Raw genomic sequence first — 138,734 nt, forward strand, 5'->3', positions numbered from 1 at the left:
TTCTAGAAACTAATTGATCCAGTTGACCCTAATTTTTTAGTAACAGACTACTGTCAACTCTACCCACAGACAAACTCTTGCGTTATGGTTTAACAATGAATAATGGAATTGATTGTCACATTATAATGCTCCTGCAGCTTAAAGGATGAGAATTTTCAATGAGGTTCTGAGTCGAGCATCCTAATTGCCATTTAAACAGAAATTATTTCACAAGGCCTTTAATTTTTTTCTAATCATAAAACAAAAACTGTCACAATAAGGTTGCTACAAGTTTTTATTCACAATGATTTCTGGTTATGTATACACAAGGCAACAAAGAACACATCACATAGTTCCAAATTTGTTGTGTATTTCATATTTTACAAAACTTCCACATTTGGACAGATATTAAAATTATCGAACAAAGCAGGAAAATATTCACCGACTTGCAGTCTACTTAAAAAATACAATTAACTGTCAGAATAACCTGATAAAAGCCTATTTAAATGATATATTCTTTCAGGCTTATAATGAGGGAAAGCAAATAGGAAGGAAAAAAACCCTTTTCTGATAATACGTATTGTTGTTTTTTACATTTGTATTCAACCACTTGGTTCAGGCCTATTATTCTGCATTATTTTTACTTTTTACATAACTTATTAGATTGTTCTTTATTAAGTTTCCTCTTATGATTCTTTCCGTCAGAAAAAAACAACAAAAAACCTACACATATTGGCCAAGAACTCAAACATAAAGTCAACTTATCAGACGTCAGTAGTAAAACCATGACAAGCCAAGTGAAGTACAGTTAAGACTGAATGTTAGATTTTGTACATAAATTTATAAGGGATAGTCCTTTACTGGCTTGCATTGCTGCTAGAGTCAATGCCAGTTTCTGGCGGAGGTGTGTGCTGTAGGCGTAGCTGTGGAGTCACTCCCGTAGTGCTGTCGGCTTCTCCTGATTGAACATCTTCCATACGACGAGGCCTCTTAACTTCTGATTCACAGTCTGATGTGGTGGTATCATCATCGTCAAAAGACCCAACTGATGCTTGAGTTGCTAGGTTACTATCGCTCCAGTTATCATCAAGTGATTTTAGATTAGCCACTCGACACTCCAGAGCACTGAACAGTTGTTCTGAATCTTTAGGGTTTGCCTAAAGTTAGTAATAAAACGTAGTGTTATTTTCTACTCTCCACACACAGTATTAAACTACTTGCACTATGTGCAAATCTGATACACTGCAACATACAGTTTCCCAAACTTAACCTTAACAATGTTACAAAATATGATTGAAGCTTTAAAAAAAATATTTTTTTTTAATTTACAGTTTACTGTCATAATTTTCAATAACAAAAAAATCACCAAGTTGAATTTAGGATATTTGCTGCACACAAACATTTTGCACTGTAGAAATAATTTAACTTTCCATTTAAGATGAAACCCTCTAGGCAAGGAATAAAATTATAAACAGACATGTTTTATTACTACTGTAAGCTGTTTGTGTCAAAGATAATAAAATTAAACAAGTTTCACTCATTCTGTCTAAAGTAGTAAAATTAAAGAAATTTCATTGACTCTTTTAGTGACAGAAAGGCCTTTAAGCCTAAGGAATTAACAGGATAATCACCCAAAGCTAAAAATGCAAGCTTTCTAAGAATCACGAGGTCACTGACACAAAGTTACTCAAAAATAGTTATAATTCCATCACAGCAGTTGTTTCAATGTCTGAATTTTGGTGCACTTTTGTAGTTTTCATTTCGTAATATGCTCGCTTCCACGCACAAATGTCACAGCAATTATTATAACATTAAAACTTATTTTGTGAAGAAATACAATAATGTTAAGCTGTCATTACAGCAAGATGCTAATTTATAGAGTACAAAAGTATACTGACATTTAGCTAGCATTCTTTTGTCAGAAACATTAATGTTGAGGTAACCATTATGGGATGAGCCTTACACATGAACATGTGTATGTTTACAGACAAAATAATAATACAGAATTATTCATTCATAACTTTTTTTATTAATTAAAAAATAATTTCACTATTACTTTTATCCCTCTCCAAAAATTGATTTAAAAATCAGCTACTGATCTGCCAACAACACCAAGACAATAGAATTCAGCAATGAGATTTCTGTGAGATCATAAAATGGAATGGATATGGTCAAATTTTGGAATGCAAGTTTTCATGTTACCATTCTTAATTTTGTGAAGTCCGTAAGAACATGTTTAAACAGAACATGAGGACTGATAGAGCTACTATTCACTTACTCCTAATGCAGTCTTATATCGCAGAACTAATGAATTAGGGGTACAGGGGGAGCAATGCCACTTTTGGTTTTCTTCTCTAAACAAGGTTTACTCTGCTGAATAATAGTTAATATTCATAAAAACAAAAACCTTTATACTTCATAATGTTTCATGTATGTATTTTTATAAATACGTAAATATGAGAAAATGTAAGACATCAAATGACACACTATAAATTATTGGTCAAAATTTTACTGCCAAAAGGGATTCAAAAAAGTAATAAATACACACACATATTTGAAATAGATATCAACACCAAACCAAAATGTAGCACTTTAGACAACACTTTATTATAACACACAATCAATATTCAGTGCACAAACTAAAGAAACCAAGTTTTAGTTACAGGAATATTAAAACTGATGAAGGAATTTGTTAATACTTTATCCTTGTACAATTTGTTTCTATGAAAACTTAGATTACATTAACTAAAACACTTGATCATTCAGCAATAATTTGGATTATGTCCCCACAATTTACCAACTTTTTACTTGTAAAGGTGACTTTGAAACTTTTGCTACCAAATCTAAAAACTAGTAAAAACCTTCCTGCTTTTCACGTATAAGCTCATGTGAATCAGTATCTGTCATATGTATCTTAGTGACATTTTCTCTTGCAGCTCTCCCTTCTACTGTCATTAGTTTGGATTTAAATCTGTTAACAGATATAAACTATGAGCTGTTCCATCACATTTATAAAGTGAGAAATATTTCAATAAATATTGATGTGATTTAAGCCAAAACCAAATTTAAGATAATGACAAGTCCATTTTATTACCATTATCAGGTAAACCTTCACTCCATCCGTGTCAATTGCACTGATACGTACAGTTTTATGGCTAGCTTGTTCCAGGGACATACCTGCCCACACCTTGGTGTTGAGAACTAGTCGTAAACTACCCTGAGTTCTCATGACTAGAAAATAATGTCAGAGGGTTACAAAGACAAAAATTCACACAATAACAGATGGACTGCACAAAGTAACATGGTATAAAAATTAATCAGCTAATGTTTGTGTTTCAAAGGAAAACAAAACATTTGAGGCAAGTGCATAGTGCGAATTTTCCTTAATCACATGAACAATAGTGGAAATTCTAACTTAAATCCTTTATCAGATTAAATAAAAATAATACACCAACCTCAGTTATATTTTTATTTTACATATAAAATATTAGAACATATTACACTTATTTTATTATCATCACACACATATATCCATGGAAATCAGGTAACTTTTTGTTTAAAGTGTAATATTACAATACATCTTTAGCTTCATTTCTTTTACCTAGCATTGATAAATACACCTGACATATCATAAAGCAAAATGTACTACAGATTTCTTTCTTTCTCTTTAAGACTATGAGTGGCAGTACTGGACACACGAAGGCTTCTAAAATATTCTTCACCCCATGAACACCAATAACAATATTAATTAATGGAACAATGGGTGTATACGACTCCAATCACTAAACTTATCCTCTGTTGTCTCTTTATATATCAATGTATAACATTCATAGAAACTGTTCAGTATGTATACATGCACAAATATATTTTCAACTGAGTTTTCTCTAATCCAGTGAAACATCGTTCAGTACATTTCCAAATCAGAATTTATCTTGTTACCAACCAATATTACCAGGTACAAACATGGACTACTGTTTCAGTAGAACTTTTGACAGGTTAGAGAGAGTAGGCTTCACTTGAAAACTTTAACAGACTTCAACTTCTTGTTAAAAGAAAACGGGATGTTTCAAATTATACACTGAGGTTCAAAGAAATGTTTCAGTGTCGAAGTCAAAACTCTGGTTACTTTTCATTCAACCAGTAGCTGAAGTTCATTTAAGTTCTTGGGCCTACACTGAAGATGAGACAGCATAACCTCAGACACAATAGTTTAGTTCAATAGTGTGATTTTTATACTAGAAACAGGTTTGTTTTCTTACTACACATCTAAACTGTTTAATTCCTTTACAAAAACACTTTAAACTTTCAATCACAACATGTACTCAACGGACCTGAAGAGATATCTTCTGGTATCAAGAGGGATTCTTTTTGTGGCTGATGAGGCCACAGGGCATTCAAGTGACAATGGTACAGAATATTACATTACAATTTAGAGTTTTTATAGTAAGTAAGATTAGTTTTCAAAACAGATACAATGTTTGTATCACTGGTGCACACGTACACAAGTTTTTATAGTAAATTGTAATAAAATTACTTTCTCAGTAAATACATTCAGAATGAAACTAAAGGTATAGAATATTTATAAAGTTAGAAAATTACTGGATATATCTCACAATATTCTTCTTTAACATGCTTCTATAAAATAGTAAAGTTCTAAAGGCATACCTAACATTTTCACACCCACAGTCACACTAGTTGTTTCCTATCTAATAATCTCATATCACAACAGATGTAACAGAAACAATTCAATTCTTGGGGATAGAAAGATGAAAAATACAGGAAATATATAATGATATAAAATCACTGTTTGATTAAAAGAAAACAAAATCAGTGTCTTAAATCTATGAAACTCATATACAAACCATTTATATGTAGCCAGCAACACTATTTAATGGAATACTATTAAACATTCAGGCTAGAATTTACCTATGATTAGTTACATTCACTATTTATTTTTATCTTTTTCAAACTCAGCTAAGAGAGACAGAATCTTAAACAACATACTACTTAGACAGTAAAACATGGAAACTGTTACAATAAATAGTGACATTTTATGTTTACTAAAAAATGTAGGCCTTTAAACTGTGTGCATTAGAAACTGACGATCATCTTACCCAGTCGTGACTGCAGCACACCGTCAACCTCTCGATCATTCAACCTCAGTATTCCACGGCCTTTTTCCACCCAAGTCCCATTGTTTTTTTCAAACGCAAAAAGTTTACAGTTGATCTGAAACAAAAATTTGTAAACCAATGAGCATCTTTCAAGCTGCTCTTAGAGTATTTGAACTGGGTGAGGTATTTGTTAACCCTAACTCAATGGCTGTATTGCTACTTTCAAGCTGAATGGCACCTAATCCACACGAGCTAAAGTGGCCAGGTCAGAGACCTTTAAATCTGAAATATAGCCACAGTTTTAGGCACTAATGAACAGAAAGAAGGCAAACATCCACTATGAAGAGGGCTTTCTTTGGTTTCTTGAATTAAAAAAAAAGGACTGATTGTAACATATAAAGTACTCACTAATGAATGTGATATCTTGAACTTTGTAATCTGCAGTACAACACCTAAAGTAGGGAAATTTTAAATAATGTTATTTATTCCTGGCTAACAAAATTCTCTTTGAGATAAACATATATAAAACTACTTTTTTTTCCTCATAAAACCTACTTGTTATTCGCTATAATTTCTCAGTTCCAAAAAGAGGAAAACACTTAATAAGAAAAATTATTTTGGCTAACAGAATAAATAGCATAGAACACAAACAAAATCCCCAAATTTTAGCTATATAGTATAGGTGTTTGAGGACCTATTACAACTTACTAGGTGTCAGCACAATTAACAAATGGCAGACCAAATACTATCTGCAGTAACTAAAACAATCAAATTCAATAACTGAGAACTCCTTAAAAGTGAGCTGTCTAAACATCTATAATATCCACTCATGTATAAATTTGTAATGGTAAAAAAATCACTGCAAGCTACTTCCCAGGAAAGAACAAGAAACCAGGGACTTGAATATATTAAGTGGTAAGAGTAAAGTGGATTAGATAATAACAATTTTAACACAGTTAATAAACATTTTCAACTATAACAGTACTTTAAGTTTCTCCATATTTTTTTCCTTTTAGTATCTTAAGTTTAAACTATTATGATTTTTACTTCTATGCCTTATGAAGATATCTAGAAATGTTAAATGTTTATGCTACTACAACATGTTAACTTTAATGTAGAAACTAAAAATAATGTTAATGTTAACATGCTTTGTAGTCACTATAAGAAAAGCGTATATGCCAGATAGGTAAAGTGTTTAAAAATGTCATTAGGCCACTCTTCAGTTCTTCACGTTGTATAGCCCCGAACTTAGACTTTGAAATATTAAGTTTATTTATTGATTAATGTAGAAATATAACTTTCAAGGAGATACAAATACCAGACACATGGAAGACTTTGTGAAAGTGATGTAAGGATGCCAAGTTCATCCTTTTCATAAATTCTTCGAGTAGGTACTTTTTTATTAATAAAATCTTTTTAACTAATTAGCTTACAACAGCAACATTCCAAGCACATGTACTTCTTCACAATTACTTTCAAAAGATATATAAAAGAAAGTTTCAGTTCCTGTTTTAACTATTGTATATTTATTTCGAGTTTTTTCCAACCATTGTACGTATACTTCCAGTTTATGAAGCTATGAATCAATAGGTACACAGTATGGCTAATTTTTAAAAATGTGAAGTTTTATGAGTCACCACTTAGCAATATTGCATAAAAATATTTTAATTTGGATGAAGAATATTTAGTATGTCTGTACATGTAGGTTTGTATGAAGATCAGTGATAAAAATGGATATGGTTTAAAAAGTGTATTACTTACAAGATGGATAACTAAATCAGCACTATTTTAACTCCGAAATACATTTAAGTACGTGAAAGGTAATTTCTCCGTTTTGCTCGAAAACTGCATGTGGAAACAGTGAAAAGTTATTAATGGAATGAGTTCCTCTATCCACCTTTGTGTCTATACTGGTTAGTCTCACATGTGAATAACAAAACCTTTATCTCACCTGTAAAACATTAGACTCCTCTTCTTCTCCCGTTACCACAGTAACCTCTTCATATTTCCTTTTAATTTGTTTAGCTTGATACTCCTTCGCCGATTCTGTCAGACTCTTGACCAATTTCCCTACCACCACATATTGTCTTACTGATTTATTTACAAAACAAATAATTAATTAATCACATAAGACATAACAAAACAAGTCCAACGGGTTGATGCACACGATGGAGGTGACTACCAATCACAGACACTTTAAGTAACGCTGAACATCTTTCAGATAATAATTAGTAATGACATGATCTTTCTTTGTATGTGCCATATGGTATTATACACAAACATGAGAAACAAAGTTTAACTCCGTCAGTCAGAAATAGCAGCCATTGTATTTATTAACTAATATCAGAAAATGTCTGATAAATAATAAAAAACAAAGAAAATTTAAACCTTAGCACATTAATACAGAACTAATAGAAAATTACATAGTGACATAAAAGGGACTCTGCCCAGCAGGACAGTTTGGTAAAGTAGACAAAAGATGTTAATATACATAAAGTAGCTAAACTTAAAATATATTTAACACTGCTACATGTTAAAATTGTTTTCTGTATTTTTCTTTCTATTATAGGAATCTACCTGATCAAAATAAGATATATCATTCTAGTAATCAACAAGGTTGGTCTTGCATGTGTGGTTTCACTGCAAACAGTAACACAACAGACCACAGAGAAAATATACAGAAGTGTACACGAACATTGTGCTCAATCTTATAACTATGAGTATGGTAAAACATTATAAATGTTACAGAGAAAACTAGGAATTCCTACATACATACCCTAATTATAGTGAAGTCGAAAGTTTTAATGCTACAAAAAGTATCGAAACAATAAAGTCAAAACTACAAAAACTAAGCTACTTTGAGTTTTAAAAAATATTAACTTCCTCTGGCTTATACTAACATAGCTACAGTGATTTACCAAATTAGGGATAAAATTTTTCAACTTATGCAACTAAAGTTTTGTAGTTTCAACTTTCTTATTTCAATACTATTTTGTACCATTAAAGCATTCTATACTATTATAGCCAGCTAAGTTACATTTATATCAATCATTGGTTGTCTTTATAAAATTTCAAAATGTTTGTATTATACTTGTTTTTTTCTTTTTTTTATTAGCTATCTTACTGTGCAGCAACAATACATGTACCAAGTTTGATTTAATACTCAGAATTTTGACCAACCTACCCTTAAATCTAATTTAATAAACTTGCACACACACTACAATCCTTTTTGGTACGTGAAAGAAATAACTTGGATCCCAAACAGCATTTCTGTGAAAGTAAGCAATAAAGTCCATCATTTTTTCTGTATGCTTGTCTGGAAAAGTCACTTACCTACTTACTGAGATAAAAATAGTGTTTACTCCATAAACACACATATAATGATGCAGGCAGCAAATACTCTGAAGTATCCATGATTAGTATTAAAAGTGGTTTTGGATGGGAGGTTTCTTATGGCCATCATTGTGTTTCATAATGATCCCTTATCATTGTAGTTGGTTCAACCATTTTTTATTAAAAGCTTTTTTTAAAATAATAGATATTCATTCCTCAAGAGACAGCCATAGAGAAATTCAGAGAATTTTAATATGCCTAAGTGAAACTCAAACATTAAAAATTTTTGGTGTTTATCAACCCTCAAGAAAACCTGACCAAACCTTGATAATATAACCAATATCATTGACAACTAATAAGAAGCAAACCAAAGATAAAGTTTATAACAGGTAAAGCGAAGAGTCAAGTACAAGCAAATTTGAGTAACAAACTCAAGACTTGTGACAAATAGCTACAGCTGAAAGTAGCATTTAAAATCTGAGAGTTTATACAGTACATTTCTTTCAAAATCAGCCAAGATTACTCATAACTCATACATCAAATTAAAATTATATTGAAAATTAAAGAATACACCAAGACCAAACTATACTTTTGTTTGGTTTCTACTCTGAACACTATTCCAATTTAAATCTGTTAACTAATATATCATATCAAATGGCAATCAAAAAACCTGGTTATGATGCTTTTTAACAAGCAGGTCATAACAAGAAATGATGATCAAGTTATGGTGTGTACATGATGGTAAAATAATGGTATGACTTACAGACAAGTTATGGTGTGAATGCAATAATCAAGTTATGAGACACTTGCTGGTTAAGTAACTAAATGGATGAAATAATATTTAAATAAATGTACTTTAATTGTATAAACAATTACATGAATTAAAATTACAATTAATAAATAAACTAAATATTTTACAACAACCTTAACACTAATAATTTCAATGAATGAGCTTACAGATAAATATCTGTTTAGACTAATGAACATAATTATAAGCATTTAACTGAATTATCGAGCCATCAGGATGTACAGTGATTACAAAATTAGCCACATCTAAACAAGAAAAGAAAACAGTAGATGAGTGGTTGGGAGATCCAGGAACTGCCTCCTGGATGTTAAATGGCTTTAAAATACTATAGGATAAATAAGGTCCAACTCTCTCTTTGTCTTAAAACATATTCAAATGAAACTGATAATTCTATCTCAATCAGATTCTACATGTTTGAATTAAATAATAAAGATCAAAAAGAAACTATACTAAACAGTAAAAAATGGATATAACTTTTATTTCAGTTCAACACCTCAGTTACTCTGTAATTCTAGCAAATAAAACAGCAATGTCCAAAACAGCAGAAGTTCAAAGTTTTATGTACAAATTGTATGAAAGTCTTGTAATGTTTACTGAAATCTGCAAAGCACGAGTACATTACATGACGAAACAGGTTTTTAATTAAGTGTTAAGATTTGCTCAGGAATATTTCTTTTTTCTATCCAACATGCAAAGTACTTTTGATTTTAAGATTAAAAATACCTCAATATTATTATATATTTTATTTGTTATTTTCCCCATATTGACTCTATATGGGGTTGGTCGATTTGAGCGACCTTGTAACCACAGTAAAAAATTATGATATAAATATAAATTACCCCTTCTTTTGTTGTACAGTGATTGTAAATTGTAACAAGAAACCACAAATGTTTATTCTAAACAATTTAAAGCTTGGAACAGTGTGCATCTGTCCTCTGGTGGAATAGTAGTGAGTCTTCAGATTTACCACAGAAATTTGATTCCCCTTGGTAGACACAGCAGATATCTCAAGTTGGTTTTGTTATGAGAAAACATAAACACGGTATACATCTATTTATATTTATTAACATTCGTGTTTTCTTGACTTTTGAATCATGTCTAACTAATAATCCCACCACACATGTAAGTTGCATGGCACACACGTTCAGCTCATGTTGCCATATTGAATGTCATAAAACCAGACCTTCTCAAAGTACAAATATCTAACTCTCTTTAGTCTTAGTATTAACATACCAGTATGTTGTAAAACACAAATTTATGTTACCATACATTATGAATGTTTACATTATTACTATTTACAAAATAATTATCAAATTTCTCAATTTTTCTTAAAACATAGTACAGTAAATAAAAAATGTATTGAAAACGATTTCTACTACTTATGATGTTACAGCTACACAAGGGCTATCCGTGCTGACCATCCCTAATTTAGCAGTGTAAGACTAGAGGGGAGGCAGCTAGTCATCACCACCAACTGCCAACTACTCTTTTACCAACAAACAGTGGGATTGATGGAAACATTATAACACCCCCCACAGGTGAAAGGGCGAGCATGTTTAATGTGATGGGGATTGGAACCCACGACCCTCAGATTACGAGTCAAACGCCTTAACCCACCTGGCCATTTCGGGCATTTAAATGAATTATAGAAAGTAAATTTCTCTGTATTTTATAGCTTTTCTATTATAATGAGTAGCAAGCCAGAGAAACCACAAGTATGGCCATATTTTGATTGTGAGGTAACACTAAGGAAACACAATACTTCCAAATCACATGCAAAATTATGTATTATTCATAGATACACAATGTGTATGATGTTATGATATTTCTTGAAATAATTTTTTCTGATATGGTTCAAAATTAACACAGTTAACATTATTTCTTATGTTAATTTATGAAAGAAATTTCTTTGATTCAAATGAAAATGGTAATTTGCTTAACACACTATTTGTCTCACAATAACTCCTTAGTGCTGAAAACATCTGCTATGGATGATGTGCTTGAAGTCCAAAAAATAGTAGTACATATTTGTTGCATTCTGTAGAGTTAAAAAATCAACAGTGGACTAAACCATACAAGTTACTGCCTTAAGAAGAAAAAAAAAAAGTTTAAAGGTGAAAATATGCTTCCCCTTTGACCTGTAAAAAGGCTACTACTTGCCAATAATGATTTTGAGGGAGAAACACGTGACTAGCAGTAGCATAAAGAAAGCTTTTATAATAGTAATAAGTGGGCTGGGAATGAAGTATATTAACCGAATATAAAGAATCAAAGAGGTTTAATAACATAAGTCAACTGTTATCCAAGATTTAAGTGTGAGGCAGCATACATTTATATCACACTACACTTAGTTTTATAACCAGATAACCAAAATACCATTTTGAGACATTACACAATAAAGATAACGTTCAGTTCAGTGAAAACAGGTCATAATTTGATTATAAAACCAATACAATTTTTATGTACATCCCTACCTGAACACTCATCTTTACTTTCATCTTCCGAGGAGCTCTTCTGAAAAGCCTGAAATGTTAGTTGATTGGAAATACTTGATGAGGAATCACTTCCTGGATCTTCATAAGTCTGAATAATTTAGTTTCAAACAGAAATGTTATCAGTAAAGAGAGTTGTCTTGTGGTGAATTTAAATATTATGATGATGTACTTGAAATTTCAGAAAAAACAACATTTGAATAATTATCAAATTGAAATAGTTTCTTTGAATGCAGAAAGACTGTGTATAAGTTTCAGTGTATTAATAAAAATCTCCATTTCAACCAAAATTTCTGGAAAACTACATATCTTACTTACAGCATCAAAACTGTGTTCCAACTTTCTCTTGCTATGTGTTGTGCAGTAAATGATTAATTTATTATATTTGTAGGCCTTTCAGATAAGAAGAAAAAAAACAGGAAAATTCTACTTTCAAGTTACTCAACCAACTCTGATTTGAAAAAAATTATAATATTTATACATTCTTTTCAGCTTTTCTATGATATTAAAAAAACAAAAACTTTACCCTCAATATTATTATTATTTTTATCAACCAAATAAGTCAAAAAAATGTCTAAAAAACAATTTCTGAGGGTTGACTGTGGCAGAGACAGGTAATCAAAACACTGAACAAACCATTGATGGTTAAACTGTATCCATCATTTCATCATCATTTTTCTTACAGATGTAAAGAAGAGGATTGCCTTTTACCTCTCTTTAATTTCTTCTAAGCTCTCTTCCTACAAATACAGTTTTGAAAAAGAGTGTGGTACATACTCTTACATTATTGTACTAAAATAAAAAGACTGAACCAGTTCTACTAGGGTATAGCCTTTTCCTGTAGGTTGAATTTTAACCAACAATGCTATCCAATGTTTGGAAGTTTTCTTTCTGCAGCATGAGCCACTTTCTACATAAATATTAGTAAAAATAATTTTATTAAAAAATATACTGACCACCACTCGTTCATGGAGGTTTTGTCCAAACACAAAGTTCGTAGGTGCTGCAGTAGCTCTGAAAAAAAAACAAGAAGCAAAATTGTATACAAAAAATATTTAAAGTATAAGAAATTCTATATAAAAATACCTATACTTTATTAATAAGAAAACCACAAACTTTGCAACACATTTCTACAGCAAACGTTTATAAGGTTCTCAGCTTCTTTACCAACTTTATCTTTCAAAACCATTCACTGTCATTTCCTTTCGATAAAAACATGCTTGTAACTTTAAGTTAAATCCTAAGATCCATTCAGCATCATCTTTCATAAAGTCTGTGGTTTTGATGCACTTCTCTGATTCACTAATGTGCTCACTACAGGGATCAAACCCTAAATATTAGTCTTATGAAAACTCAAGCTTAATATTCAACCATCGAGAGACCTCTCATTTTGAAATAAAAAGATATGAGAAATCATTACCACAAGGTGATTATGTAAGTACAAAAACATACCAAAAGCTCAAGCAATTTCCGAGATTGGGTCCCTGATGAAGAAAATATTATTCCAAAATAACCAAGTTTTTGGGTCATTCTTTCCATTGTTAGTATTCTCTGCAATTCTTAAGTATAATTGGTTCTTTCCATATAAATTCAATTCTTTGTAACAATGAAAACAAACTGCACTTAGCCTGTGACATGAAATAATCCAAATAACATAAAAGAATTTAAACTCTGATGATTAAACAAATGTGTCCACACAATGTCAGTAAAATTGCTAACTTAGATAATCTAGATGCACAACTATATTTATGTAACTTTGTCAACTCAAACCTTTAACCTACAACTGAATAATCAATCATATAAATGTTTGTTACATTGTTAAATGTAAAAATTCTGCTGTACCTGTAGGATTTTATTTCTTAGTAAAGGCACATTGCGATCTGATAATGCTGTTTCAAAGGTAAGTAAAAAACATCAAAGCTTTCTAATTGTTGTTTTATTTCTAATTAATTTTAATAACACACATTTAAGAAGAAATAATAGTCACAGTGATTTATCTTAGTTTTAAGCCTATTAAATGCAAACTGAGACAACTAAAATAGTTCAGGCAATACTGTCAAGTACTTTTGATTTCATGTGATTGTTAGCATGCATTTGTTGCTATGGGAGTAAATAAATATACACCAATTTCCCAGTACAAACAGTAATGATGTTATCAAAAGGTCTTTGTTTATCATTGTATAGTGTTGTAGTGAGGAGTAGTTTAGAGCTATTCACAGTTTCATATATAATAGCTTAAAGTTTAGACCTGTAATCACAAGTGGATCATGTGGCAACAAAACCTACAGTTTCAATTGCTGTTTTAAATCTTTCCTATTAAAATAAATGAATAAAATTTAAATAATATAAAAATTTAAGTTACACTTGATAATAGTAATTTCATTAAAATACATTACTATTAAAGTGGTTTTAATTAAATTCAGAATGTAACTCAATCACAGAAGGGGTTTAAAAATGGCTGCTGTGACCAAGAGATTAAGTAAAAACATAGCCATTGTTTATGTAATATATAAATAATGCCTTCATACTCCATGACACTTACTGATAGACAAAATGGCCTGATATAGAAAAACTATTTATGTACGTGTCACAATTAACTTGTATGCGAATTTTTGGTTTCAACTTTACCACTACAAGGTCGGTCAATTCAACCAACCTTGTAACCATTTTGTTCACATCATAGTCCTAATACTATAACTTTTAATCTACTTTGTGTATCCTTACAAACATTGGTACACTAAAAATTCAAACTTTCTAATGAGATATTTTTACTGTAGAATTGGCTGTGAATATACAGAGTAATTCTATATACTAGTCAAGGTGCTAAGTAATTTCTACATTAAAACTAAAAATACTTTTCTTCATCTCAAATTCTACATGAAACTAAACTTGTTTAACACTCATAATATCTACCAATACTTAAGTCTTATTGTTTTACTCCCCTTTAAACCTTGATCAGTTACTAATTGTGACATTATAAGTTGTAAATGACTTAGTGAATGTGCAGATCCCATCATGCTATCACATTATATTATGTATGAGCTACTTGAAAGTTGATCTCATGAAAACGTTTATTATTTTATTATTTATTTCACCTAATCTAACCTTAACATGAAAAGTTCCTTCTTTTATATTTGAGTTACTATAACAATAAAAGAACACACATGAAAATTGTGATGAAAAGTTCTTACCTGGATCCTCTTTTTTATCTTCCTTTTTTGCTGTCGACTTGTTAATGAAACTTAACCTTACTTTTTATACTAATGATAGAACCACATTAAATATTTTTTATTTAATTAAATAATGTACCACAAAACACAGATTAATAACATGTAAATATTCTGTAACTATAACAATATATCAGGCTTTCAAACTATGAAGCAAGGGCCATTAAAACCTTATCTAAGCTCATCAATGTGTTTCCTGTGAGAACCAAGCTTGAACTGAAAGAGAGATTGGCAAATCACTTTACATATAACATAACACACAGCTTATACTGGTTACAAATAATACAGTCTTAAATTTTGGAGAAAACCACTAGCAATTTATAAAAGAGAGAATGTGACATGCGGGTGTGGCAAGAGGGGTCTGATTGTTTATTTCATAGCTATATAATCAAATTAGATTGAAGGCTATGAAAATTATGCTTTACCGAATGATGATGATATTATAATAAGTAATTTACATTAAATTTTCTACTTCTTGGAGGAGAGAAGAAAGGATGTCTGAAGAACAAATATCACAATTTCTAAACTAAGGGAATTTTAGATTATATCTAAACACTGCCTTACAAAAGTAAAGCTTAAACTTAGATACCAGTGAAATATGGATCATCAGCTACATTTTTATGCTATATTTATTGGTATACCATGAAAAAAAGTAGTTGAATTACATTTTGAATGTAATTCACTAAAACTTTGTGATATGTGCAAAAAAAAGATATCTGTAAAAAGAGGGTTAATGAAAATTTACTTTTTTTTGGTCACTTCAGCAATATTGCTGAATCACATGAAATTCATTAATGTTTTCTAGACCAAGAACACAAAATACAAAATTCACTGAATTTCCTGGTTACCAAGACCCATGGGAGCCCCATCAAAAGATTTAACTGAGTTACAAAAAAAAAAAAAAAAAAGAGAGAGAGAATGTCCTATCTGATTTATAAACATGCTTACAATATGAATATCTAAGAACAGTTTATGAAAACTTAAAAAAAAAAGATTTAAACATGCAACAGTTCTCTTACAGAAAAATTTAATGAGAAAAATTATGAGGTCATCCCAACTACTCTGTGTAACAGCTTAAGGAAAGAAACTTTAAAGAAAAGCCTTCTTACATTTCTGTTTAGTTATGAATAAAAATAGTTTTATATCATAATAAAATCACAAACAATTATTCAAGAATTGTACTTCTAGAACGTGTTTGTAATTGCTAATGAATAAAACCACCAAAAGATAAACTAATCTCTGTAGTGAAATCAAAATGTTCAAGTCTAAATTTTTTTTTTTTTATACAGGGTGGCCCATAAGTCTCTCCCCATCAATATGTTGTGTCTAAACATTACAATACTAATGATGAGTTGAAGGCAGCTGTTACTGCAGCATTTGAAACAACAACCCCTGCCATGTTGAGGAAAATGTCTCACAGAACATAGTGTCGCATAATATTATACAGCGAGAATGAGGGACAGCACACAGATACACTGGATACATAAGATATATGGATGAGTAGGGACTTGCTAGCCACCCTGTATATTTATTACACTTTTTACTAAAACACCTGGGTCATTTTACGGTCAAGATTAATGAACAAGACAAACTTGGTAATCCAAGCAATATCAACTTTAATGCACATTCTACCAGTAAGCACTTAAGACAATATTCTAAGGTGCCTGTGTAAAGTTTTCTACCTTTCCTTAATAACAGGGTAGGTATAAAACATGTATATACAGATACAGTAGATGGTGGATTTATTACATAATACACTTTCCTCTATTAACATAAAACCTGAAGTGATCTAAAACTTACTTTGATTCTGAAGACACTGGTGATTTATTACAATCTGATTTAAACAAGGATTTAAAGGGAGAGTCCTCACTTGACCTCAAAGTCTCAGGAGACCTGGAAATGGAAGATGTCACTTGTTTCTTTGTCCCATTGCTACTGTTACTACTTAAGTGTGCCGAGTCACTGTCTCCAAACTGTTCCAAGTTGTCCGAAACACTTTTGTTTTCTTTATCTTCTTGTTTATGGCTTGCAAATGTCAAACTTGGGGAATCTAAAAACAATAATGATGTAACTGATTTGTTAAATGCTGAAATTAGAATATTCTTTTACAATTTAACACTATATAAATGTAAAATACCTGTAAATACATTTACGATGAAAAAGACAAGTTTCAACAAACAAAATGACAAATCTTGAGAATTCAAAAAATATAAGGTTAAGAAATTTCCTGTAATTGAAACAATAATCAAATTAAGTGGACTCCCAGTTTGTCCCTGAAGAAGAAAGGTCCACCTTTCGAAATTACTCAGGATATAGGGTTTTATTTCATTTACACCAAAATTTCTAGCATCATAAATTAAGGTCAATATTTTGGTTATGTGATTTTTACCAGGACTTCGCTTGTTACAGGAGTTATTTAATCATTTCTTTGAATGTTCAGGTTTCATCAGACAGTTGATGTATTTGTTTATTTATGACAAACTTGATCATAATCTACATATATAGCGAAGGTAAAAATTAATTTATATTACTAACAAATTAAACCTTTGTATTGCATTACATTAAACAAACTTTGTTTGTTGAGGAGGCATTGAGATTTCACATTGCAATACTACTAGAATTAAATGCAACTTTTTCAGCTGTGGGGGTGTTATAATGTGTCAGTCAATCCCACTATTCATTGGTAAAAAAGTTAGCACGTTTAGAGCAATGGGGATTCGAACCCACAACCCTCAGATTACGAGCGAGCACCTTAACCACTTGGTCATGCTGGGTCCAAAATAAAATTTTCTTTCAATAATATCCATTTTACTGACAGTAGTAACACTGTGCAATATCAGCCCACTAAAGTGATATCTGGTGAAGTGTATTCAAATCACATTCATCAACAGATGAGTTTGTTCTGAAACTATTAATTAGTTACATTGTACAGTGTTGTAAATGTGCTACAAAAGTAATCAAGATTAGAAAATTATCACAAATTAACACCAAAAAAAAAAGTGAAATAGATTACAAAAGACCCATGAAACTTGAGTACTTTTAAATAGTTGTCTTTCTTATTTAGGTCTGAAATGGTTAAAGAGTGTGGGACTATAAAATATGAAAGAAGTATATGTAATGTGACCAGGAAGATTGGAAAAATGGCATCAACATTTCTGTTGCTTAACATCCACTCTTTTAAACAGACATTGTTCTGCTTTCACAATGACTCACTGCACAAGCAAGATTGAAGACATGGATGAATTACCTTAAAGTTTCCAGGAAGGCCCATCAATCCAGACCACCAGGTATCAGACAGATGGTGCATGCTACTTCCCACCAGCACCATCCCCATTTAAACAAGAGTCAGCTGAACCTATGAGAACTCTGTTCATGATCCTGAGGTGTTCCATCAATGCGTTTCAGGCAGAGAGACGGAATCATTACCAAATGCATTTCTTCCTTTGGTAGACATGCTTCATAACCAAACTCCACAACCAGAAAAATTAGTTGCCCATTAAACACTCAATAGAAATGGGGGAAAAAAAACAAAAAACACAGAAACCTTCACTTCAGCAAGTACTGGCCTAAAATTTCCAAAGCCAAGAGCAAGCATCCAGATGGACAGAGGCCTGGGCACTTTATGTACAAGAGGATTATGTCACAAATCATTGGGATCCTCTTCACACTTGGACAAAGAGGTGCACTATTTTTGGTATCATAAAATCTAAAAAAAAAAAACCATGTGCAACATGACAATGGCTATCCCTAAATCAACAATTGCATTGGATGACATGCTGTCAGGGCTCTACTAAAGGGCTCTGGTTTCTAACAATAGTGACTACACTTTTATTATTTTACCTTTTGTGAGTTTAATGAATAATGTAGTTTGTTTCATTCTTTTCTTTGTCAATTGTGTTGCACATACGTTGCATATAGTAACAACTTATTTTCATTTTTGAAGCATTATCATCATATTTATAATTCACTGTAAATTGTCATTGTTAAAGATTTTATTAGTGTTAACACTATTTTCTGTTCATGCTTAAAATATAAAGATTTTTTTATATTGTCATGTTCTATTTAGCATTAATTATTGATTGTTTTTTCTTGTGTTTTGCATAATGTTTATTTGATTTCTGTTAAAAAATTTCTTACCTCATTTTTTATAATTCTGATAGGCTTACCTATATTTGTCAATGAATTATTTCCACATCTTTAATTTTGTTACTTCACAGATTTACGTAAAGGGTTGATTTTTTGTTTGTTTGTTCTTTTTTGGGTAAAGAACTTTGAGAGTTAATTTTCTGTTTACAAAAACTTGCAAATTTTAAAAGTTGAGGCCATTCTGAATGCAAGTTTTGTACTTCTTCCTTCAGATGAAAGAACTGCCAGAACGTCAGTTTTTTAACAGGTATATAAATTAGTACAAGACAAAGTGTGATGAATAAAATAAGGTAAACATTATTTCTTCTTTATGCTATACTTAATAACTGAGATGATTTTTGATTGCACCATTTCTTTCAATGAACTGGCCTAGCTCATGACAAAAGTAAACCTTCTGGAGTATGGATGTGAAAACTACATTTTAGGGTAAGGATAGCGTGGATCGGATATAATGACATAGCAAGTAACTTGGTTATGTAGTAACTTTTATTTCACTATAAATCATAAATTAAATATTACATTCATATTTTAAAAGGTGTGTTTGAAGCATTTTATATTAATCTTTATTAACATATTAACCCTCTCCACACAGGTCATGGGTCAAAGACCATGTCATTGCATTTATTAACTTGCATTTAAAATTTTATTGAACTATTATTTTAGGAATTTGTCAAGTTTAATATCAAACTGTGTATTATATTTCAAATTTTAGTATCATACGTTATCTTAATTAAAAAGTAAATATTAAGAAATGTTACGTTATAATTTATCCCAGACGAATTTCCAACTTATTATTAGGTACACTGTATGTTAAGATTTCAAATAGTTTAAAAGTTAATTAAATATTTATGTATCAAATTTATGATACTTGTCAACAATAAACATACACACATTTTTCTTTTTTTAACACAAATATAATTTAATATACAAACAATACAATTTATAAGAACTGTTATTACAAATAATTATTTATATACAAAAAATTGTACAAATTCACAAACAATATTCAGTCTTCTATCAGGTCTGGAACTAAATATTTATTCAATGGTCGAGGTACATGAGGTACAAATTACTTGTGTTGATACACAGGTACACCTCATTTGACAAGAATGTTAATTAGCTCTATTCACCACATGCAAGTTCTTTTTAAATAAAATTATGTGATGGCTTCAAAGAAAAACTAATGTCTGAAGTTGGTTCCCTGAAGTTCCAGAGTTTGTAATGTTCTAAATCTATAAATGTTCCTGGTAAAATTCTGTAGTTTTCTGAAGAATTATTAAGTGTTAATCATAATTATTACTTCCAAGGCTTATAAATACACTGACTGCAGTGACCGAACAATATTCTATTACTGTCTCTTGGTGCACTGATTTATACACTTTTAGATGAATTTTATAGAACTTCATCTAAGTGTACATTGTTGATTATTACACTCCTGAGGAGCCCTAATACTTTACATACATTGTACATTGTTGATTATTACACTCAGTAATCTTCTACAAACTTAGAGTATAGACAGGACTTGAACAATATACCGTATTTTCTGCCTAATAAGCCGAATTTCTGGCCCTAAATTTTGGACCTGATTTTTGGGGGGTCGGCTCATTGGCCGATTACTCCTTTCGGAAATTTTTTCTTCTTTTGAAAATTACCATAGGCGGTAATTTTGTCCCATCAGCAAAGCACGTTAAGACTACAGTGAAACGTTGTTTCTGGAATTTCATTGGTTACCTAATTACAGTAAGTGGAGCCAATAACGAATGATATATTGATTCCATCTCTGTCTCAATACGACACGTTCTGCTTTACTACAGAACGCCAATGATCATACACAACATGCATGCTGATGCTGAAACGAGACTAAGAAATCATTTTGAAGAAACTTGTCACTTCTTAAAAATGGCTTCGGCTTATTGGGCGGTAATAAGCAAAAACCCTCATTTTCAGAGCTGAAAATTGGCCTCGGCTTATTCAGCAATTCGGCTTATTAACCGGAAAATACGGTATATGTTACATGGATTAAACTGAAACACACACAGATATTAAAAAATACATACTAGTAGATCTGTTACAAAACATACCTAAACATCAATTTTTGTGTCATATGGTATGTTGTATGGAGCACTGATTCATATAAGATGATTGTAATGACCAAATACAAAGTATGTAGTTTTGTACAAATTAGGAACTCAAATGACAGATGGTGACAAACTAGAATATCAAATATGAACCATCAAAATTTTCTATTTGCCGAGATATCACTCATGTACTGAATCAAACACAGTAGCCCCGCCCACCTCTTTCTATTTTTGGAAACACTTCTTCATATACAATTACTTCTGTTTATGACATGCAAATAACTAATCAAGAGCTCAAAATGTCTCCCTAATGGCTTTCTCAGCCATTTTCAAGTATTATGATGTCAACTCGATTTTTCAATACGATTCTTCAAGTCGAGTCTTTAGTCTGCTCGAAATTACACTTTTTTAAACCAAAACACAGCTTAGTTACTAAGTTTAATAAATTATTGTGAAATTCTATGGTACTGATATTGTAATTTATGTTTTTGTGTGGTTATCTCAAATATATATATTTACACAAAATTAAAAAAACAAAACATTTCACATGCTCTATGTGTGAAATATTAGCAACCAAAAGCAAACAGAAAACAAGTTCCAGAGTTATAACTAAAGATAATTGTTTGCTATATGTTTTAAGAAAAATAATTTTAAGAACTTATTTGTAAATAGTAATAATGTATATTCATATGTAATGTATGGTAACTGAAATGTGACTGTTTTATAAAATACTAGTCACTAAAACAAAGCTAAGACAGGTCAGTTTCATAACATAAGTGCACATGCACCATGTCATTGCAACTTCTTTAATACTAGCCAGGCATGACTGGAAAGTCAATATAATAAAAGTAATGAATTTTACGAGGTTTAATTTATTTAAACTAAACACTTTTGTGTTACAATTTGCTGTCATTCCATTACACACAAAAGCACAATTTATGTTCCCTAATTTTTATACGATGGTAACAAGATCAGTCAAATCGACCAAACCCACACAGTGATTCGTTAGTGAAAAGTAACAGATAAAATGTTTTATTGAGAAATATTCAATAAATGTTTAGATGTTAAAGATTTTGTATGTGAAATTTCAAAGTTTTCTGATATATAAAAATCATTTTCATTTATAAAATCAAAGTTACTTTGCATGCTGGGTAAACAATGTGCAAAAATAACTAAAGCACGAGAAAAACATTACTTGAAACATTTTAAAAATTCAAAAAATACATTTTGTGCATGAAAGTCTTCTGACTTTTACTGATAATCTATAAACTTTTAAGAAGGTAGGTTTATTAATTTAAATGATAGAGCTTGAAAACTATATAAAGAATGAAATAGTTATAAGGTCAGTATCAGGAACTGAGCCCATGCTGAAAGAGAGTTAAATCAAAGATGGCAGTATACCTGCAACAATATTTTGAAGGGTTAATACGTAACATCAGCCAAGAAAGTCAGTCTTTTTCCCTAGCTTACACTGAACTGAGTCACAGACATGTTTTCGTAGAAAAGTTTCCTGTAAAATGGAACATGCTATGTAAAAAAATGATATTTTCTACTGGCGGGTTAAATAACACCTTGTGAATAAAACTTCCATCACAATGCGATAGGAATGACCAATAGTCATGTGGATAGTGCTTGCATGCTTTAGACAGATGACATTAAAGCAAGCACCTTCAATAACAGCCCAGCAAACTGATACTTGATGTTAACCTCTGATTAAAGTAAACTATTTAATACAGATCAGAAAGAAAAATGTATATACAAAAGATGAATATATTTAATTAATGTTCAAACATTATTACTTATAATAATCAGAAGTTAACATCCTCTGCCACTGAAAATATATTTTCCTCTTACCCATAGCTATCTTAACTTTCATTTGCCCTCTAAGTCCTGGTAATTATTTTAAAAGTGCACCAGTCTTTTATAGCCCTATATGTTATGCATCATTGCAGTAAGAAGTGCTGATCATGTGACCAACATCCACCACTCACATTGCATCCTCCGTTCCAGCACATTTAGCTCCCTCTACCCTTGGCAGCACAATCCTCACTTTAGAGAATCAGCATAATGTGACCCAAAAACACAAGTAAATCAATGGGACGTGGGTGATAAGAGATTAGTACCTATCAGAAATACATTTTCAGTATCAGAATATGTTAACTTCTGAACCTGTATTCCTTTCCTCCCCCATAGCTAGAACCCCACTCTGAAGGGCTGGTGAAGGTGCAAGAGCAAATAATCAAGTGAAGGGTGACCACTATAAAAAAAAAAAACAACAACAGATGTGCAACAGTTAAAACATAAGGCATATCTATTTTGTATACCACTACTTCTGGAACAGTAATGAAGATAACACACAGTGAGGAAATGAATAGAATACATGGCTAGTGCTGGAGGACCATACACGAATAGGCTAAGTACAGTCCACCCAGAAAAAAAATACCCATGAGAAGTGTCTTGCAATATGACATATGCCAAATGAGAAAGTGGTGCAAGAGTGGATGAAGCTACCTGTGATGGTATAGAGGGCACAATTAGACTGGTGGAGGATGATCAGCACTTACTGCTGTAATGACACAACATATAAGGTTTCAACACGGGCTTGGTCACTATGACCATCTACATGACCTCTCTATACTCATTTATAGTCTTTATATATTTAATACTTCTAACTTTCGACATAGTGTATATATCTTCACAAAACCGGGAGTCTTCAAGTTAACATTATACGTCTTTCACATACAAAAAAACCATATGTTTAGTGAAGTATTTTCAATAAACTAAAATAAAAATTTGTCTATTAATATATCGAGTATTTGCTTTAAATAGTACATGTGCAAAGTTATCTTCATGTCAAGATTAAAAATACTTTCTTATCTCAAGAATCTCAAATTCCTATTATGTAACCTGTAAAACCTCTTACACACATTTCAAACTTTGTGTCAGTAAAAGTTCCACTTTTTATGTAATTTCCTCTACCCTAACTCAAAATGGGACTGACCTTGTAACCACCAAAACAACACCAACAAATCTAAATTACCTTTTTTTAACTTTCTAGAATGACTTCAAACTGTAACAAGTAACTAAATTAATCATAGGTAGCTTTGAGCGTGTAACAATATACATCTATTTATAATTAAAGTTTACTGTTTTTATTTCCCTTTTGACGACCCTTTAAACCTGTCTAATTACCATGCCGTTCAAGTTGTAAATCACTCAGAGCACTATCAAATTACATTATCCAAGTGCTGCTCTAGAGCTTGCTTTGTGAAACACTTTTATTGTATTATTATTCATTTTACTTACTCCAACTTTAACTAACCTAAAAATATTCTTATTTTTACATTTTAGTTACTTTTATAATAATGAGTAAAATAAAGATTTGTTTGTTATTAAGCACAATGCTACATAATGGACTATCTGTGCTCTGCCCACCATGGGTATCAAAACCCAATTTCTAGACATTGTCATGCCTATGGAAGGGAGGGGGAATAAAGAATAAATATGAAAAACAAGAAATAAAATATTTACCCATTCTTCCTGTTTCTTGTCACTAATTTTTGAGGATACTTAAGCCTACTTGTGTTATACTAATGATAGTAATGTACTATATATTTTGTATTTAATTAAATAATGCACCAAAGAATATAGAGTAATAACCTGCAAAAAAAGTAGACAATTTCTTCTACCTCTCACAGTTATTCTGGATTCGTATCTATGCAACAAAAGCTGTTACAAATTCACCCAAGCTATCATTAAGTTTCACACTGGAATGTTGCTTGTACTCTAAGTGAAACTGATTGTCATCTGTCATGCAATATGTTAAGTGATAGACAAAAACCTTGACTTTCTATTGGTTATACGTAACATACAATTAAATGTAAGAAATAAGTACGAATATATCATGGAAAAGAGGACACGACAGGTGGGTGTGGCAGGAAGGATTTGATTTTCTGTTTAATAGCTCTGTAACCAAATAAACTGAAGGCTATAAAGATTATGGTTTGTCTGAGCAATGAAAATTTTATAGCAAGTCATTTATATTTAATTTTTTACTCTTGCAAGGGGTGGTAAAAAAAATAAAGGAGGTAAGATGCTCAGGGAAATTTAGGATATCTTAAAAAATATTTCCTTATAGAATTAGGAAGTTAAACTTGTATACTATTAAAATATGGATTGTTAGATAAGATTTTACGCTGTACTAATTGGTATAACATAAAACAAAGTTTTAAAAGCACACTAGTCTTTTACCTCTTTCAACCCGAGTATCTTTTAATATGTTTAACAATGCCTAGAGGGCAACTGAAGGTTGAGATAGATACGTGAGAATAGGGAAGTATTGTTTCAGAATACATCTTTTTATTAATTTTAGTACTCTTGCTGTAAATGCTATGCTATACAGTCTCTGACATCTTTTCTCTATGTATTATTCAGGGAATAGAAAAAAAGACACAGAGATGCTAATAAGAAATGGTCAAAAACAAAACGGCAACTTCCACGCATTTACAGCTTTTGTCTTTTAGAGAAAATACAACAAATATGAAAATTGTGTTTGTATTGTATTTTTTATACTATGGCTTCAATTACACATTATCTTAACACTTTAAACACTACAGGCTGAAAAATTAGCCACTATAATGGAGAGGCATATATATCCAAAAGACCAGTTTTCTGGCCTGACCATCTACCAGTATTACTCAGCAGGTCAGTAAAATGGCCACTGCTAAATTATTGCCTACTCAGCACACACCTCTAAGCCTGGTGGATTTTCTGTTCCAAAAATAGACCAACTCTTAGTTGTTGGTGCATTTACTGTGTGAAGGTGAAAATAATTCACAGGATATTTTAGCATCATTTTAATAGCATTGTCATGCCAAAACATAAAATAATAACCAAACAGACAGCAATGATGTGAAATTGCATAGGACAGAAATTGTTGTTGGAATCTGATCCCAAGAACCTTTTAGACAATGACTATATTGGCGATGACTCTAAAAGTGATTATAGTGATACTGAGACTTCTGATAGCGAGTTACCTGTTCGGCATCACATTCCTGATGATTGTGTGTCGACTTGGTCAACTAACATTACTTCATTTTCAACCGCAGATGCCAAATTCAAACCATTGGAAATTGTAGGTCCAAAAAACATCTTGAATTCAATTTCAAGCAAGAGTATGTCACTGGATATTTTTTCATTGTTTTGGGACGAATCTGTATGGAACCTAATTGCAGAGGAAACAAATCATCAAGCTGAATATGTAATAGAAGAAAAACATAACTAACATGCTAAATCGTACACGGTAACAGTTCCTGAACCAAAAGCTTTCTTCACGTGTCAACTGGCCATGGAGATGCTGATCTATTGATCTACAAAGATAGGTATTAGATGTATTAGAAGAAGGATAGCTGGATTACATCTACACCTTTGGTAAGGTTTCACTTGAGATTGATTTATAGATATCTGGTCAAAGTTGCACTGTGTAAACGAAAGAGATTCATATGTTGACAACTCAAACAAAATATACAAGAGCAGACCAATTTTTGACACCATTGTGGCTAACTTTCAATGATACTATGTGCCGGACCGTGAACTGTCACTGGATGAAGGAATGATACTCACAAAAAAGTATATCCAATAAAAACTAATGAAGTGCGACCTAATGACATTTCTTTTATGCAAAATCAAAAACAGATACATTGTGAATGTGGAGGTGTATACGGTGAAAGTTGATGTGGATTGTCCATTAGAGACAGCACGGGGGTATGACATCGGTTGTGCAAACTATTTGCATATTTACTGATCAGCTTTACACTTCTATAAGTGTTGCATAGCACTTGCTTGAGAAACAAGTTACACGATTGTGCATTACAGCTTTGACCAACAGGACGAAATTTCCGAAGGAACTTGTCAAAAAGAAAATGAACCACAGTTCTCACTCATTGTTGTACAATGGTAAGACACCAGCTGTTGTGCAGTGTGACAAGAAGCCAATTTACTTTTGGGCAACCAAGTATACTGGTGATGCTGATGAAACAGTATTGCTCTATAACAGCAAAACTGACTTAACCATCTGCATGTTTGTTGAAAACTGTGTCATGAATTAGTGGGAACACACCATCACGTACGTATCCTTATGTCACGTTGAAAGTCTAGCACAGATGAGACATAACTGCTGAATGAACCAAATGTCCCAGTACACCTACCTGAGCAGTCATAAGGAGAAACTTCAAACAACAGGTGCATTGTCTTCGAGGAGAAATACAAGCATGCAAAAAGAGTGAATCTGGAAGCCAAAGCATGTTAAAACAGTTTACTGGTGTAAATCATGTGAGATGCTCCTGTGCACTAAATCTGGCAATGAGAACTGCTTTGTAGCTTGTCATTCCAAAGTTTAATTGTGGCAATAAATCATTGAACTGTAACATCAATGATGGTATACTATGATAAAAAGTTATCAGTATGTCAATTCATTATTTTGTATTACAGACCCAAAACTGTGTGTTATAACATTTTGGGAAGTGATCTTGTAAGATTTTTCTTAGTTTTCAAATAAAAAATAAATGTTTTCCAAGATGGTCAAAAATTGTCGGGGGAGTGCAGGATCATGATGCTAAAAGGGTGGGGAGCCCAGGATTCAAAGGGTTAAAATCATAACTAATCTGCTAAAGTGCTGTACAAGTTTGTTTTTAGAATTTTGTGTAAAGCTAAGTTATGACTAACTGCACATTATCAGCCTTCATTCTACACCAACTGACTAAATGAAAAACAGTTACTCAATACAATCAACTGCAAATTCTTCGGCTGCTCTTAAATGATAAAATAGTGTGCTTTCACGGTCACTATTACAGCATATCCACAGCACTAAAGTGTGGAACACAATCTTGTAGCAGTGAGCCACAAACCATGAATCTTCTGATTCACAATCAAGGCAGATTAACCACTAGGCCATGCTGTAAATAAACAATCACGGAAAATAAAACAAACTGAAATTATCTTATTCTTAAAAGCAGACCCCCTATAGCCACAGAGATATAATCAAGCAAACACAAAATACATGGAGTGGGAAATTCTAGAAATGTATATAAATTCTTGGGGTTTTTCTTTTATTTACAACCACTTAATCATTGTCAATAAACCACTACATTTAAGCATGCCAAGACAATTCATAAATTAAATTCATTACTTAAGAGTTCCCTTAAAAATAAGTATGATATTAAACCTACTGATATAATCACAGCAAAAATGTTCATTTGTAAAAATGTGACGCTTATTAACTTTTAATTTTGAAAAATGTTTACACATAAAAGTTAAAAAGTTTACTTGTCATATAAAAATGAGTTTATAACAAGAAAAACTTTGATTAAAAGTCAATAAAATTTATATCTAAAACCATACAGACATATGCTTGAAACCTCTAAATTTTCAGTTATATCTCTTCTCAGTGTCAGCATAGTTACTAATTAAAACACTATGTTCTTACGTACAAGTCTTCACTGTTATAAATATTGAGAACTGTCAAGTTAATATTATTCAGATCTTGGAATCAGTCATTTTAAAGACTCAAATTATATAAATTTATAAGTGAATTTTTGGTTTAGTCCCTGAAGTTCTAATGCTGTGATTCTGTCATTAATTAGACACAATGAAAAATCAGGGAAGAAATTCTGGGAGTATTCAGTGAGTGTACCCACACAAAAAAAACATCTATATTTTTGTTGTTGTAAAAATATATATCCTAGACAATAAGTAGATTCTAAAACCAAATGAAATGTCCATCTTCTAACAATGATTTTGTGATAGTGTAAAGAACTTAATAGTTTAACTTATTTCAAAATTTATGTGCTGAAAAAAAGGAAATTTCAATGAACAACACTGAGATTTCATGTACATCTCTATAAGTCCTTGTCATATTAAGATACTAACTGAACTATGACTTGCTGAATTTTAAAGAGTTATAGTTGATTGGTTATCCATGTTTAAAAATGAACATACCAGAGGAACATGATCCAGACGTTTTCAGTTTTTCTGCCTGAGCTGCTAATGGAGAAGGTCTGAGCATGAACCTGGAAGCCGAAGAGGTCACCATTTGAAATGCATCTGTAAATCAGAAATTCTGAAATATTACAGATTACAAAAAAGAAAAAGTACATTAATTTTGAATAATGAAATATAAACCAAGTGAAACTTGTGTTCACTTTACTTATAAAGTTAAGCACACATAAACCAAGAATTTGCAATTCTGAACCTTTCACTGTATGAATATACTACAGGTAAAACAAAATACCAATACTGTATGGAATTTCTTTTATTTCAGTTTTGCTTGTTGTTTTATTAATACCACTTTCGACAGAAGACATTTATTCAACAAAACTTCTGTCAATGTATCTCAGAACAGCTGGTATGGGCATTGACACTTTTATTGATAAGCAGAGAACTACATTTAGACCTTCCTAGGTCATCTTTAGGTTAACAAAGAGAGAGTTTGCAACTGACCATTGCCAGGCACATCTTAGGGTCAAGAGTATAAATAGGTATGGGATTGTAGTGGGCATTGCAGGTGGATGTTAGGTTATTAATTAGTATACGTATAAAGGTATTTTTTATATTGATTTGGTTTTGGTTGTAGAAGTAGGGCTACTTATACTCCCATCTCTAAGACATGCCCAGCAATGGTCAGTTGGAAACTTTCACTTTGTTAACCTGAAGATGACCTGGGAAGGTCGAAATGTTCTCTGCTCATCAACAAGTGTTAATACCCATAACAGCCGTTCTAAAATACATTTTTATTTCAAGTGGGTTTCTTGTCATCAAGGAAAACTTCTATTATGTAAACCTTGTTGATGATAAATGACATTTTTAACAACTATTTACTTGGATTGTAGGTTATTAAAAGTTATTTAATAAGACAAGTTCATAACCATAAAACTCAAAAATGGATAGATTCTATTTCCATTCCATGCTATTTTAACCATCTTTATACACAAAAAATGTTAAATTAATATGAGGGCTTGGAACTGCATTACTTATTACTTTTGATAAATTCAAGTTTCCACTACATTTTCTGGTGTAATATAGTCATGTTCTTAAATACAGTAAATTTGAGAATAAAATAAACTAGATATAAATAGTTTTACAACTATTCTTCTGTAAAACTCATCTTTTAACCTATCTTGTATATCTTCTAAACAGCACTTAATATTACTAGCAAGCTCTTCCATAGGCTCATGAGTAACTCAATAGCATGTACACAAACACTGGATGATGTTGAACTTTAAAAAGAGATAGATGTATTATGGACACCAGTTCAATGAATGGCTCAGTGTCTGAAGAGATGTATAAGATTTGACTGTGAAACTTGATTTTATGAGAATAATTGCTACAATACCTAATTACACTGCACAGAATCACTAATAATTAAAGTTCACTTGAATGCCTGAAACACTGAAAATATGTTTGTTACTTTGTTTGTCTACCCACCTTGTGAGTCAGTACTATCTGCTGAACTTTTTGTAGGAGAACATGCGGACATCTTGATAGAGAAGGGGTTACTGTATGTGGAATTTGATGCAGCACTAGTGCCTAATAATGAGATAAAATGTCAATAAATGAACAAATACATTTATTTTATATAACCACCTTTGGCACAATATTAAACTCGCTTGAAATATCTAGATGCTGGTACAGATAATTGGTATTTACAGAGTTTAAAAAATATATGAGATTTATAACTATATGTGTAATATGACAGCAACATAGAGTTATGAAGGATTTATGTGTGTGTAATAAAGCTTCTATAAGCACAGGTTAATTACAAGTATTTACCTGCTAAGATATAAAAAATATATTTCTTTAGGTATTTTTGTATTTTGCATGTTAGTTTCAGTATAGTCAGTGAAACCGTCATAACATTCAAATATCTTTGTGTATTTCATTCAAAACATCTGATGCATTTTATTGTAACATACAAAAAAAGTGCTAGATGAAATAGTTTGAAACTGGAAATAAGCCCTCTACAGTTAACTTCTGCAATTAAAATATCATACCTTTGTGATACTTGTTATGAATTTCTAGTTTCAAAATCTGAAAAGGTTCCCTTGTGATAAGTTTATTTTAAGAAACAATTTAAATGTTCAACTTTGATGTACATTTCAATTAATAAGTTCTGTGTCTTCCCATATTGTTTTAAAAGCTTCCTGTAGTTTGTATTTTATAAAACTGTAAATTTTATTTTTATTTGAAAACACATCACAGGTAGTTTTGCTGTGTCTGCATCCCTCGTCAACTATAAGAACTACTTTTTTGCCATCCAAAAGCATAATCAAACCATTTTTTTTAACCCCCTTCATAACTGGCTTGGTATAATGTACACAGATCTGTCGACACATTGGCACACGTTAAATATTTGCACCATAACTTTTAATACAGCATGTGTATCTACACAAAATTTGGTTGATTTTTAGTAAACATTACAAGTATTTTATACACAAAAAATAAGATATTTTAGAGAAATATTTTTGTTTGTGCAAATATCAAGTCTGTTTCCTTACTAGCCTGAGCACAAAGTTATTTTCACATTATAATATCAAGTCTGTTTCCTTACTACCCTGAGCACAAAGTAATTTTCACATTTTAATATCAAGTCTGTTTCCTTACTACCCTAAGCACAAAGTAATTTTCACATTTTAATATCAAGTCTGTTTCCTTACTAGCCTGAGCACAAAGTTATTTTCACATTATAATATCAAGTCTGTTTCCTTACTACCCTGAGCACAATGTAATTTTCACATTTTAATATCAAGTCTGTTTCCTTACTACCCTAAGCACAAAGTAATTTTCACATTTTAATATCAAGTCTGTTTCCTTACTAGCCTGAGCACAAAGTAATTTTCACATTTTAATATCAAGTCTGTTTCCTTACTAGCCTGAGCACAAAGTAATTTTCACATTATAATAAAAAAAACCAACTCTTCTTCTACCCAAAATATTTAATATTATTTGTGCAATCCCTAAAACTTCCTAAATACATTTCAGACATTTGTTTCAGGTAAGATTATACTTTATGTTATCTTCTATACTCTATGTGGGGTCTGTCACTTAACCAACCTCAAAACCATCATACAAAATTAGGAAATATAAATTATGCTTTTTTGTGTACTAGAATGACTACACATTATAATATAAAAATACAATGTTTATTCTAAACTAGCCTAAGCATCATAACATTATATATATACGTTTTATTATATTGACATCTTATTGTATTCAGGTTTAAAAAAATATGAAACTTTGAACACACTAAAGACAGAACCTACCTTATTGAAATCTTGCTTTGAAAGAACACAGTAGCCTTTTCACAGATTAAAATGGCTGAAAAACCACAAGGGGAAAATTCTAAGCTGTTGACTAGTCATTCAGATGTCATATATTGAAGTGTATTGTTTCTAAATATGGAAAGAGGTGAGGAGGGCCACTGTGTTTGATTCAGTACATAAGCCATGTTTTAGCAAAACAAAAAGATACAAGGTTTATCTTATATTCTAGTTTGTCAATATTGATAGTTCGAGTTCCTAATTTGTACAATTTTAAACAATGCTGCATTCAACATACCATGCAACGTACTAAAATCTATATTTAGATGTGTTCTTTTAACATTTACTTTTAAATTTAGAAATTAACTCATAATATTAAGGGTTTGAGTTATAACCTACAACTTGATACCAAACTTACTGACAAAAATTCATAAAATAACAGTTCATTTAAATTTTGAATGCAAGTCAACAAACTAGATGACATGGCCTTTGCCCCGTGACCCAACACAAAAAAGTTAAATTGTTAATCTGCAAAAGCATCTTTAGATGCAATATGCTAGGGCAAGTATCCTTTTGAATAAGTGTCCAAGAAGTATTCCAAAAGGAAACTGAATATCATCCATTCAAGAAGTTACTCAAGCCAATATGACCTAACGTAACAGCCTAACATAGTGACCTCGTCAGCTAGAAAAATGAAACGGAACAGGCATTAAAATATAAATTGTATATTGTCTATTCAAGAAGTTTCTTGACCTAATACGACCTAATGTGACATAGCTTAACATAGTGACCTTGTGAGCCACAAAAAACGTTACATTGATGAGTGGAAAATATAGATGATGGTAAGGGTGTAGGATCTTATGCATATGGATTTTCAGAAACCATTTGACATGGTCCCACATAAAAGGCTTGTAAAAATAATCACCTCTGTAGGTGTGAGGGATAAGTTAGCTAATTGAACAGAAGAGTTGCATGATGGGAGAAAAACGAAGGTTGTTTTGAATGGATTTCAGTCAAACCGTATTAGTGTCACAGATGAGGTAGCACAGGGGTCAATCTCAGAACCTTTGCTCCTTTTGATTTATATCAATGAAATAGATTAAAAGAATGGTCAATAAATTACTTACATTTTCTGATTATATTAAGTCTTGAGTGTTACTGCTGACTAACAAAAGAATTTAGATCATTTAGTGAGTTGGACATATAGATGGCAGATGGGTTTTAATTGTAATAAATGTAAGATAATGCATATGGGTCATTATAAATATAATTTGAATGGGAATAACCTTAACATTGTCAACAAAGGGATTATAGTATAGTGGGTCATCAATCTATAAAACCATCCAAACAATATGCTGTTGTTAGTTGTAGTGCAAATAAAATTTAGGTTGTATCTATGGAAATATTTAATACAAATCTAGAGAGGTTATAATTTCATTGTACAAATTACTGATAAGGTCACATATGGAGTACTGTGGTCAGTCTTGGGCTCCTTACCTCAAGAAAGATGCTGAATTGCTTTACAGGATTCAGAAAAAAGTTATAGAACGGAGCCTGAGATGGAGAGAGTGTCATATGAGGAGAGATTAAGATATCTGATATTGTTTTCTATTGATAAAAGAAGAGTTAGAGGGGATCAGATTGAGGTGCTCAGATGTTAAGGTAATTGATATTGTTCATGCATCAACTCTTTTCATAGTTAACAGTGAAAACAGTTGGACCAGGGGACACAAATATATAAATTCTTGCAGGGTAGGGGTCATCTTCAACTAAGAGAGTTTTATTTTTTCTAATAGGGTGGTTGGCCTCTGTAATAGGTTGCTTTCAGATGTTGTAAAAGCAGAAAATTAAATGAGTTTATGAAAAAGCCTGATAACTATATGAATGCTAAGGGCTGACTTTGAGTTTTTCTATAATAGTTCCAGCTTAGTTTAGAGGATAGAACAGCTGAGATGAACCAATAGGTTCCTTTTTGTCTTTAAACTACACACTTAATGAAGCCACTTGTTCAAATTCAGCCTTCCTCCTAGCAGGTTATGAGTGGCATGTTATTTTAAAAAGAAATTCAGTAAATTTGCAAACAATACTTTCATTAGGAATGTAGTGAAACCCAAAATCAAAATTTTCAATTTAAAAAAAAATGTTTATGTAAAAACTTACACAAATAAAACTTTCAATTGAATAAAGTTTTGATATTGCAATTTTTTTATAATATGTGAAAGAACGACTACAAATTTATTTTTCATGACTTTATGATTGACTGCCGTAGTTTTGCTCTTAGAGTGATACTCCTACTCAGAGGTGCCGTAAAACAAGTTTTTGTTTCCTTACTTATGTTTCAAAATTCATACTTTTATACATTGGTCATACAGTCCACATCATTGTCTGAAGGAACTACAAGTTAGTTACCAATTCTTGAAACAAGCTTTCTGTATCAGCCATAAGATTTGTTGATGTAAACAAGTCTACAACCACTCTGTTAAATGTAGAACACATTACATTTTCAATTTTCTTGTTCACACAAAGCCTATGGACTACAGCTTATAAAGTCTATACTACTTTTGAGAGGTAATATAAGCACTACTTCATGCTTTTATCAAATAATTTAGCTTATTAATTTAATGTGCAATTCTGGAATGTTATCTTCCAAGTCTTGAAGGCTATCCAGTTGTCAGTTTCCCTAAGATGTTGAGTTTAGGCATAAAACAGTATAACAAAAGAAAAGCTAAATCATCACTGCAGTAAACACATACATATCAACTAAAATATCCACTGGTGATATGAACTGGCTATGAAAGGAAAGTACAAGGAAACAACATTGAAGCAAACCAAAAATGTGCTTTGCTCCATATAAAGAGAAGAACTGAATGCACACACATAGATACTCCTTCACTCCATCAAGTAAAAAAAAACACTGGGAAAGGAACTTGAGATTCTAAAGGTGAGAGTTGGCAATACAGAGCTATAGAAGCAGTAACACATTATATATTAAAAAAACAAGATAAAAGTTTGAGTTATTGTCTGTATTATACCATGCTATATCAACTTAGTGTCAACTAAGCCTTTCAATCAATACCAAGGTTCATCAGACCTGCTTGGATATTCTTCTGATGAAATGATACAAGTAACTTCTACCAAAAAGATAAAGAAGCTAAAAGTGAACCTCTCTCAGTAAAGATCACAGTCACTTTAAGCAAGAATCTTGCAACAGTTTGCTGTGCTCAAGTATGGAAATGGGTGTAATTTGATTATTTTAAAAATCATGAGAAGCAACTATCCGAAAAAGTCAAAACAATCAATTATCCTAAACAAAACATTAAATAAGTGAAGGTATTGAAAATAAATCACAAATGAAGCAACTCCTGAAGAGAATCATTATCTTCATAAAAAAAATGTTTTGCTGGAACAAAATATATACTCATTGTAAATATGTATTAAACCAAAATAAACCCTTAAAATATCAAGTTTAGGAAATTCTAAAGATGATGAAGCAGAAATCTTTTAGAAAACTGGCAGATTACAGTTAGAACTTCAAAGGATTTTTTTTGTACTTTTAAAGCAATGAATACATAAAAAAGTGTCTGCAAATCAAACATTTTCCAGGCAAGTTCAACAGAGCATTCACTAAAATATGCAGAATGTGATCTGTCTCAAGTTATATTCAGTGATTCAAATAAATAAAAAATTAATGTGAGATTTCAGTATCAACAAGGAACAAACCTGAATTTTTGTCTCTCAAAGCAATACCTAATTCACATTAAAAACAAAGCAATGCCAGGTCAGATCTAACTTTCTCAAGCAAAACTACTACTTTATTAGGATTACAAACTAGCAAAATGGTGTACAGCATGATTTAATGTGTATTGTTTAAGTTAAAAGAAACTGTTGGATACACATGTCAATGAAAAAAGTTACATTTAACTTCACTGACATTCTATGTGGTTGTTTTAAGTGCATACATAAAACAAATTAAAATATGCATTTCTAGAAAAACAACAAAAATGCTTCATTATGCATAATAAACAATGTCACCTAAATGACACTTAAAAACATAATAAAAGTTGCTTCATCTAAGAATATAATTTAAGCATATCATATCTGATTTTATAAATTTATTTGTGAAGCAAATTAATGTTTTACAATATTTTACTTAGTAACTAAAGCTCACCTACTCTTATAACATCTACACTTTCATGTCGTCATAAACTGTCATTAACTCGTAATACTAGAAATAGTATTAATTATTATTATAGATTATGATAATCACTGTTTTTCTAAGTTGTAATTTTAATACTTACTCTTCTTAAAACGTTTAACACAAGATTAATGAGTGTCATTCAAAAACTATAAAACAGTTGTAGTTGCGATCATAACATAATAAACCTCACACTTATAACACAGTAATCGATCATGTATTATGCAGAAAGGTAATACACGTAGAACACGATAATCTAACACAAACACTTAACTATTCTTATGTTCTAACCCTAACAAGTTATTTGTGGATTGTAATATTTAGGTTAGTTGAGAAGTCCAATAAAGATAAACTTGTTATGTAAAAAACTATAATTCGACACGAAAGAAAAACACCCCTTAAATAAAACGTATACAAAAACTGACGTACAAACATATAGTGGTACACATGTGATTAAAAGGAAAAACTGGGATTCGAAAGTAAAGTAACATTCTCGTACCTTCTTCCGACATCTTTCTTTTCACGACACCACTCTCGTTCCCAGGTCTTGTACACACACTATGCACATATTAATTTGACTTTTCAATCTGTAGAATAACCTAGAATGTCAACATTTTGGTGCTATTGCTTATTTTGCTTACTGTCTTCACGCATAAACAATAGTCCAAACTGAGAAACGAAAAAAAAAATGCAAAAAAATATTTTCCTTAACTAGTTACTTTAGAGTAGCGCCCCTATTGGTAAAACATAACTTTAACACACCCACTACTGGACATCAAATGTATCAAAGTTTTCGTATAACTATAACACGATGAAACGATGTTTTAGCACACGTTTAAAGTTGATAGCGCTTGTTGTTGTAAATCGAACATTATATTTGATAACAACAAATAATAAAAAAACGTAATAAATGATCATCTGAAAAGTGTTTAGCTAAAATAAACCCGTTATACAGAAGTAATGGTATTTATATTTTAACTGCCACTATATATATATATATATATGTATATAGATAGATAGATAAAGAGAAAAAACAAAAGTACTTAGTAGTTTTATCCAATAATAATATATATATATATATATATTGATTTTATAGACATTTTAGAACACAAGCTGAGGAAATCTGATATACTTCGAAATTACAAAATAATTTATTTCAGAGAGTCTTTAAATATAATATCACCTTAATATATTTACATAAACAACGAAAAACAGACACAAAATGTAAATTTGAGAAAAATATTGAAACAAACCGTGAAGACCACTGGTCATATGAACAAATTGAAACTTGTATGTGAAAAGGCTGGCTGAAAATGTAAAAATTAACAGTAAGGATTTCTTTAAATTCATTAAGGATAAAACAAAATGTTACGATGAGGGGAGGACATTTGAGGGGTGATAACTGTAGACTCGTATACAATTATTATGAGATAGCTAGGTTATTAAATTCTGCTTTTTCTTCAGCTTTTTAACTAATAATGACTAATGTTCCTCATCTTCAACAGTTGATAGATGGAAACAAATTGATCGCATTAACTCTTAACATGTTTAAAAAATGGCTAGTTTTTCTCCTTTTAGCAAGGGAGGTGATAAAAATTGTCCCAATAATTATAGACCCATTAGTCTTGCATCATTTGTGTGGAACGTTACGGAAAGTTTAATAATAAATATTTTGCAAAGTCATTTAACAATGTTTAGACTTTTATTGGATAATTAACATGACTTCACCAAGGGAAATTCTTACCTTACAAATCTTTTAACATTTATTGAAACGATTACTACTTATGCAGATAAAAGTAAAGGTGGTAAGTTTGGTATATCTGAATGTTTCAGAAGGCATTTAACGAGGTGCCACATAAAAAGCTTGTAAAAGTGTTTATCTCTGTAGGTATGGAAAATGAGTTAGCTGGCTGGATTAAAGAGTGGTTTATTTGAATTGATTACACAGATAAAGTAAGAGTCAATAAATTACTTAAATTTGCTGATGGTATTAAGTCTTGGATGATGCTAGCTGTGAAGAGGATGCTGCTGATTTACAAAATGGCCTCGATCATTTAGTGAATTAGTTAAATAACTAGTACAGAGGGTTTTGATTATAACAAATGCAAGATAATGCATGCGGTCTAAATGTTAAATTATAGCTTGGATGGAAATAACGTTAAGAGCGTTATGAAACAAAGGGATCTTAGTGTAGTGGTTGAACTGTCTCTTAAGCCATTCGCGCTATTGGTTATTGTAGTCATACCCAGAGCTTTAAATAATTGGCTCTTGTTCATCACAGCCAACACAGGGTGGTTCGATTACTTTAGAATGTCCTTTCAGAAGACAAATTATTCTTTTGTACTCTATTGCTTTGATAAAATCACGTACACTCACCATAAAATTACCACTATAACTGTTGACCGCATTTGTATCCAGAGTGTTAAATAATTATCGCAAATTTGTCAAAGTCCATGTTGGCGGGTTCAGTTACTTTAAAACACCCTTTAACGATACATTTTTTTTCTTTTTTTACTCTGATGTTACAATAAAATCTGTGAAACTCACTTTCAAAATCACCCGTTACGGCTAAGTTGACAATTACCATCTACCTTCACTTTTAAATTTTTACCGACTTACTTTCCTTTCAGTCGCCACATCTCTATATCTGCATGTATTCATACACAAAATAGAATAATATAGAAATATGTAGGCCTCTCGTGACAACAACTGTCACATAATGAGAAAACTTAAAACCTTCGTGTAAGATGACGTCAACAATATTTATAATAAACCATTCAAATTTTAACACATTTCTCAGATAAAAACTATTATTTTTTTAGGAATTGTGTAAGTAACGTTATCAGTTATCGTTATTACACAGTGTTCAATATCAAAATGATAAGATTTAATTAATAATATTGTTTTGTGTTTTTGGAATTTCGCACAAAGCTACTCGAGGGCTATCTGTGCTAGCCGTCCCTAATTTAGCAGTGTAAGACTAGAGGGAAGGCAGCTAGTCATCACCACCCACCGCCAACTCTTGGGCTACTCTTTTACCAACGAATAGTGGGATTGACCGTCACATTATACGCCCCTACGGCTGGGAGGGCGAGCATGTTTAGCGCGACGCGGGCGCGAACCCGCAGATTACAAGTCACACGCCTTACGCGCTTGGCCATGCCAGGCCTAATTAATAATAACAAAAACATAATTTTAAAATATACAAATTTCAGTTGTTACCGATCCTCCCTCTAGTGTTAGATTAAGACAATTTAATTAGAAATATCAATACCAGTAATAAGTGTATGTGTGTTTTCGTATAGCAAAGCCACATCGGGCTATCTGGTGAGTCTACTGAGGGGAATCGAACCCCCTGATTTTAGCGTTGTAAATCCGTAGACATACCGCTGTGCCAGCGGGGGACGCTTTAAGAATAATAATAAAATATGTTAATGCTCCATGGTTTTTCGAATGTAAAGGTTTGTTTGTTTGAGGGCTATTTGCGTTAGCCGTCCCTACTTTAGTAATGTAAGTCTAAAAGGAAGGCAGCTAGTCATCACCCACCATCGCCAATTCTAGGGTGACTCTTTCACCAACGAATAGTAGGATTATTAATAACAATATAACCTTCTCACGGCCAAAAGGGGTGAGCACGTTTGGTGTGATGGAGATTCGAACTTACGACTCTCGGATTACGAGTGGTGTGCCTTAACCACCTGGCCATGCCGGGCGAGGAAAACGTGCTTAAAATGTTCCTGAAAACTATTCGAATTGAGTATTAAACTTGTTGAATTCACAAATTCATAGATCTTCGAAGTCTTTTAGCAATGACACCGTTGTATCGATAAAATGGTTAATTTTGTTTTCAAATTAATTTGTACATGACATAAATGGTAAAATATGCCACTAACCTTAGTAAACGTGTTTTACTGAGACATTTTATCTTAAAACACAAAATAATAGCCCGCTATGGCCAGGTGGTTAAGGCACTCGAATCGTAATCATATTCCCGTGGCACCACATATGTTCGCCCTTTCACCCGTGCGGGCGTTATAAGGTTATGGTCAATCTCCCTATTAGTTGGTGTAAAAGTAGCCAAGAGTCAGCGGTGGGTGGTGATGACTAGCTGCCTTCCCTCCAGTCTTACACTGCTAAATTAGGGACGGCTAACGCAGATATCTCTCGTGTAGCTTTGCACGAAATTCAAAACGATAATATCAAATTTCGTCTTAAAAGAACTATACTACTTTTTGATGAAATAATATACATTCATTCATTCATTATTTATTCGTTTAAGCACTCATAACTTTGATCTTGAAAAGTAATACATTTTTATAAGTTTTGATGACTCAAATTATAATAAATTACAAAGGAACTCCTTTATAGCAGATTAACATCAGGGGACCCTTGATAATACACGTACAAGAAGAGCCTCTGATAGACATTACAGAAAATAATTAATAATTGTAGTGTTTATGCCTGCTTGTTTAATCTTTCGATATTATGGGTTATTCTTAAACTGCGTTAATATACTTTATAAAAGTTTGTTTGTTTGTTTTTGAATTTCGCACAAAGCTACTCGAGGTCTATGTGTGCTAGCCGTCCCTAATTTAGCAGTGTAAGACTAGAGGGAAGGCAGCTAGTCATCACCACCCACCGCCAACTCTTGGATTACTATTTTACCAACGAATAGTGGCATTGACCGTAACATTATAACGCCCCCACGGCTGGGAGGGCGAGCATGTTTGGTGCAATGGGGATGAGAACCCGCGACCCTCAGATTACGAGTCGCACGCCCCTAACACGCTTGGCCATGCCGGGCTTCCTTATAAAAGTATTCTGGTGAACTACATTGTAAGTACAAATATAACTTGATTTCCCTGAGCACCATTTTCGCCTCGTATTTTTTAAAAATTGCTTAAATACGTATATACTTTATTTCTATATTAAAATTATGAGGCGTTTGAGTTCAAGTGTTAGGCCCGGCATGGCCAAGCGTGTTAAGGCGTAATCCGATGGTCGCGGGTTCGAATCTCGGTCGCACCAAACATGCTCGCCCTCCCAGCCGTGGGGGCGTTATAATGTGACGGTCAATGCCACTATTCGTTGGTGAAAGAGTAGTCCAAGAGTTGGCGGTGGGTGGTGATGACTTCCCTCTAGTCTTACACGGCTAGCGCAGATAGCCCTCGAGTAGCTTTGTGCGAAATTAAAACAAACAAACAAACAAACGAGTTCAAGTGAATAATGGACATCCTGAAAGAAAATCGCTTCCACTTTTCAAAATCCTTGAACTTTGTTATTAAATTTTAAAAACGTGAAGGTCAGTGACCCAAAAAGATGCATGAAATTTGAAAGAAGAACTCATAAGATCCTGTAATACCTCAAATTAAAAATATTTTCCACATTCTTGCACATGTATTTTTAGGTAATAGAATTCTTAACTACTTTTCATGTGAGATGAACCAGTATAAAAACACATCACAAGGAATTACGAATCAGTGAGAATAAGGATTCTTCGCCTCAAAGTAAGGTGGCCTTGATTCAACATTTTAAAGTAATAAAGGAGTTGAGTCGTGACTAAGAAAGCTAATATTTGTTTCCGCTAAGTGGTTACTTTGTACAGTTCGTTTAATGATTAAGAATCTAGAACTGAAAATATTAATTGACTGCTACGAATTTTAGAATCTTAACTTATTTTAAGCGCAAAGTTACACAATATGTGTGTGTTTTCTAACAGCAAAGCCACATTTGGTTATCAGCTGAGTCCACCGAGAAAATCGAACCCCTGATTTTAGCGTTGTAAATCCGTGTACTTACCGTTGTACTAGCGGTGGCCAGCGATATAAAAGTGTATATGCGCTCTATCCACAGCAAGGAATCAAAACTTAACTGTATATTTGTTTAACTGTTTTGTTTTGTTTTTTGTCCGTTAAATATAAAGCTACAAAATAGGTTACCTGCATTCTGCCCGCTACGGGTATCAAAACTCGATTTCTTGCATTTTAAACCTGCTGATATACTACGATACCACTGGGGGGGTCAGTAAAACCTTTTTGTTAGTGTTAATCTTCTGGAATACAGAATTTAAATTATTAAGCAGATGGCAGCACTGGCTGTGAAGGGATGACCCGGATTGTTCATTAAAATGGTATTTTAAATATTTCCACAACAGGTCATCAGAACCCTACCATACTATAGTGTTTTCTTTTATAACAATATGTATATAGTGACTGAATCAAAATCTCTTCTGGTAATGTTTGTAAATATCATAACATAAAGTTTGAATTTCTTGTTTATCTTTCTTGTGTTTCTTTTTTATTACATGATAATTAAACAACCAAAACAATGGTGTCAACCAGTTTCACTGAGATGACAGTTTTCAATGGAGTATCTGCTTTTATAACTATTATTAACTAGTAATAATGTAAATAAATCATGATTCTAGTGTAAACGATGTTATCATTACCTCTTGAAGTTAGATTTCAAACAGATATTTGTTTGTTTTTTAATTTCGCGCAAAGCTACTCGAGGGCTATCTGTGCTAGCCGTTCTTAATTTAGCAGTGTAAGACTAGAGGGAAGGTAGCTAGTCATCACCACCCACCGCCAAGTCTTGGGCTACTCTTTTACCAACGAATAGTGGGATTGACCGTTACATTATAACGCCACCACGGCTGAAAGGGCGAGCATTTTTGGTACGATGGGAATTCGAACCCGCGACACTCAGATTACGAGTCGAATGCCTTAACCCACCTGGCCATGCCGGGCTATTATTCAGTTAAATGCTTTTATTCAGACCTGGCTCTTACACTGCTAAATTAGAGACGGCTTGCACAGATAGCCCTCGAGTAGCTTTGTGCGAAATTCAAAAACAAACAAAGTATTCAGACCTGAATTCATGGAAATGAAAGAAGTTCAACATTTTGTTTTAGATAAATGTTTTTCTTGGAAAGATATGGCAGTTTATTCAGGGAATTTTATATGGTTTTGTGTACATATTCCTACCTTGTTTCTGTACTTTGGCATTGCCATCTCTACGTCACATTCTTATCAATTATCTAATGCATAACTATGCCATTGAAATACTGGCGGCCTCTACCGGAGTAGAGAAGATTTTAGTTGTGCAATATTATTGAAATCCCATAGTCAGATGCACTCAAACTGAATACAACTTTTATGTAAACCTACCGCTTGTTAATAGTTACTCTGCTATTAATGAGTTGAAATGTACCATCTTATTGGTTTAATTTTGTTGTAAAATAAGTTGTAATAAGTTAAGAGCAGTGAGTGACGAAAATATGAACTAAACGTCATGAAGAAATAAGGAGAGAATAGTGTAAGTACAATTATATGACCCATCCAAATGGTGTTATTTCTCATCTTGAATTTGATATAAAGCCGAGTCATATAAGCACAGGAAAAATAACCGTTCTGATTGGCCCAGTTTCGATTTATTTACATTGTAAGTAATATTGATGATAAAATAGATTGTTGAGAGGCCCATAAAAATTATCTAATTTACATCTTAACATATTCACACATAGTGTTAGCGTCCCACAAGTATTCACTTACATTACAATTTAACCACTGAAAGCTGTTGTTTTGCATTAAGCACAAAGCTACAATGGGCTATCTGTGCTCTGCCCACCACGGGTATCGAAACTCGGTTTTTAGCGTTGCAAGTCCGCAGACATACAATTGAGCCACTGGAAGGCCCATTAAAAGCAGGTAAAGTATTGAAAATCAAATAGTCTAACACTTTCTATAAAAAAACAGGTAATCTACAGATGCATTTTTTTTTTCTTCACATTCCTACAAGTAATTGCTGAAGGGTTCTTTTCTTCAATACCAGAATTCAGTGGGGCTGTATAATGAGAGACAAAAAATAAATCTGAAATACTATTTTTCACACCTCCAATTTGGGATCCAAGATGGACGAATCAATACATTTGATTTGTTTTGAATTTCGCGCAAAGCTACACGAGGGCTATCTGCACTAGCCGTCCCTAATTTAGTAGTGTAAGACTAGAGAGAAGGCAGCTAGTCATCACCAGCCACCGCCAACTGTTGGATTACTCTTTTACCAACGAATAGTGGGATTGACCGTCAAATTATAACGCCCCCACGGCTGAAAGGGCGAGCATGTTTGGTGTGACGGGGGGAATCAATAGGGATATGATTTTTTTTTTATATTCGATGCTTGAGCAGAAGTTGGTGTTTAAACTGTAACTATTAAAATTGTATAATGCAAATATAAATAGCATTTGACATTAAGATTCCCGCCGCTAGTAGACAGCTTATATTAGGCTAAAAACTAAAATGGTCTTATCTGCTAAGTGTGCAGCATACCCATTGTTTTGTGTGATACGTGTTTTAATTACTTGAATTCATTTTTAGAATATTTGTGTCTGAGTTCATATTTCACCTTCGCATCATGTTAAAATTTTCTTTTATTGGGGCTAATGTATGAGCAGAATAGTGGGCTGATTTCCAGTGAACATACAAATTAATGTGGGTGGGTTTATGACATACTCAGTTGCTGAAGTTTAATGGTATTGCTTTGGTCTACAACACTGAAACAAAAAAAGGATAAAAATTATTATTATTTTTTAATTTCCCAAATGATTGTTTACATGGATGTAATTCGTTAAGATATTCCAAAAAAATAATTCACAGCTATTTCTGAAGAGAGACCAGCAAAAATGACATCGAAACCGCTTCACTGGTAACTATGGTTGTGTGAGGTAATATTCATAGCAACCGTTTCAGTTTTAGTTACAAACAAAGTGAATATAATTGAAGATACTGGATTGTACATACCTTTCACAGATATCTTCTCAACGTTTATCCGTTTGTATTGAAAATTGCAATGCGTGGTATAAAAAGCAAACAAACAACGATTGTCATAATAGCCACTAGGGACAGCAACACGAATATTTAGAAAGTTATGTCAATGGATTCTGAAATTGGTACATTAGGACGATGGTTCCCAAACTCTTTTAGTCAGAGGCTCTCTTTATGTGAATAAAAACGTGATAGGTTCCTCATTCTCTACCTTTAGCATGGTGATAAAAATAAATAAACAGTACAGTAATAAACAAACAGTGACATCTTCTTTCTACACACTGTATCTTTTAATAAATTCAACGTAATGTTTATTGGCTTGTTGTTTATTTAGAATTAAAGTTAATTCAGCGTATTTGTTTCTGAGCCATTTTTTTGGTAGCCTTCCAAAAAAAATCTTAACAAACCTTTGTGAGATACTACGATTAGGATATAATGATGTTACGTTGTAGATTATCAGTTTTCCTAAAGGATAAAATTGTTTTGATGGTAAACAAATTCAACAAAATATTTCGTATTATCAGAGAAAGAAATTACGTAAGGGGTTATTATTAAAGCCACGAATATTCCGAACTTGCAATAAAAATAGTTGGAGTTCGTAATGGACAACATTCTCTGTGAACTATGGGTAAGTCACAGGTTTGAGGACTGGTTCTTTATTTGCTGAATTTTACACAAACTTATTCGAGAGCTAGCTGAGCTAGCCATCCTTAATTATGAAGTGATGGGCTAGATGGAGGGCAGTTAGTCAACACCAACTACCACCAACTCTTTGTGTACTCCTTACCAACGGATGGTGAGACCATCCTTCATATTATAACAACATTCAGTATGTTACTCAGAATACTAGACTGTGTATCTGTAAGGTGTAACTAGGATAATTTACTAACAGTGTCATTTGAGGATTTTTTAAAAAACACAACATGACTGAAAAACATACCACATTCAGATGGTCAATGTGTTAAAAAGGGGCAAATGGTTATCAGTTGTTATTTCTCAGGTGATGTTTTTATTTGAATGCAAATCAATAAGATACTCCAAAAAGAAATTTTCTTTGTTTTTAGAAGAGTGACCAGCAAATGTGGCATCGAAATATTTCACTCATTAATTAGGTTACTGTAAAACAGTGTTGACAGTAAATATTTCTGTTTTTGTTATAAAAATACTGAATATATTCGAAGATAATGAATTACGCATACTTTACACAAATCTTTCTGTTTAAAATTTAAACTCGTTTACTGTTGCATCCTGTTTATTCCATTGCATTATACTACTAGTAAGAAAACCCGGCATAATATCTCCAGGAAATATTATGTATTACAGCCGCTTAAATTACTTACAAAACTATCCAGCTTCATTTTGGATGCATTTACCAAGTTTTTCTCCATAGTTTTACACAGGGGAAAACAAGTTATGAATTAATGGGGGACAAAACCCCTCACATGTTTTTAAATATTAGCGAATTGAATCACTTAAGGCAAACTTTTCTAATACCGAAGTCATATGTAGAGGAATGAAGAGAAACTTGTAGAAAGATAAAATAAGCTATGTTTATTCCACAGATGAAACTGCATGTTACTCAACATCCTGGTCTCATCATCACTTACTTAAGTTTCATCATCACATACTTAAGTTTCATCATCACTTACTTAAGTTTCATCATCACTTACTTAAGTTTCATCATCACATACTTAAGTTTCATCATCACTTACTTAAGTTTCATCATCACTTACTTAAGTTTCATCATCACATACTTAAGTTTCATCATCACTTACTTAAGTTTCATCATCACTTAAGTTTCATCATCACATACTTAAGTTTCATCATCACTTACTTAAGTTTCATCATCACATACTTATGCGACTTTATTGTGTTTAGGACGACTTTTCCGCTTGTGTTAGTGTTAATGTCAATGAAACTTTGAAACATTTGTAATTTATATTAGTTTTTAAACATATCCTATTTTTACGATTGTTTTAATCACAGACAGCGGATTCGGAGGGATATTGCGAACAATTCCACACGTTGTTTTTGTTTTGGCAGAGTATCACGAAAGTTTATTCTTCAAAATATAAAAACTGTAAGATTAGAAATATAATAAAGTCGGTAAAATAGTGTGTGGAACCTTAAAACGTAAGGAAGGTCATAACGGTCAGCGTATTTACTTGGCTCGATTTAATTTGGAATTTATTTTGACAAATTAGTAGCAATGCGTCCATCGAAGATTGTACCCTTTCAGATTCGAAATGCTGCTTTCGAATAATGTATTCGAATATCTCCATACTTCGACAGCTCCTATCGAACGCTTTACCCTTGGATAATCATCGCCACGTGCTTGTCTTTAAACTGCGACGAAAACAAACGTATCCAATTCCGCCGATAAAGACTAGCAAAAAAAAAAAAAAAAAAAAAAGATTTTCAGTAAGGTATGCGAAATTAAAACACAACATAATTATCAGATGAACGTTATGTTTTGTTTGTTTGTGAATTTCGCGCAAAGCTACACGAGGGCTATCTTCGCTAGCCGTCCCTAATTTAGCAGTGTAAGACTAGAGGGAAGGCAGCTAGTCATCACCACCCACCGCGGACTCTTGGGCTACTTTAATACCAACTAATAGGGGGATTGATCGTCACATAATAAAGCCCCCACGGCTGAAAGAGCGAGCATGTTTGGTGCGACCCTTAGATTACGAGTCGCACGCCTCATATCACCTGGCTATACCGGGCCTACAAATGTTAGCGAACGACTCCCCTCACTGTTTCTACATAAAAAATCAACACCAACAAATGTTTGGAACAATCTACATTTATTCACGTGCATATGTCCTACAAATTATAAGATCAGGAAAACAGATGGAACACAAACAATTTAAGTATATTTCTTCTTTCGTACAATTTCTACCTGAGCAACTCAGTTTTATTTGATTTAGCTGAAAATAGGAGATAATTTCTTAAAGTAACTTTTTTACACTTCCGCATATATCACTGTCATAATCACTTCCTCATATATCACTGTCATAATCACTTCCGCATATATCACTGTCATAATCACTTCCCCATATATCACTGTCATAATCACTTCCGCATATATCACTGTCATAATCACTTCCGCATATATCACTGTCATAATCATTTCCGCATATATCACTGTCATAATCACCTTTTCCCTTTATTAGTTGAAATTTATCCCACTTGAGTTGTTGGTGTAGAACATTAGATAAACGGTAGTAATAATAATTAAATTAGGTAGAGCAAGCGCTTATGGTGTTTGAACTTTGACACCACCAATTGTGACAAATGTCCGAAATGCTTCGTCAACGCAACTTAACAAAACCTTAAGTTAACAAAATGATCTATATATATATATATACGCAGTACCTGCCACGCACAACATCATAATGCTGCGTGTGTTTCCACACACACATTTCTGTATCTTCAACAAGAAAAACATGACACTCTCTTGGACGGTAGAGTTTTTTTGACACAGAAACTCGTACTGCATGAAGGTAATAAATAAAACAGAACAAACGCGATTTTGGGCTGAACTTCAGTGTCAAATTTATCAATTGAATTAGAGATAAATTCGTCACACTTTTTCGAGAATAAACGGTAAGGCCTTGCAGACGTCTTCGTTTTAGAGACTTCCCGCCGAAAGTCTATCACAGACTCTACGCTAACAAACTGGCCCTTCAGCATATTACGTATCTCTGTCATTATTACTGGGTGGTTTGTCCTTGGTAAAATGATTGTATTGTAGCGTACGCATTCTGTCCAGGATAGAGTGGACGAGGTAACACAGGGCGACTACTCAGAGCATGCGCAGTTGAGGCCTGTCTTTGGTAGAGCTCTAAAGTTGAAGGAGCACCGGAAGAAGCTAAGCCGCTGTTGGTCAGTCCGGAGAGAGTGGATATGGTGGATAGGTAATTACTGTAACTGTATGGCCATAGCGGTGAAGGTGTCGGACCCCATAGTCGAGGAAATCGGCTGAACGCAGCACCATCTGTCGGAAGGAGTTCTAGGCCCATCATTGCCTGTCTTTTCCATTTCGTCCTGAGATAAAAAAATATAGAATTATTTTGTGAACAATGTTGAAAGTTACCACACAAAAACAACATTATTTATATACTACGGAAGAAATATATATATATATATATGTTTGTTATAACCATAAATTGTTAAACCATTAAACGTCCGTATTTTCTTATAACAAAACCACATCGGGCTATCTGCTGAACCAACCGCGAACATTTCAAGCCATAAACAAAACAAATTAACGTGAAACAAAATATGCCGCATATTTTTAAAAAGGATCCTAGGGTACAAGCTACAACGTGGGATTATAAAATGTACCCTAGGTTTTGGAGGTGGCTACAAAAACTAGGACTTAACTTACGGATGAGATACACCGTCTATCAGTCTTAACCTCCAATTCGCTGGTCTCACATAAGAAAATTAGAAATTAGGAGAGCGAAATATGGGTGCTCAAGCCCACAACGTCCCACATCTTTATCACCCTTCACTGCCTGCAAACAGCTGAGGAAAGATGACTGCTCTCCCAAAATCAAATAATAATAAGAAAAAGTTAAACATCAGAGGTTGGGATTTGCTGTTTTTAACTCCTTCATCGTGATTCTGTTTATTTGGCTTAATTTGGATGTAATTATTTAATTTCACTAAAATATATGTATGTATCTATATATACACATATAGTGTTGGGAAAAGGGAAATAAATCTCTGATCGTTTTTACAGCTATATAAATAATAGAATACAAGCTCATCTACACATACACACATATACTTTCGAAAATTCATATTTATATAGAAAAGTAGTTAACTTTACATACAACAGACAGTACTATTATATTAATATAGATAAGTAGATAAATGGACATACAACAGACAGTACTACTATGTTTATATAGATAAGCAGTTACGTGGTCCTACAACAAACAGTACTGTTATATTTATATAGATAAGTAGTTACATGGACAGTTAACACACAGTACCACCATAGTTGTATAGATAGTATTCACAGTAAAATTAAAACACCCATTTATTATCTTCGTTTTTTTTTTGGTAGGCTTAAACTGTTTAGTTTATTGGTGTTAAGTATCTATATAAATCATTAAACTATAACTAAACTGTCTGATACAGTTTTTGCTCTAGTAGTTCGTTTGGTGAATCAAAGACTGCAGTGATAGGCTAGAAACAAAGGCAACATCAGCCGCCGCAAACTCTTAGACGACTCTTAAGCAACAAATAGTAGGATTGACCTTACCATTATATCGTATCCACGGCTAGAAAGTCGAATATGTTCGGCAACGGACTACGATCCCGTTAGACGCAGTTTGCGAATCGGACACCTTAACCACCAAGCCATGCCAACCCTTCTTATGGTGGTTTGTCATTGGATGGTATCAGCCTTGTTCCGCGCCAAACATGCTCGCCCTTTCTACCGTGGAGGCGTTATAATGTTACGGTCAATTCCACTATTCGTTGGTAAAAGAGTAGCCCAAGAGTTGGCGGTGGGTGGTGATGACTAGCTGTCTTTCCTCTAGTCTTACACTACTAAATTAAGAACGGCTAGCACAGATAGCCCTCGAGTAGCTTTGTGCGAAATTCAAAAAACAAACAAACATCAACCTTGTTCATATGAACGAAATCTTAAATAAAAAGTTGGCTAAGTGCCCAGGCCTCTTTGGTTTAGAAATAGTAGTTTGTGATTTTGGACTGAGGAACAGATGGAAGGCAACCGGTCAGCAGTATCCTCTGTCTAAAGCAGTTACTGGGTGGCGAAAATAAATGTTACTCTTATACCATACAAAGAGGTGAAAATATTGAATAGTAATTACTAGAACACGTCTCGAACCCGAGACTCTTAGATGCTTGGTCCGATACAATAAAAAAACGCATAAAATAATTACTGACCTTCTGTTTTGATACCAAGTCTTGACCTGTGTATCAGTTAGGTTTAACTTCGAGGCCAGTTCCATGCGGTCCTGAACACTCAGATACTTCTGTCGTTCGAAGCTTTTTTCTAGAGTCTAGAAAAGGTAATATTAGTAGAATAGATTAACAATAATGACACTTTCTGTAGTGAATAACACTTTGCGTTTTATGATGTTTACATGTGTAATTCATATTCTATCATTACACATTGACATAAGCAATCTAGATGTTGTAACCGTATAATACTGTGAAAATGTTTAATTTTTCTTTATTACACATTGACATAAGCAATCTAGATGTTGTAACCGTATAATACTGTGAAAATGTTTAATTTTTCTTTATTACACTTTGACATAAGTAATCTAGATATTGTAACCATTTCATACTGTGTAAATGTGTAATTTTTCTTTAGTACACTGTGACATAAGTAATCCAGATATTGTAACCGTTGTGTCCGGTTATCTGAATGACTTGGGGATCTTGCATGATAATAACCGTAAGATAAAAAAAGAATTTAATTTTGCGTTTGTTTATATCAGTCACATTCAAACTCTCTCTTTCTTAACCTGAAGATGACCTAGGAAGGTCAAAACGTTGTAATCTGCTTATCAATAAAAGTGTTAATACCCATACCAGCCGTTCTGAGATACATTTTTATTTCAAGTGAGTTTCTCGTCATCAAGAATGAGGACTTACGATAACCACTTGTTTTACTTGTTCTGACTTGCCAACTAAAATCGTATTTTCTCTCCTTGTTTAAAATGTACTTATACGACTATTGGTAACTATTTTTTTTAGAATCGTTCGTTTGATATTTCAATCTAAAAATTGTTTACTCTACCGCTTTACGGCCCTGGTATGGCCAGGTAATTAGGACGCCTGACTCGTAATCTGAGGGTCGCGAGTTCGAGTCCCCATCATACCAAACATGCTCTCTCTTTCAGCCGTGGGGGCGTTATTATGTGACAGTCAATCCCACTACTCGTTAGTAAAAGAGTACCCCAAGAGTTGGCGGTGGGTGGCGAAGATTAGCTGCCTTCCCTTTAGTCTTACACTGCTAAATTAGGGACGGCTAGCGCAGATAGTTCTCGTGTAGCTTTGCGCAAAATTCAAAAACAAACAGTTCTCAACTGTCTGTATATAATGCAATGCTAGCTATGACAACGTTTCAAATACATATATACAGTCATCAAAATGGCAGTATTAGTTTAGAGCACTTGAGAGTGGACATGTTAGTTTGAGTAATACATGTATATTTTATAACGTCGTTTGAACGAAATTCAAAAGCAAACAGACAAAGAAATTACCGCTTTACTTTAAAAGTGTCCCATTGGAAGGTTTATCAGTTAAACGACACTTATAGTTAACAAATAAAGACAAACAAAAGTCCTAAGATGTATCTCAAGACGGCAGGTTAACCTGAAAATGACCTAAGAAGGTCCAAATGTTGTTTTCTCCTTTATTTTAATTAATAAACTTTAATACCTATAACCAGCCATTTTCAGATACATTGTTACTTCAAGTGGATTTCTCATCATCACGACAGATCACAGGAGTGCAGACTTTAACGTAAACGTAACAGCTGGAACAAGTAAGTAACAGATAGGCACAAATAAGGCCGAAACGATAAACACGAACACGTTAGATAACTATACATAACCACACTAAGTTCTGTCGTACGGGGTCTCCCAGTGGGTCAACGGTGCATTTTCGGACTTTACATCACTGAAATCCGGCGTTCAATCGCATGTGCGACAATAACAAACAAATAAAAGCCATCACATGTTGCACAACGTATTTCATATGACCAACAATACAATGCCAGTTCTTAAAACGTTTATTGTTCTGTCACTATTTGGTATTGTGATCTACATGTAGAGCTACTAATATCGAAAATGGAAGAAAAAAAAAACCTATCTCCATCTGTACTAACAACGATAAATAATATAAATTTATATATTCAAACATCTAGGCACGCCCTCTACATTCCGACACTCAGTTACACAACCCCTTTCAAACATGTGGTCAGCTTCCGGTCAGTTATCTCTTCCTTTCTTTGTGAACCTGACGATGACCGAAGAAGGTCGAAACGTTGTTCGATCCTCTACGTGAAAAAGAGGGTTTGTTCTGTTCTCAAATTTCGCGCAAAGCTACACGAGGGCTTCCTGCGCTAGTTGTTCCTAATTTAGCAGTGAAAGACACTAGTCATCATCACTCCCCGCCAACTCTTGGGCTACTCTTTTACCAACGAATAGTGGGATTGACCATTGCCTTATAAAGTCCACACGGTTAAAAAGGGAGAGCATGTTTGGTGGAACGGAGATTCGAACTCGCGACTCTCAGACTGCGAGTCGGGCGCAAAAAGATGGATATTTGACTAACCTGTCTTTATCTGTAGTAAGAGAAAAATGGGAAAAGTTTGATAATCTAGCTGCGGTTGTATAAGAGCAAAAGAGAGAAACTTATTTTTTAAAGCAAAAACATGGAAAATCAAATGATTGGTCGCTTCTTCAATTAATTTAATGTTAAATCAATGCTATTGATACATAAATAGAGAGTTAGATAAGTATGTGTTAGCTGTGACACAACCAGGACATTTTATACACAGATTCTAGTGATATACTTAGTTGTAGATGTCCTGCAAGCTCACTTTACGTTCTATCTCAGGAACGATATTACAAAAGTCTGAAACACCACCACATAACACACGGGTCTCCACCAGGAGCGCTAGTAGCGTAACGCACGAGTTTACACTAAAAGTGATATTAGCATAAAGAACTAGGAAACATCAGATTGATGGGTTAAGTCTTCACTATAAAAAAATAAATACATGGGTTAGTGTTGAATGGTTTGCTTCTATGAACGCTGTAAATGAACAGTCTATATCCAGGTCTTAGTTCACATTCAAGTGTTTTAGTTGTCAAAAGAAATTTTACGAAAATTCCACACGTCTGTGCATACAACTAAATTGTGCCCTTAACCTGGAATCTGAAGCGTTGATAACACCGTATAAGTTGAAACGTTTATTTATTTCTATTGCAGAGGGACAATAGTTTAATGTAGTTACCTTTAAGTAAATAAATAGTAAGCACACACGATAACTAGTGTTGTTTTTTCTTTTGAAAGCTCACCCTATAATGGAATGTGTAAATCACGAGGCCTAAAGCATGGTTTCTATATGGCTTCCTATGACGTAGCGGATATAAGTGCTATTCACGTTAGTTAGTCTCAGTTCAGTACAAACTTTTCTGAGAGGTTTAATTACCGGACGTTAGGCTTAACAAACTCACCCTCAACTGATGATCCGTGAAAGCTGTGCGGGCTTTCCTGGGTTTCTTAGTTTTCAAGGACGGGCTGTCCACTCGACCAGGCACTCCATCTCCGCCTACAAGTAAAAACAGGAATTGTCGTCACACTCGTATTTCAGTTAGGTGATAAAAGAGAACTATACTAATAGATTTATTGATAGGTTTTACACAAAATGTTACTTAACCCTAAAACCTGGGCTCGATCGTTTAGCAGTTAGTGACTGTGTCGATCATCACAATGTCCGGCAAAGGGTAAAAATATTAAAGCTACGGTTCCAGGATACAGTTTATGCCCTGTATTTCTACGGACTTACAACGCTAAAATCCTGGGTTCGATTCCCGACGGTGAGCACAGCGTAGAGCTCAATATGGCTTTGTCTTTAAAAAAAATCGAGGATATTATGCAAAATGTGTTTGTTAACATCAAATACAAGAAAATTTCTTTATTTGAAACGTGTTCTACTTCTCTGTTCTAATCAAAAACATGGTGAAAAGACATTGCTTTTTACAAAGTAATTTACCTCTAAAAGACCCTTGTATAATGCTAAACTAATTAGTTTACACTGGAAGAAAGTCTAGAAGTAATGTACAGTATTAGAAGGTGAGAGGTAAACACGAAATACATTTGTTTTATGTGGGCTTAGCCATGATGGGATTCATGTTAAAGTTAAAACAATCACACAGAGTTCTCTTGAAGCTTTAAAATCATCAAAGCGCGAAAGTAAAACTGCGAAACTGAAGAAGTAGTTTGAGAAAAAAAGGTTCCTGTTAAAACTTTAAGGGTTTGTCTGTTTGAAGTTAAGCACAAAGCAACACAGTGGGTTATCTGTGCTCTTCGTACCACTGGGATCGAAACCCGGTTTCTAACGTTGTAAGCCTACCGACATTCCGCTGTGCTACTGGGGAGCGGACGAGGTTAAGCGATCAAAAAGAGAAATTGTTCAAAATTATTGGAATAAAATCAAACTAGGGCTAAGAAACTGTAAAACAGAAGGAATATTAAAGATCAAACACTTTCTTTTCATTGTAACCAGGCCCACCATGGCCAGGCGATTAAGGCACTCGAGTCGTAATCCGAGGGTCGCGGGTTCGAGTCCCCATCACATCAAACACGCTCGTCCTTACAGCCGTGAGGGCTTTATAATGTTACGGTCAGTCCCACTCTTCGTTGGTAAAAGTGTAGCCCAAGAGTTAGCGGTGGGTGGTGATGACTAGGTGCCTTCCCTCTTGTCTTACATTGCTAAATTAGGGACGGCGAGCGCGGATAGCCCTCGAGCAGCTTTGCGCGAAATTCAAAAACAAACAAATTATCAATAGAAGAAATAACATTTATTTCACCCAACAATGCAGAAAGGAAAAACTAATCCCTGAAACTAGATAAACTAAGGTGACAACAACAAGAAACTAGATAAACTAAGGTGACAACAACAAGAAACTAGATAAACTAAGTTGCCAACAACAAGAAACTAGATACACTAAGGTGACAACAACAGAAAAGACGCCAACACGACAAACTACCAACAAGCCTCGTAATTAACAGATTCGACCGAAAATTAAGCAGTGAAGAAATACATCTACTCAACAATGGACTGAACTTCGCAGTAACACCTAGAAATATTCCATCTATTGAAATGAAAGCCTATCTGGAAGGCCTAGCTAAAAGACTGGTGACAAAATGAAAACACCAAGAAAAGAACGGAAAACAACCACCAGGAAAAAGACAACTACGGCAACAATTCCACCGACAACCAACAACCTATATTTACAGGTAGAACTGAAAACATCTATTTCCCTGAATCATCTCAAAACAGTATATTGAACAACTTTTTCAAAGTAAAACAACCCTCACACAAAAACGATATTAATTCTATAAACAACTTAAAAGAAGACAACAACATTCTTCACAGAAGTTCCAACATCTGAAGCCTTCAAGAGCTTTAGAACTTTATATCCAAGACCCCGTCCCATTAATACACACCCCCAGCAACAAATTAGCAACCCTTATAGAACTCACTACCACCAAAACTAACTTTAGGTTCAATTACCGAAACTACCTACAAATAAATAGCCTAAGTCTAGGGAATCCCGTGTCACCAGTTCTCGCCAACATTTTTATGACACAGGTTGAATCTCAAGCGATCAATTCAGCCTTACACCCACCATTATATTGGTACAGGTATGTTGATGATATAATTGTTGGATTTACATCTACGGAACACACACTTAGTTTTTCAACCACGTTAACTCAATATACTCCAACATTAAGTTCACCTGTGAACAGGAATAAACTAACCAAATAGCATTTCTTAACCTCAAGATCATAAGAACTGATACACAATTCAAAACAGAAATACACAGAAAAATCACCCATACTGGATTATGCATTCCCTGGGACTCAGCACATGAAACGAAACAAAATCTGTTGTTGTTGTTTTTTAATTAAGCGCAAAGCTACACAATGTGCTATCTGTGCTCTGCCCCCCACGGGTATTGAAACCCGGTTTTTAGCGTTGTAAGTCCGCAGACATACCGCTGAGCCACTGGGGGACGATAACAAAAACTCAACATATTAAGAAACCAAATAAACACAAACACAAAATTATGTTCAATTGATAAAATCAATGATGAAATCAACAACATAAAACAACACTTCATCAACATAAACAAATTTCCTCAAAAAACCGTGGAAAAAAATTTACACACACACCTTGACCAACAACAAACAAGCAATAATAAATCCTAAGATACAATAAACTACAAAACCTTACACTGCTGCATACCATATGTTCCCGACATCAGTGAAAAAATAACCAACATTTGGAAAAAACTCAACAAAACACAACATTCCAGTAAACACCACATTTATTCAAAAACTAAAGTCCATACTGTTTAAAAATTACACCTACAAACACAACACCAACTTAATTTATAAAATACAATACAACAACTGCCACGACTTCTATATGGGAGAAACAAACAGAAAAATGGAACCTAGATTTAAAGAACAAAAGAAAACACCTTCACACGTTTTTGAACACTGCAAATCAAATAAACACAACATAACCATAGAAAACACACAGATAGTAAGTACGGAAACAAACGCAAAATCAAATAAGCCTTACTAATACAGCAACTAAAACAGAAATTAAACCAATATAAAGGAGAATCTTTATACCTATGCTAATTAATAACCTAACGTTCACGTGCAACGCCCCCTACAATCCGGTACCCGTTGATACTCTCGTCCCTAAGACATGTGTCCGTCAATGGTCACATTCAAATTCTCTCTTTCTTAACCTGAAGATGACCTAGGAAGGTCGAAACGTTGTTCTCTGCTTATCAGTAAAAGTGTTAATACCCATACCAGCCGTTCTGAGATACATTTTTATTTCAAGTGGGTTTCTCATAATCAAGAAGTAATCTTTGTAACCTCTTTCGTTATTCAGTTTTGATAGACGTAAATTGGTGATATCCAAAACAATGAAAGTTACAAGAAACAGTTGAGAAAGATCTATTGTTAAAAGTTACTGTTCTGAAAGATGACGAACAATTAGAAACCAACAGACCTTTAAATTGTTCTAAAGATCATGATAACTACACATGCCTTACTTCCATGTTCCTCTTGTTTCTTATTATTTTATTTTGTGTATTACAGATTCAACATTAGAGGTGTATACGAATAGCGTTTCATATTTATCACTCCTCTCTCTCAAGTCACAGTTAATATTTATTGATAGGTTTAAGGTTGTTACATGCACGAGACCATGTCTTACTATGTATAGTATAATCATTTCTCTACTTGAAGTATATTCGTACCCCCTGATTTTGATAGTGGTACATTGTTCAGGTTTGGTTTATTTTAAATTTTGCGCCAAACCACACGAGGGCTATCTGCGCTAGCCGTCCCCAATTTGGCAGTGTAAGACTAAATGGAAGGCAGTTAATCATCACCACCCACAGCCAACTCTTGGGCTACTCTTTTATCAACGAATAGTGGAATTGACTGTCACACTATAACGCCCACACGGCTGAAAGGGCGAGCATGTTTGGTATGACGGGGATGCGAACCCGCAATCACCGGATTACGAGTGGAGTTCCTTAACCACCTCGCCATGCCAGGACCACATTGTTCAGGACTCGGATATGTTTTAGCCCTTCATGCCCTTAGGTGACATTTTATTTCCTAACCTGTAATTAACTAAAGGACTTAGACAATGTCATTAAACTTACCAACTGATTATATTTTACAGCAAATGTTAAGTTTCTAGCACGTGATTGATCAAAATTATTAATGTATATTTAACGCCTAGTTTCATTCTTTAATATGCTCTAATATACGTTTCCCGAATGCGAAGAGTTTCGATTGTTTTCAGAGCAAATTTGCATATCTGTCTCAGTCTTGAAATCTTGACGTTACATCAGTGTTTTGGGTAGAAAACGCCAGACATGAACATCTTTGTAAAATAAGTGACGGCCCGGCGTAGCCGGGTGGTTAAGACACTCCACTCGTAATCCGTGGGTTGTGGGTTCGAATCCCTGTCACACCAAACATGCTCGCCTTTTCAGCCGTAGGGGTGTTATAATGTTACGGTCAATCTCACTATTTGTTGGTAAAAGAGTAGCCCAAGAATTAGCGGTTGGTTATGATGATTAGCTACCTTCCATCTAGTCTTACGCTAGGGACAGCCAGCGCAGATAGCCCTCGAGTAGTTTGCGCGAAATTCAAAACAAACCAAACCGAAACAAATGCATTATGACGCCTGGCAGCAACACATAAAACTATATCCTGAATCATGTGGATCATTGAATTTCAAGAAGCACGAGTATATTGATAAAATAATACAATTTTCTGAAGTGCATGAAATGAAATATTTCAAACAAGAAGTCCGGAAAAGAAATGCGTTGTTAGAGTGTTGAAAAGGAAACAAACAATTTTTAATTTACCCATTTGTATTTTAGAAGGAAGCAATTTTAGTTAAAACTAGGAAATAAGCAGGAATAAGGAAAAGTACTTTGATAAACGTGCACACAAAACATTAAAATTAAAAACTCGTGGACTTTTCGAAAGCGCCCGGTTTATTGGATTTGTTTCTGAGACGCAGAATTCCGGGATTAAATTGTCTGTTACAGGCAGGGTACAGATAGATATCCCATTATGTCGCTTTATACTAAAACACCAACAGCAAAATTCTTTCGTGATGTTAAGATAAAAATCAATAATCTAGAGTCATATAGAAATCTATATTTGAATTAGCACAAGTGATGTATTTGGATAATTATAACATGAAAAAAATATGGAAAGAGAGAAAAAAGTCGGATATACGGACCACTAAAACGCACTTATACAAAAAGGTTTGAATATTTAAAAATATATTTGATGGGAAATTATAATAGCGAGCTCGTATCGGAAGTACAACGGAAGTATAAAACGGAAGTAAATGAGATAGAATTCTCTTTTCGTTTCCAAAAAAAAACTGTGTTCAACTTTCCTATTCGTTTCCTTTTAAGTGCGTAAGTTGAGTCTGAGTTAAATGTTAAAATGAAAGCGTCACAAATGTTATGAGAGGTCTCTTAAAGTATTTACTTGGGAGACATTTTAATCTGTTTATTAGTAAAATATTGTTAAAGAGCTTTCCATTGAAATATTAAAATGTCTCTCCTTGAGATCTCTTTAAAATATTTATTCTTAAGATTTTTCAAAGTGTTTTATCAAATATTGTTAACATGTTTCACAATATTATTAAAAAGTTTACAAGTGAGATATTGTTAACGTGTTTATGTGTTGTATATTGTTAGCATGTTTCACAATATTATTAAAAAGTTTACAAGTGAGATATTGTTAACGTGTTTATGTGTTGTATATTGTTAGCATGTTTCACAATATTATTAAAATGTTTACAAGTGAGATATTGTTAACGTGTTTATGTGTTGGATATTGTTAGCATGTTTCACAATATTATTAAAAAGTTTACAAGTGAGATATTGTTAACGTGTTTTTGTGTTTGATATTGTTAACGCGTTTTTGTGTTGGATATTGTTAACATCTTTCACAATATTATTAAAAAGTTTATAAGTGAGATATTGTTAACGTGTTTATGTGTTAGATATTGTTAACATGTTTCACAATATTATTAAAAAGTTTACAAGTGAGATATTGTTAACGTGTTTATGTGTTGTATATTGTTAGCATGTTTCACAATATTATTAAAATGTTTACAAGTGAGATATTGTTAACGTGTTTATGTGTTGGATATTGTTAGCATGTTTCACAATATTATTAAAAAGTTTACAAGTGAGATATTGTTAACGTGTTTTTGTGTTGGATATTGTTAACGCGTTTTTGTGTTGGATATTGTTAACATCTTTCACAATATTATTAAAAAGTTTATAAGTGAGATATTGTTAACGTTTATGTGTTAGATATTGTTAACATGTTTCACAATATTATTAAAAAGTTTACAAGTGAGATATTGTTAACGTGTTTATGTGTTGTATATTGTTAGCATGTTTCACAATATTATTAAAAAGTTTACAAGTGAGATATTGTTAACGTGTTTATGTGTTAGATATTGTTAACATGTTTCACAATATTATTAAAATGTTTACAAGTGAGATATTGTTAACGTGTTTATGTGTTGTATATTGTTAGCATGTTTCACAATATTATTAAAAAGTTTACAAGTGAGATATTGTTAACGTGTTTATGTGTTAGATATTGTTAGCATGTTTCACAATATTATTAAAAAGTTTACAAGTGAGATATTGTTAACGTGTTTATGTGTTAAATATTGTTAACATGTTTCACAATATTATTAAAAAGTTTACAAGTGAGATATTGTTAACGTGTTTATGTGTTAGATATTGTTAACATGTTTCACAATATTATTAAAAAGTTTACAAGTGAGATATTGTTAACGTGTTTATGTGTTAGATATTGTTAACATGTTTCACAATATTATTAAAAAGTTTACAAGTGAGATATTGTTAACGTGTTTATGTGTTAGATATTGTTAGCCTGTTTCATGATATTAAAACGTTTATCAGTCAGATATTGTTAAAGTGGTGTTTAACAGTAAGATATTATTACGAGTTTATCTGTGCAAAAATATTTTATTGGTGAGATATTCTCAACGTGCCCATGAGTGACACATTGTTAAGGTGTTGCATTGTTTTAAAACTCTTATACAAGAGATAATGTTAGGTTGTGTGCGTTAGATTCTGTTACGTATTTATTTGTTATGAAGTTTACAGGTATACCTGACTGTTTCGTTCTTTTTGATGGATATAAAATAAACAAGGAGTCTATTTGATTTACATACTACAAAACGTACAAGAGACATTTTTAAAGATGCAGTCCAATGCTTCTTGGACATAGAATAGTATTCTGGACATTATAACAAATTTGCTACAGATTTCGCATCTTTTGTTTTTTATATTGAGCCAGGAACATTGTAAACTCTGATCTACCAGCAGTACTGTTTTACACTCTATTCTAAATTTGTTATTCTCTCATTTACCTTGTATAAATATAACAACAACAAAAAACACAGTGTTATTCTTGACGTATTAACTCGTTCTGGACGGTTTTGTTCCGTCCGTAATCTATTCACAGATATATTGTTGTGTACTAACTCGTTCTAGACGGTTTTGTTCTACTGTAATTTATTCATAGAGATATTGTTGTGTACTAACTAGTTCTGGACAGTTTTGTTCTACTGTAATTTATTCATAGAGATATTGTTGTGTACTAACTCGTTCTAGACGGTTTTGTTCTATTGTAATTTATTCATAGAGATATTGTTGTGTACTAACTCGTTCTAGACGGTTTTGTTCTACTGTAATTTATTCATAGATATATTGTTGTGTACTAACTAGTTCTGGACAGTTTTGTTCTACTGTAATTTATTCATAGAGATATTGTTGTGTACTAACTAGTTCTGGACAGTTTTGTTCTACTGTAATTTATTCATAGAGATATTGTTGTGTACTAATTTGTTCTAGACGGTTTTGTCCTATCCATAATCTATTCATAGAGATATTATTGTGTACTAACTCGTTCTATACGGTTTTGTCCTGTCCGTAACGTATCTATGATATTATTGTATACTAGATCGTTTTAGACTGTTCTTTATCCTATTTGTATAGTATTTATACAGACACTATTTGTATTAACTTATTCTTTAGAATTTTATTTGTTTGAAGGAAAGTGTGCAGTGTGGTTGACATGTTACTATACGCTAGCTGTTTAGTTGAAGAAATATTTCGAATAGTTAAAGTGGTTATGAAGAGAGAATAATAATCAAAAGACATTGGAAAAGCAACAACAAAAAAACATAAGATATCGTGACGTTAAATCAATTTGAGCAACTGAAGTAATTTTATGGGTATTTGCATATATTACTCTATAATTAATCCAAATGGTTTGTTTGTTTGTTTGTTTGTAGTTAAGCACAAAGCTACACAATAGGTTATTTGTGCTCTACCCACCGGAGGTATCGAAACCCGGTTTTTAGCGGTGTGCCATTAGATGAGCTCTAAAATTGGAGATGGTCCAACCCCATGAACAAAGTTGCAAGTCTCTACAAACCAGTCCCATTGGTGCTTTTACTGTCAGGCCCAGCATGGCCAGGTGGGTTAAGGCGTGCGACTCGTAATCCGAGGGTCGCGGGTTCGCGCCCGCGTCGCGCCAAACATGCTCGCCCTCCCACCCGTGAGTGGCGTTATAATGTTACGACCAATCCCACTATTCGTTGGTAAAAGAGTAGCCCAAGAGTTGGCTGTGGGTAGTGATGACTAACTGCCTTCCCTCTAGTCTTACACTGCTAAATTAGGGACGGCTAGCGCAGATAGCCCTCGAGTAACTTTGCGCAAAATTCGAAAAACAAACAAAGTTTTCACTGTCGCGCTTCCTACCAGATATGGATTACAAAAACTAAACAACAACGATTACAAAAGTTTTTTTTTAAAGGATAAGTCCGCTAATCACGTCCCTGAAGGATGAATACATTTTTCTTAGCGTACATAGTTCAGCAGTTTTGTAGGACTGTGTCCACAGAGGGGGAATCGAACCGCCGATCTTAGCGATGCAAATCATTGAACTGACCGTTGTCACATCGGGAGAATCAGATAAAAGCAGAAAATTTTCATTGACGATGTTTTGATGCTAAGATACACAATTAGCCATTTGCACTTTGTACACGGGGATACGAGACCTGAGTTGTAGCATTTTAAGTTTGTAACCTGCAGGGAATAGAAACCCAGATTTTAAAGTCGTTACTCTGTAAACTTACAAGGCCGTGGGACTAAATATAAGGATACGGGGGTAGAACTATTCGCACGTGCTAAAATAGTGGTATGCCGCCGCAGGTGCGAGATGAGGACACGTCGAATCCCCAACCATTTAATGGTAAAATACCGCCATAATAGATTTAGTGTTTGATACGTTACAGTTTAGAAGACGAATACACATGCAGTGAAGCAGAAAATAAACAGTAAGTCAGTGGCTGGCCAATTTTAACAACTATGGCTTTTAATATATGAAAATATCGTTGGAAAGAGCATTAGTAGGAAATAAAACCACCTAACTGAAATCCCGCCCTTACACACACACACACACACACTCAGAACTATCCTTACCATTACCAAAATTCGTTTACTGGTCGCCCATACCTCCCACCACCACAAATTAAGTGAGTTGCATATCTATGCTGATCAACGTTGCATAAAGTAATTCACAAAGATATTAGATGTTGTTGAGACGTATAACCCACGAATGTACAAATTGTTCCCCAGGCTCCTTGAACATGAGGAATGAAAGCTTGTTGTAACACCTGAGTATAAGTGAGTAACTGCGGAAAAACAAAAATGGAAAACAGGAAGTTTGCTACAAATCATAAGATACTAACGACTTTTTTAACATGGTAAAGTTTAACCGGGCATTTGATTGCAACACCTCGTTACAAAATTGGAAATTTAGACGTTACGAAATAGCCAGTAAAACAAAAATAATCTTTATTTTTGATGATTTTGTTTAACAAAGACAGGAGACTGAAAGTAGTTTCATGAGACGGGTTAATGTCTTTTGTTTTTTGGGGAATAAAAGCACTTTATTTTTAAGAAATAGAAACCTGTGGTTAAACAACATCATAAAGGAAAAAAAAAGGTAGCCGTTTCCAAGTTCGTTTACTCAACAGTAAAATACGTAGTTCTATTATTGTTGTCGGCTTAGAGCAGGTGGCTATCTGCTAAGCCTACCGAGGGGAATCGAACGCCTGATTTTAGCTTTGTAAATCCATAGACATACCGCTGTACTAGCGGGAGGCAGGTAACTTATTCTGTGACTTTGCAATTCAAACTAAACATCACTAACAAGAAAGACTAATTTGATCTTCCACCTAATAACTCAAACAGCAGGGAACCAGAAACAATCAACAACAAGAAAAAATCAAACTTAAGCTTTCACGTAATAACTCAAACAGAAGGGAATTAGAAACAACCAACAACAAGAAAAAATCAAACTTAAGCTTTCACGTAATAACTCAAACAGCAGGGAAATAGAAACAACCAACAACAAGAAAAAATCAAACTTAAGCTTTCACGTAATAACTCAAACAGCAGGGAATTAGAAACAACCAACAACAAGAAAAAAATCAAACTTAAGCTTTCACGTAATAACTCAAACAGCAGGGAACTAGAAACAACCAACAACAAGAAAAAATCAAACTTGAGCTTTCACGTAATAACTCAAACAGCAGGGAAATAGAAACAACCAACAACAAGAAAAAATCAAACTTGAGCTTTCACGTAATAACTCAAACAGCAGGGAACTAGAAACAACCAACAACAAGAAAAAATAAAACTTAAGCTTTCACGTAATAACTCAAACAGCAGGAAACCAGAAACAACCAACAACAAGAAAAAATTCAAACTTGAGCTTTCACGTAATAACTCAGACAGCGAGGAACCGGAAACAACCAACAACACGAAAAAAACCAAACGTAATCTTCCACGTAATAACTCGAACAACAGGGAACCAGAAACAACCAACAAGAAGAAAAAATCAAACCTGAGCTTTCACGTAATAACTCAGACAGCGGGGAACCAAAAACAACCAACAACACAAAAAAATCAAACGTTATCTTCCATGTAATAACTCGAACAGCAGGGAACCAGAATGTTTTATAAAAATATGATTTTCATTAGATACATTACCACATTTTCAAAGACGAGGACTCTTAACATCAGTGTCGTCAGGGCGCTCGACATGTAACCTTCATCTAACACGTTCGCTCTTTCAGCCATTGAAGTTGTAAAATGTGACGGTTAATCCCATTATTTGAGAATATTATTTGACCTAATTGAGAAATAATAAACTATATGGGGAGGTAGTTAGCTATTTCTCAATTGGGTGTTTAGTAACTTTGTGGAAAATTCAACAAATAAAACCTAATATCTGGGATAAAGTTCGCTTTTCTCTTAATTTGTCCATCGCGAATTTCAAATTAAACGAGTAAAAATTAGCATTTCAAATCTATATTTCTAATACGTTTGCTCATTTAAAACGCAAAGCTGTATAATGGGCTACTTGATCCGTGCCCATCAAAAGAATCGAACCTTACATTTTAACATTATAAGCTTTCGAACTCACCACTGACCCCAGTGGCTCAACGGGAAGTCAGGGGGCTCACACCGCTAAAATCGAGTTCAATGCTTTTGGTGAGCACGGCACAGATAGCCCATCGTTAATTTTGTGTTGACAAATAAAACGACAAACTTACGACTACTGCACCGCCTGGGGACACTGAATTGGAAGAAAGTGTAACATGAAAAAACGTGAAAAATTAAATTTAAATCTCTTGTGAACAAAATACAAAACCTTTACCATTATTCTTAAAAGTGTCATTAATTAAGTGTTCCTTTACAATACTAAATCCTTATATCTAGGCCCGGCATGGCCAAGCGCGTTAAGTCGTGCGACTCGTAATCTGAGGGTTGCGGGTTCGCATCCCCGTCGCGCCAAACATGCTCGCCCTTTCAGCCGTGAGGACGTTATAATGTGACGGTCAATCCCACTATTCGTTGGTAAAAGAGTAGCCCAAGAGTTGGCGGTGGGTGGTGATGACTAGCTGCCTTCCCTCTAGTCTTACACTGCTAAATTAGGGACGGCTAGCACAGATAGCCCTCGAGTAGCTTTGTGCGAAATTCAAAAAACAAACAAACAATCCTTATATCTAACTAAGCGTTTCAGAAATATAGGAAATATAAAACTTTGGAAAATTCGATTACGTTGTTCTAATGATAATTCGTGCTACAAAGAGCGCTTTACGTTTAATGAGAGAAACAAAACTGGACAACGATTCCTTACGTTTTAAGAGCACCAATATGAAATTTTCTGGACGTATGAACGTGCTTATCGCACCAGAAAATAATGTCATTAAAAAACCCGATAAACCTTCTAAAATTAAATTACTATACAGAAGGTCCCTGACTTGCAAATAGTTTCATATGGGCGTCACCTAGCGGAACAAATACCGCTGGAAGTGTATCGTAAATGTCTATTACCTGAAGGTGTTTAAAGTTAAAAATACTTTTATGATTCGTCCCATTCAAGCATCTTACAGCTACGTAAAGAAGATAAATTTCACGTCTTATCCCTTATATTTATAATAAAATATTACTATATACCATTTAAAAGCTAGTCACTGAACCATTCGAAATGTTTGTTATAATAATTTTCATACAAATGTGACTGCCATTTGTTCACTCAACGTGACTTGGTAACGAATATATTTTCATGTCCTACATTATTCACGGTGCTGAGGGCGAGTATCGAGGCGTTAAAAATTAAATATATTTAAATGCAACAGGTTGTTCGTAAAATTCGCTTAGATTACACAAGGAAAAGATTTAACGTTTCTTTACCGATAATAATAATGTATCAGTAATCAACAGGTAAGAATTATATTTCTGCTAGCATTTATTTGGTTTAAGCTTGGTTGTTTGTTGTTAAACACAAAGCTACAGAACTAGTTATCCTTGTTGTGGCGTGGTTTGGTGATTAATGCGCCTTACTTTCAATTCGAGTGGCGCGGGTTCGAACCCTCCCACCAAACATGGTTGCCTTTTTAGCCATGGGGGCGATATCATGTGAGGGTTAATTCCAAGAATTGGTTGTGGGTGGTGACGATTGGCTCTCTTCACTGTAGTCTTTCCCTGCTAAATTAGGGACGGCTATCTGCTATAGGCCTTGTGTAGCTTTGAGCGAAATTCAAAGCAACAGCTGTACTGTGTCCACCACAAGTATCAAAACTCAATTTTTAGCAGTGTGAGCCTGCTAGTTTGCCGCTTAGTGACTGAGGAGTGATTATGTTTGGAGAATGGCGGTTGTTACTTTTCCCAAACTTTGTATGTTTTGACTCATACCCGCTAAATGACTAAAGAAAATTCATTTAGAAGATCTAGAGTGCGTTGTTTTTTATTTGTTTTTGTTTTAATTCGTAAACGATTATTTTATAGTTCTATATTCTTTCGTCCCGAAGCAAACTGTAAGTAGGCGATGCTACTGAGGGAAAAAAGAAATGGGTTTATCCCTTGAAATGTATATATATATATCGTTAAGAAAAGAAAAAAAAAGATAGATATATTTTAGACTTCTCATTTATCCACGATCTGTTCTTTTACATATAAATAAAGAACTATCTCTTCAGAAATACGTTTGAGTCTGGTTGCAATTGAGCGTAGAACTACGCAATGTGATATATGTGCTCTACTTACACAACTACTGAATCCCAATTTTTAACACTGTAAGCCTAAAGATTTCATCTTAAACTGGTGAATTAGTAACGTTAATATCAGCACCACACATAAACTGATAGGCACGACTGGTCGCGAGCATACGCACCGGTCTTTGAATCGGAGGGTCCATGGTTCGCGTCTCATCTTCCCGCAATCGCATTCTATGCTGCAGGTGCATTATAACATTGATGGCCAAATCGTACATTTCGATTTGAGACGTTCACGAGTTATCTATGGGCGCTACTGACCACCTACGTTCTTACTAATTCTTCAACTCAAATTAGGGACGATTTAGCGCAAGCAGAATTTATGAAGCTATGCGCGAATATCTGATAGGAAAATATATATTTTTTTAAATTTGTTATCAACAGAAGAATCACTTTAATTAATTGATTAAATAAGATCTTCTGGTTTCAAAATTAAGACTGTTATGCAGAGAAATCGGTGATACGAGTTTTTAACAAATACTTTTGTCTACCATAAATTGATTATATAATAACACCGAAGCTATTTTGTTATTTGTTAAATTTCGCGCAAAGCTACTCGAGGGCTATCTGCGCTAGCCGTCCCTAGTTTAGCAGCTAGTCATCACCACCCACCGCCAACGCTTGGGCTGCTCTTTTACCAATGAATAGTGAGATTGACTGTCCAATTATAACGCCCCCACGGATGCAAGGGGGAGCACGTTTGGTGCGACGGGGATTTGAACCCCCGACCCTCGGATTGCGAGTCGAACGCCTTAACACGCTTGGCCGTGCCGGGCCAACAACACCGGAGCTCTCGATTTTAACTATATATAAGACAAGCATGTTTGCTCATTTTTATTCAAGTTACAGAACGGTCTTATTAGAATCTCGTTCAAGTCGAACATTTTTTAAGAAACTTTAAAACTAATCAGTTGTCGAAATATCCGAACGGATTAGAGCATGACAAAGTAACTGAAACCTTGAAGTTTCAAACGTCGTCTGTTTTTATCAGTCAAAGAACGGTATTAATAAAACACACGGTACAAGTTTTTGTTCCAAAGTAAAACATTTATAATAACAGTGGTCTGGTTCAAAGTCTATCATTATAAAAGCTACCAGCAGTGGAAGTGGTCATGTTTCAGTGATTTGTAAATTAAAGTTTAGGATGAAGAAAATTTTTAAAGTCAGAGCAGAAACCAAAACACCAAATTTATTTACTTAAGTCAGAATCAGAGATAAAAGAGAAATACATGGCCACTGTGAGGAAAAAGTTCAGCTCCAAACTGAAAAAAAAAACATTTATAGAAACAAGCGAAGAAATGATCTAAAAACAAGTGAAAAACAATAGTTTACACAAAACATTACAGACCTCTCAGAAACTTGAAGATACTTAGAAAATACAACTTTTTTTTTTCAAAATTAGAACAATCATAAAACAGTAAATTATGTTCAGAGCCTCAAAAAACAAAAACTGTGAATAGGATATTAAGCTTTCAATCTAGAAGACAACTGCATTAAAATTAAAAATTTAATAATCAAGATGGCGTTTCTTAGGACATTGTGAAACCTCCGTATACAACTATGTAACCACAATAATATCGACAAAACTATCATTACTGTGAATAATGTGTCACTTTCAGGTAGTCTGAATTCATGTTTGCATCAGTGCATTATAATATTTGCGTCAGAACACAATTCTTCACTAATAATTCCAGGACTACCAATTTCAGCTCGGCACCACTTCTGCTGTAATGAATAATGCAGTACATAAAAATGAGTAATGGAAGGCATTGGACTTTGTAACTTCGTGAGAGAAAAAAACGTTATTACCTTTATTACTACAATGATAACTGGGCGGAAGGTCGAGAACAGTTTCGTGACAATTCAAACAACAGGAAGTCCATGTCTAAAACTACAGCGCTCATGCGTTTATCTCTTCTTTTGTCTTGTGGTAAAGGTGTGAGGGCACACTCATAAGTTAAAATCAAAGACAAGATTCTTTAGTTAAAGATACGATCCTACATTTAGCCTCACTTCTGCGTCTTTTAATAACAACTAAATTGGATTTGTCACTACATTAATATTTTATGCTATTTAGATAGGTATCATATCATACCTATAGATGTCGCTTTAATCTTGCGCCACCGAAAAAACGGGGAAGCGAAGCGTAAAGAACTGAAAATACACATGCTAAAGCACGTTCGATATACAAGTGAATAAATGTTGAAAAACTGATTCGCTGTAGTATTACAAGATCAGTAGCCTGTTTTTTAAGATAGCCAGTATTTCATCCAAGAACTTCTAGTAAAAACATATGCTAATGTTTGTTTTTATTCACAGTAATTTGCACTACATATTGAATGTTTGCGTTGTGTTTGTTTCTGAAAATCGCGCAAAGCTACACGAGGGCTATCTGCGCTAGCCGTCCCTAATCTACCAGTGTAAGATTGGAGGGAAGGCAGCTAGTCATCACCACCCACTGCCAACTCTTGAGCTACTCTTTTATCAACAAATAGTGGGATTGATCGTTACATTATAACGCACCCCACGGCTGAAAGGGGCGAGCAAGTTTGGTATGATGGGGATTCGACCCTCGGATTACAAATCGAATGTCGTAACCACTGGGCCATGGCGGGCACGTTTCCGTTATATGCGTTAATTTTGTAACATAAACTAAACATAAACGCTATCATTCCTAAGTGGTTCATCAGTAAGTATGCAAGCTTAAAATATTAAAAACTGGGTTTCGATACCTGAGGTGGGCAGGACTAAACCAATAAACTATCTGTGATCTGTCCACAAACAAAAATAGAGCACTGCATTTTAGTGTTGTTAGTTCGTAATTTTACCGCTGACTCACTTGGGGGACATATTTTAACAAGTTGCGTATTTTTTTTGACAGAAAAACATATGATCGTAGCTATCCGATGGGCTACACACAGTTATGTTCTTCAATCTACAATTTACAGTTTCCCTTAATACAATATTTACTTGGTTTCATTTGACAGTCGATATGCGATTCCTGTAAATGCTTTATTATAAAATGTAAAAGAGGAGAAGCAAAAGACGAAACTGGCTTATTCCACTTCGCTTGATTTCACAACTGAAGGACACAGTTAACTAACCCTAAGTGATATATCGTCTGTTAGGCTTAACATTTCAGTGGGACTGACGATATTCTATAGAAGTGAAATAAAGCAAATTAACATGTCAGTGGAACCGACTACTGTACAAACGAGATAGGGTGAATTAAAACAAATTACAATTTTCGTTTTTTTAACCTTACTTCTCTTTGACGACTTGTATTTTTTCGTAATAATATATTCGAGTGGTGTCAATATTTTACCACTTTGAACTAAAGGCGTCAGTAACAATTTTGATCCGATTTTTATACAAATATGAAAACGTTCTTCTTATCATAAAATGTTTCGGCAACTAGAAACCAAACAGCATTTACGGTAAAGTAAAGTTTGATGATTTGATATGAATCATTGTCTTGGTTAATAGTTTATACGGTCCTCTAAGTCTCATAATTAATTGATGACTAACTCTTTTATTAGCTAGAGACCAATTACTGACTAATTATTATCAAACATTTCGGCTGCTAACTTGTTACTGTCTTTAGAAGACGTCCTAAGGACTGTTTCTATGTTGTAGTATTCACATGATCCTTAGGACTTTCGCCGAAGACAATAGCAAATGAGTAACCGAAACGATGGATTATAACTTATAAGTAATTAGTCTGTAGCTGTTAAAAGGGGGAGTTATTAGTTAGCAATTATACACTATCGGTCGTGTAAGCTATTAACAGTATCCTAAACAGTCATGTATTATAATAAAAGGTTAAATTTGTATTACGTACTTTTAACACGGCGCAGTGTAATTCCCAGAGGTCGATATTTTACGCGTTTCTCAGTCGTTAATAACATTTTAAACTGGTATTAGTTTTAAATTACAATCTGTAAATATTCATTATGAAATTAACACGTTAAGTTGTATATTTTTCCTTTTTGCAAGTATGAAAACTGTCATGTTAACAACCTATAATAAAAAACGCGTGGATGTAGATTTACCAAGGTGTCACACGGCACAAAATAACGTCTTTCTAGTAAAGCCAGGTCTATCAGCAACTGAGCTTAGAACGTCAAATAGCAGTTTAAATAAGTTTGTTTTGAATTTCGCGCAAAGCTACACGAGGACTATCTGCGCTGGCCATCCATAATTTTGCAGTGTAAGATTACAGGGAAGGCAACTCGTCATCACCACCCGCCGCCAACTTTGGGGCTACTCTTTTACCAACAAATAGTGGGATTGACCGTCACATTACGGCTGACAGAGCGAGCATGTTTGGTGTGAGGGGAATTCGGACCCGCGGGCCTCGGATGACGATTCGAGTGCCTTAACCACCTGGTCATGGTGGGCCTGGTTACAATGAAAAGGTGTTTGATCTTTAGTACTCCTGTTTTTTACAGTTTCTTTGCCCGAGTTTGATTTGATTCCAATAATTTTGGACAATCTGTCTTTCTGATGACTTAAACTTGACCCCTCCTCAGTATACTTGAGGATTGTAGCTTTAGTGAGCTAACGTGTAAACGCGTTTATGTAGTTAAGACACAATGAGTTCTCGCCAGACTGCCCACTCAACGCACCGTGCTCTTCACGTGTACGTCGGCCTGTACAGATTGCTTCGTCGGTTTTTTAACATAAGGCTTAATAGTTCTAATTCTGTAGGAGATGGATATGAAATTAAGATAGATTTGTTTTTATGTTAATTATTGTTTGTTTGTAATTCAAGGAAGCAATTAACTGGAAAAAACGCGTTTTCGACGTCATTATGAAACGCTAGAGTTTATTGGTGTTCGCTACTTCGCTCACGAGTCTCGATACAGGACCGTTCACTTGCGCTACCATAGAAACAGGACTCTTTGTTAACTTCTCTACATCTCAACACAATACTTATAAAGTTAAATCATATTATTACTAGTAGTAAGATTTCCCGCTAACTCTCAGATCCAATGTTTCTAACTGTTTGTAGATTACATAATTTACTGTTTCTGTTATTATAGTTCCCTTCCCAGGAGACACAGCGCCTAGCCTGGTGATTTATAACACTTAAAAACTGAGTTTCGACATTCCTTGGGGGACAGATAACTCTGTACTTTTGTTTTTTAACTACAAACAAACAAACCTCTTCTCGTGGGGAATCTCACCCAAATTAGCTTTATGGAACCATGTGCAACAAACAGACTTGCCTTCCGATGTTCCCTCGTCCTCCGTGAGAGTGTTTTCCTTCGATGGAAGTGTATCAAACCCCCCTGTTCCTCCTGGTACTTCGTTGTCTGACTGTTCTTCCTGCTGCACACTGTCTCTTCCAGTCGAAGATGACTCGGGAGATCTGGACGGATTTCGTTCTTCGAGTAGTGTCTCGCCGTCACTACTTTTGATGAGGTTTCTTATAAGGAATGAAGGAGCGTGCAACACGCGCGACTCGTGCACGCGCGTGCGTAAGTCCGTGGGTTGCACTTGGCTTCCCAAGTCCTCGTTCCCGGCTGTCTCGTAGTCAACAGATGTTCTTTTCGGTGCGTATCCCTTCTCTTCTGAATGTTTGAGAGTCATGATTGAGAAAGACGTTCCTTCTGTTTCAGTGTTCGCGGACATATTAACAATCATGGCCGAGAGTTGGACGTCAAACCGTCTCCTCCACAGTGCGACCCATTTGCGCCAAGTATGTCCACTTCACTCAAGCCGCTAATGGCTACACGCGCTGTTACACATCAAGTGCGAAGTAAAATAACACTCAAGCTCGTGAAAACACACCGCACAAAGGGGCGTTCATGTAGATTAACTTCGTAGTTTGTCTGTCTACCTCTTACGGACGAATCTCTGCTACTGTTGCTTCAACTGACGCACTAGAATAACGTCACCAGCTTAACTGTTAGCCAACCAAGAAGCGCAAACCAAAATGCTAAGTTTAGCACCGCCTTCTAACTAATCTGCCAATGAACTGTTTCGAAAATTAGCCATCCGTTACCAGGGCCGCAATGCCTAATACTATGGTTCGAACGTATAGTTGAAATGCGTGCTTACAATTACGAACGCATCTATCTCGTATTACTGTTATTTTACATATAAATAGGAACCATCTTATCTATTATGTTCTATTTGTGAATTATAGCGGATACAATCACAAAAGATGTTTGCATGATAAAGTATTAACTGTGAAACATCCCTTGTGAGAATGGAGAACTTCAGTAAAGATTTAATAAACTGCTTATCGAGCTGTTGGTGATGTAAATTTCTGAACTGTCGCTATTGGAAGGAAGTGATGTTACGTCATACAAGCGGCCCTGTTTCTTCTTTACTAAGGCTTATTACCCTCTTCCTCCGACTTAGGTAAATCTTAGGTTTAATTTTCTTAAGTTAAACGTGTCCCTGCGATGGCTTCTAGGTAGTCAGTTTTTTAATATGAAACCATGATCAAATGTTTTTGCTTTGTACAGAAAATACGAAACAAAACTAATAGTTTTTGCGTTTAAAATGTAATTAATAAATGCAAGAACATTTAACGTTTGATTACAATGATTAGTTATTTAATAAAAGCAAAAATATTTGACATTTGATTACAATGATTAGTAATTTAATAAATGCAAAACTATGTAAAGTTTAATTACTATGATTAGGTGTCTAATAAACGCAAAAGTATATAACATTTGATTACAATGGCGAGAGTAGTTTTTGCTTTGTTTGATGTTCCACGTTATAATTCCTGTTCTACACCTATAATCTCTATCAGTTAAAATATAGTATATTGTTTTATGGAATAGGCCTTTTTATGGCTATATTTCGACGTTAAAAACCTTGGTTTACATTTGAAACTGTTAACTGTTGTCGTTTGAAGAGATTTGTTTGTTGAATATATTTATACATATTTATGTATGTTAGCTTAAATTAATTCGATATGTTGTCGCTTATATGTGTTAAACCTCTCAACAGGTGACAGACAACAGCGGCATATCATCATGCAGTTTCTAGTTTAACTGCAGATTCCAGATTCGTATAATTTCAAGTCTATCAGTTTAGTGTCAATGTTTCATAGCTATAGCTGTGGTTCAGATTTGTATATGTATATATATTCAAAGGCTTAGAATCAACTGAAAAATCCTGAATAACAATAGTCTTAACTGTTAAATAGTTCTGAAGAATCTTCTGCACTTTTCCTGCAGGGTGTTACTAAATTCTTCTTTCTTTTTCTTTAGTAACAACGCCATCTGACGACATATGCACGAATCTACATATAATGTACGATAGAATAATTTCAAGAAACTAAAGGAATAGCACGTTAACGGTTATTGTGCATCTAAATACTTGTTTCTAGTCTGTTTATTATAGCTTTTACTATGTCTTTTAAGTTTATGAGATATAGAAATTGCATAATATAAACTTTAACAAGTTTTTAAAATTACATCTAATATCGTTTGTATCAGATCTGTTCGAGGCTTGCAAATATTTAATTGCTAAAACCCCAGCTATTTTTCCCTTCGAATTATAGTTTTATTTTTATTTAGTTTATTTTAATAAACGTATCCTCTCTTTGTGTTTAAATGTTTTTGTCACTTTTATTGTAACGTAATTATTGTCAATTGTTCTGCAATGTTCTGGCTGGTAAACGTTAAAATCTCTGACAATTTTTGATCACCTGACTTCGTTTTCATATGGATATTTAGCCTATTCTCTGCTTATCTTTTGTAGCCTCTTAGTATAGTAAAATTGCATTTCATATCAGATTTAGCACTAGTTTTCTTTATTTCTGTTTTCTGTTTATATTTTCTTTATATCAATTTTCATTTCATATAGGCGGAGCTGCTGTCTGCATCACTGGACATACATATCACCTTAATGGCATTTCTCCCTCCGGAGAGTCAGCGGACTTATAATGTTGAACCCTGAGGTTCGGTTCTCGCAGTGGACAGAGAGCAGAACGTATGATTACTAGAAACCCACAAGAAGTATACATGTATTCCACATACGTTTGGTATGGGTACTAAAACTTTATTAATTAAAATAGAGTACAGAACGACGTTTCGACTTTCTTAATTCATTTTCTGGTTAACAAAGAGAGTTTAGGAAGTGGCCCTTACTGGGCACATGTTTTGGGACAAGAGTGTGAGAGGATATGAGATTGTAGAGACGTGGCAGTAGATGTTAGGTTATTAATTAATACAGGTATAAAGTTGTTCTTTATTCTGATGTAACTTTGGTTTGAATTCTCGTATATGTAAGGCTTCTTTGATTATGCGTTTGTTTGTATGTGTTTCACTAGTTAGTGACCCCGGCATGGCCAGGTGGTTAAGGCATTCGACTCGTAATCCGAGGATCGCGGGTTCGAATCTCCGTCACACCAAACATGCTCGCCCTTTCAGGAGGCGTTATAATGGGACGGTCAATCCCACTCTTCGTTGGTAAAAGAGTTGGTCCAAGAGTTAGCGGTGGGTGGTGATGACTAGTGCCTTCCTTCTAGTCTTACACTGCTAAATTAAGGACGGCTAGCGCAGATATCCCTCGTGTAGCTTTGTGCGAAATTAAAAACAAAGAAACAAACAAACCCTACTTAGTGTGTGGGCGTTTTCTATGGTTATATTGTACTTATATTTGATTTGCAGTGTTTAAAAACGTGCGATGGTGTTCTTTTCTGTTCTATGAATCTAGTTTTCATTTTCCAGCTTGTTTCTCCAAGTCGTGGAATTGTTGTACTGTATTTTATAAATAATGTTGGTGTTGTCAGTGTAGTTTCTACATAGTATGAACTTTAGTTTTGTACCTTGTGTTTGTATAAATTTAGTGTTTACTGAAGTGTTGTGTTTTATTGTCTTCTTCCAAATGTTGGTGTTTTCTTTTCTCGCTGATATCGAGAATATATGACATAGAACAGTGTAATGTTTTATAATTACTTGTTTCTTTGAATTTATTATTATTTGTTTGTTGTTGACTGTGTTGTTGGTCTAGGTGTGTGTGTTTAATTTTTTCAATGGTTTTTTAAGAAAATTTATTTATGTTGATGAAGTGCTGTTTTATTGTGTTGATTTCATCATTAATTTTATCAGGTGAACATAGTTTTGTGGCTGTGTTTATTTGGTTTCTTAATGTGTTGAGTTTTGGTTTTGTTTCACGTGCTGAGTCCCAGTATAGTTCAGTATGGGTGATTTTTATGTAGATTTCTTTTCTTTGGTTAATTTTCTCGTGTTCACATTTGAACATAATTTAGTGTAGATAGCTCGTTGTATTGCTTTATGTTAAAACAAATATTAAAACAGTTTAATGATAGATTCCCTACAGACAGCAATGAGCAAACGTGAGGCTGTAAATTCGCACAATCGACCGTAAGTGGAGACACTCATTAAATATGCAGGTAGTTCGTTAATTAAAGTAGCTGTTACGTTCGTATGGCTACTAACGTATTAGTTCTGTTCAACGTAGTTCACGTGTCAATCTATTTTAATTCGTCAAAAGAGGACTTAGACCTTTTGACCTTACTTCAAAGTTTCTAAAGAACTGTTTCTAATATTTGGCACCGCAATACATTTCTCATAAAATACAAATTTACCAAGCATATGCTAATTAACAAAGAGCTCTCAGACGAGAAAGGAGAGAAAAAAGCAACCATGTTTGTGGCAGTGTGAACAACCAACATCAACGACAGAAAACCCGCGAGATGACCGCCTTCAGAAAATTCTGGAATAACTGAATTACTCGTTAAAATGAAAGTCCGGTTGGTTTACGGTTTTCTTAACTAGATGTGTACTTGCTACAGCGTGCTTTAGAGACGACACGAAAGGTCTGAAGGTTTGGAAAAGGAAACTTTCCATCAATTAACATCTTTTTCATACGGACGTTTTTGGACATCGCATTCTCTGTCAATAGAAATATGTTCCATATAAGGAGAAGTGAAAAGAATAAATCAAGTACTGGAGTTAATCAAAACATTTTGCGATGTGTGAATGGAAGAGAGAAAGTGTTGACGTAAGTTTACGACAACTTAAGTAAAACAACGAAATCAAGAAGTCCTTACGTTAGTTCATGGAGAAGTGTTTGATATTTTCAGCCTCAGTTACACTTCATATGACACTTGGGCTAAACGGTCAGATTAAAGATCCTTAGGTCCAGGCATGGCTATCCCTATAACTTAGAATAACTGGCCAGAGGCAAAGCAGGTAACACCGCGATCTGTGCGCCCAAAGATCCCACAGTCCAGGCATGGCTGTCCCAACGTAATTTAGAGATGTTGGTCAGGGGGGAAAACAAACATTTAAGAGCATCCAGTGTTTATGCACCTAATATTAACTGAATAAAGAGATTGATTGTCACTTTTATAACACATGAACAATTGAATGTAGAACGTGTTCGGTAGCACACCAAGGTGATTTCAGATCAGTAACACCGTATACTAATCCCCAGATCCTGATATATGTGAATAAAAATAGCTTGTAAACCACGCTGAATAACATTATACAACTCCGAAAATATGTAGATTCTCATTTCACACATTCCATTCCATATCGGAAGTTTAAACACCGCTAGCTTTTATCTCTACACAGTGAAATATATGTATAGACCCTTGAAGATCTTTGTTTGTTTTTTTGTTTTGAATTTCGCGCAAAGCTACACGAGGTCTACCTGCGCTAGCCGTCCCTAATTTAGCAGTGTAAGACTAGAGGGAAGGCAGCTAGTCATCACCACCCACCGCGAACTCATTGGCTACTCTTTCACCAACGAATAGTGGGAATGACCGTGACATTATAACGCTCCCCCCACGGCTGAAAGGGCGAGCATGTTTGGTGTGACGTGGATTCGAACCCGCGACTCTCGGATTACGAGTCGAGTGCCTTAACCACCTGGCCATACCGGGCCTGAAAAATTAAAAGTTGAAATATTATTTAAAAATGGCTTAAAAATTGCGTCTCGTGTTCCCCTCCCAGTATTTTCCATACATTGGAGTTGTTCGTGGGTACACTATAAATCGCACCATTCAGTCATACAAGGGTAATCCAAGACTTGCCGGTAGGTGTTGTTCACCTGTTGTCTTTTAAAGTCTTTCAGTCAGTCTTCAGGAAAATGATAAAACAGACAAAACCGTCTCCACACAAAACCGTGTTTGAAGTTATCCATTTTATCTTATTATATTGATTTCCCAGTTCTTGGTTTTCTATCTTTTCCGCCTACGGATATAGCAAGGTTTATTACATGGAAATTCCTACCATCGAGCTACCTAGGATGGTAACAGATGGTATAGCTGGAAGCTATAATCTTCCTTTGTGGGTTTTGTTATTCAGTGCGAGCCAACAGGTTTCGTATGGCTACACAAGTGTCAATATTGAGAGAAAAATGATAAAATCCTTAAGTTATTTAAGGTAAAGAACTGGACACTCTAAAACACTTTTATTCTCCGAATAATTTGAATGATAAGAAACGAGAGAACCAGTTTTTAAAATAGATTTAACTAAAGTACTTTTAAGTTTAAAAACGTACTTAGGTCAAATGTTTTATATTCTTATAGGAAGTATTATTGTTGTTCTAGAATGCTTAGAACTTTGTATTTCTTTAACAAAATATAAATAATAATCAAACCACGATTTCTAGTACAATTGCTGGAGCTCGAGTGATGTACAAGGAAGTCACCACACTAATATTGTACTTGTCCGACTTCGATATTACACGCTTCTTATAAAAGTGTCCGGCATGGCCAGGTGGTTAGGGCGCTCGACTCGTAATCTGAGGGTCGTGGGCTCGAATCCCTGTCATGTCATACATGTTCGCCCTTTCAACCGTTGTGATGTTATCATATGACGGTCATTCCCACTATTCGTTGGTAGAAAAGTAGCCCAAGAGTTGACGGTGGGTGGTGATGACTAGCTGCCTTCCCTCTTGTCTTACAATGCTAAAATTAAGGACGGCTAGCGCAGATAGCCCTCGTGTAGCTTTGCGCGAAATTCAAAACAAAACAAATCCCATAGAAGTGGTTTGTGGTTTTCTTGTAGCAAAGCCACATCGGGCTATCTGCTCAGCCCACCGAGGGGAATCGAACCCCTGATTTTAGCGTTGCCTATAGAAGTGTTTTTATAAGCAAATTCGGATTAAGTTAATAGAGAGTAAAGCAAAAGTACGAATGTCAGTAAATGGAAGTAACAGATTACAGTTTCACTTTATATATGTCAATTTCATTACATATGAGTAGTGCAGTGAGAATTGGTAGATAACTATTCTTTGTGCAAGCAACAATAAAACTATTGAAATGAGGATATAGTTTTGCCTCACCCTGTGGTTTGTAGTGCAGACAGTCCCCGACTTGCGTAATATGCGACTTCCATAAACTCGCACTTAAAGAATTTTCATAAACCCATTAATAAACCGTCGAGTTGCGGAAAATTTAAGTTACGTCATCTTATCAATGCTGTCGCCACGTGGTCATTTCTACAACCAAACCAGCTGCTCTTAGAGATGCTACCATGTGCCCGCCCGCCCCCTCTCTCTCATTCATATACACACTCTCATGCTAAACACATTTTGTGCATCGTTGGTTGTAACTTCTTTGTTGTTGTTTTTTTTGTGGTAGTGATTTTTGTGCTCTAATCATGACTGGGAAAGGACACACTGGCGCTAAAAATGGCGAGCGTACTCGTAAACGCACTAAAATAGATCAAGAGATGAAACTGAAGATGATAGAGAAATATGAGGGTGGACACACCTTATCGTTTACTGTGAACTCAGTATCTACAGTGAACACGATAGTGAAAGATGCGAGAGTATGCGATCTTTAAAGTCTACAATAATAACAAAACAGCGGGCTGGTGCAATTCATGATGTGGAGAAACTGCCTGTCATGTGGACGAAGACCAGATTCTGACGGTTCAATCAAAGGCGCGATAATTTTAGAGTGATGGGCGAAGCTGTTAGCGACGATGCTAACGCTGCCAAGTTGTTTCCAGATGTGTTTAAATTAAAAAAAAAAATGAAGGTGATTATACAGTACAACAAGTGTTAACTGTAGATAAGACTGGGTTGTTCTGGACATCAACATCTGTCCGATCGCTCGAACATTTCAGTTGAAGAGAAAACAATGCCATGATTTAAAGCAGCAACAGGTAGACTGATTCTTTTTACTTGGGGTCAATGTCGCTGGTGACCACAGGTTAAACCATTGCCTGTGTATCACTCTAAGAACCCACGCACGTTTAACTGTGTTGTCCCAGAAGATGAGGAATATTGCCTTAAATATGGCATCCCATTGACGATTTTGCTTGTTATTGACAATGAACCCGGCAATCCAATTCATCTCAATGATTTCATCGAATGTCAAAATGGATCAGGGTGTGCTTGCGAATTTCAAAGCGTATTATTTTCAACAAGCATTGACTGCCATGAGGTCACAGAGAAGACGCTCAGAGACTTTTGGAAATCATACATTACCTACCAAGGGATTCTCAACATTGCAAAGGCACGGCAAGAGATTACGCATTGTTTGAATTCTGTGTGGAAAATCTATGTCCCCAGTTCGAGCGTAGCTTCAAAGGTTTGCTGAAAAGATGGATCTTGAAATCTGTTAAAATGACACAGAAGAGCTAATTGAAGGACATTAAATGGAACTTTCTAGTGCAATTAGAAGCAGCAAAGGCTCAAGAAACCATTCAGAGTGAACAATCTGACGAATTAGATGAAAACCCATGGTGCCTCATTGCAAAGGAAATGGCACATGCTTTCCGTAACATTGAGGTAGGCATGGGGTGGGTCAAGAAAATGGACCCACCTCATACATCATGTTATTTAAAAGTCTTAAAATGGGTGAAGGATGTCTTGGCTATGGAGAGATTTACGATGAGAAAAAAAATGGCCGGCAAACAATTCACTTGATCCATCTCTCGATAAGTTTGAACCTTCCATCGTTGACTCTGATGAACCTGAATTTTTCGTTTTATCTGAAGCATCTCTTTTCCCATCTAACAACTAAATTCGTCCTCACCACAATTAAAAAACATTACTTCCTGCAAGCTTGGATGGCATTAGTTTTAAGGCACGTAAAACAATTTTATTTATCATGTACAACTGTTCAAATAATTTTAACTTTATTATCACCAGTAAAAGAAATAATGGCTCGGCATGACCAGGTGGGTTAAGGCGTGCGACTCGTAATCTGAGGGTCGCGAGTTCGCATCCCCGTCGCACCAAACATGTTCGCCTTTTCAGCCGTGGAGGCGTTAAAATATGGTCAATCCCACTATTCGTTGGTAAAACCCCAAGAGTTGGCGGTGGGTGGTGATGACTAGCTGCCTTCCATCTAGTCTTACACTGCTAAATTAGGGACGACTAGCGCAGATAGCTCTTGAGTAGCTTTGCGCGAAATTCAAAAAGAAATAATTAAATTTCGTTTATTTTTAGCTTTGTTTATAACAAATTGCGCTGACATCTGGTGATGGTTATCGTAGTAAGCTCACACACGCGGTACTTCAGTTGCATGTGAAGAAATGGCGTTGACATCTGGTAGTGGTATTCGTGGTACTTAGTAATAAACAAACTTGTCCCATATGAATTATTCCTTACTTTTGAAAAGTTATTTTTCTTTTTGCATTTGTTACACTTTTTTTTTAATATCCACATAGCCTAATTTAGCACTGCGTGATGAGGCTGACATATAAAATCATTCAATTAGCATATATCTCTTCTAGGCCTTTCCGACTTACGTGAAGGTTCTTGGAACATTACCTTTATGTAAGTCGGGAACTGTTTGTACAGTTGTCAGTTTCAACGTTCGGTCTATTAGACGTTAACTTTAACACACTTGAACCCCTGTAGTTATAACTTCTTATTTGTTTTTCAATATGATAATATCTACTCTCAAAATATTTTGGTTAATAGAATTGTTCAGTGATTAATTTTTGTTCAAATTAACTATTTATTTTAGACTTTCATGACTCGTATTAATCAAATTATGAATGTGCTGAAGTTACATACTGTAACATTTGTGTTTAATTATTTTATCATTTAATTCTAGTGGTAAACAAGCTAGTTTACTGCTAGAGATAAATGATGAAATAGTTAAACTAGCTTGTTTACTGCTAGAGTTAAATGATGAAATAGTTAAACTAGCTTGTTTGCTGCTAGAGATAAATCATGAAATAATTAAACTAGCTTGCTTACCGCTAGAGTTAAATGATGAAATAGTTAAACTAGCTTGTTTACCGCTAGAGTTAAATGATGAGATAGTTAAACTAGCTTGGTTACTGCTAGAGATAAATGATAAAATAAGTAAATCATATTGCTTACAACTAGAGTTTAATGATGAAATAAGTAAACCATATTGCTTACAGCTAGAGTTTAATGATGAAATAAGTAAATCATATTGCTTACAGCTAGAGTTTAATGATGAAATAAGTAAACCATATTGCTTACAACTAGAGTTTAATGATGAAATAAGTAAACCATATTGCTTACAGCTAGAGTTTAATGATGAAATAAGTAAACCATATTGCTTACAGCTAGAGTTTAATGATGAAATAAGTAAACCATATTGCTTACAGCTAGAGTTTAATGATGAAATAAGTAAACCATATTGCTTACAACTAGAGTTTAATGATGAAATAAGTAAACCATATTGCTTACAACTAGAGTTTAATGATGAAATAAGTAAACCATATTGCTTACAACTAGAGTTTAATGATGAAATAAGTAAACCATATTGCTTACAGCTAGAGTTTAATGATGAAATAAGTAAACCATATTGCTTACAGCTAGAGTTTAATGATGAAATAAGTAAATCATATTGCTTACAGCTAGAGTTTAATGATGAAATAAGTAAACCATATTGCTTACAACTAGAGTTTAACGATGAAATAAGTAAACCATATTGCTTACAACTAGAGTTTAACGATGAAATAAGTAAACCATATTGCTTACAACTAGAGTTTAATGATGAAATAAGTAAACCATATTGCTTACAACTAGAGTTTAATGATGAAATAAGTAAACCATATTGCTTACAACTAGAGTTTAATGATGAAATAAGTAAACTATTTTTTTTACAAGTCAGATGTAACTATATTCACATTACAAGATCTTTGTAATTAAAATGCACATTGTTATAATTCTATTTCAATATCTTAGATACAATGTTAATTTCTTTGACAAAAATTCAAACAAGTTTTTTTATAATACATAGTCTAATTACAGGTTCATATACAAGTATAAACAATGGTGTTTGATTATTGTACGTATCTAATCTATCTATTTATTTATATATATATTTTAATGTAATATATTTATTCATGCATAATACGATACATGCATTTATGCGCTTCGTTTATTTTAAAATTCCTGATTATTTGAAATCAGGTAAGAACTTTATATATGTAAATATATGCACACTATACACACACATATGTATGTATATGCTGGTGTATGTAAAAATTTTACTTGTAAAGTTAATAGCTTCGAGGATAGTTTAAACAAGTCAGTGTGCTTTGTAGGAAGCCAACTCTGAAATACAGTAAACAAAATAATTGCAAAAGTACTGCGTGTTTTTGTTATATTTGGTTATTATCTTTGTCAACTCTGTATATGGTTCTGTGGCCTTGCACGCTAGCTATCTGAACCACGAGCATTCTAAACGATTACCGAAAATCATGCATTGCTCACATCTTTGAAAACCTACGCGCTCGGTTGGTAACACTTATAAATTAAACGCTGTTGCAACAAACGCGTCATATTAGCGTATAATTACGAATAACATATTCTGGAGGCTTCACATCAACTTAGTGGTGGACAAACATATTTCAGCACTTAGGGAAATACTCGTTACAATGACACGCGTTGTTTAATAACAGTTAAACCCGATAAAGATCCGGGGTGTGTGTGTGTGTGTTTGTGTATGTGCTTGTAACCGCTATCTCCACATCTATAACTACAACAAATTGTCCTATTGACCGGAGTTGATAGCAACAACAATAATGGACTTATTGACTTTTCATATTGATGAAACAATTCTCTCTTGTTGCCCCGACCAAATGATGGTAAATGAGACGCAGAGCGAAAGGGCAGTATATGCCAAGTCAACAGCAGTTTGTACTACTGGTGTGCCTACGCTACTAGTCGGCGACTCCTCCCTGCCGTTGGGGGGAAAATATCCAACCCATAATTTCGTTAAATTTTCATGCTCTTTAATAATTCACCACTATCAGCAGAAATGTCGTCGTATATTTGATATTACCAGGCGCTATTACAGAAGACCAGTTGATCGAACCATTTTGGAAAACAACTGTCATTTTGAGCCCTGAAATTAGCGAACGTGCTTCGTGAAACCGGAGAGCATCGCCTCAGGTCGATAGCTGGTGACTGAGGCTACACGCCTGGTACAAAGGACCACACATAAACAATAAACCTAACAATGGAAATTGAACACAGTTCGATAACGTATGTCTGTCACATATAGACAGATAGAGCGCTTTAGTGCGTGTAGTGGCGGCAGGGCAGGAGAAATTACATAACGATTATATTTCGATGCTTGTATTTCTTCTACTAAAGAAGTAATTTTGTGGTAAGTAGGCTTTTCATGCATAATAAAAGAATTATGAAGCCAATTTAAACAGAGGAATTGCGTGCACGTGTATTACAGGTGTACTAAGTGACATAGAGTTATCTTACGATGAAAATGACTAAACGATATACTTTATAGGCTTATGTTATCAACTCAACACAGTGCATAGAGAAATCTTTATCAGAAACAAGTTTTCTTCCACGTATACAAAGAATAAAAGATTTATACGTTTGGGTCTCAACATTTTATTTGTGACAGTGTTACAGTTCTTCATACACAAACCTTCGAATCATATCTATTAAAATACAACATTCAAAATTTGTGAACATACATAAATATAAAACAGTCGTTTCTTTCCTCACTTATTAATTATATCTTATCTTGAGGAACGTTTAAGCGCTTCTTGCATGCCCCTCAAATCTGCCTTTAAAAGGAATATCAAATTTTTAATATAATAAACTTTCAAATGTAGTTATATTTATTTCTAATCCGATGGATTCGTCTATCTTTCTGATAGACTCTGTAGTTCCAGTCATGTACAAATTTATTTACTTCCAACCTGATAGGCTCTTTACTTCCGGTTATATATAGCTTTATTCGTATTTCAGTCTGTAGACTCGTACTTCCGTCATGTATAATTTTATCTACTTCCAGTCACACGAACTCGATTCTTCTTGTTATGTACAAATATACTTACTTCTAATGTAATAGACCACTCTCTTCTGATCACGTGTTGTTTTAGTTACTTTCAGTCTGGTAGATTCTTTACCTCTAATGTAATAGACTCTTTACTTTCGGTCACTTATAGTTTTATCTTCTTCCATCCTGATATATTAAAGTTTTAATACCCATACCAGCTGTCTTGATAATACATTTTTACTCTTTTATAGTTACGGGGGAGGGGGGCTAGTAAGGCACTTTCTTAAGCCTTAAATATGACAGATTCTTGTTAATTTAACTGATGTGTGTATTGTGGAAGGTTACTCTTGACAGCAGACGTTTACAGAAGTTACTTCTTTTGTGTTTTTGTTTCGCAGAAGCGCATTAGTTATCCATCCATAATATATGTACATGTTACCTCCAGCGATAAGTCTGAAAACGCTATAAACTTGGTTTCGATATTCGTGATGTACACAGCACAAGATCTCATTGTGCAGCTTTACTCTTAACAATAAACAAACACATAAACACAAAAATTTCACATTGTTAACACGCATTCATAAATCATCTATCGTCTTTTGTCTTAAAGCCTTCACAATTTGGAGTTTCTCTGAACAATAAGTTCGCAGCTCCAAAATTAAAATACACACATTTCGTGGATGTAGTTAAAAAGATAATTACTTACAGTTTCCGTCTTAAAATATTCGCAAATAACATACAGGAACCCTGCGTGTTAAGCATATGCTACCACTATATATAAGAACGTGTGTACAATGTTCGGTGTTAAACAGTTCACTACAAACAACACTGTTAACAGTATACATATATGTGTTATCGTTCTTTAGTTCCTCATGAATAGTCCAGTACAAAACTGAACGTAGTTTACGTATGTCTATATAAACTCAGTGTATTTAGTAAATAAGTTATAAACATACGACACTTAAGAAGCTGTACAAACTTCTGAACTATTTTTTCTAACTTAGTTTTCGTGCTTTAAGTGCTACATCTAAAGTCTTAAGAAATAAGTTATATGTAACAATGGAAATGCGTCCATAGTCTTTATGGCATTTAAGGCGTGGTATGAAACCTGATCGTAATAATACATTACGAATACGAACGTGTATTGGCAGAAAATAACATTATGGCAAACAATATAAAGCTAACAAAACTTTCACATCAAAGTACGACAAATCTTAGCTCACCACATGTATATTTGTAACTGATAAAAGAGTCATAAATATATTTATGATTGTATTTTAAATATAGGCGGGAATTTCGTTTCAAGAACGAAGCGTCCGTCCTTCACGTGCTCAAAGTGTTCTCTTTACATGTTGAAAATGTGCCATACAAAGAATTATGATTTTTACCGTTTTGCTTCCTTGGACTTGTTAGCAAGTAACAACAAAAGTGAATTATTTCTAGCTTTTTTATGACTGAATATGTTTGAACTATAGCTTAAGTTATGTGCTCATGAGAAGGGGTGGTTAATAAGAGAAGCTAGAACGTGAATAACCAACCACAACAATTACACGGTTCAGCACTGTTAACAGAGTCGTACACTTAACTAGTTTCGCATTTGTTAAAAGTGAAACCTGTACGCGTACGATGGGAGAACCAGTTCATTCTTGTGCAGTAGGGATATTATATATTATAACAAAAAACCAAAATACAGAAAAGCCACGGTTTGTTTTTCTCGCCGACAGTTGAGCCGACCTGAAACATCCAGACCTAGAGAGGTCTGTTTCAGCTCCATAGTAACCGATGACAGCCAACTAGTTAACTCACTTTATCTCAATATAAACATGACAACTGATCTGATGCTATAATGTTCCAAGTAGCCCATCCACCCCAGACTGCAGAGTGACCGAGAATACAGTAACTGTATTTTGTAATTCCATTATCACCAGAAGTGTACCGAGAATACAGTAGCTGTATTTTGTAATTCCATTATCGCCAGAAGTGTACCGAGAATACAGTAGCTGTATTTTGTAATTCCCCTATCACTAGAAGTGTACCGAGAATACAGTGACTGTATTTTGTAATTCCATTATCACCAGAAGTGTACCGAGAATACAGTGACTGTATTTTGTAATTCCATTATCACTAGAAGTGTACCGAGAATACAGTGACTGTATTTTGTAATTCCATTATCACTAGAAGTGTACCGAGAATACAGTGACTGTATTTTGTAATTCCATTATCACCAGAAGTGTACCGAGAATACAGTGACTGTATTTTGTAATTCCATTATCACCAGAAGTGTACCGAGAATACAGTGACTGTATTATGTAATTCCATTATCACCAGAAGTGTACCTAGAATACAGTGACTGTATTTTGTAATTCCATTATCACTAGAAGTGTACCGAGAATACAGTGACTGTATTTTGTAATTCCATTATCACTAGAAGTGTACCGAGAATACAGTGACTGTATTTTGTAATTCCATTATCACCAGAAGTGTACCGAGAATACAGTGACTGTATTTTGTAATTCCATTATCACCAGAAGTGTACCGAGAATACAGTGACTGTATTATGTAATTCCATTATCACCAGAAGTGTACCTAGAATACAGTGACTGTATTTTGTAATTCCATTATCACTAGAAGTGTACCGAGAATACAGTGACTGTATTTTGTAATTCCATTATCACTAGAAGTGTACCGAGAATACAGTGACTGTATTTTGTAATTCCATTATCACCAGAAGTGTACCGAGAATACAGTGACTGTATTTTGTAATTCCATTATCACCAGAAGTGTACCGAGAATACAGTGACTGTATTATGTAATTCCATTATCACCAGAAGTGTACCTAGAATACAGTGACTGTATTTTGTAATTCCATTATCACTAGAAGTGTACCGAGAATACAGTGACTATTCTCATGCAGTACAGTATCTTCCAATCATATCGCTTGAACAGTAACGAGCACTTGTCACAGAAAAGTTGGTGAACTAACCAGTCACAGTCCTGGTCTACTGACCACCCGGTTTGTGGTATTTTAATATCTACAGTGTTATATTGCTAAACGTTTTAAAAACCGGGCAATGTGAATGTTTGGTCTTTGAGAACCGACCCGCTTTCATCCGGTTCCTCTCCACCCAATGAACGTAGTGATGTAATATTCGTAGTCCTAACTGTAGTTTCACGAACTTCAAGTCTCGTGCATGAATTATCGAACAGAAAATTTCAATACATTTTTTTTTTTTCCTTTCGCTCTTTCCAGTTCGCGTCGACTATGAATTTTAAAACAAGGTATTGAACAAAGGGAGCCAAGTATGGAAGCAAATATATTTATTCACCCAGAATTCGAAGTCGCCGTGTATTTTGTTGTGAGATAATGACAGCGCATGCTTGTAACCTCCCACCCTCATCATATCTTTCCTCAGGTATTACCGTATTACCAAGTTCCAAATAAACTCGCTTGTTTAAAGTCACTGTAGTTAATGGTAACGTTGTAAAACTAGGTGCTTTGGATCACTCCAGAATCCATATTCATAATCAGTTGTTACCTTCGTATTGTTTTTGTTTTTTTTCATTTAGTTTCTCAGTATCTAATGTCATAGTCGACTACACAAAAAGTGTAGGCAGACCAGCGTGGCTTTGCGCTAAAACAAACAAATAAACAAGCACATTATGGTTGTGCCACAAGATTAATGTGCCCAGAAACTGTGAATTCAAGGATTCTAAGCTCGTGTCCCTTTGCCCAAAAAACAAACAAATAAACTCACTACGCATTTTGGTCACGGGGGCGTGTTGTAAAAGTGAAAATGAAATCATACTATTTGCTGATCAAAGAATAGGTGGCGGGTGCTTCGAACTAGCTGTCTTACATCTGGTCTATTGATTCAAAATTAGGGACAAAAGACAACTTCTGTGTAGCTTCACACAAACATTTTAAAACGGACTTACAACGTCATTGTCTTATATTCAGACTAATTCAAGTGTAAAACTGAACAATCTTGAACACTAGGGAACATTCGACATTTATTGTATCTATTTGGTAATTCTTTGTAACCAGAGCAAATTACCTACTTAGATCAGTACTAAGAATATGTTCGGTAGTGAGTAATAACAAATAAATATCCTTCTATTACGTGTTTCTACTTATAAAGATTATAATATTCAACTGTTTCATCAGTTTAGTAACCCTAATGTTACGTTTTCAAAAAAGTTGTGATATTGGAGGCTCTAAAATGGCGATCAAAGCTATTGTTTGGGAGACTATGCTTTTAGGTTTGGCCTAATCAATTTCAATTACACGAAATTTGAAGGACCGTAAAAAAAACAACAACAAAAACGTGAAAAATCTTTTACGTAATTTTTCTTTATCGTGAATTTTCACAGGTAATTTACCGATTGTTAACGTTCGCGGTATTTTCTATATTAGTTCCTGTTCGTGAGAGTTCCGCCACCTCGAATATCACATATCAATGAAGCTACATTTCTTTAATTGGATTTTAAAAAACAATATTAGTTTTATTTTGAAATTGTTTACTTCTTTTGTAGTATATCCTGGTGTGTGTAATACATATTTTAATGCTACTGTTTTTGTTAGAAGATAAATATGGGCCTTTTTTTTTTTTCACTACGTGTTCTAAATATTTTATTTTTTAGAAACTTCTTGGTTTAAATAATATTTTCTCGGTATCTTGTGTTGTATATAAAATCACACATGTGGATATCAACCATTTTGATTTGTATTGTAAGGATACGCACACAAGCTGTTTTTTGTTGTTGTTTTTTTACTGTCACAACGAACTACGTTCCTGTCTATGACAACCAGGATTCAACGATCAAAGCGCCGTTACTACACCCCCGCCATAAACATAAGCTGCTCAGTAATCACCCATAAATGACTGATAATTATCGACTTCCGCTGACTTCCACTGTCTTCTGCTTCAAGCAGGTTGCGGAAGGAGGGGTCATCCCGCGGTCACCAGATAGTCACGAGCTGCTCGGTCACCAAACTCCAGCTCCTCGGGTAAGAAAATTGCTGGGAACCTGAAAGAAATTAAAGGTGCAGTTTTTAAACGACCCAGTTTTAGTGTGGAAAAATCGAGATACACGGGTAAGTTTTCTCAGCCGTGACGTAAATTAGGTTTTCGTTCGCGCTTATCTTCCACTCTGATGATCAGTGTTTTACTCATGCATGAGTTGTGGATTATTCATCCGGATATCTTATCCAGTTTCGTCGCGAAACGTAGTTTTTGTTGACTAATATGAATGGTGAATTATAAGTCACGTTTATTTGATAATTTATCCATCCACATCTCCTTCTCAGTGGCATAGCGTGATGTATGTGAACTTACAACGCAAGAAATCGAGTTTCGATACCCGTGGTGGGGCTCAGAGCATAGATAGCCCATTGTGTAGGTTTGTGCTCAACTTGAAACAAGCAAACAAATTATCCATCCTTATAATATATATATATATATATATCCATCCTTATAATATATATTATCCATCCTTATAATATATAAGGATTATCCATCCTTATAACATATATTATCCATCCTTATAATATATATTATCCATTCTTATAATATATATATATATATTATCCATCCTTATAATATATATTATCTATCCTTATAATATATATTATTCATCCTTATAATATATATATATATATATATATATATACACCACCAACAACAACAACTAAACGTTGCAGTAACTTAGTTCAAAAGAAGAGGAAGCAATGGGCGAGAGATTAAAATATTTTAGTTCTCGTAATTAGTGAGTGTGTGAGAGACAAGCAGTCGAGGAAGCCTCGAAGAATGTCGGAGGAGACAAGATGGGCTTCACCTTGTTACGCGGTGTTTGAGTAGTTGAAGTCGGCAAGGCGAGGCCGGAGATTCGGACGTGCGTTCGAAGGATTGAGTTTTTTAGATTGCGTGGATTTTAGGAGACATAATTTTTCTGAGGGCAGTTACAGAGATAATTTTTTATTGTAATATTATTCAGATAAGTTAGTGGTCCTTTTCAATTTGAAGGGGAGCGAAGATCCGATGCCCGTTTCAACTTAGATGTGATAAAAACCCGTGTGCCCGGAGAAAACTGATTTTCACAGAACAGACTCCGGTTAAAGCAGAAGTATTTATATTACCCTTAATATTGCACTTTTTTCCTGTACTATAGGCAGAGATATTTAATTTTCTGTAGTCGCTTTGTTTCTTTCACATATTCGCACAAAGCTACACAACTTATCAGTTAAAAGGGTATGTGGGTGTTTTCTTATAGCAAAGCCACATCGAGCTCTTTGCTGAGCCAACTGAAAGGAATCGAGCCCCTAATTTTAGCGTTGTAAATCCGTAGACTTAACGCTGTACTAGCAGAGGACCAGCTAAAAGGGATTCATATAACTAGTGGTACCCTTCCGCCAACTTTTGAACTACTTTAATCGTATAGTGAGAGTTGACTGTCATTGTTATAATTTTCCCATTGCACCAAATTGCGGAGCGCAATTTATTTGTAGACACTGGATGCGAACGGTGGCTTTCCGAGTCCAAAGTCCGACACGTCAACAATTAGGGCACAGTGTAGTTGCTGTGGCTGACCACACCGTACGGTGTGACCTGTTAACTCAGCACAGCTCGTACATTTTTCTTACGTGTTAAAGTAACTTCCAACCTTTGTGGTCACTAGCAGATATTAAAAGAATGTTACTGCCAATCGAAACAGTGTCACGTTACCAAGAGCAGTTTACATGTTATAATAAGGTTAACATCTTCTCAGATCTGATATGTGTTCACTTAAACGCATTAATTTAAACAAATCGTTCTTCTATCGGGATTGGTTGGCATGTGTCCGAAAATAACGTTTAAGACAATATATTTTTCGTAACAAACCTGTTCAAGTTAGTTATTTATTATTATTATTAATTATTATCATTTAATTATTATTACTTATTATTATTATTAATTATTATCATTTATTATTATTATTAATTATTATTTATTATTATTAATTATTATTATTATTTATTATTATTATTTATTATTATTATTATTAATTATTATTATTATTTGTTACTCCAAAGATGTTATCCAGTATTCCAATGAATAAACAGTGATCATTTTTAAATAAAACTGACATTAGATAACTTATTCACAAACACACGAATACGGGACACGATAATCCATGTAAAAATTCCTAGATTCTAATGTAATAAATCATAATCACATTCAACATTTTTGATGTGAGTAAAGCTCACCACAAACCCTGTAAACGTCCCTAAGATTCAACTAATATTATACACCACAAACCCTGTAAACATCCCTAAGATTCAACTAATATTATACACCACAATCCCTGTAAACATCCCTAAGATTCAACTAATATAATACACCACAATCCCTGTAAACATCCCTAAGATTCAACTAATATAATACACCACAAACCCTGTAAACGTCCCTAAGATTCAACTAATATAATACACCACAAACCCTGTAAACATCCCTAAGATTCAACTAATATAATACACCACAATCCCTGTAAACATCCCTAAGATTCAACTAATATTATACACCACAATCCCTGTAAACATCCCTAAGATTCAACTAATATTATACACCACAATCCCTGTAAACATCCCTAAGATTCAACTAATATTATACACCACAATCCCTGTAAACATCCCTAAGATTCAACTAATATAATACACTACAAACCCTGTAAACATCCCTAAGATTCAACTAATATAATACACCACAATCCTGTAAACATCCTAAGATTCAACTAATATAATACACTACAAACCCTGTAAACATCCTAAGATTCACTAATATTATACACCACAATCCTGTAAACATCCCTAAGATTCAGCTAAGATAATACACTACAAACCCTGTAAACATCCCTAAGATTCAACTAATATAATACACCACAATCCCTGTAAACATCCCTAAGATTCAACTACTATTATTCACCACAATCCCTGTAAACATCCCTAAGATTCAACTAATATTATACACCACAATCCCTGTAAACATCCCTAAGATTCAACTAATATTATACACCACAATCCCTGTAAACATCCCTAAGATTCAACTAATATTATACACCACAATCCCTGTAAACATCCCTAAGATTCAACTAATATAATACACTACAAACCCTGTAAACATCCCTAAGATTCAACTAATATAATACACCACAATCCCTGTAAACATCCCTAAGATTCAACTAATATAATACACTACAAACCCTGTAAACATCCCTAAGATTCAACTAATATAATACACCACAATCCTGTAAACATCCCTAAGATTCAACTAATATAATACACTACAAACCCTGTAAACATCCCTAAGATTCAACTAATATAATACACCACAATCCCTGTAAACATCCCTAAGATTCAACTACTATTATTCACCACAATCCCTGTAAGCATCCCTATGATTCAACTAATATTATACACCACAATCCCTGTAAACATCCCTAAGATTCAACTAATATAATACACTACAAACCCTGTAAACATCCCTAAGATTCAACTAATATAATACACCACAAACCCTGTAAACATCCCTAAGATTCAACTAATATTATACACCACAATCCCTGTAAACATCCCTAAGATTCAACTAATATAATACACCACAAACCCTGTAAACGCCCCTAAGATCATAATCTCTTCCAGATGCAACTAGTGTGATACCCCTCGTTATAATATACGAGTTCATTTACACATTTGCAAATGTTAAGTTTTTGCACTATAACTTTTGATACAAGAAGTGTATATACACAAAATTTGGTAGAGTTTTAGTAAAGGTTACGAGTATTTTGTACACAAAAAATCAGCTTTTTTAATGAAATATTTTTACTAAAAAGTTTTTTGTGTGAAAATATCGAAAATATCAATACTAGTCTGAGTGTAAAGTGATTTCTTGTTATGATTAAAAATATTCTTCGTTTCAAAAATCTCAGATATTATTTGTGTAATCTTTAGAACCTAAATACAGTTCAAACGTTTGTTTTCACTAAGATTTCATGTTCGATGTTATTCTCTATACTATAACTGTGCGGGTTTTGTCAAATGACTGACTGTGTGTGTGTGTCTGTTTTCTTACAGCAAAGCCACATCGGGATATCTGGTGAGTTCACCGAGGGGAATCGAACCCCTGATTTTAGCGTTGCAAATCCGTAGACTTATCGCTGTATTAGCGGGGAACTTAACTCACTGCATAACCAGTATAAAAAATTAGGAAATAAATATAAATTTTGCTTTTTTTCACGCTAGAATGATTACATATTATAAAACGAAAATACCAATGTTTAATCAAAGTGGCTTAAGTCTCATAACGCTATATATTTACCTTCCAGTCATACCTAACTAACACTACATAACTTGCATTGATGTGGTGCATGTGCACTCATGTTACAAATCCAGTGATATAAAACCGACCTTTATTCTTCCCTGTCCTGACTGGGTTTTAGTGGACTAATATTTTGTAATATACCGTCACATTTCAATTATTATACATTATATATATGTATACAGATTATTACTATTTAGAAATAAATTATTAAACTTATTTTTCTTAAAATATAAAACAATAAACAAAGATGTAAAACAAAAAACAATTATGTCGTTATGACCTTTGAACTTGGTTGCTGCTGGACATAACTTGCTAAGTCTTTTAAATATTTGCACGTGGAGGATATCAAACAATTTTTTAGGCTTTGTATACACAGTTACATAACTAAAGCATTATAATAACAACTTTGATACCATAGTAGCTAACAAAATATGAAACTTCGAGCAGAGTGAACACACAACCTACCTTCTTGAAATCTTCGTTCGAACGCCTTACCACAGATTAAAATGGTTGAAAAAAATCACTAGAGGGACATTCTAAGCTGTCGATTGGTTATTCATATGTCGTATATTGAAGTATATATAAGGAACAGTTTTCAAAACAGGATTGAGATTAACATGACCATCACGTTGGATTCAGTGCTGCATTCAACATACTACGTGACTCGCTAAAATCTATATCTAGATGTGTTCTTTTAATATTTGCTTTTAAATCAAGAAATTAACTCATATATAATATTAAAGTTTTAATTATAATCTACGACGTCATTCCAAACTTAATTACATAAATTCATAAAATAATAGTTCAATAAAATTTCGAATGCGACTCAACAAATGCGATGACGTGACCTTCGACCCACGACGCGTTGCGAAAAGCCTCATTTCTTATACTTCCTTTAAACATTCCTAGATTCAACTAATATAATACATCACAATCCATGTAAACATTCCTAGATAAAAGTACAATAATACACCTAATCCCCTGTAAATATAACTAACTAATGTAACTAATATGATACACCATAATCGCTATACATATTCCTAGATGTAAAATTATAATACACTATATTCCCTGTAAAAAATCTTTAATGAAACTATTATAATATACCATAACTTCTGTAAAAATTTCTTGTAGGCTTATTCAATCTCTCCTGAAATTCAAAGTACTAATAAGATATGTCTTGCAAACTGGCCGATCGCTAACAAGACTGCTGTACTAATAACACACAATAAACTGCGCAATAGGCTATCTGCGGACAACTGAACCCAGGATTTTATTGTTTTAAGCCCGTAAAATTACCCTTTAACACCACTGAGAGAATGAGATATTAGAAAAAATAAAATCATTATTGTGGAACTATTTAATTATATATATATTTTAGCAAACTCAACTCAGTTAAGTTTATCTGTTTATAACGTGAGAACCAGTTCTACTTGTTTACTAAGTATGTCTGTTACACTATCATAGCGTGAACACCACTTCTATTTTAACGTTAATAAATATGATAACTACATAAACCAAATGTAAATAGCATGGTACAGGAGACTTTACTTGTTACAGTCCTGTTTCGGAGCCTAGTCATATTACTAAGCATGCTCAACCCCGTGAAGTGTTCTTAGGTTAACGGCCGAAAACACCTCTAGCAGCGAAGATATTCAATTGACGACCGAGGCCATAAAATCTGTTTGTTTGTTTTTTTAGTATTCCTGTTGCTCAACATTAATATTATTTAACCATTAATAGTAATTATTAGTACGGTATTTAGGTAGCTCTTCTGATAGAAGCTGTTATATAACTGTCATTTCTAGGGTTGTCATGAGATGCGATTCGGTAACGTTACATTAGATATTAACACAATCATTTGAAATACCTTCAGTATGATAAGGACCGTAGATTAATATTGTAATATTAGTGAATAAACGTATCGAATTGACTATTGAAGTATTTTATGATAGTCAGTTGTATTTGACTCATCCACTTCCTTTATGATATTCGGGCATTCTTCTGCTTCCTGACTCTATGTACAAACAAGTTCGGCTCACTTTGAAGATCATTCACAGTAATAATTGTTTGCATTATTACTGCCAACTAAATATTGACCATTCACAATTTTCTTCTGGCTACGTCACACTTCAAGTTGCGTGATTTCCGGTTGTGACGTCATCGTTCACAAAAAAAAAAAGGTGAATGTGGTGAAATATTATTGGTAAAAGTCATGAGCTGGTAACCATGACATCGAACTTTCTCTTTCTTGTCCTTTAAGATGTGTATGACTTTCTGTTCTATGTGCTACAAAACACATTAAATAATCGTCTCAAACACGCATACTGGCTGGAAACGAATCCGTCTGTCGAACTTCGGTCCGTGGCGTGTTTATTGCACCTGTCCAGTTTCTCAGACAGCGGTACCCAAAAACATGAGTATGATTTTAGTGCTCGATTTATTAAAATAGACAGACCGGTCGTGGCGTAACGGTTAATCTGTTTCGATTATGAACCCGAGGGTTTTAAGAGTTACGTCCCGTTGTTCCATAGTTTGGAGTTACTAGTGTACTGTTCGCTATCTCCCTTTTCCCTAATGTAACAGCTCCTTAAAATTAGAGGCGGCTACACGCAAATATCTCTTTGTATAGCATTGAACGAAAATTCTAATGTCAAAAAACAACGTACTGATATCAGAGAAATGGAATTTCAAAATTTATGGCATAGCTAAGGGTAGGATATAGACATAAATGATGAAATGAAAATACGGAGTTATGCTGTTATTATGCACAAAGCTACACAAAAAATTATCTGTGCTCTGCCCACCACGAGTATCGAAACCCCGGTTTCTAACACTATAAGTCCGTAGACACCCCGCTGTGCCACTGGGAGACGCGGAGTGAGGTTAGGATTACGTGTGTGTGTACTTACACATATTTACATACACACACACACACATATATATATGCGTGACTTTTTCAATAAATACCTATCTTTTTACGACTCTTATGCTTGCAATGACCGGAAAAAAAAAGTCCTTTAATAGTCTAAACAGCAGTCCTAAACAATTATATTTTTTGCCCGTTGTTGTAAAAAAATCCCTGTGAAATTTAAAAGAACTACAAACTAGACTGTACGGTTATTACTTGTTTGACCAGTTAGTGTCGCGAAAAGCAAGAAATAAAAAACTGAATTTGTGGCGTATATTTCAACTGGGAGTTGTAGGAGTATGTTGGGTCATCGTCCTTCTTCGTGATCAATTTAACTGTGGTAAGAAAGGACTCTGAATGTTGTAAGTCATGAGAAATCTGCAGAAATTTGTGCTCAACCTTTGTACCTGGAAGATTGTTAGTTTGAAGGTTTTTGAGTATATACAGCTTTTCTTGGAGGTTATTAACGAATGTTTTTTTTTTCTTGTTATTTTTTCGGTTAAATAATTTTATTTCGAAGACCATTAGTGAATACGCTGTTAAGATAAAAACTAACCTTTCTCATGCCCTTAGTAACTACCTACAGGCACACTTATGTTTTCAACGAAATATACAACTGAATAATTACACACGTTTTTTGAAAGAAAGTGGAGCTGAATAAACACAATTAATAAGGAAAGGCAGAACTAAGTAAACACAATTAATAAGGAAAGGTATAACTAAGTAATTACACACAATGTTTGAGACAGATGCATTTGATTATCACATTTTCTGAGGAAATTGACCTGATTGTTATAAATAATGAATTTAGATGTGAATGTCATAAAAATTAATGTAAACCTCAATATAGACCTGTTTGTCATAAAGAGTCATTGTAGACCTGAATTTTAAGAGCTCGTGAGTGAATGACAAGAATAATGTGTTATAATATGTTAATCACACTACATCTGTCCTGTCCACTTCAAACAAGGTTTTACGCCACATGCCAGTTCTCATCCTTTTGGGTTGGATACGATATATAGTATATATATATATATATATATATATCAATATTCATAAACAACGGTTTCTTTGTTGTTGTTGTTGTTGTTTTTTCGAATTTTGCGCAAAGCTACACGAGAGGTATCTGCGCTAGCCGTCCCTAATTCAGCAGTGTAAGACTAGAGGGAAAGTAGCTAGTCACCACCACCTACCACCAACTTCTGGGCTATTCTTTTACCAACGAATAGTGTGATTGGCTATCATACTATAACGCCTCCACGGCTGAAAGGGCGAGCATGTTTGGTGTGACGGGGATTCGAACCTGCGACCCTCGGATTACGAGTCGAGTGTCTTAACCACCTGGCCATGCCGGGGCCCATAAACAACGGCTGTTATGGAGTCAAACAAATTAAGAAATTGAATTGTACTCTTTATAATTCATATTGAAGTCGTTTATTAATTACATTTTTAGGGTGAAAATTAGTAGCAAAATTATTCATTTTATTTTTAAATTTAGTTATTTATTTATTTAAATTAACTTTAACTATCATTCGCAAGAACTGGTAAGCTTTTTTTTTCACAAATATTTTTACACACCTCTGGTTTCGAACCGCAAAGCAAGAATCAAATGGCGGGTAGAAAAGAAAAAACAAAACACCTGCGATTAACATATTTTTATAACAACTGTAAATCTTTTGGCTTTTCCAGCCTCACTGATGACCTTATTAGGAAGTGACGTAAGAGTAATAAAACAAATATCAGACTTTTTTTTACTCACTTCTGATTTCAAACAACAATGAGCAGATTAAGAGATATATGTACAGAAACACGTTCCTTTAAAGACAGTTAAAGCTGAATAAATACACATTCATTTAATGACAGTTAGAACTGAATAAATGCACATTCATTTAAAGACAGTTAGTATTGAATAAATACACATTCATTTAAAGACATTTAGAACTGAATAAATACACATTTATTTAAAGACAGTTAGAACAGAATAAAGGCGCATATTTCTTTATACAGAGATATGAATAAATACTGAAAAGACTGAATAAATACACATTCATTTAAAGACAGTTAGTATTGAATAAAGGCGCATATTTCTTTAAACAGAGATAGAACTGAATAAATACACATTCATTTAAAGACAGATAGAACTGAATAAATACACATTCATTTAAAGACAGTTAGAACAGAATAAAGGCGCATATTTCTTTATATAGAGATATGAATAAATACTGAAAAAACTGAATAAATACACATTCATTTAAAGACAGTTAGAACTGAATAAATACACATTCATTTAAAGACAGTTAGAACTGAATAAATACACATTCATTTAAAGACAATTAGAACTGAATAAATACACATTCATTTAAAGACAATTAGAACTGAATAAAGACACATTCATTTAAAGACAGTTAGAACTGAATAAATACACATTAATTTAAAGACAATTAGAACTGAATAAATACACATTCATTTAAAGACAGTTAGAACTGAATAAATACACATTCATTTAAAGACAATTAGAACTGAATAAATACACGTTCATTTAAAGACAGTTAGAACTGAATAAAGACACACATTCCTTTAAAGAGGTTGATTGGTTGGCATTTATTGGCACAAAGCAACTAGGCTATCTATGCAAGAAAAACTGGCCTCCCAGTGCAACAGCGATATGTCTTCGGACTTACAACGTTAGAATCCGGGTTTCGATCCTCGTAGTGAGCAAAGCACAGATAACCCATTGTGTAGCTTTGTGTTTAATTTCAAACAACAGCAACAACAAAAAACCGGTAAAAAACCGGTAAAAAAAGAAAATTAAATTAAAACAATGTCGAAAATTCGGCCAAAAGATCTAAACAGAATTAAAATGACCAATGGCCAGCAGAAAGTTAAAAACCCAAGAAAGTTGGACAGTGTCACCATCTCCAATGACACTGTCCAACATCAAGAGTAAACCTACAAAGAAAACATGGTGAAAATGGTGTCGCCGCTCACGGTCGTAACGACGGCACGACAGTAAAACGTAAAGGTCACGCATTGGTGGATCAGTCCCAGATAAAAGCAAAAGATGAGTTAAGAATCTGTGACCATTGCGTAACCTTGTCTGGACAGCTTCCTCTTTCCGATCCTTACGAAGACAAAACAACACAAGGTTTGATCTGGAAAAGCTTGTTACGATGTTGTTCACTCTAAGTCAACTGCCAAATGGCACGAAGCTGAGCCTTCAATACGGGAGCACAGTCCATATACAGTACAGGCACAACTGTGATGGCACCAGAGCAGACAGACTGAGCCGCCGTATGAAGAACTCGTTCCCACGGATACCAAAATGGCCAGGTGTCTAGAAAAACCAGATAGAAACAGAAGATAAATAAAAATGGGCTAGACGTTTCAGAATATTCACGTAAACAGGGTAAGAACTAATACTAAGCACTACTAGGGCTAGTAAATAGCTAAGTGAATCAGTGTAAATAGTACAATCTGTGTACTGCATACTTCTAAGTGATCTAGCATAAGAGAAATAGCATACAATTTGGCAATGAACTCAGACATTATAGAGGAAATCATATGAGCAACAACCTGTTCATAACAAACCATGACAGATAATAGAGAGTCAACCAGTTTTGAACCATCTGTATAAATGGGAATAAAAGAATCGTTCGAAAGATGTTCGGCAAACAGAAGACGATACTTCTAATCAGGAGTATCTGTCTTCCTCAGATGACTGAAAGAAAGATCACACGTGGGGATGGTAATGAGCCATGGTAAGATGGGCTGTTCAGTGGAGACAACAAGGTCATCCAGTTGTGCCTGGATATGAAAGTCATAGGGAAGAATGGCAAACCATCTATTCCAAAAGAGAAAGGAAGACGCAACCTCAGGTTAGATGCTGTGGTAAGGATTGAAGTTTAATGGCACACTGCACAAAAGTTGCAAACAATGGAGTTGAAAACGAGATTCGTGGTGCTCAGTGTACAGACTCTTGAATCTAGAAGTCCAGAAAGTCCTGTGCAGAGCCAAAGTCGCAGATGGTGAGTCTGTTCCAGCATCCTTAAACCTGAGGTCATAGCATAACCATAGACAAATGACACAGTTCAATTTGGAGCGAATGAGGGCACGATAGATTGTGAGCACATAGAACATCAGGTCAATATCCAAGCTGTGTAAAAGAGAGCATGGAGGATGCTCAGTTCCCATGCACACTTGACACGTAGCTGCTTGATGTGAAAAATGAAAGTCAGCTTATTGTGAAATGTAAGCCCCACGGACTTTGCCTTAGGGAGTATGGAAAGAACAACATCACCGAGATGGAGCTTGGTATCAGGGTGTATATCCCCTCAGCGGAAAAAATACATGCATATGGTTTTGGAAAAAGAAAAGATAAAACCGTTCACTGTGGTCCACTTAAACAGGCGATTGAGGGTAATCTGAAGTTGCCGCTCAATAAACCTCATGTTCGACGAAGAACACGAGCTGTGGAATTCGTCAGCAGAGTCCATTTATGACAGTAGGAGGAAATTGTGTAGTGATAGCATTAATCTTGATACCGAAAAGTGTAACACTCAAGATAAAGCCCTGAGGGTCTCCATGTTCTTGTGGAAAAGAACAGGAAAGTGTCGAACCCATACGGACTTGGGATCTCTGTCCAATAAAAGGCCAGATTTAAAAGGCCATGTAACCCATAGAAGTGAAGGTCCCTCAAAATGTTGTACCCGCACAGAGTATTGTAAGCCTTCTCAAGGTCATAGAACATGGAAACAAGATGTTCCCTCTTGAGGAAGGGTTCCATGATCGATGTTTCAAGTCGAATCAGGTGGTCCACAGTGGATTGTTATTCACAGAACACACACTAGACAAAAAGAGGTTGTTGAATTCGAGAAACCAAACAAGACAAACATGAAACATCCTCTTTAAGACCTTATAGAAACAGCTAGTGGAAGTAATTGAAACGACAGATAAATTGAATCTTGGGATCTTTCCCAGACTTAGCTAATGGAGGACAATAACCCAGTGCCAAACATCAGGAAAACATTCTCCTGACATATCTCTTTTAAAACAACCAGAAGAATAGCAAGAGAACAGGAGAGAGATAGTGCAACACCTCATAGTGAATATCATTAGGTCCAACTGATGAAGGACAAGTTTGAGTTTCTATCATTGTAAAGATTGCAGTCATAAAGACGATCATTATGGCTGAGACTTGATGGCTAAGAAAGCAGAAAAAGAAAAAAGTGCTAGATGCACGAGAAAAGCTCTCGCTAAGAATATCAGCAACTTCCTTACCATTGGAGAGCAAGGTGGAATGGGGATGGGAAGTATACTTCCCATTAACTTTCCAAATTTTGTCCAATAAGATTTTGGAACTGATGATAGAAGAGATGTTAGTTGTGAACTGAATCTAAAATTCCTTTTGGCTTTGACGTCTGACCTGCCACGAGCCTGCTTGACAGTAATGCAGTTTGAAAGAGTGGGATACCTACAAAAGGTATCCCAGGCCTCTTTTTGAATATTCCATACCTTCTGGTAGACAGGACTCCACCATGGACGAGGATACTGTGTAAAACGTGTCGAGGTCTTAGGAATAGATAGAACAGCTATTTGAACGATACGGTCAGTTACTGCTACTACGCAGTCGTCTATCGATAGCAGACAGACAACAGCAGGATCAATTTCTGAGAGAGAACGGCAAAAGAGAGCTAGATGACCTGGTCCAGCTTCCATCGAGGCACACACGTACGGTGGCATCGACCACGATCAATCTCCCTCAAATAGAAAGGAAAATCATCACTACCACATATATATAGATCACTGTCAATCTATCAACAAAAGCGAGAGAAAAGTGGAGAGAAGCTGATAGAGAGGCCAATAGCAGTAAAAGACTGACTAGGTGCATGAAAATAAGTATAACAACCACTGTTTAAGAAAGAAAGGTTATGGTCCAAGAGCATACACTCTACAGAACAACCTCTTCAATAAATACCAGCACTACTTCGGAGAAGATTGTATCCATTAAAGTATTCCAGGATTTAGAAAGGAAAACAGCAACTGTTCAATGAGAGCTTCAAGATCTGATTGATCATAAGTCTATGCAGGAGACAGGTAGAGAGAAACAGTGATGGTACCATCTAAGGAAACACGGATGGCGATGACCTCCAAGGGTTATCGAGCTGCAAAAACAGGGTAGGTACGTGCTGGTCGACCACCAGTGCTGTCCTTCCATCCATACGCTTATTTATCACACAACCTGTCATTCTGGTATAAAGAAAACTGCCGAAAGGTGACTGTATGAGCAGGTTTCAGAAATGTTTCTTGTAAAGAAAGACAAAAAGATTGATAGGAATCAATCAAGGCCTTAATGTCATCAAGAGTAGAACAGAAACCTCGACAGTTCCACTGTAACAAATTGGACATTTTTTATTTAGGGGGAAGAAGACTCTTTGGTTTACGACCATGTCATTTGTCTTTATGAGAATAAATTTTGCTGGGAACGAAGGCAGTGGAACCAGGTAATCACAGAAAGGAATGACGGACATAGAGACAGGACGAGATGTTGACATGTCAACTCACTCATCCATAGAGGACATAAGACTTTCACATTATTGGAAAATTACTCTGTTGGAGGAGAGAAAAGATCCTTCTGCACTCTCATTGTATCAGTGGAATATAATGCAGCAGCCTGTGTCCGAAATGGAGACCAGGACAATAACTTCCGATCCTTGGAGTAATAAATGATGTTAACCGTTTTCAAATGCTGAACCTCTCTCTCTCCTACTCACCTAGGACTAGAACGAATGTAAGAGGAATGGGAACTAACCACCACAGTTAACTGCACTGTGGGTCCAGCTCACATTAGTAGCCAACGAGGTCTTTGCCACCACAATGGGCAAACGTCAAAGAACCACAATATGGTGCCTTTAAATGTCCAAATTTTTGGCACTGGAAACATCCAAAAGGGTTAGAAATGTATGGCTATACTTTGTAGTTCAAATAACCTGCCTCGACAGAAGAAGCCGGACGTTATAATGAAAACGTCAAATTAAAACATTGGTCAACAGCATAATTCCGTCTTGTGAGTGGAGATACGATGCAAAGGACATACAGCTGGCCTGGAGAACCAGCGAGAAACTGGTTGTTTATCAGGGATGTTCTTCAAATCCCTCTCTACGATCACTCCTCAGGAGGAAATCAGAGGAACATGGGGAGTAATATCAACTGGTATATCATAAATAGCCTTAGAATTCAGGAGGAGTTCACTGTGTTTTGGGGTAGATGTTTCCCTAAGATGTTCCCAGAATGGACATGGGAGAACCAGTAAACCACTCTAATCTCTTCTGAATGAAAAAGGTAGGCATTTATCATAAGGATTTGTCAGATAAAGAATCAAAGATTGAATATCGAGGAAAATAATGTGATGGAACAGAGTCGTCCATACGTGATCATTTACCAATTATCTCTTTTTATGTTATTTTATCTTTCTGGAGAATCCATAATAAAGAGGGAAAGATTCAGTGCCCACTGACCCAACCTACCATGAAGTCCTTCGAGTGGACGTACTACAATGCTAAACAAGGACACTTCAGAAATGACATGGTTTCGGAAGCACCATACCCAAACACTTGCATCAGACATAACACCTCTTGAAAACATCAAAACTGATAATCAGTTGATTCTACTACAACAGGACCAGTCAACCAACGCCGGGGTTCCAACCATAGGCCACTTATCTACAGAAATTCAAGGCTAAGGTGGTGCGCTGGGATTGAATCCTTAACAACCGGGATCTTCACCCACTTAACAGGTCGCTACGCTCGGCAAACACGAGGGTGGGTGGATATTCAGGTCCCAGAAAAGGTAAACTGAAAATGCAGAATCTCCCTGGGAGGTCCCCATGTACAGGAAACCACGTGAGTGGTCCTTTAAAAGACAGTTAGAACTGAATAAAAGTACACATTGTTCTAAAGACAACTAGAAGTAAATAAAACACACATTCCATTAAAGATATTTAAACATTTATAGCCATATTCTCCTTTGAAGATATTTTGAAATGAATAATAACACTCGTTTTCTCTAAAGAAAGTTTAGAACTTAATAAAAGCACACATTCCTCTGAAAGTAGTTAGAACTGGATAAAGACATATTCTTTTAAACATAGATAGAACTGAACAAATAAACATTACTTTAAAGAGATTTAGAAATTCGTAAAGTCCAACAGATTCACCGTTGCACATTTATTTCAGTTTTCGTTTTTGCATGTGACGTATATTTTTGATAGTGTGTTGCGCGTGTCTCGCCTGTTCTCGAAACTTGTAGGGAATTCTTGTTAGTGAAAAGCAACAATATTTGTTTACGAAAATAATCACCGGAAATTCTAGGAATTCGCATGATTGGTATATAAAAACTGACGAGGCTATAGACTAATAGTATTATTATTGCTGGACAGCTACGGTCATTATGCTCTTGGCCTAGGAAGATATAACTGTGATCCACGTCTTTCAATCGGAAAACTGCAGAATTTGACCAAAAACGTTTATAAATTTCTAACATTACAAACCGTTCAACTCCAGTGAATTACTTCGGACGTTAGAATTTCAACGAGGACATTAAACATCGTCGCCGGTTAAAACCAGCGGTGTGAGGCCAGTCAAGCTAGCTAGCTAAAGCAAGGTGTGTAACTATTCCTACTCTGATTTAGTTTGCTTGTCGTGGTCTTCGATCGTCAGTTAACTGTTCAGTTCTATACGAGAGATAAGACTCAGTGTTGTCTGTAAATTTGTAATAATTATTGATAATAACCGTTTTTATAAACTGCATTGCTTTTATGTTTGTGTGTTAAAATATATTTGTATTAAAAAAAGAAATTGTGTGTGCCAATCTTGTTGGCAAACGACATAACTTGATACATTTTTAACAGGTAATTAACTTGTATATTTAAATTCAAATTTCCGGTTACTTGAAACAGTATCACCTTAACGTATGTAATGTAATAAATCGGAATCTCGTCCGAAATAAATTAAAATACGTAACAAAAGGCACACATTTATTTAAAAGAAGTTAAAACTGGATAAAGGAACACATTCCTCTGAAGACAGAGAGAACTGAATGAAGGCACACATTGCTTTAAAGGCAGTCATAACTGAATGAAGGCACACATTGTTTTAAAGGCAGTTAGAAGTGAAGAAAGACACATTTCTTTAAAGAAAGTTAAAAAGAATAAAGACACACACTACTTTAAGGACGGGAAGAACCGAAAAAAGTTCGACTCGTTATCTGAGGGTCGCGAGTTCGAATCCCTGTCGCACCCTTTCAGCCGTGGGGGCGTTATAATGTGACAACCAATCCCACTATTCGTAAATAAAAGAGTAATCTAACAGTTGGCGGTGGGTAGTGATGACTAGTTACCTTCCTTCTAGTCTTACACTGCTAAATTAAGGACGACTAGCGCAGATAGCCCTCGTGTAGTTTTGCGCGAAATTAAAAAACAAACAAACACATAGTCGTGTAAACACAGTTAAAAATAAATAAAGACACAAATTCCATTAAAGAGAACTGGAAATGAATAAAGAAAAAACATTTTCATAAAGAGCTTTATAACTGGATAATGATAAATATTCCTTTAAAATAATTAATAAAAGTACACATACCTCTAAAGACAGCTAGAACTGAATAAACACACATTACTTAAAGTATGTTAAACCTGAATAAAGACACACATTCTTTTAAAGAAAATTAGAACTGAATAAAAGCACACATTCCTATAAAAATAGCTAGAAATTAATAATGAAACACATTGCTTTAAAGAAAATTAGAAAAATAAAGACACAAATCTGTTTAAATAAAGCTAAAGAAGAAAACACATTCTTCTAAGAAAGTTAGAATTGGATAAAGACTCACATTTGATCAAAGAAAGTTATAACTGAATGACGATACACATTTTAAATGATTAAAAACACACATTCCTGTAAAGAGAATTAAAACTTAATAGCGACACACATTCGTGTATGGAAGTTAGCACTGAATAAAAACACATTTGGCTCTAAAGGCGGGTAGAACTGAATAAAGACAGACATTCCTCTAGGAAAGTTAGAAGTGAATAAAGACTCGCAATCCTTTAAAGGGATTTGTTTGTTTGTTTGTTTGTTTCTGAATTTCGCGCAGAGCTACACCAAGGTTATCTGCTCTAGCCGGCACTAATTTGTAATATTGGAGGGAAAGCAGATAGTCATCACTACCCACCGCCACCTCTTGGGCTAATCTTTTATCAACGAATAGTGGGATTAATTGTAACATTATAATGTCCCCACGGTTGGACGGAGACTCGAACCCACGAGTCGAGCACAATAACCACCTGGCCATCCCAGGCCTCCTTTAAAGTGAATTAGAAATAAGTAAACGCACACATTTCTGTAAAGTTAGCTAGAACTGAATAAACAGACATGTTCCTTTAAAGTGAATTAGAAATAAGTAAACGCACAGATTTCTGTAAAGCTAGCTAGAACTGAATAAGCAGACATGTTCCTTTAAAGTGAATTAGAAATAAGTAAAGGCACACATTTCTGTAAAGCTAGCTAGAACTGAATAAGCAGACATGTTCCTTTAAAGTGAATTAGAAATAAGTAAAGGCACACATTTCTGTAAAGCTAGCTAGAACTGAATAAGCAGACATGTTCCTTTAAAGACAACTAGAATTTAATAAAAGTTCACATTCCTTAGATATTCAGAAAGTTATACAGCCAAACATTGCTCTAACGACTGGTAGAACTGAATAAATATACACATTTCATTGAACATAATGAGAACTGAATGAGGAGACACGTTGATCTAAAGACAGTAAGAAATGAATAAAGACTCAGATTCCTTTTCAAAAAGTTAGAAATGAATAAAGACAAACATTCCTTTGATAATATATAAATAAAGACACACTTTTCATTAAAGAAAGTTATAACTGAATAATGACACACATTCCTTTATGGAAATTTATAACACATTTTTATAAACACAGTGAGAACTGAATAAAGACAAACGTTCCTCCAAAGACAGTTAGAACTGAATAAAGACAAACATTCCTTCATTCAGTTCTAACTATCTTTGGAAGAACGTGTGTCATTATTCAGAGTTATAGAGTTAGAACTGAATAAAAGTATACACTTTTTAAAGACAGTTAGAACTGAAGAAAGGGACACATTTCTTTGAAAATAGTTAGAACTGAATAAATACACAAGTTTCTAAAAAACAGTTAGAACTGAATGAAGACACATTTTTTTAAAATAAAGTTAGAAATGAATAAAGGCACATATTATTTTAAAGAAAGCTGAGTATGGGATCGTTTTCTTTTAAAGAAACTTATATAAATTCTCTCCGCTGATCTCTTTTATTTTACTTATCCGTTAAAAAAAAAAATTCTTATTAGTATACTGTGAGTAATCTGACAGAATCCCTATAACTTCTATCCAGTTATTATTATACATTTTTGTGATTTTTTTTTCCTTTTTTTAAACCATAAAGAAATAAATATTTTAATGGATTTTCTTTTCGACTCCCCGCTGGAAATGTGCATCCAATCATCAAGCCCAAAGAAGGCTGTAATTATGTTTTGTATCAAACAGGTTTGAAATGGAATTTATATTTCGTTGTCTTCCATAAAGTTGTCTCTTATGCCTGTTCAAAGACTTTAAAAAAAAAAGTAAATATTCTCATGAACAAGTAAGTATCCATCTACTGAACCTGACTTTGATTAACAGTTCCTCGATTTTATCCATAAAAATGTTGTGCATACTAATTGATTTTTTTAAGACAAGCAATACAAATCCTACAATACTCCCTTTTCCAATTTCTCCTGCTGCCAGGTATAAATAAATATATATATCCAAGAAACTATTGGAATGTACACATAACCAAAAAGAAAGTGAAAACATCAGATGAATATAATAATGAATTCAGTAACTCTGAATACTTTATTTTGTAGAATACAAGATAGTGTTCGATAAAGGGTCGTATCACATACCAACGGCTACTTCTAATAATTAAAATAAAAATTCTGAGATATAATTTGAAAAAAATAAAATAAAAATGTTGTCAGGTTGTTTACAATTTGTTAAGTCTAATTAGAATTTATTTCAGTGATTAAATACAGCTTTAAAGTTCCTTTAAAAAGGCAGTGATGATATAACGGGTAATTATGACGGCCACTGATTGCATATGACTGTTTCTCAAAAGGACGTTTTTTTTACTACCAATCAAATTACCCGCTCTCAGTAAGTTGCTTTTTACCTTTCACGCCGGGTGAGCTCTTTAAACTGAAAAGTTGACGTCTACAGACCTTTCAAACGCTGGACTTTTGTTTTCTGAAGACACTGCATTACACGTGGTGTTGTGGAACATATTACTTATTAATCAGCTTCCAAAAGCATCAAAACAGCCGCATTGATTGTGGATTTTAGTCGATTCTTTACTTACTATTGCTTTAATAATATTCGTCTTTGCTACATGTATGGCATGTGAATGGCGCAAAGAAGGGCAAATAGAACAGACAAATAATAAAAGTGTTTTATGTTAGATGTTTGCCTCATCCAAACATTGCTTAAGGTGGCGGGAAACAAAGTTGTTCAACAGCACGTTTTTTTTTGTTGTTGTTGTTTTGTTTTTTGTTCTGCCCCCGTCACTTTAATTACCTCATGCAATCTTCAGATCTATTACAATGTCATAATTTGGCGCTGAGAAGCCGCCAAGAGAATGGGAGGGCTTATTACGTGAAGTTACCTTCAGACCCCGGAGGCCAAGCGTTGGAAGGGCACAAAAGGATTCAATTTACTACGGCTAGAGCACCATTGTCTGTCGTCTGCCCGGTGGCTAGCCCCGACACACTTTCTTCTCATCTGGCCGCCGCTTCATTGGTTCATTTAGAGCCTTTTAACGGAACGCTAGAATGGCCTTGGTGTTCATGTGAGAAATGAGTAATGAAGGAAAAATTAATCACCGTTTAGTCGTCATTTTGTAGCGCCGCCTATCGGGTCATGATCAACACTAGAGCGCCACTTTCAAGATCTGCTAATGTTTAAGAGCTTTTCCTACGTATTTATAACACAAACTAGTTTGATAATCTATTTGTTATCCCTCGATTTAAGACTAACAAGTGCTTGTCCTCTCTGAATAATATCTCGGGTGAAGCACGTAGCATTTTAATCTGTTAATTTGTAGCACTAGGTTTCTTGCATATCGTTTCACCCACTGCTCAATTATAAATAGAAATAATTATTCCGTTTGGGTGCAGTTTAGCCTAATTTTAGGACAATGACGATGGTTTTTGGATGTACTGCGTTATTAGTCTTGAAGTGATTGGCTTTTCAGTTATTGTACTTGTGTTTTATTGTCATTACTTGTACCTGTAAAAAAGATACAAAAGTTTATTGTTACCTACGTTACTAAATGTAGTAAAGCGTACTACAACCGAATTTCAATTTTTAATTCGAAACTAAAGGATATCACATCAAGAGAAATAGATGCGTTTCAGACTGCGATACTTTGTTTACAGGCTGTAGGCCTAATATACCTTTAACTGCTGTGTCTTCCTTCAGTGCTTTTGATCACATTCAGGATACTTTTTACCACTAATTGGGGAGATTTGAACTTCCTGGTCTCGAGGGTTAAAAATGCCACTTTAAATCTGAAAATTACAATAGGCCATTAACTATGAAGTTAATAAGCTAATTATACTTGTTTATACTTTTTCCGATCGATATAATTTTCTTCTAATGTAACGTGACTTTTAATTGACTAGCTTCGACATCGTTTATCGGCTCGGAAGTCTGCATCTCCTCAGAGGTTAGGCCTACTATTACTCGTTTAACCTTCATAGCCTTTACCTCCCTCTGCTACCGTGCTAAGCCTAATTACAGTCTACTCCCAACCCCCGTTCTTATTTCCTATCCGTGCCATCCATTATTTTAAATGTTGGATACGTCAAGGAGCTCTACCCTCAGGGAGTAATTTAGTTCTGCTGTAAATCTGGGAATCTTCAGAAGAGTAAAAAAAATGCCTTTGTCATTAAAACACTGAACAGGTTGTTTATTTATATATCATAAAGACGTACACAACAAGGTGAGGATACAAAAAAGTTTATTCACAAATACTTTTAGAACAGTTGACTTCGCATGTAGGAAGTAATGACTCGGGATGAATGTCGAGTTCGTTAAAAATAAAACGTTATCAAATTGTTAGAAAACTACGCTGTGACGTAAGCAAAACCAAAGTCATCAAAATTGGGAAGTGATAGTTGTGAGAGAATTTGATAAAATAATACATGTTTCATCTAAACACATCAAAAAAAGAAAAGGATATATTTTAATTGTACCAAACAAGTACGAAACTTTCAGCTATTAAAGTAAACAAGTACAAAACGTCCAGTCATTAAAGAATAACGGGCGATTACATTTTTCACTTGTAATGATTGCATAACCATGTTTCTTAAACGTTTGTGATATTTGATTACAAAACAGGTTCAGTAGAAATACCAGAAAATCTGGTTTATAAAAAGGTAAAATTTTATTTGATGAAAAATAAACAGTGAAATTTTTTGTATGTTGGTAGTCTGGCAATGAATCCGTTTTCAAAATAATTGTAAGAAGACATAATAATGTGACGCAAGAAACTCACATGAAACAATGAAATAGGTATGATCAATACAAGTACAAAAAACTTACTAAGTTGTTGATAGTCATTTTACATCAAGTAAAATGGCTTAAGAATTACTTTACTAAGCGACAAAAACAAAGGTCTGAAAACCACCAGATCAAAAATAAATCAGAAAAAAGCATTACAAATTAATGATTAGATGATATTTTAGAAGTACTTTAAACTCCATCCGACTTTATGAAGTTACGTAAATGGTTTGTTTGTTTGTTTGTTTGAAGTTAAGTGCAAAGGCACACAACGGGATATTTGTGCTCTGCCCAACACGGGTATCGAAACCCGGTTTCTAGCTTTATCAGTCCGCAGACATGCCTCTATGCCAATGGGAGGCTATGTAAATGGATTTCAGATCTTCCAAACTGATGAAGTAATGTTTGGTTTTTAAGAAAGTGTAGGACGTATTTAACATACCCAACCAATCTTAAGAAAAACACGTACGTGGTATGTAGATGATCTAATCTAATTAAATAGTTTAATCAATCTAACTAAATGAAACCATGGAAGTGTCTTACAGATCATATAATCTAAGGAAAACATGAGAGTAGCATATATTCTAATAATGGCACAAATATAAATGTTTAAGGTACAATCGGTGTAACATGAACAAACAAAACTAAAACTACATGCCATCTGAGAAACTGAATCAGAAACAATTTATCAAGATTGGTGGATTTTTTTCAGCAGAAAAAAAGTGAAAATTTTCCGTATTAATAAACAGTACCGTAAATCAACATATTTTAAAATGTTCTATATAGCAACAAATTTTAACCATATATTATATTCATTGAAATACGCATCACCTGTACAGAAGTTGTGTAAATTCGTGGTTAATGAAAGGTATTCTTAGAATATGGAAATCTGTTTCCCTTATATCCAAAAACGCCAAAAAAGACTGCAAACCACAAAATGTGAAAACGCACATTTGAAAGTATTTTCGCATGGACCAAACAAACCTTCATGCAATATCTGATGAAGACCCATCTGAAAGGAAGGGAAGTAGTTACATGGACATACAACATACAGTGCTATTACATTGATATAGATAAGTAGTTACATGGACATACAACATACAGTGCTATTACATTGATATAGATAAGTAGTTACATGGACATACAACATACAGTACTATCATATTTATATAGATAAGTAATTACATGGACATACAACAGAGATTATCTCTGTTTTTATATAGATAAATAGTTACATGGACATACAACAGACAGTACTACTATATTTGTATAGATAAATAGTTACATGGACATACAACAGACAGTACTATTATATTTATATAGATAAGTAATTACATGGGCATACAACAGAGAGTATTTCTGTTTTTATATAGAGAAATAGTTACATGGACATACAACAGACAGTACTATCATATTTATATAGATAAGTAATTACATGGACATACAACAGAGAGTATTTCTGTTTTTATATAGATAAATAGTTACATGGACATACAACAGACAGTACTATCATATTTATATAGATAAGTAATTACATGGACATACAACAGACAGTACTACTATATTTGTATAGATAAATAGTTACATGGACATACAACAGACAGTACTATCATATTTATATAGATAAGTAATTACATGGACATACAACAGAGAGTATTTCTGTTTTTATATAGATAAATAGTTACATGGACATACAACAGACAGTACTATCATATTTATATAGATAAGTAATTACATGGACATACAACAGAGAGTATTTCTGTTTTTATATAGATAAATAGTTACATGGACATACAACAAACAGTACTATCATATTTGTATAGATAAATAGTTACATGGACATACAACAGACAGTACTACTATATTTGTATAGATAAATAGTTACATGGACATACAACAGACAGTACTATCATATTTGTAGAGATAAGTAGTTACATGGACATACAACAGACAGTACTATCATATTTGTATAGATAAATAGTTACATGGACATACAACAGAGAGTATTTCTGTTTTTATATAGATAAATAGTTACATGGACATACAACAAACAGTACTATTATATTTATATAGATAAGTAGTCACATGGACACACAACATACAGTACTATTATATTTATATAGATACTAATATACCGTAGACCATATACGATATACTGACATATTCTAGAACACACACTATATATTAACGTATTTTACACTATATATCATAATCTAACACATCCTAACCACATATCGTATATCAGCACAATCTAAATCGTATACCGACGCATTCTAATCCACATTGTTTTATCAAAATATTCTATTCTATTATATATAAACTATACTAACATATTCTAGACCATAAACTCTATACCAAAATATTCTTGACCATATATTATATTTCAAAATATTCTAGACCATATTCAATATATCAACATATTCAAGACCATATATTATATAATAACACATTCTAAACCATAGATTACATATGAACATATTTTAGATTTTATACAGTACGGTAATATATCCTAAACCATACACTATATAGCAAAAAAAGTCCAATCCAAAACATAACATAACGTTTGTAACACCATGTAAAATCAGCTATTATCATTCATATATTTATTTTGATCTTATTGAAATGTATTACTTCCACAAAGTTGATGGCAGCTCATTCTGAAGGTCAACCACCATTTTAGAAAAATAAAATTGTCTTAGCTGAAAATGACTGCTTCCTTGCCAAAACCGATATTTATGCCTCCTAGTTCTAATACATTCACTATTTACAATCTTAAACACCCCAGTCATATCCACCTAACTTCTCTTTTTGCAAGAGAAAAGTTTGAGGAGTTTAGCCTCTCCTCGTATGACAATCCCTCTATCCCAGGCACTATTCTGGTAGCCCTTCTCTGAGCCCTTTATGGCCCGGCATGGCCAAATGGTTAAGGCACTCGACTCATAATCCGAGGGTCGCGGGTATGAATCCCTGTCACACCAAGCATGTTCGCCCTTTCAGCCGTGGGGCGTTATTATGTGACGATCAATCCCACTATTCGTTAGTAAAAGATTAGCCCAACAGTCAGCGGTGGGTGGTAATGACTAGCTGTCTTCCCTCTAGTGTTACACTGCTAAATTAGAGACGGCTAGCGCAGATAGCTCTCGTGTAGCTTTGCGCGAAATTCATAAAACAAACAAACTGAACCCTTTAAAACAATTCAGCGTCTTTCCTAAAGTAAGGAGCTTAAGACTGAACTTAATACACCAAAGGTTCACTGACCAGTGGCCTATACAGTGAAGTTATAATATCTTTAAACTTGTATTAAATATTTTTATAGATACACTCTAAAATCCTATTTGCCCAACCATTAACAACAGCACACTACTTGGACGACCTTAGAGACTGATCAACCATTACCCAAAATCCTTTTCCTTCATGACACTGTTAAGGTTATTCCCATACAAATTATAATTATAATTCAAATTATGATAACCCACATTTATTATGATTAAAATCCACCTGCCATTTATTTGTCAAACTCAATAAATGATCTAAATCCTTTTGTAAATCAGAAGCATCCTCTTCACAGCACCTTGTTACCATTAATGACATTAATCCAGTTTGACTGAACTCCATTTATAACAACTCTCTGCTTTCATTCATCCAGCCACACTTCTCTGCAACTTGCTAACTTATCCCATACACCTACAGAGATAATATTCTTACAAGCATTTTACGTGGCACCTTTCCAAACGCTTTCTGAAATTCCCGATACACCAAATTTATACCCTTACTCTCACTCACATAAGAAACAACCTTTTCAAAACATTTGTAAGGCAAGTTTTTCCCTTAGTGAAACCACGTTGACTATTAAATAAAATTCTAAATTTCGTTAAATGGCCTTCCAAAACATCTTTTAACAGACTTTTCAAAACTTTTCCCACATCTGATGTAAGACTAATAGGTCTATAATATTGGAACAATGTTTATCACCTACCTTGAAAAGAGGAGTTACATTAGTCAACTTCCAATCTTTTGATACCTGCCCACTATTGAAAGACTGACAAAAACAGAAGTGGCTCACATATTAACTTTTTAACCTGTTTCAAAACATTTGGGGAAATATTATCTGATCCAGGTACATTATAATTCTTTAACTTTCTAATTTTTCTTAACCAGCTGAGAATTAATAGTCATCTTGTTTCCATCTATCAATTGTCCAAGATGTGGACTAAGGCTTCAATCTTCATTGGTGAAAACTGTAGAAAAAGTAGAATTTAATATCCAGACGTAATCATCAGATACTAGCCTGCCTTTATCATCTCTTAATGGTCCTACCTTCATATTAATATTTTGTTTATGCTTTTAAAAAACCTTAATGTTAATTTTTACATTACGAGCAAAGCTATTGTCGTAAATCATTTTTAACGTCCTGATATACTGTTCTACAAACCTGCTTGATCGTCTAAATATCCTGTCATACCAGTAAATTTACACTTCTTAAATTTGTGACATGTTTCTTATATTTATATTTATATATTATATTTATGTTTCTTGTAGTTTATACTATATATCAACACATTCTAAACCATATAGTCTATGCTAACATATTAGAAAGCCTATATTATATACCAGCATATTCTAGACCATATCCTAAACAATACATAATAAAAGAATTCTACACATATTCTATATCTCAACACATTATAACTGATATACTATCTATCAAAATGTCATATATCATATTTGTTTTACCAACACATTCTAAGCTATATACATTATATAAACATATTCTATATACCACATATCAACATATTCTAGGCCACATATAGCCTATACCAGCAGACTCTACACAACATAATATATACCCTCATATTCTAGACCATAAAATATACACCAACATATTTTACATTATATACTATATCTCAAAACAATCTCAAAAATATACTGTATATCAATATATTATCTATCATAAACCATATATCAATATATATCAGTATATATACTGTATGCTAATATACTTTATATCATATACTATATAGTATCATATTTCACTATATATTCTATACAGCAAAACATTCTAGACCATATACTCTGCACCAACATAATCAACAACATTAATAATATGTCTACGTATTTTATATCTTATAGAACCGCAATTCTACTATTTACTATTTACCGACATATTCTATACCATATGTATATAACAACATATTCTGAACCAAATATTATATATCAACATAATGTGTACTGTATACTATATATTAACTCATTCTAAACCATATACTACGTACAAACGTATTCTGAACCATAATACCCTATGTACCAATATATTCTAATCATGTACCGTATATCAAAATATCGTATAAAATATACAACGGATCAACATATTCTAGACCATAAACTATATACCAATATATTCTATATACCAACACGTTTTAAACAATATACTACATTCCAACATATTGTAAAAAATTTACTGTATAGTAACAAATTATAAACCATGTACTATATACCAACATAATCTAAATCACAAACTATTCGCCAACATATTCTAAACCATGTATTATATTCCAATCTATTCTGCACCACACACTATATAGTAACACATTTTATACCATATACTAAATATACTAAAGATGACCTAAGAAGGTCAAAAAGTTGTTCTATATTTTATTTTAATTAAAGTTTTAATACCCATACCAGCTGTCTTTGGAATACATATTCAAGGCTATACAATATATACTAATACATTCTATACCATATAGTATATACCCCATATTCTAGACCATATACTATATGTCCAGATATTCTACAACCTATATTATATATCCCCATACTCTATACAATATACTATGTATATATCCATTTATTTCTACGTCATATACTCTACATCGACATATTTAAAATCATATACTATATACAACATATTCTAGTACATATGTTATATACCACCATATTAAAAATCGTAATCTATATTCTTTGATAATCTAGACGAATTAATTGTCTGATGAATATATCTCATTTGTATTATATTTAATATGAACATAGATCAGTTGTTCTATATTCGTTTTTTTTTTCTCAAGACTATTATCAATTTTCTCTAAGAATCATATCTTATTCAACCCTAATATCTACCAGTTATATAATTATTGATTTAAACCAAACATGAATATCAAATGAGGAAGAAAAATGCTTTGTTTGTTTGGAGTGAGCTGTATGACGTGCGTTAAATACAGGGATCGAACCACAAACTTTAAGACTTAAGAGTTGTGGCTACCCAAGCCCATCCCATAGCCAACAGAGGGTGGAGGGGTTTGTATTTTCCGTAAGTGCCACCTGACATAAAATGGAGATAGAAGAACGCTCACTTTATATGTGTTGTAGCATTTTTTTAATGAACAGGTTCAGAACATGCTTTATTACAGAATGAGTTGATATATTGAAGCTATTCACCAACGTGCTTATTGAGAGTTTTACGTCACCCTGGTGATCATAAATGTTGCTAGGGGTAATTAGGGAAATTATCGATTAATTAGTTTTAAAAGACAAAAAACAGACACATCATGATGACTTAATATATACAAACACCAGCCTCTGGGAGAGAAGAGAATCATAAAAAATATCTTTTCCTGTCTTTATTTATTTTACCTTACATGTCCTTGAAGCCTAATTAATATAATGGGACGATAATTACTTTTTTATTTATCTAACTGATGTTTTTTTACCTAAACGTTTTAACCTATATCCTCACATTATTATTATTAGTTTTGATGTTAAGAACAAAACTAAATCACCTGTCCTCTAGCCATTCCTAACATGCTAGAAAAGCTCAAGTCATTACATGGCTGCTAATAGACACGCTATCTCACATATGTTAATTTAATTGTCGACTTTGTCCATGCACGAGACAAGCTGCACGCATACACGTGTAAAGAAATCAATGCAAAAACAGGGTTTGAACTAACGGGATACGACCATCTGTCGCATGGCTCGCTTCATAGAAACCTGGATTTTTATCCAGCATTGTGTACTTTTGTGTGAAAATTTCTCTCTCAAACGCATATCGTTAATGTAATGTGGTTTGCTTCGTAGTACGATATATTTGAATAAGGCTTAGCGAAAGTTATGGAGAGCATGAATTTACTGGCAGTACTGAATCAACGTGTAACTTTTGTACTCATATGTTTAAGTATTTGCTATCACTGAGCGATGGTCGTCGCTCACTCTTGTGAACTCACTTGACAGTTAAATAATTCATTTCTATCATGTTACTTACAAGGTGGTTTATTCTGTTTAAATTGTGTTGTTCTTATTATTTTACAGAAGGTATTTTTACTCCACTTAAACGATCATATATTTGTTGGTACCAAAAGGGTGTTAAACCGCACTAAAACTATATCTGTTATTATTCAGAGGGTGTTTTATTGTACTTGAACGATTCTCTATTTATTGTTATCCACAGGGTGTTTTAGTTTGCTTGAACTATTCTCTGTTTGTTGTTATCTAGGTGTTTTACTGTGGTTGCTCTATCTTCGTGTTTATTGTTATTCAAGGTTTTTTCTACAAAGTTTGAAATATCCTCTGTTTATTGTTATCCAGGGGGTGTTTTACTGTGCTTGAACTATCATCTGTTTATTGTTATCCAGGGGGTGTTTTACTGTGCTTGAACTATCATCTGTTTATTGTTATCCAGGGGTGTTTTACTGTGCTCGAACTATCTTCTGTTTATTGTTATCCAGGGTTGTTTTACTGTGTTTGAACTATCTTCTGTTTATTGTTATCCAGGGGGTGTTTTACTGTGCTTGAACTATCTTCTGTTTGTTGTTATCCAGGGGTGTTTTACTGTGCTTGAACTATTCTCTGTTTGTTGTTATCCAGTGGGGTGTTTACTTGAACGTTATTATATATGATGTTATTCAGGAAGTGTCTCACTATACCTAGAACAACTTTTAATTATTGCTGTTAAGGAAGCTGCTTTAATAATCGGTAGCACTTTTATAAGCGGGAAAACAGTTTTTAAGACACCTGGTGTTACACCCTTTTTATTAAAACTAGATATTAGTTTTAATGTTTATATTTATAAAAAAACATATCATTAAGCTTATAATTATTTTGTTATTTTTCGAATAATGATTTAGAAACAAAACCGTTAATAAAATTGCGTCGCAACTATGAAGTTCTGACGACACGAAATAAAAAATCATGGCCTGGCATGGCCAGGTGGTTACGGTGCTCGATTCGTAATCTGAGGGCGGCTGGTTCGAGTCCCTGTCACACTAAACATGCTCGCCATCTCAGGCATGAGGTGTTATAGTGTGACGGTGAGTCTTACTGTTCGTTGGTGAAAGAGTAGCCCGAGAGTTGGTTGTGGGTGGTGATGACTAGCTAGCTGTCTTACCTCTAGTCTTACACTGTTAAACTAACTAGCGCAGATGGCCCTCGTGTAGCTTTGCGCGAAATTAAAAAAAACAACAAAACGCAAGTAATTACAGCAGAATCAACACAGTCTGACTGAACCATAACAACAAACACTTTTAAACGTATTTACGTAAATGAAAGTATTTTTTCATATTGAGGGGTTATTTTTAAGTGTATCTTATGTTTTCTTTTGTCGTTTGTTTTGGACGTAAACTACGTTTAAAACTGCATGAAAAGTATTAACAACATTTAAAAGAATGTAGTTTATTTCACCAACAAAACTAGGTAACAGAAAAAATTTCGTTTGACACTTAGGAACAACGAACAATATGACATCCAGTTTTCAGTCTGAAGTAGAGATATTTTGCAGACAGTAAAAAATTTGGTTCAAGCCTAAATGTAGGAATATATCGGATCAGTAAAAGATGGTTCGTTTTATACCTTGGGTAACGTAAGGATGTTTGTGAATTAGTAAGATATTTATTTTGCTCTAGGCGGAGGAATATTTCCGAAACGGTAAAAATATTCGTTTAAAAGCATTGAACAGAGATGTCCAGTACTTCTTTCGTTGTCCATTTGAAAGACTCAGATACGCCTTGGCCGTATGCACTCTTTAATTTTATCACTTTGTTAGTGGCGGTCACTTCATTCAAGCATGATATTTCAATGAAAATCGACAGCCAGTGAACGTATTCGCTACGGTGTCTCCATCTGTACAATAAATGTTTAATGGTGAAAAATTAGACATTACGATATTTAATATTAGATGATAAACAGAGATTTCTTACTCTATAGTTTATAAGAGCAACAGCACACAATAGGACTTTGAACAGTAACAGCAGTACCGTCTGACTGGACGTGGTTCATTGATTAGCATTTCATGGTGAAGAGTGGAAGATACGAGGCTCGAACCATTGAACGTCACTGAATAAATACACTCCACACTATTAGTTGTGACTTTGAATAACAGGTATGACTAAAAAAAATGAATGTACCTGATTACTTTGTTTCGGGAACTGTTTAATAGCTATTTTTCGAATATGAAAGACTTGATTTCCTCGGCTGTCTTGTTGTTCTACCACTAACGTATTTATTGACATGCGTAATTATAGGAAAAATACACTGTTTTAGAAATATGCTTATTTTCATTAGAATTATAGCAAGGTCTATCTTTAGTCTGCGCTCACAAACATGAAAAATATATTCACTGGTCTACTTTCTTTTAAATTATGGCATTAAAAACAAGTTGTTTGATGAGAAAATACAGAATATGTTGTTGGGCTATCTGTGCTCTGCCCACCACTACTGGTATCGTAACCTGGTTTTTAGAGTTGTAAATCCGCAGACAAGCCACTGTTATTTTATGAGTTAGTAAAAAGATATCATTAACATATTTTAACCTGCAACGGATATCAAAACCGGGTTTTTGTGTTGTAAGCCCTCAGACATACTGATGAGCCACTACGGGACTAGAATATTTAATAATATATTTTATTAACTGTTATGAAATAGTTCGTTTTTTATATACATATAATTCATTCACATAGGTGTTTGGAAATACGGAACTTAAAATTAATGATATATTCTTCACCAACAAAGAATAGTTATTATTATTATATAATTTAGCGTCACTTTCATCACTATCTGCACTAGCCGTCCCTAATTTAGCAGTGTAAGATTAGAGAAAAGGCATCTACTCATCACCACCCACCGCCAACTCTTGGGCTACTCTTTTACCAACGAATAGTGGGATTGACCGTCACATTATAACGTCCCCACGGCTGAAAGGGTGAGCATGTTTGGTGCGACGGGGATTTGAACCTGCGGCCCTCAGATTACGAGTCGAGTACTTTAAGCCACCTGACCATGCCGGCCCCTTTCGTTTCGAGTAAACTCTGTATATTTTACTTCTAACACTCTCGTCCTTTAGTGACCCAAAGGTAAGTTTGTGGACTTAAAATGTTAAAATCCAGAGTTCGATTCTCTTTAGTGGACAGAGCGTAGTCAGTTTATTATGTAATTTTGTGGTAAATCTAACAGAAACAACCTTCGCTTCGTCATTCGGAAGCAACATGTTTTAATTCACTACTACTCTAGAAGTTTCTGTTCGATCGCGTCCCCTGGTGGGAATACAGTAAATTTACGTGCTTATAGCGCTAAAATACGGGGCTCGTTTTCCCTGCGGTTGACACAGTAGATGGCCCCAATGTGGATTTGCTCTAAAACAAAGAATCGAGTTGTCCATTCAACTTCAATCTTCGGACGTTCCACTAATCAAATTACATCAAAATTAGTTCAGCAACAACGTGCGACACAGACAGTTTGTTTGTTTCTTTCTTTCTTTTGAAATTCGCGCAAAGCTACACGAGGGCTATCTGCGCTAGCCGTCCCTAATTTAACAGTGTAAGACTAGAGGGAAGGCAGTTGGTCATCACCACCCACCGCTAACTCTTGGGCTACTCTTTTACCAACAAATAGTGGGATTGACCGTAACATCAGAACGTTCCCACGGCTGAAATGGCGAGCATGTTTAGTTGGACGGGGATTCGAACCCGCGACCCTCATATTACAAGTCAAACGCCTTAACATCAGGCCATGCCGGGCCTCAGACAAACAGAGAAAATGACACCTATTTATGTGTGTGTTTGTGCGAATATGTAGCACGCTTAAAGGATATTGTGTTAAGAGGACTGAGGTAAGGCGTAAAAAAATGGGTTTGTAAGTTGTCAATTGACTAACTCCAATATACGATGACTTATTTAACAGAAATAACGACAACAATACCATTTCCAGCATTGTTGTCTCTTTGTGAAATTGGAATAACTAAAAACGTTCCTAGAACATTAAATACGTATAGACATAGCAAAATACTGGAGTTAATAAAAATACTGTTCTCTTAAAGGATTCGGTATGTGACAAGAACGAATAATTGCAAAAACCTCACCAACCTTGAACTGAGTTGAAATGCTCTAATGGTTTAAATTATTTCAGTAAGGATTTTCTTCTGGCATTTTATTTAAATACCTGCGACTTCTAGAAGAATAAAAATGATTGCTTATTATCCTAAGAGTCCGTAATCTAGCGTTAAAGATTATACGTCGTTCGGTATAAGAAACCGGTTTAGGACGTGAAGAGATCAGTGACGTCTGGTGGCGCCAGTCTTAGAAATACCACGCCCCTTTTGAAAATTGACGTCTGTTATTTGATAGACTCGGAACTTTTTACGGAAGAGAGACGCTCATTGAACTCTGTATCATCGTTTTCCCAACGAAATTACGTGCTTTCTTGGCTATGAGATGTCGGCCATGAGAAAGGAAACTCGGGGTTGCTCTTTTATTAGAGAAGGTTCTTTATCCTGTGGTTGTGTCCCTCATGGACGATTAACCCGTAATTTTGCTCTCTAAGAATCCCAAAAAACTGCAAAGGCAGCTGCTTCCAGCTCCGTGGATTTAGAACGAGATTAGCTCGTGTATGCATTAGTTTGAAACAGAAAATAATAACCATAAATACTGCAATTTTCCTTCTTCTTTTCTAGCAATCAGTCCCAACCAATCTCCAGAGGTCGCTGCTATTAGTGAAATTATTGTCCGTTTCCTCACAGTAAGAGCTTTTATTGCTTGGTAAATTATTCTAATAGAAAAGTTGGACTTTCCTATTGAATGAGACATTGGCAAAGACGAGACTTTGATCATTTATAAAACACACACGTACACTGTACTTCTGAAAACGTAGCATTCTCTATTATTGTAATTCATTTCACAATAACCTAATGGAAATTGTTGTACGTTGATAAATAGGCTCGTTTTCTAACCTGTTTTTGGATATTTTTGCATGGTAGCCAATGTCCATTTAAGGTTAGCGATGCAACACAGTAAATCATGCAGTGGTGACAGTTATCTTATTTATAGCTACCTTTCAATGGTAACCCAAAGCATAAAATTATACCTAATACATGCATCGACCAATCTTATAAATAGTGTTTGTTTTTTTTTAAGCTCGATAACATGTATCTTAGGTTCTTGGTACTGTGATGTATATGACAAATCTTGTAAAAATAAAGCTTAAACTTTATAACGAACGGGTCCGGCATAGCCAAGTGGATGGTCGCTGGTTCGAATCTCCGTCACACCAAGCATGCTTACACCTTTAGCTGTTAGGGCGTTATAATGTTACGGTTAGTTCCAATATTTTCTGTTAAAAGAATAGTCCAAGAGTTGGTGGCGGGTGGTGATGGCTAGTTGTCTTTCCTCTTGTCTTACACTGCTAAATTAGGTACGACTAGTGAAGATACTCCTCATGAAGCGTTGCGCGAAATTCACCAATTATAATGGACGTTGTAACTATATTAAACAAGTGGTTTAATCAGCGTACCAATATGCTGATATAAATATGTGCAAACTTTGGAAGTTTTTGGTACGAACTAAGCATGGCATTAATGGAATGTGCAGTTCGCCCTGAAAACAAGTTACCAAACACGAGCACATACCTTAAGTACTTGAAACGAACGATCTGGAGGCTAAGTAATACCACCGTGACTCTAAATACGAGACATAACTTTTGGCATTGCGACAGCTGTTTCCAACGCTGGAATATCCCCATGTTTTATATTGCGAGTGCATCTAAACGTTCTTACATCATAGAGAAATAGCAACTTCATACGTGTTTTAAATATAGAGAAATAAGCGGTGAAACAAATGGGTACAATTAGTGTACTTCTTTTTGCTCAAGAGGCAAAACATGTAAAGAAGATAAACACACCACCACATGTGCATACTGAGAACAGCAGCAATGCGTTAATGTTCTTTGTGAATGTTTATTAATGGTTTTAATGGTAAATTGTTGTGTACAGCCACAAGGTTATTCCTCGCTGGAACAGCGGTAAGTCTACGGATTTACAACGCTACAAAATCAGGGGTTCGATTCCCGTCGGTGGACTCAGGAGATAGCCTGATGTGGCTTTGCTATAATAAAACACACACACACACACACAAGTTAGAAGTTATGACTGCAGGGCCTAATGGCACATGCAAGATCTGGAAAGAGGGTTGGACGAAGTGGCTCAAGTTGGAAGTATTTCTTGATTGCTGGGGTTCAAAAGCCACTTACAAGATACCAAGCTAAAATGTAATAAAAAAGTGGGTGAGTTAACAAAAACAATTTGGGAAATTCTGAGAATTTTGTTTTATATTTTGTAGTCTTTGCATAACAGTAGCAGTTTTAAAATAAACTCTGCAACTGAAGTAATGAAGCGTAATTTGAGATGAAATTAAGAACTACACTATTTGTCTTGTTGAACTACGAAATTCCTAGTCACGTTCTATATGAGCACATTTCAACATCCTGATGACAGCTTTCACTAAATTGAATTTTGGTTTTTCCTAAAGTACATTTTAACGCGTATACAAAGTGTCGGCGAAGTGACCAAACCCTTGATGTCTCACCAAGGAAACTTACTAAAGAAAATTAAACACTTCGTATCTGTGCATCATAATCGTTGTGGAAACTCTCTGATTTGAAGACGTAGAGTGAACTCATTCAGAGCAAGCGAATCAGATTTCACCTCTATTTTTGTTACGTTTTTTCCCCCACGCCTAACACGACTGAAATATTACATTACACATAATAAACTGGGCAAGCTGCTTCATAACAGGACAGTACAAATTTCTGTTGAATAGAAATACAATATTGAAAACCTTTTTTTTGGGGGGGAGAGGAGGTAGAATACATCATATTTATCTTCACAGTTTATTAAAGGTCACCAGCCATGACGATGAGAGAATGAACATCCAATAATCATCACCTTTACAACAATAACAAGTCAACACGACTGTCATTTGTTTTTTTTCGATTTCTGTGCTACTTTGTTTGATAGCAATGCCTGAATAATAACAGCCGAGTGAATAGTAACGAAAATAGGTTTCGCGTACCGAGACGCTGATAATACCGTAAAACAACAGCCTTGAGGTTATTAATAAGTTGCAAAAACTTCTGTAATCGAATTAAACGCAAAAAGAAAAAAGAAGCAGCGTCTGATATGAAGAGCAAAAAAATGAATTTCTCGCATGAACGATAATGTAGGTGCGACTAGCAAACCTCGACAACAGCTAAGATTACCCCTCGAGGAGTGAACTTCCCCTGTGGCGGTCATCAACACGCCGGCTCTTGCTTCAGAACATGCGTTTCAAATAACTAACCAAAGGGCATTTTGGACAAATAGCTTTGCTCTGTGATTCGTAAATATACATTTTTTTTTTGCCCTATGTACATACGAAATGGAAAGAACACCATTGACATTGTCAGAGCCCAAACTGTTTGAATGACTTTTCTTGATTCTATGTACATTATGAAGCTGTTTCTTAGTATGTAACTCAAGTATGCTGTAGGAAGCAATAACTCCGAGTTCTCTAATATTCGTCAAAAGTTACACCACAGTTATTTAGCCTCGACTCATTGTCGAGTGTGAACGTCATCTTGTACGTGTAGTTACGAGATTTGAAAGACTTTTGAGTTCCCAACAATTCGATCTAAACTATACCTAATATAGCCGTTAAAGATGTGGTTCGGATGTATTTTCTATCCATTCAGTTTAAATGATATTTGAGCAACATTGTATTATCATTTAACTGAACAAATGTTCCGTAATCTATGTGTTGATATTTTTACGTTCTGTGTTAAATACTTTTTTATTATAATATTTCATTTAACTGTATTTTCTCCCCCAGTTCCCAAAAAATGTCATACTGTACCATTAACTGTAACAGCTTCCGATGAGACTAGGCTGTGAACTTGGAGCGAAACTAAAAATCAACCTGACGGTCAGTTTCGATAATTAAATATACTTCTCATGTTTCTACTTATGAGTATTAAAATGCACTGTTTCATCATTTGGATACGCTTTCTGTAAACGACATTTTCGACCGTAAACCCAATAATATCTTAGGTTGTTAAGCCAGCTTAGGAGATTTAGGTTAGTCCTAAATGCATATACTAAGCTGACAATACAAAAGAATCTTTATAATAAAAGCATAGGAATAAGCGACAAACGAATAAAAAAGTTATGATTTTCGATATATGAACAAAATTATAACATGTTGAAGTTACACGAATCTATAATAAGTATTCGAGATTTCTGCGGGTTCTTTACCCGTTCTACTTAGCTAGCCCTAATTTACAATATATTGCACAGTTGCAATATAATAGACTTCGAACTTGTAGAAATAAACAAATTCGAAAAAACTGACAACAAGAAAGTATGTTAATAGTGCTTTATTTAATGATGAGACATGTACCTGATTAAAAAAAATATATCTCCGAGGGTTGTCTTCTTCTTAGTGTGGTTTTTACTCCTTCATTTGTGTAACTAGAATTTTCAACATGAACAGCATACCATGCACACGTTAGATAAATATTCAGGCCAGGAATACCTGGACTCCAATGTAGCCTTACCTAATACTAAGCTACTGACAGGGAATAAGACAACCAACTAGCATTCGCCTTTACCAGGTGCTTTAAACCAAATAACGAAATTAACTGTCACTCTTATAAATTGCCCACAGGTGTCAGTACAGATCTCAGTAAACAGAATTACGTTTCGAAACCCAGAACGTTTCATCCACAGCTTGAAAATTGAAATCTGAGCCACACCTGATGCAACGTCCATTACGTGATTGAAGGAACATAGTAGAGTAGATATCAATGTGGTAAAAAACTTGAAAAAGATTTTTGAAAATTAAACCTCATGTAAATGTTGCATATTAATTCATAATGTTGTCCTCATATTTGTTTTTGACAAGAAATCCTTTTAACATTATAATAATTCACTTCCTTGGTTCGTCAAAATAATTATATATAATTCATCTTTCACTACCATTGGATTGTCAAAATAACTGTGTATAATGCACTTTACACCACTATGAAGTTGTTAATAGAATTGTAAAAAGTGATATGCCTTTTATTCTCATACGGGTATAAAAATTTTTTGTTTGTTTGTTTTGAATTTCGCACAAAGCTACACGAGGGCTATCTGTGCTAGCCGTCCGTAATTTAGTAGTGTAAGACTAGAGGGAAGGCAGCTAGTCATCACCACCCACCGCCAACTCTTGGGCTACTCTTTTACCAACGAATAGTGGGATTGACCGTAACATTATAACGCCCCCACGGCTGAAAGGGCGAGCATGTTTGGCGCGACAGGGATGGGTTATAAAAAGAACTATATAATACAGATTTCTAAGAAGTCCTGAAAAACCATCGTGTTTTTGGTTAAAAAGTGACATTAATTTTTTTATTTTTAAAAATTTCTTTTTTTTTTCTATTCGTTTTGTTCCATTAGCAACAATATCTCTTCGTTCTTGTTTCAAATTTGTTCAAACTAAGCTGAAATCAAAAGTTTCAAACAAGCTTCAACAAAAAATTGTTGTAATTATACTTAAGATATATAATACAGTGCAACTGCTAACACTATACAGTGTACATTATTTGGGTCTATTGCTCTCTATTTTTGAGATTTAGTAGTTAACGGAATGACCAAAATTGAGACATACTGGAACTTTTATAACTTTAACCCTAACTTTGGTTTTGATTCCACGTCCTACAAACACACACCTGAAGGATTGAATATGTTATCTTACAACGAATTTGAGTATATAACTCAGCACATAATGTAACAACCACAGCCGATGTAAAGTCGTAGTGGAACTAAATGTATAAGAACATTTTGACATCGTTTGGCATTACTAAGGTAGTGCGATACCAACAAAAATAGATCGCATTTGATAACAAATGTAACAGTTCTTTTCAACTCAAAATATCCATACACTCCGATGTCAAAGACCTGACAGAATTGGGAAGTTAAAATTTCTAAGAAAGAAATATCTCTCGTGTTTGATGCCTCTAGAAGAAAACAGTATGTGAACCAACTTGGAGAACCACGACTGTGCAGAAATAGAACCCAACTTGGAGAATCACGACTGTGCAGAAATAGAACCCAACTTGGAGAACCACGACTGTGCAGAAATAGAACCCTAATAAATTGTATCACCATGTGTGATAAGAAACTCGCAGCATCTTTTAGTAGGTATGAATCCATAAACATAAAGCTGTCCATTTGCCCTAAACAACAATACGTAACATAGTCAAGAAGAACCTCCACTTGGAAATGAGGCTTACAGTTATGTCATGAGTTCAGCATGACTTCTAGTCATGGCTTCCATTCAACTTCGTATAGTTCATGCACTTGGAAGATAAAACAAGTATTCGTGCTATTTATTCCACATGCAATGCGAACATTTTTTGGACGATATGACTGTTAAAACGGGTGTTGGACAATTGTTCTCTTACACAAGATAGGTTATGGAAGGGTTTTGGGAACAGTTTGCGCTTCGGACATGACAACCTTGTGACGGAGTGTTTTGCAATGAAAATTTCGCTGGAGGGTTATTGTATGAGTGCACAGTCGTCAGATAAAACATGACCAGACGTGGCGACACAGACTGTAGAGACGTGGTGAGACTCCAAATTTGTTTTTAATATAATGCACTCGAACTTCTATAGTACCCCTTAATTTATTTTGTGAGATTAAATCTTATGTTGAACATACTAAAACGAGCAACTAGTTACAGACACCTTTGGTAATACTGTATTACCACTTGCTAATAAATTTGCTAATAAATGTAGCAAAAAAAAATGTATATAACCAGAGCTAACTTTCTGGTAAAAATGGTACTATATCCTGTTTGATCGAGAGAAGAAATCCAAGAGTTTTAGAAAATAACAATGCGAACGTTTTGCAGATGATGGATCTAGTGAAATAATGTATTTTATCAACTTCATCAGTTAAATGTAAATTCGTGATGCTATCGAGGCAGTCCTAAAATTATAGCTTCCAACTTTAGATTAAAACCAAACAAGAAATCTGAAGCCGTCAGTCTTCAGATCTCACGTAAATTACGCACTGATTATAACTAAAACTTACGTCGAATCTGCCCAATTTACCAATGTTTGTTAGTGATTGTATCTTGTATTCCAACAGTTGTACTTAGTATGATCGTATAAATCGTGTTTGTTAATACTTACATGGTATATTTCATTAACCTCAAGCCTATAGATATGGGCGTCCGCAGAGGGCAAAATAAGAACAGTAATTATCTTTAAATAATCCAGCATACGTATTGGTACTTTTCATTCACTTCACAATTTCACATTACTTCGACCCCCCCAAAAAAAAAAATATATATAAAAAAAATATATATATATTTGCGGACGCCCATGCCTATTTGTTAGTAAGCAAAAAGCTAAAGAATGGAAAATCCGAGATGTGTCCATTACGGGTGTTACGGGGCAAAAAAAAACTTGTTTTGACAGTGATGAAACTGTAGACTGGACGGCAACTGCCTGTTGTGTAGACACAAGTGTAGAGGACTACGTTTCGAAAGTTTTCCGCCTTTCGTCTTTAGGTCATGTCTTCAGTTGTCGTCATTTCTACAAAGTTTCATCATGAATACTCTGCCTAAATAATCCATCAAATAATTGTTTTGACAAATTTTGTAATATCGATTCTTAATAAAAAATTAGCATTGAAATATTACAATTGTAATAATTTTATGGCAGTATATTCGGTGCTTTGTTCCGTATTAATCGTTGACATAATACTAAATTCTTTGAAAGACTTACTATTCACGTTTGGTTTTGGGTTTTTTGGAATTTCGCATAAAGCTACTTGAGGGCTATCTGCGCTAGCCGTCCCTAATTTAGCAGTGTAAGACTAGAGGGAAGGCAGCTAGTCATCACCACCCACCGCCAACTCTTGGGCTACTCTTTTACCAACAAATAGTGGGATTGACCGTCACATTATAACGCCCCCACGGCTGGGATGGCGAGCATGTTTGGCGCGACTCGAGCGCGAACCCGCGACCCTCAGATTACGAAGCGCACGCCTTAACGCGCTAGGCCATGCCGGGCCCGTACTATTCACGTATCGAAATAAATCTAGTTTTACTTCGACTGCTCTTTCTCTGCTCCCCGCTATTACAGCGGTACGTCTACGAATTTGTATTGCTACAAAATTAGGGGGCTCGATTCGCTGCGGTGGGCTCAGCAGATAGCCCGATATGGCTTTACTATAAAACCACACTCTCTCTCTCTCTATGTACCTAACATCACTTCAAAATTATTGTCGTCTACAGCTCGTGACTATCAAATGACAGTAATGCCAGACTTGTCATTATTATTGCAACTACTGCCTACGAAGAAGCGGTAAAAGATAACAAATTAATGACGGACATTAGTAGCTCTTCATCCAAATTAATTACTGTCTTTAATTAAATAATTGACATCTTGGACAGCTGTTCTGTGATTGGTCCTTTTCTACTTTTCAGCAGATCATTGAAAGATTAACAGAATGAAAAAAATGAACATTTGTACGTTAGATTAAAGAGAAATGTACAATATTTCTGGTAAAAATCGAATTATTAAGTTAATAAGGTTGAAAACGTCAAATTAAGACGAAAGGTTCGGTGTTTGTGGTAAATATTTTATTGTTCGAGTTAATAAGATGGGAAAGGGAAAAACATTAAATATGTTGATATTTTTTAAATTATATATTTATATCCTACAAGAATTAAAGTGATTAAACTAATAACAAAATAAATACGTGTTTGTGTATTCGCCTTTTAATGTCCTTAAGTACAAACGATGTCATTACTAACACAGCATTATTAAACATGTCAGTATATTCTGTTTGTTTTTTAATTTCGCGCAAAGTTCCGCGAGGGCTATCTGAGCTAGCCGACCCTAGTTTGTTTGTTTTTGAATTTCGCACAGAGCTACTCGAGGGCTATCTGTGCTAGCTGTCCCTAATTTAGCAGTGTAAGAATAGAGGGAAGGCAGCTAGTCATCACCACCCACCGCCAACTCTTGGGCTACTCTTTTACCAACGAATAGTGGGATTGACCGTCACATTGTAACGCCCCCACGGCTGAAAGGGCGAGCATGTTTGGGGCGACGGGGATGCGAACCCGCGAACCTCAGATTACGAGGAGCCGTCCCTAGTTTAGCAGTGTAAGACTAGAAGGAAAGCAGCTAGTCATCACCACCCACCGCCAACTACTGGGCTACTCTTTTACCAACGAATAGTGGGATTGACCGTTGTATTATTTCGCCCCCACGGCTGAAAGGGCGAGCGTGTTTGGTGTGACGGGGATTCGAACCCGTGACCCTCGAATTACGATCCGATTGCCTTAACCACCTGGCCATGCCCAGCCGTTGGAAATGTATACCAGATAATTAAAAAAATGTTAGCTGGGAACTCTAAATAGAAAAAAACAACAACTTAAGAAATTAGGCTGGAAATAGTGTATATATTATATTCTCAAGCTACAAACCCCTATTTTGGCTCCATGTCCGCAACACTTATCTGTTCTACATGGTATATATTTGTAAATCAACTTTCAATGAAAAATAACCGACTTTTTAAATAGGTCATAGACCTTAGCAGCGTTTCATACAGAATATCTGTCTAGATTTTGGTGCAAAATACCCGAAAGATTTCGTTGTAGGCTTGTGAAACAAAATTATATGAATAATAATAATATGTGCGCTCACAATTTCTGCGAAGTACGTAAATCAGTAGAATAAATTACTATTCACAAGAGTATAGAAATCTACTATGGTAATTGTCTACTTTTAGAATATTCATGAAATAGTTATAGAAAACCATGCAAAGACAAAGGACAGCAGCGAACTCGAGAAATGATGAATTGTTAATGAGGCCGTTTCCAATTAATATTCTGTAAGCTGTGAAAGTTATTTTCCAAGGAACATGAGTAAAACACTGGATTCCTTCAATGGCAGAAAGTGAAGGACTTAGATATATTGTTTAGGCTTTTGAATTCATTTCAATATCTACCCTATGACGTATTCAATACTGCATTCATTATTACTGTTCAAGTTTTAATAAAATATTCGTAGCCGTTTTTTAGGTAGCGACTTGTAAAACTATAATCAATAATAATAATAAAGTTAGAGATACTGATGTAAATATGAACTTTGTTTACTCTAAGAAACCGAGGCATTTACGACTTGTATCGAATGGAACATTTCTAACTTGTATGACGATTCTTAAACGGCTTCAATATTTCTGCGATACTTAAGTAGCTTCAAAGAACTTATGTCGGTAGCGAAGAATAAGTAAAATAAAATCATAGTGGATAAAAATCTCAACTTTTAAAAACCAACTTAAAAATAGCCATACAACCTTCGCAATAGTTTTTTTAGCAACTGTGCATAGATTTGGCCGCAGTATACCTAGCCATTTTCGCTGTAGGCTTCATTCAGTGCTAGAAAAGCTTCGAAGAGGAACTTGACCAGTAGCGATGGAAAAACAGAAAACGCTTTCTCCATCTCTTTCAAGATTCGACATAAAAATAGTTGTCCTATGACCTGCGCATGAAGTTTGAATAAAATATTCATTACAGTTTTTGTCGCTAGGCTTCAGGAACAAGAATGGTGTGAATAATATGAAAAATTGATAATTTCGAATTTTTGTCAAACAATCGGAAAATTAACATTTTTTGGTATTATCAATATTTAACAGTCTTAGCTTGAAACTTGAAGGTCTTGAGTTCCTGGGCGATGCTTATTATGTTTGTTTGTTGTTTTGAATTTCGCGCAAAGCTACACGAGGGATAATTGCGCTAGCCGTCCCTAATTTAGCAACGAAAGATTAAGGGAAGGCAACTAGTCATCACCATCCTCCGCCAACGTTTGGGCTACTCTTTTATCAACAAACAAATAGTGGGACTGAGCGACACATTATAGTGTCCTCACAGCTGAAATGACGAGCATATTTAGTGAAACAGGGATTTGCGATCCTCATATTGCGAGTCGAGCCATACCTATTACGAACTACTATCGTAGTTCATGATAAATCCAAACGTATTTGATTGTTTTAAAGAACGTGAAAAATATGACATTTATTATCTGCATTTCTTTCGCTTAAGAGAAAAATATTATAACCAGTTGATACGAATAAAAACTAGGTTTTTCTTGGTGGTTAGAGCACCAAGACGATCCCTATTATGAATCAACATCGTAAATCGTAATGCTGTTAGAAATGAAACAGTTTTATTTCAATCATTCAATACGGGCATGTGATTTTTTTTTTCATGCACGTGCAACTTTGCTGTCTGAATATTTCTTCGACTAAGTTTATTCTTCGATACGATTCTGTCTTGAAACAGAAATGTATTTTGTTGACGTTTAAAACAAAATGTAATTCTTTTTACATACAACTTTTGTTATTACAGAGTTCAGAAGCAGGCGGAACAAATAGTTTCTTCCAAGGCTGCTACTTTCCCTGACATGCACGTGCAAGTGACCGGACAACTTGCGTCTTTATGTGAACGTGGACACGAAATCACTTTCTCTCAGAACCAATAATTCGAGTTAATTTCAGTGCTCTTTACCACCACCCTAAGATAAAGAAATTGTCCGGGTTTTGCAGCCCATGATTTGGGTGTACCGCCAGTCTGTTTATTTGCTTATGATGATTAACAGTTTGTTTTTTTAGGGCCCATTTTCTTGCTCTACGGGTCTCTAATGGTTCGATTGTCAAATAATATTATGGCCTGTCCATTGATTTGACATTTTCACTTTTCTCACGGAAATGTTTCCTTTTTCCACCACAGGGAGTTATGATAACACCCTCAGTGACAGGAAAGTATTCTTAAATTCGTGGTCAGTAATTTCCACTGTTTTATGACATTGCTGTTATCTACTAGATTATGTTATTATATAGATTTATCAGTCACGTATGCCTTACCTTAATGATATCTTACCCTCTTCAGCTTGAAACGCGGAATGTGTTTTTTAATGTATACAGTGTGGCTTAGGGTCAGATGGAGAAGTGTGGTTATACAACATTTCTCTGGATCAGGTGGATAAACTTGAAAATGTAGCAAGATGAACCTATGGTATGCTCATATAAAAGGTTTGTTTGTTTAAAGTTAGGCACAAAGTTATTTGTGTTCTGAGCACCACCACGGGTATCAAAACCCGGTTTCTAGCATTGTAAGACCTCGGACATACCGATATATCACTAACGTATATAAAAGAACTTTGGATCAAGTAAAATAGTTTGGATATAGAATATGATTTGGGGTCAGATAGAGTGATATGACTCTATAATATGACCTGGAGCGGCATCACTGTACAATAATTATACTTGCAGCCAGATAGAGTGGTGTAACTGTACTTCGGTTAGTTTCACTTTATGGTAAATGAGGTATTAGTGTTTGAATCATATTGTTGAAATATTTAAAAAACAGAATAATTTAATCTGTTTTTTTACGTTTTGCTTCAAAATTCATATTACAAGTGAAGGCATGTGGTGTCATTTGTTCACAGATTTCGCAATTAATAAAACAAAAGCAGGAAATTCACAGAACTTTTATAATAAAACAACTTCAAATATAAAGCATTGCTTAATCTCTAATCTAATCTCGGTCCCAACTCACTTCGCCCAGTTACAGCAGGTGAAATTTCAAGGGCGGGGGGGGGATTCCGTTTCTTTTGTTCTGAATTAAACAACAATGGAACCGTAAAAGAAACATTAAGAAGCAGATTTACCTATCAGAGACAAGTAATTATTTCATTCTTGGGTAAAAGGAGAGGAAGAGAAACGTTAACTATTCGCTATTTCTGTTAACGAGATTAGATTATGGGACGCTACATTAAATGAAAGGGGTAATCGTTACAAACGAAATGTGTGATTTCAAAATAAATGCGAATAATCAACTGGTTGGTTAGTTTGGCGTTTTATGGCGCAAAGCAACTAGGCTATCTAAATAATCTGTGATCACAGTTTGAGACTAGTATAAGCTAGACTTGCGTGGTTTTATGCCATCAAGTGCTACATATAGTCGTCATTGTTGTATGTTCCAGAGACTTGGAAAAATTGATAAAATTACTGAAAAAAAAAAAAAAGAATCCGGAAACGTGGACATTAAAATAGTAAAAGAAATTGAATATATAAAGAGGACCTCATGAACATCATAAAGCAAAGTAAAATTGCATGATTTTGACACAGAGAATGGGATAAGATATAACAGCTTATAAAAGTGGAAGAAAAGAGGGTTCAAGGACAACAAAGAATGTAATGGGAGGATAATTTAAAATAGTGGACTGGCCTTAAGATCTCAGACTGCGCAAGCAATTTTCAAGACGGTGTTAATGGTCCATTATGGTCCACTTTTCTAACAGAGATGGCAGAAAGGTAAAGAAAGAATACCACGATACTGAATAGACATTTGAATCCCAAACCAGAAATACTGTTTCTAAAATTGCCTCAAAATTTATTTCTCTAGTTATATATAAAGACTACACTACTTGATCTGGCGAACCATGAAATTCTTGTAGAACACGACTTGCAGATAATAAATGTACATATATATATATATATATATTCATCCATCCTGTTTGTAAAAGTCACACGTAGTAAACTGATTAACCTACTGGAACTGACAATATCAATGTTGTGTTTTATGGACGGTGGGAACTCTATATAATAGTCCTATTGAAACTCACGATCCACAAGGGTCCAATTCAGTAACACTCATTTAGTTACTTCCTGCGTAGCCATTACAAGCATGAGCAAAAGTGCTGTCCTCTGGTGTGTGAAATATTTA

The 138,734-nt window shown here is 34.4% G+C and overlaps 2 protein-coding genes and 1 long non-coding RNA gene across 10 annotated transcripts; 1 reads left to right on the forward strand and 2 right to left on the reverse strand.

The window, feature by feature from the left end:
• Window positions 1-256: 256 nt before the first annotated feature.
• LOC143248696 (uncharacterized) lies at window positions 257-37,340 on the reverse strand. 8 transcript variants are annotated; one of them, XM_076497331.1, is made up of 11 exons: window positions 37,184-37,258; window positions 32,493-32,547; window positions 30,658-30,759; window positions 29,173-29,277; window positions 16,754-17,003; window positions 12,683-12,740; window positions 11,709-11,817; window positions 7,045-7,184; window positions 5,094-5,208; window positions 3,074-3,210; window positions 257-1,136 (listed from the first exon to the last, which is right to left on the reverse strand). In XM_076497331.1, the coding sequence occupies exons 3-11, from the start codon at window positions 30,707-30,709 to the stop codon at window positions 837-839; spliced, it is 1,266 nt and encodes a 421-aa protein (XP_076353446.1). In that variant the 5' UTR covers window positions 30,710-30,759; window positions 32,493-32,547; window positions 37,184-37,258; the 3' UTR covers window positions 257-836. The 8 variants fall into 8 exon arrangements, with proteins under 8 accessions (XP_076353446.1, XP_076353449.1, XP_076353448.1 ...); XM_076497334.1 differs by having other exon boundaries at window positions 7,045-7,163; window positions 37,184-37,255; XM_076497333.1 differs by having other exon boundaries at window positions 7,045-7,163; window positions 32,493-32,621; window positions 37,184-37,213.
• A 10,959-nt stretch (window positions 37,341-48,299) lies between these two features.
• LOC143248697 (uncharacterized) lies at window positions 48,300-74,464 on the reverse strand. The gene is made up of 4 exons (XM_076497336.1): window positions 73,779-74,464; window positions 54,749-54,843; window positions 51,438-51,553; window positions 48,300-49,559 (listed from the first exon to the last, which is right to left on the reverse strand). The coding sequence occupies exons 1-4, from the start codon at window positions 74,194-74,196 to the stop codon at window positions 49,226-49,228; spliced, it is 963 nt and encodes a 320-aa protein (XP_076353451.1). The 5' UTR covers window positions 74,197-74,464; the 3' UTR covers window positions 48,300-49,225.
• LOC143248698 (uncharacterized) lies at window positions 74,462-96,233 on the forward strand. The gene is made up of 3 exons (XR_013027150.1): window positions 74,462-74,919; window positions 76,381-76,558; window positions 95,850-96,233. It is a non-coding gene; the product is annotated as an uncharacterized LOC143248698 (long non-coding RNA).
• The last annotated feature ends 42,501 nt before the right edge of the window (window positions 96,234-138,734 follow it).

Source organism: Tachypleus tridentatus, chromosome 4 (genome assembly GCF_004210375.1).
Source record: "Tachypleus tridentatus isolate NWPU-2018 chromosome 4, ASM421037v1, whole genome shotgun sequence".
NCBI classification, from domain to species: Eukaryota; Metazoa; Arthropoda; class Merostomata; order Xiphosura; family Limulidae; genus Tachypleus; species Tachypleus tridentatus.

Excerpts from the sequence above, each read along its gene's own strand:
- LOC143248696 (XM_076497327.1), bottom strand. Across the intron at positions 29,278-30,657 it reads AGATAGTACTGACTCACAAG|ATGCATTTCAAATGGTGACC; the intron begins GTGGGTAGACAA and ends TCTGATTTACAG. Across the intron at positions 12,741-16,753 it reads CCAGTGTCTTCAGAATCAAA|AGCTACTGCAGCACCTACGA; the intron begins GTAAGTTTTAGA and ends TTTTTTTTTCAG.
- LOC143248697 (XM_076497336.1), bottom strand. The coding sequence starts at position 74,196 with ATGATTGTTAATATGTCCGCGAACACTGAAACAGAAGGAACGTCTTTC. Across the intron at positions 54,844-73,778 it reads GGACGAGGGAACATCGGAAG|GCGGAGATGGAGTGCCTGGT; the intron begins GCAAGTCTGTTT and ends TTTTACTTGTAG. Across the intron at positions 49,560-51,437 it reads ACTTGGTATCAAAACAGAAG|GACGAAATGGAAAAGACAGG; the intron begins GTCAGTAATTAT and ends TTTTTATCTCAG.